The sequence below is a fragment of the Budorcas taxicolor genome, chromosome 3, assembly GCF_023091745.1.
Source record: "Budorcas taxicolor isolate Tak-1 chromosome 3, Takin1.1, whole genome shotgun sequence".
NCBI lineage: Eukaryota > Metazoa > Chordata > Mammalia > Artiodactyla > Bovidae > Budorcas > Budorcas taxicolor.
This window is the reverse complement of record NC_068912.1, coordinates 21,208,646-21,328,370: the sequence shown is the minus strand read 5'-3', so window position 1 is coordinate 21,328,370 and position 119,725 is coordinate 21,208,646. Positions and strand designations below refer to the sequence as shown.

General features: G+C 43.5%; 2 protein-coding genes, 9 non-coding genes and 1 pseudogene across 11 annotated transcripts; 5 read left to right on the top strand and 7 right to left on the bottom strand.

Moving 5' to 3' along the window:
- The first annotated feature begins 14,011 nt into the window (after window positions 1-14,011).
- Window positions 14,012-26,425, top strand: LOC128045726 (neuroblastoma breakpoint family member 6-like protein). The gene is made up of 5 exons (XM_052638180.1): window positions 14,012-14,189; window positions 17,605-17,707; window positions 19,649-19,884; window positions 25,346-25,397; window positions 26,278-26,425. The coding sequence occupies exons 1-5, from the start codon at window positions 14,012-14,014 to the stop codon at window positions 26,423-26,425; spliced, it is 717 nt and encodes a 238-aa protein (XP_052494140.1).
- A 13,016-nt stretch (window positions 26,426-39,441) lies between these two features.
- TRNAN-GUU (transfer RNA asparagine (anticodon GUU)) lies at window positions 39,442-39,515 on the bottom strand. Its single transcript has one exon. It is a non-coding gene; the product is annotated as a tRNA-Asn (tRNA).
- Window positions 39,516-48,711: 9,196 nt separating this feature from the next.
- TRNAH-GUG (transfer RNA histidin (anticodon GUG)) lies at window positions 48,712-48,783 on the bottom strand. The gene has a single exon. It is a non-coding gene; the product is annotated as a tRNA-His (tRNA).
- A 651-nt stretch (window positions 48,784-49,434) lies between these two features.
- On the top strand, window positions 49,435-49,508 carry TRNAN-GUU (transfer RNA asparagine (anticodon GUU)). The gene has a single exon. It is a non-coding gene; the product is annotated as a tRNA-Asn (tRNA).
- A 340-nt stretch (window positions 49,509-49,848) lies between these two features.
- On the top strand, window positions 49,849-49,920 carry TRNAE-UUC (transfer RNA glutamic acid (anticodon UUC)). Its single transcript has one exon. It is a non-coding gene; the product is annotated as a tRNA-Glu (tRNA).
- Window positions 49,921-58,132: 8,212 nt separating this feature from the next.
- On the bottom strand, window positions 58,133-58,204 carry TRNAE-UUC (transfer RNA glutamic acid (anticodon UUC)). Its single transcript has one exon. It is a non-coding gene; the product is annotated as a tRNA-Glu (tRNA).
- Window positions 58,205-68,802: 10,598 nt separating this feature from the next.
- On the bottom strand, window positions 68,803-68,873 carry TRNAG-CCC (transfer RNA glycine (anticodon CCC)). The gene has a single exon. It is a non-coding gene; the product is annotated as a tRNA-Gly (tRNA).
- A 3,914-nt stretch (window positions 68,874-72,787) lies between these two features.
- Window positions 72,788-72,859, bottom strand: TRNAH-GUG (transfer RNA histidin (anticodon GUG)). Its single transcript has one exon. It is a non-coding gene; the product is annotated as a tRNA-His (tRNA).
- A 677-nt stretch (window positions 72,860-73,536) lies between these two features.
- Window positions 73,537-73,610, top strand: TRNAN-GUU (transfer RNA asparagine (anticodon GUU)). The gene has a single exon. It is a non-coding gene; the product is annotated as a tRNA-Asn (tRNA).
- Window positions 73,611-83,810: 10,200 nt separating this feature from the next.
- Window positions 83,811-83,882, top strand: TRNAE-UUC (transfer RNA glutamic acid (anticodon UUC)). The gene has a single exon. It is a non-coding gene; the product is annotated as a tRNA-Glu (tRNA).
- Window positions 83,883-88,296: 4,414 nt separating this feature from the next.
- LOC128045522 (elongation factor 1-alpha 1-like) lies at window positions 88,297-89,892 on the bottom strand (annotated as a pseudogene).
- Window positions 89,893-90,297: 405 nt separating this feature from the next.
- On the bottom strand, window positions 90,298-105,328 carry LOC128044338 (myomegalin-like). Its single transcript, XM_052636495.1, has 7 exons — window positions 105,206-105,328; window positions 101,287-101,519; window positions 99,694-99,745; window positions 98,468-98,655; window positions 94,059-94,292; window positions 92,353-92,484; window positions 90,298-90,389 (listed from the first exon to the last, which is right to left on the bottom strand). The coding sequence occupies exons 1-7, from the start codon at window positions 105,322-105,324 to the stop codon at window positions 90,298-90,300; spliced, it is 1,050 nt and encodes a 349-aa protein (XP_052492455.1). The 5' UTR covers window positions 105,325-105,328.
- Between the last annotated feature and the right edge of the window lie 14,397 nt (window positions 105,329-119,725).

The window sequence follows — 119,725 nt, the reverse complement described above, 5'->3', positions numbered from 1 at the left end:
TTGAATTTAAATTTGTATGTAGTCATATGTATCACTTTTTAAAAATCCTGGGTCTTGTGTCATGTGTAGGGGAATATTTTTCAGTGTAAAACCATGATTTTTTTTTAAGTTTGGCATTCTTGAAGCAAGGATTTGGACCATTATTGCTGTTTTGTTGAGCTGATCAGATTAGCTGATAAACTCAGATCCTTCCAGCCCAGGCAATTACTGCTGATCAAACAGGATTGCTTTACTCTCTCAGAGGCTCCACAGACACTGCAAGCCATCAGTAACTTAAATAAAACCACACCCAGACTTTATGCAGTGTTGTGCCAAAATGTAAGAGCTTACACTCAATGATGACATGCAAAGTGCCATGTGCCCAGGCATGGTCTACATGTTTTACATGGGTGCACTCATTTAATCCTTTCAACAGGCTTGTATCGTATCACCATCCTCATTTCATATATGAGAAAACTGAGACATGGAGAGCTTACCGAACTTGTCCAATTTCTCATTCAGTGTGTAGCATCTGAAAGGAGGAATTTGATCTGAAGCCCACTTGGCTCCACAAGATATGCTGCCAATCAAAGAGAAACACAAGCAGTAAAAATGCTTGACAGAAATTTAAGCCTGAATATTTCTTTTGGTAAAACAACGAGGAGTCATGTAACAGCCATTAAACTGTACTAAATATTCTCATGACCCACTTGCCTCCCAAACATCTTTCTTATCCCAACAGCATGCATGCCTGCTAAGTCGCTTCAGTTGAGTCTGGCTCTTGTGACCTATTGACTGTAGCCCCCCAGGCTCCTCTGTCCATGAGATTCTCCAGGCAAGAATACTGGAGTGGGTTGCCATGTCCTCCTCCAGGGAATTCTCCCAGTTTGGGGATCAAACCCATATGTCTTATGTCTCCTGCATTAACAGGCAGGTTCTTTACCAATAGCTCTACCTGTGAACCCATTCCAACAGCAGTTCCCTCCAATTCTCCAACTTAAACACAATTCCTGCCAGAACTAGGTTTTCTCTCCCCTTTATCTTTTCCTCTCACCTACCCCATACGTCTTTCATAGCTCTTCTGTTCTTTCACTTCCAGGTCATTCATTGTCTAAATTAAAAAATGTTAAATACATATAAAGAAGTAAACAAGTAGTCATCCATAGTCCCAATTCCTGAAACTAGCTACTATTAACATCTTTATGTATTTTTCTTCAAATCTGTTTTTAAGTTATTTATATTTTTTGCAAAAATTTTATGGGCTGATTATATAAAATTCAAATGCTACAGAAAAAACAAATATGTAAAGTTTTGAAACCTCTTAAATTCAAAAATAACTTTTGTTAATGTAGGTAAATATTGATAGAGTTGTTTTCTTATATCAACAGAAAAGCATCTACATATGCTTTTATAAAATTGAGCTCTTACAGATTCTATTTCTATTTTAAAATATACCACTTAATAGTACACATATTTAATGGAAGAAAAACAAAAATGCGAAAATTAAGAAATAGTTGAACTTTCAAGCAAATTGTTTATCATAAAAGAGAGGTTTCTGTGGTGGCTGAAGCTGTGGTAATGGTTGAGGTGGAACCTTCACCACTCCTCAAGGAGTTCATGGTGGACTGAGAGGAGGTCATGGAGGCAAGGAGCTTGCAGATTTTGAATATAGGAAAGACAACAAAGTAGCTGCATAGTCTACAAACAAGCCTTCGGAAATAGATGGATTTCTAGTTCTTCTTGGTCCTAAGAATTGGTTTCAGTCTTTGAGCAGAATGAAAAGAATTTGCTGTATATTTGTCATTAGCACTAGGTTGTTTGTTTGTTTTTCTGGTTAATTTCAAAGATACAATGCAGTTACCTTTGGAGGTTGGGAGAGGCTCATCTTAAAACATGAGCATTAAATATATCTGGTATAACAGAAGGTTAGGTAATTTCTTATGTATAGAACTCCAGTGGAAGTTGAAAGTATTTTTTCATCACTGAAAGGATCTATCTTATCACTAAATTGTATTTGGCAGTTGCTGCAAGTTGCCTGCAAATAGGACTGTGAAATTGGGAAAGGAATATGAAGGCAGTAAGTATATTGTCACCCTGTTTATTTAACTTATATGCAGAGTACACCATGCAAAGTGCCAGGCTGGATGAGTTACAAGTAGGAATCAAGACTGCCAGGAGAAATATCAGCAACCTCAGATATGCAGATGATATCACTCTAATGGCAGAAAGCGAAGAAGAATTAAAAAGCCTCTTGATGAAGGTGAAAGAGAGTGAAAGATCTGGCTTAAAAATCAACATAAAAAAACTAAGATCTGGAGAAGGAAATGGCAACGCACTCCAGTACTCTTGCCTGGAGAATCCCATGGAGGGAGGAGCCTGGTAGGCTACAGTCCATGAGGACACAAAGAGTCGGACACGACTGAGCAACTTCACTTTCTTTCTTAAAAAAAAAAGAAAAAAAAATAAGATCATGGCATCCTGTTTGCCATCTTTATGGCAAATAGATAGGGAAAAGGTGGAAGCAGAGAGAGTTTCTCTTCTTAGGCTTCAAAATGACTGTGGATGGTGACTGCAGCATGAAATTAGAAGATGCTTGCTTCTTAGAAGGAACGCTATGACAAATCTAGACAGTGTATTAAAAAGCAAAGACATCACCTTGTCATCAAAGGTCCATATAGTAAATAGGCTATGGCCTTTCCAGTAGTCATGTACAGATATAAGAGTTGGACCATAAAGAAGGCTGAGCGCTGCAAAATTGATGCTTTGGAACTGTGGTATTGGCGAAGACTCTTGAGAGTCTCTTGGACAGTATGGAGATTATACCAGTCAATCCTAAAGGAAATCAACCCTGAATACTCATTGGAAGGAATGATGCTGAAACTCCAATACTTTGGCTACCTGATGTGAAGAACTGACTCATTGGAAAAGACCATGATGCTGGGAAAGTTTGAAGGCAGGAGGAGAGGAGAAGAGATCAACAGAGGATGAGATGGATAGATAGCATCACTGATTCAATGGACATGAACCTGGGCAAACTCTGGAAGATAGTGAGGGACAGGGAAGCCTGGCATGATGCAGTCCATGGGGTTGCAGAGTCAGACATGACTTAGCAACTGAACAACAACAGCAGGGCTGTGATGATACTGTGTTTTGAGCTACAGAAGGTTGTGTGTGTGTGTGGTGGGAGGGAGGTTAGTCTGTCTATATCTTTCTTTTTTAGAAATCCTGTAATATCCCTTTCGAGGCAGCTTATTTTGTCAATTAATTAGGGTGCTGGATGGTAAAGAATTTTGTCAGTCAACTGTGTACATATAGTAAATATTCTTTCTTAGGTAAAGGTAACATTTTTATATAGTTGTAAAATTCCGTTTGGAAAAGACCCTAATGCTGGGAAGGATTGGGGGCAGGAGGATAAAGGGACGACAGAGGATGAGATGGCTGGATGGTATCACCGACTCGATGGACATGGGTTTGGGTAGACTCTGGGAGTTGGTGATGGACAGGGAGGCCTGGCGTGCTGCGATTCATGGGGTCACAAAGAGTCGGACACGACTGAGCGACTGAACTGAACTGACTGAAAATTCCAATATATTCTATTGCCAAAGAAACATTAAGAACTTTGTACAGCTGTATAAAAAGCAACTGACTTTTTAGAGACTAAACATTTTAGAGTTAGCAAAAAATAAACAAGAACCCTCTAAAGGCTAACAACAACAATAGACATTTAAACATAATTTAAGACATTAAGACTTGGAACGATTCTTATTACTTAAAAAAATTAATTTCTTAAGATAAAATTGGGAAATAATGCATCCATTTCAAGTTTGATGACTTTTGACAAATCAATGTACCCATGGAACCACTACCCTGTTCAAGAAAAAAGAACTTCCCCACTACTCCAGAATGTCCTCCTGTGCCCCTTTGCAGTCAATCTCCCTATCACTCCCTGTCCCAGGTAATCAGTGATCTAGTTCCTGTCACTATGGACCAGTTTTGTCAGTTCTCAAAATTCACAGAGTATATACTTGTTCATCACTCAGCATGATGCTTTTGAGAGCAATCCATATTATTGCCAAGTATCAGGAATTCACTTCATTTTATAGAAGAGTAATATTCCTTTGAATGACTGTATAACAATTATATCCATTCATGATGGATATTTGAATGGTTTTCAACTGGGGGTTTAGGGGGCTTCCCTTGTGGCTCAGATGGTAAAGAATCTGCCTGCAGTGCAGGAGACCCAGGTTGAATCTCTGGGTCAGGAAGATCCCCTGGAGAGGGGAATGGCCTGGAGAATTACATGAACAGAGGAGCCTGGGGAGCTACAGTCCATGGGGTTGCAAAGAGTTGGACACTGACTGACTGACTAACGTGAACAAAGCTGCATAAAAGCAAACCCCTTTTGTGGGTATATATTTTATAAATTTCATTTAAAACTTTTAATTCTTTAATATGAATTTAGTTTGTGAAGGATGTTACATTCACAAATACAAAAATTATTCAAATGTCCAAAAGGCTGAAGTACAAGCTTATCTTTGTTTCCTATCAAGAACATATTTAGTGTCACACAGTATGCCAGGTGTATTATTAGATTATTTCATTTAATCTGCCCAACAACTTTATGAAATACTTATTTTCATGTGAAAGTGAAAGTCCCTCAGTCAAGTCTGACTCTTCGTGACCTCATGGACCATACAGACCATGGAATTCTCCAGGCCAGAATACTGGAGTGGGTAGCCATTCCCTTCTCCACGGGAATCTTCCCAACCACACTTGCAAAACTGGCCTATCAAATTGGAGTTGCCCAAGGTCAAACAGAAGGCAAATAGTAGCAAGTTCTGCCAACACCCCCCACACCACCCCCCACCCCCCTCCCCGGCCCGGCCAGATTGGGCTCCTAACCACAAACCCACCCTAATGTCATTGTAATAACCTCAACCAATATCCAAGCAGGCCCTACTCATGGTGTTATTTCTTGATCGGCTTTTTTTTGGTCAGAAACTCATCTATTGGGGGTGCAGAGGATAATAGCATGGACAGATTTCCTTGAGACTGAGGAAATCTGTTAGAAACTAAAAACCTGTTTTCTAATCAGTAATGCACTGAAAGTTAACTTTGGTCTTGGTTCATATATTTCATATTTGAGCAAGGAAACTTCCCACTGTAGGGGATGAGTAGGATGTACAACTTTTACTTTCAATGACCTAGATACTCCATCTGCATATTGTGCTTTTCAATTAATTTCTTTGGACCTACCCTTAAGCATCATCCCACTCTCCACTCACACTCTCAGCACTCACTAGGATCTCAGAGGCTTCTGGGACTGAGCCAATCTATGAATGCCATCCCCGAGGTAGTCAGGAAGGGGTGACAGTCCTTCCCTCCATGCTCCTGTCTTTCCTGTTTGGCCCCAGTAGTTTCTATTTGCAAATGCTTTGTGGATCAGAACTGAGAGTGAAGGGACTGGCAAAATAGGCCACATCTGCCATACTGGACCTGAGGTTTTCCTCTAAACTGTAGATCAATATTTTCAGATAGGGAAAAAACTAAGATTATATTTGAATGAAAAAAAAAAAAAAAGCCCTGTAAAATTCTTATTGCCATTTAAGGAGAAGGGATGTTTAGGAAACTTCCTAATTTGCCAGTTACTGAAGCATGTCAGGTGCTCACTGGAAGCTTAGGTAAGAGAACTACTGCTTTCTGTCTAGGGAGGTAGTAAGAGAAAGCCTAAGAGAAAAGGCGAGGGGAAGAGAGAACTGGATCTAGAAATACGAAGAAGCTGCTTGGGGTGCAAAGGATAAGTGGGGTGGTACTTAGGGAATTCCCTAGAAATGATTGGAAAAGGAAATGGTGGCCCACTCCAGAATTCTTGCCTGGAAAATCCTATGGAAACAGGACCCTGGTGAGTTACAGTCCATGGGGTTGCAAAGAGTCGGACACGACTGAGCACATACACACTAGCAATAATTCGCTAGCGTTAAAAACAAACAAATACCACTTACCAGTGCAGGAGACTTAAAGAGATGCGAACTTGACCCCTGGGTCAGAAAAATTCTCTGGAGAATGAAATGACAACCCACTCCAGTATTCCTGCCTGAGAAATCTCATGGACAAACCAGCCTCACAGGCTATGGTTCATGGGGTTGCAAAAAATTGGATACCACTAAATCAGTTTAGGCCAGGACGCAGCAACTTGGTAAGATGTGAAAGTAAGTCAGCTGACGACTCAAGAAATAACGTCCTAAGTTAGAAAACAGAAAACCAGTATGAAAAATGGCTTACTTGCAGTCTCTCACAGTCAGATGAGAAAACTGGTCACATAACACCCCCTTGCTCTTCTACAAGTCTGATTACAGTTGCGACCTCAGGAGCTTCCATACACAAAACATCCTCAATAACATAAACCATCTTGTTGCATAAAAATAAGGCACAAAACTAACATTCTTCAATAAAATCTGTTTTTGCATGCATGAAAAGCCAAAAGAAATCGCAAGCACAATCCCACAAACGGCACAATCCCTCATTTAGGAAAATCGCATCGGAATCAACACATCAGGAGTACAATTGACCAGTGTCAATGTGAAAACACCACCTTCATAATCACATTTCCTACCAAATACATGTATATCTTGGCTCCTCGACCTCACACGCCCTACACTCCTCACACATGCTCACTTCACTCCCCACATCCCTGAGCCTTCCTGGACCTTCCACACAGCGGATACACGCACTTCCAAGCAAAAGTCCTCTCCACGCCACCGGAGACCATATCGTATTTAAGTACCAGAAGATGGACCAGTAGCCCCTGCGCTCAGATATCTACATACGACACGCCCCACCCGTGACGTCAACAGGAATCCGCGCTTCCCTCCAGCCCACGCCCCGCCCTAGTCCCCGCCTCCCTCCTCCCACGCCGTCCGGCCTGGCCAACCGGCCGGCGGGAGCCCTCTGGGGGAAGTGACGTCCGCCTCCCGCGCCTGTTCTCCCATCCCCCTACGTGTTGCTGCCCCGGTGCGCTCCACTGCCTGCCTGAACTTTGTGCTGCCCAGCATCAGTCTGGCAGGCGGCTGGAAGAAGCCTGTGCACCTTTTTTCAGATAACGGCGTTCAATGCGGAGAACGGAACATTTAGCAGTCCACGGGAAACCGGTTCCTTTAAAATCCAGTTGTCTTTGTGATGTAGTATTGTGTGTAAGTCTAGTAAGACGCACTAAGTATCACGACCGGCGGTGAAATTTATGGAATTTTCGAAAGTTCAGTTTCACTCATCAAAAATTTCGTTCACTTTATCTTCTTTATTTTGACTCTTCGAACAGATTTTAACACCTATATTCTACCCTCTGTCCTAGGAATCAAATACATTGTTTAACACATGTTCATTTGTTATAACTATGCAAGTTATGATTTTACCTTTTTCTGGAAATTTTTTAACACGTCTCCTTGCATATGATCCGTGCGTTAGGAGTTGCACATTTTTGGAAGTTTTTTTTTCACATTACATTTGGGCTAAATATTCTCTGCCCTTCCAGATTTCCTCTCTACCCTTCTCCCCTGATTTGTGTGCTTGAGGCTGACCCCCACAACCACCATTTCCCAGTTTTTCTTGCCCTCGGGAACCCGGTGGCTGCAGTCACAGGAAGGGTCAGAAGTGAGAGGAGAGAGATGTGAATGAAAAAGGTTGCCTGCCATAGCAGCAAACAAAAGATGCTGCGCCATCTAGCCACCAGCCACTACCGACCTTAATAAGGGCAATGAAAAGAATCCTATCTGTTGCGTCCTGGGAATCCTTCAAAAGCCGAGGGAGAGACAGACGTTCAAGTGCTGTCATTCTGGGGAGGAAGAGGGGCTGCTTACTGCCTGGTCGCCGGGCCCAGGTGGTCTGCTTTGGCTCCAGCTGCTGTTGGGAACTCCACTCACCTTCACCAGCGCAGGGAGGACCGAGTCCTTGCGGACGCCGACTGCATCTTCAGGGTGTCTTTAGATGAAGAAATCACCGAGGATTTCTTATTTTCTCTTAATCTATTTCCACCTCTCCCTCTGTTTCTTCAAGACCGTTTTTCAGTTACTACCCACAGTGTTAGAACCAGGCGGGCAGTGGGCGCCGGAGAACCACGGAGTCGCACCGCGCACTTGCGCCTCGTGGGCTTTGGGCAAGTTGAATCCACGCCGCCGCCGCCGGAAGCTTCTCCATCTGCGCCACCAGAGGTGTGGAGCTCCCTACCCCGACCCCGGCCCTCGAGGACTGGCCCAGGAGTGGTCGATTTTCGCCCATGGAGCTAAGCATGGCCCAAAACCAGGACCGAGCTTAAAGGTCTCAAACTCTAAAGTCTTGACGGAGCGACCGTCGCGAGTTGAATCAATCTCCACGCCTTTATCAGGCGAGTTGAGGGCCTAAATCACACACGAAAAAGATTGTGTGCATCAAAGTGCACAGTTGAAGAATACGCTTTTCTGACAAGTTGGAAGTGTGGTATGAAAGACTGGCGTCAAAGAGAAGTGTGTTTGGCCTGAGCAAACAGAGCACCAGCTAAGGTGGGAAAACACCCTTGCCACAGGTTTCAGGGGAAAGATCTGGAATTTCAGAATTTCGTTTGGAGCCCTGGGGCCTTCCTTGGAAGTGTTTTTCATTAAGGCAGTCCCCTTTCCCGTCCGTAGTGATGTTTGGGAATCCGATCTCACTTCCGGGGCCTCCTCTCCTGCCTCACTTATTTTGAAGACAGAATTCCAAAGGTTTGCACCACTCTGATGTTTCCTTTTCAAGTATCAGGGTCTTGAAAGTATCTGCAACCACACTAATCAGAGGAGTAACTGACCAGCAGCAGTCCTCTGATGTGCCTGAAATTCAGACTTCTGAATTCTTTCAACTGAGTTCTCCAGAAGATGGATGAGGGCTACTAAAGATCCCTCTAGGCAAACTCGCTGGAGGAAATGTTACCCAGTTTAGTCTTGGGAAATTCTTAGTCAGTTCTCAGAGGTGCCATTGGAGCATGCAGACCTTTGCACAGGAACTGTTTTGAACTCCAGAACCCAGCTGGAAATTTGTAGCCTTGAGGAGGAATTGTGTCCTAGTTGCAGTTCTCTTCCACTTGGTTCTTTCCAGACCATGTTCCAAACCTGAAGGGCTCTCAGTTCAGTTGGTAGCTGTGCTGTCCCCCAGGTCAGATGTGGTGGTTGCAGAAGCTGACCTATTGGGAGTGTTCTGAGCATTCCAGCCAACCTTGAATTTAGAACATTGGTGACTCAGTGGCAGTGTCACTCACTGCAGTCACTCATTGTGGTTTCATTTGAACCATGCTTCCCAGGTAGGTTACTCCTGGCAGGTTAAGAATCCTCCTGCCAATGCAGGAGATATGAAAGTCTGGAAGATCCCCAGGAGGAGGAAATGGCAATCTGCTCCAGTATTCTTGCCTGGAAAATTCCATGGATAAAGGAGCTAGAGGGCTACAGTCCATGGGGGTCACAAAGAGTTGGATAGGATTTACCAACTGAGCACACACACCCAGTTTTGACTCCTGACCAAGGTGTATGGTTGCTATTCACTCTGCCACAGTTCATTTTCTGCCTCTGCAGAGCATGTGTGGGAATCTTTATTGTGCATTCAAGATTAGAAGAGTCACCGTTTTTACTGTCTCTGCTATATTGGTTATGGCACAGATAAGTCTGTTCTGTGCAGAGATCTAGCAGCCAGAAGCAAGGCTGCTATCAACTGAAGAAATGGTGGAGAACCCAGCAGTGATTTTGGAATAAAAGATATTCAAGAGTTTGTCTAAACAGTAGCTTGGCAGCCTTGGGGATCAGGTTGTGATCCTGGAGGGATTAGTGTTTGGCCTGAGGTATAACAACCAGTCCTCCAGGTTGTGTCTTCCATGGTGGAACATCAACTCTGCTGTGTTTCTGCAGTGTGGAACCTTTAGAAGTAACCTTGGCATATTCACCTACACCTCTGGTGATCTAGGCAAAGCATCCTCAGGTCATTGTTTCACCCTAATTTGCAAGCTGGCCTTCAGACTGGTCACCTGGTAGTGTCCCCAGTGCTGTAGGGATGGAATAAGTGATTTTCTAAGAAGGGTGGGTCATATACACCAAAAAGTGGTAAAGATGTTAGAGACCATGGCCTTGGGTTGGGGAAGGGCAGTGTACTAATGTACTGATCTCTTGTGATAGGAAGTCTGAGGAGGGTGCTCTGGCTTTCCAGATAAGTGACTTTCACAGTCCAGATGAATCGGAGCTTCCAGTAACACCAGGAGCCTGAGCTCAGCACCCTGCCTGCAACAGAGTCAGAGAGCCACACACGTGTGAGAGAAGAGACTGAGCAAAACCTGTCAATAGTGTCCCCCAGTTCAGACAGCTATAGTAACGTGCAAGGACAAAGCAGAAGGGTGGTCAGAAATAGTGGGAATCCTGAATCTGTACAGCACATGCAATAAATGCAGTTGTAAGTTGTCAGGATATATGGGTAGCAATAATTATGAAGCTGTAGTACTGAGGAGTGTGTTTCTTTGCCTCTGGCTCCATCCACCTTCGAAGCCCATAAAGACTCACTGAATTGCTGACAACTTGAACTCTCTCTGGCTCCCTACCTAGTCTTCTGACCTCTTGACCCAGATTTAAAGGGTTTCTGTGATTAGGTTAGTCCACCTGGATAGTCTCCCCATTTTGAGGTCAAATTTATTATATCTGCAGAGTAGCTTTTGCCAGGTAACATAACATAATTATGCAAATAGCAACCATAAGGAAGCTGGAGTAGCTATACTAACACCAGAAAAAATAGTCAGGAGATTTTACAACAATACAATGTTACCAGAGATAAAGAGTGACATTTTATAATGATAAATGGGTTAATCCATCAGGAAGATAAAATCATTTTAAACACAATGCATCTAACAGAGTCTCAAAATACATGAAGAAAAACTGACAGAACCAAAGGGAGAAATAGACAATTCAACAATAATTATTGGAGATTTCAGTTCTACACTTTCAGTAATGGATAGAACAACTAGGCAGAAGATAAATATGATTTAAACAATAAGACCTTATAGGCATCTGTAGACATTTCACCCAACAAGAGCAGACTAGTTTCTCTCAAGTACACTGAGAACATTCTCAGGGAGAAACTATACACTAAGCCATAAAATAAGTCAAAATGCATTTAAAAGGGTTGAAGTCATATGCAATTTGGGACATCTCACATACCAGTACTAGAGTCCAGAAGGAGGGTGGCAAGGGGCTTGGGTAGGGCACTTATGGAGGAGGCAGTGGGCAAACGTGTAGGCCACTAACCTGGAAAAGCTAGGCAACTAAAGAGATAGTATTTCAGGGAAGCTGCCCTAGTCTCAGGCTTCCAAAGCCAGGGAGGAATTGGTATGTAGGAAGTAAGCCGAGGTCAGGGGATGACTTTCTGTCTTGCTTGTTTGTGCCTCTCTTTAAGCCTCAGCTTCTATGTCACTAAATCCCACTGCACAGGAGTGCTGTAGGTCACCACCAACCACCATAGACCCATGGTCTTGATGTTTACTATGCTCTGTCTGAGAAGACAACCACAGGTCAATAGCTTTGTATCAACACAAACGATTGGCTTTCTATGAAAACTACTCTGAACATAAGTGATGTATTTGTGGGGCTTACCTGGTGGTCCAGTGATTACGAATCTGCCTGCCAGTGGACAATAGGACCTGTGTTCGATCCCTGGTCCTGGAGGATCCCACATTCCATGGAGCAACTAAGCCTGTGAGCCACAACTATTGAGCCCGTCCACTGGAGCCTGTGCTCCACAACAAGAGTAGCCACCACAATGAGAAGCCCACACACTGCAACTAGAGAGGAGCCCCTGCTCAACGCAATTAGAGAAAGCCCCTACAGTAGCAAAGACCTGGCACAGCCAAAAATAAATATTTTAAAAATTTATGACATTTTGATTCCACTTGTTTGACTTCGTATGAACAGAATGCTGAATTTCTAATTTAAAAAAAGGATGCACAACAAGCCACAGAGTTTTTACTGTATAGCACAAGGAACTATGGGCTTCCCAGGTGGCTCAGTGGGTAAAGCACCTGCATGCAATGCAGGAGACATGGGAGATATGGGTTAAATTCCTGTGTCAGGAAGATCCTCTGAAGAGGGCATGGCAACACACTCCAGTATTCTTGCCTGGAGAATCCCACGGACAGAGGAGTCTGGTGGGCTATACAGTCCAAGGTCACAAAGAGTTGGACATGACTGAGTGAGTCAGTGCAGGCACACACACAGGGAACTATAGTCAATATCTTGTAATAACCTTTAATGGAAAATAATTTCAAAAATAATATATGTGTATATGTGTAACTGAAGCACACACACAAAAAAGAATTCTACTTTTTGAAAATTTAATAATGTTTATCTTTTTGCTGGTTTTTCTAAATGTCCTATGGACATCTAATAACAGCATATGAGATACAAAATTTTAAATATATTTGTGTAGGATATGATTAATATAAATTAAATATAAATCTATTATATTTAAATTATTGACACCATTCAAGATGCTCCTATTCTTATTTTTTCTGCACTTGATAAAATATTCTCAGAGAAATGTTAATGTTTCACTATGATTATATATTTTTTCTTTTCTCTTATGTTTCTTCTGATTTTTGCTTTATGTATCTTTGTTTCTTTGTTGTTAAGATGTCTGATGGTTTATGATGTCTGTCTTCTTTGTGAATTGTGTAACTTTTATCATTAAAAATATTCATCTTTGTTTCATTTAAAATAAATTTAAAAATTCAAAATAAATTTTTTTTTTTTTTTTAAAAGAAACAAAACCTGTTTCAGTGACTTTGACAAGTTGGAAAAAAACCTTGCGGTGTTAGGATGATATTCACAAGTGACAAGCACAAAATCTTATATGCAGATTAAAACACAAAGCAACCCACAGGAGAAGAGGAAGATGGGGCTGGAGGCAGGGAGATCAAACCTAATTTCAAGTCTAATGAGAAGCCGACGTGCTTTCCCAGTGAGGGAAAAGAAGCTACCATAATATTGGTCTCCACCAAGAAGGTAACTAAGACATAATCTAGTCAGTAATCCTTATAAGTTAGTTATTCACATACCAAATACAGTATTAAATTCAGGATTTTTTCCCCACAATATTAAAATAGTGTGGAAGAAATGAGAGAAACAAAGAACACCAAGACTATCTAAAAGTTTTAAATTTTTCTGATGGAAAAGTGACTTCATGACAGTCCTTTAGACAATGAAAGAATCTGGGAAAATATTGATTCCTTGATGTTTTCTATGCTTGCAAAAATAGAAGTACAAAATAGCTTTAAAGTTTAGAAAGAGATAGGTCTGTAATATCAGCACTGCTGCAGCTGCTGCTAAGTCGCTTCAGTCGTGTCCGACGGCAGCCCACCAGGCTCCCCCAACCCTGGGATTCTCCAGGCAAGAACACTGGAGTGGGTTGCCATTTCCTTCTCCAATGCGTGAAAGTGAAAAGTGAAAGTGAAGGGTACACAAATACTGGCCATTGAGGGAATGTCCCCATCAGTGGCGACCTTCAGAATAGACCAGGTGGCCTTGAGTATCAGTTTGGCCTAGTCAACTAGAATACAGGAGCTCCCAAGATTCCATGACACCCCCCACCTTCCAGTTCTGTTATTGCAACTCTGCATGGTTACCTGGCATGCTGGGTCCTCTCTCTGGCACTCTCGTCAGAGCCTGACCTCTGAGCTTTGGCTTCTTGTGCCTCATTTTTACAGTTAAGGATTCTTAGAGTTGAGGAATGCTGGCAAAGTAGGCCCCAAAGTAAGTAATAAATTGCATCTTCATTTTAAAAACATGTCTGATACATTTTCTTCCACTGAATGAAATCTTATTAAAGCAAAAGTTACATACTGTAATAGTCACCCACTCATTATAATTGTATACTTTAATGATTTTAGTAATTTACCAGGCTGTACATTCATGACCACAATCCATTCACTTGTCTCTAATTTCTTGTCTCTTTGGGTTTCTTTTCCCCAGGTTCTGGCTCTGCTTCTTCCACCCTAAGCTTCAGCATGGCAGTATCTCACACCATTTTCTCTGGTTTGAGGACAGAAATGGGCATTTTGGAAACCAACCAGTACTTGCACTCCCAGCTGGAAAAAAGCAAACAGAAATTTCGAGACCTCACAGAGAAACTGCTCATGTCCCAAGCTACTGTTTACTCCCTGGCCAACCAGCTGCAGAAATACAGTAAGTCCTTGGGGTCACAGTCACCATAGTGATAAATGATTGTCTTTCCTCTAAGAAACAAAACAACCTCAAACTGTATTCTTTTCCCTCCTTCATCAAAATAAATTGCATCCTTACTACACTCCTAGAAAGATGGAAGCAGGTAGTTAACTCTCACTTCTCAGAGGATGGAGACACTGACGAACAAAGGGGTTAAGTTTGCAGTGACAGTATAGGGAGAAATAGAGGCTAAGATCTCATTCAGGCAGTAGACTTTTTTTCTGTCTCAGGAATATATATTAGATTCTGTAAACATATAATATCCTTGTTGGCTGAAACATCTCAGGATTTAATTCAAACTTTTTGTGAGCACCCATTTGCAAAGCACTGTGCTAGCTGCACTAGGGAAGAAAGAAGTGACAGGATACCCTGCCTACCTTAAAGGTCCTTAAAGCTGTCTATTCCCAACTGAACCACAGAGATCTGGAAATGAGAACATCAATAGCACACAGCAAGAGGAGAGGTGGAGCTGTAGTGACTGAGGAACATGGGAATGAGGACTGAGGGGGACAGGAATAAAAGGGGAGAATGCTTATGGATGCAGAAGTTGAGTTTGCTTTCAAATTTCTACCATTAGTTTTCAATAAACCAATGGGAGGTAAAATTTGCTATCCAACTTATTGACTGCCGAGGTCCGGTCCCGGTGGATCCAGAATAATTCGAAGGGGAGACAGATTAGGTGTCCTAGGAAAAAACTTATTTAATTACAGATATACAGAGAGATTAGAAACGGATAGTGTAGTAGGAAAATTAGTGGAGAAAAGAGGCTGAATAACTTCGTTTACGTGGAATACCAATCACCACCTACGTAGGCCACAGGCATCTTTCCATTCTCCCGAAGGAGAGGGAGGCACTGAGGCCTCCCCGGTCCAATCTTAAAAGCCCAGGCAAAATTAGCAGGCTTGCTGAGTACCCACATTCCAGATGGGAATTCAGCCAGGAGGGGAAAGAAAGAATGACACGGGGGAATCAGTCTTTCCAGAAACTGATCTGATTTCTTTATTTTTTAGGTTTGCTTATATACCTTTTGTTATACATAGGGATGAATACAGAGTCAGGCGGGGTCAGCAGTCCTGACCTTTATCAAAATCAGGTGCTTCACGTAAATGTATAAAAAAGGGTCTTAGGGGTTTTACATCATCTTCTGGCCATGAGACCTGCTGACATTTTATGATCCTTTCTTTCCGATAACCAAAAAACTTATTTTTTCCAAGGGTGTTTTTTCTTAAACCAGGCGCCACCCTCTGAAGGTACCAGATAAAGTTGTATTCCTATAGGGTGAGGGTGTAGTGGGTTACAACTAAGAAAGGAATTTATTCAACCTAAGGTTAACATGATTAATCTTAAAGGTTAATACTTACTTCTCCTATATGCTTAAAGGTTAATACTTATTTCTCCTATGTGCTAGTTATATTCATTATAAGCTCAGGGAATATGGAGATTTAGCAGCAAACATCAGCCCAACAAATGAAAACCCTTCACCAGTATTCCCCTTAAGATTCATTTAGTCTTAAGATAGTGGTAAAGTTACATTTTTACATAGCAAGGACACAGTGATTTATAACAAAGTACAGTGATCTATAACAAAAGAGAAAATGCATTAACTCAAAAAGCCTAGTATTGCTAACATCAAAAACTACTATATTTCCCTTTCTATATTCCAAATATATTGATTAATATATTCCCAGGTGCCTAAGGATATGGAGGCCTGGCGGCAATCATTGACTCAACAATGAGAAAAGCCCTATGCTAATTAAGACTTTCAAAATACTCCAAACTCTCTGTGCTGTTTATGGTTGAGAGGTTGTCACACAAGCTAGTCTGTCAGCAGAGAGGTTTGACCTGAGACACCCTTGTCACACCCAGGGCAGGGAATTAGCAGTAATTATTGGCACAATAAATTAAAAACCTTCACCAATATAATTCCTAATCAACCCACTATACTATACTAATAATTTTATAACTTTTCAAAAGAGTCTGTATATAGAAAGTTTAAAGCATCTCATGCCTCTCACGGTTGGGAGGCTGTAAACAATCACATGTGGCCAGACGAACCCGCTCAGGCAGGCTAGAGAACCTTCAGAGGAGTTTGTAGGTTGAAACACTCTTCTCACGCCCAGGAATTTTATTAACTGGAGCTGCAAGTTAACTCCTTCTCCGAGAGAAATGGTGATGGGGGAGAGCCCCCCGTAAAGTCAGAGGTATAGGTGAGAGCATAAAACAGACTCTGGTTTTGGGGGTAGATGCTCGGGAACAGGGGGTTTCCTGAGGCTCGATCCTGCCTTTGCGTATGCCAAGCCTCCTTCCTCATGACCTTTGCCAAGGGCGGAGTTCCTCATGCTGGCTCCCGGCAATTGACATGGATCAAAAAGTAAAAATTAAAGCCTAGTTATCAAAGAAGTGAAAAGAGCTTTCAGGTATTGGAATGTAAGGGTTTGTTTGTTTACATCATTTATTATAATCATAATACAGCTTTTTTTAAAACTGGAGAAGAAGAAAGATGTCACCCAACATCTTCGTGTATAGGTAACACAGTGTAGTAATTAAGAGTGTGTGCCCTGGAGCCAGACTTGCTGGGTTCAAACCCAAGTTGTTCATCTTCTCCATGCCTCAGTTTCCTCATCTGTAATGGTAACAGGAATAGTCTCTACCTCCTTGGAGAGAGGTGATGATTTCAAGTTGATAATTCTTGAAAATCTATTAGAACAAGACCTTGGCTGCTGCTGCTAAGTCACTTCAGTCATGTCCAATTCTGTGTGACCCCATAGATGGGAGCCCACCAGGCTCCTCTGTCCCTGGGATTCTCCAGACAAGAACACTGGAGTGGGTTGCCATTTCCCTGGCAAATACTGTGTGTTAGTTCTCCTGCCAACCTAACGCAGCACCTGTTAGCATTGAGCATGTCTTTCAGGGTTTTTCCCCTTCGTGTGCATTTTTACACAGTTGTATCTAGATAAACTTTAAAATCTTGGAAATATTGAGGGATTATTGAAACTTTCAACATGGGAGGACTGTCAGCCCTACAAGGAATTCCTACTGTGTGTCCAGGTTCATATTTTCCTTATGAGGCTGCAAGGCTTGGTAAAGTGGCCCAAGATTTGGAGTCACAACTCAGAGTATGTGAATTCTGACTTTGCTTCGTTCTGGTTGAATCATCGAGTTATTTTACCCTCTATGAGGTTCTCTCTCCCCAGCTCTAATCTGGGGGGAATCAAATGCTAGTAGCTGTGAGGCTGAGGAATCAAATGTGGGATTCCCTGCGTGGAGCCTGGTACCCAGGTGATATCTGTCCTGGGGTGGCCCCTGCTCATCCCTTGAAGGCTGGACCACAGCAGCAGGGCCAGCTTCCCCTGACACAGTGTCTCTGTTTCCCCAGAGTGTGAAGAGTACAAGGACCTCATTGAATCTGTGCTGGAGGAGAAAGTGCCCTTTGAGGAAGGGGAGCTGGCAGAGAAGAGAAGACTGGCTCCACGGCTTGGGTGAGGAGGAAGCTGTGTGGGAAGTGTGTCAAGTGGGGAAGCCCCAGGCAGTAGAATAAAGAGAAGACAGAAGGGCAGAAATGTACACGCAGGCACAGAGCTAGACAAAGACAGCCTGTGGGACTATGGGAACAAATGGATGACTAGTTAAGTCTCTGGATTCTCCCTGAAGTAATATATGAATAAAATGAGCCCACATGCTCGTATTGGAATTCTGGCAATGTGGCTTGTGAATTAGCAATGGGCAAATGAACTCAACTTTCCATGAGTCTCAGCGACCTCATCTGTGAAATAAAAATACTGACAGTGTCTGCCTCAGAGGGTTATGGAGATTAAATGCATGATGACCAGCGGTTAGAACCATCTCACGCACATGTGGAGTTTTCAACAATATTAGCTGCAATTATTATACCTGTTCTTGCTTTTTATAGGCCTAGTACTTATCATCTTTTTAAAAATATTAGATTTGGTTTTTATTATAGAGCCTACATGAGAACAAAGTGCTGACACAAAACTGCAAGTCACGTTTGGGAAGTGAGCTAAAAAAAACCTGTAACTGTTTTAGTTATACAGTCCTGACTGGAGGAATCCATGGTGGCAAAAGAGCCCTGGCTCTTGAGAGGGGTTTCTTGATGACGGCTGCCCCAGGTTATGCTGCCTCAGGCCTGGGCCTCTGTAAGACTAGGTCCCTGGCAGGTGGCAGCCTGGGGACCAGGACGACCTCTGCCCTTAAGGCTGGGGCTTAGCCATGGCTGGGAAGGGACACTCCTAATTTCTAATGTTCCCCAGTGCCTTTTATGATAATAATGTTTCTCTTCCCCACCTTTGATTGATTTATTTATTTCTAAAAGTATCAAAAGAAATAAATAAGTAAAAGTATCAGACTATGTGGAGTGTTAGCTGGTAGGGCCTTTGGGTAGACAGGTAATTGAGCAGTCGTTGCCTGGAAAATGAATTATTAATTTGCAAGGCCCAGTATTGCCTGTCGTTAGAGACTTTGATAGATAGGGTAGATTATGGCATTGAAGACATCTTCTCAACCTTGGTTAATGAAATCTGAGAAGCTCAGATGTGTAAGAGCCACTAAAGGAGAGATGCTTGACTGAGGAGGCCTAGGTCTGGAGACCTTGTTTCTCCCTGATCTCTGCCTTCTACTCTTCTGACACTTTATAGGAACTCTAAGGAATAGAGTTTTGAAAGACAATCTGTGGATGATTACCTAGTATTGAGGAGATTTAAGCATTGGATGGGGTAGATGACCATTAATATCTAGTCTAGCATTAGGATTATGTGGTTTTAAGAATTAACTGATTGCCTACTCAGGTGTGTATGCTCCACTATGTACTGTACGCTGGGTCATATGGACTGTCTCTAGCCTCACAGAGCTCACATTCTAGTTGGGAATCTATAAAAAATATTTGTACAAAATTAGAAAACTGTGAAATCCCGGACAGAGTCATGTAATTGTTACTCAGAATTTTAATTACTCTTGAGTGCCTCCTTACCTGTTATAATAGCTTATCTTCATGTCATTCAGAGGAATGCTCTTAATCTTGACCCTCTCACTGATTTCTCTTTCCATCCTTTCAGTTAATACCAGATGCACCTGTCCAACACTTCTGTACCTGGCTTCCCCACCCCCAATTGGCCACGCTTTCTGTATAATGCTTGATGATGCATATGACATTAAAATAGATGTGGACTGAAGTGAGGAACTGAAGGGGCTTTTTTTTTTTTTTAAGTGAGGTTAATGAAAAAGAAAGAAACAAATCCAATACTATTTCCTCATTCCTTCTGTTACAGGCAAGTCACACAACCTGTGCAAGTATTCAACTTGGGAAATTCCTTACAAGTAATCAAAGACACACCTCTGCTGAAATTTCCATAACTTTATCATTCACGACATTCACTTTTACATTTTACTTTTCTTTGCCACTTTAGGAGAGATGATTACCTGATTGAGGCTCAGGCCCGAGAACTGACCTGCTTACGACAGAAGATACAGGAAGGGAAAGGTGTCTGTCATCTATTCACACAGCATGCAAAGAACACAATCAAGACTTTTGAGAGTTTCCTCAAGGGCACTGACATGACCTACTACCAGAGACAGAGATTCTGTGAGCTCCTGGCCCAAGGAAGCCAGCTGGCAGAGAGACTTGCCAGCAAACTCTCCACTGGTAAGTTATCTTATAGGCTCTGAGAACACTTAGCTCCTTCAGAGGTCCTAGCCTCACATGAGACTCCACACCTTCACAACTCCCACAGTGACGTTGCAGCCAGGTGTCCTGCAGTTCTGTGGTGTTCTCAGCTACAGGACAGCTTCCCTGGTGGCTCAGCTGGTAAAGAATCTGCCTGCCAATGCAGGAGATACAGACGTGGGTTCGATCCCTGGGTCAGGAGGAACCCCTGGAGAAGGAAGTGGCAACCCACTCCAGAGTGAAGCTATCAGCTAGAAATACCTGGGAGTCCAACTCTGGGCCCAAGGTGAGCCTCCACAGACATATTCCAAAAAGGAGCCAATGTTGTCACTGGACTGGCCCTTGTGGTTCTTATGATTGCAAGATATACCTCAGCTACAACCATCAGGGAACTTAAACATGAGGTATATCATTCATATTTCCCGGAGGGTACACGGCTCACCCAGGGCTACCCAGTGAGGTTAGGGTCCCCTTACCTGTAAAAAGAGGGAGACAGCATAGGACTGTGGTTCTGCCTAATTTGGGTTGAGGGTGGGGTGCCTAGGATTTCATAGGTTCACTCTTTATCGGTGATTAAAGTGCAGGAAAGAAAAACAAGGGTCAGACATCAATGATCTAAATCAGCCAAGGATCTCTAAAACAAGAGAAACTTCAGACGTGGAGCACCTTGCCTCTTCATCTGGCCCTGTAGCTGCCCACGTGTTCCTTCGAGATAGCTGTCTGTGAAGTGAATGCTTTCAGAATCAATAGCCTAATATCAGCACTTGGGTTACAATTTTAAAAGAAGATGACTGTCAGGTGCTTACAGTATACCTGCTTCTCACCCTGTATTCTGGGGACCATGACAAGTTAAAACTGTTTTCATCATCACAGGCTTTTGGAGCAGGAGGCAGCAGCCATCCAATCATTTTTGGTTTTTAAGATACTTGATATGCAGTAAACTGACCCACTGTAGAATCAGTTCTATGAGTTTTGAAAAATGTATACAGTGTTACAGAAAAGTACCACCACAATCCAGATGCAGAACAGCCCCATCACTTGTAAAAGTTCCCTTGTACCTCTTTGTAGTCAACCGTTTCCTCCAAATCAAGTCCCTGCAACCGCTGGATCTGTTTTGTGTCCCTTTAGATTTTTTTTTTATCTCCAGAATGTATCAGTAGTTTGTTCCTTTTTATTGATGAGCGCTATTTCATGATAGAGGTGTACCACTTTTGTTTATCCAGTCATCCACTGAAGGACATTTGGATTGTTTTCAGTTTGGGGTGATTATGATTCGTAGTTAAGATTCACATGCAGATTTGTGTGTGAAAATACATTTTCACTTCACTTTGCTTGGATAAATATCTTAGAGTAGGATTGCTGAGTCATATGGTGAGTGTACATTTGTGTGTGTGTGTTAGTCATTCAGTCATATCTGGCTCTTTGTGAGTCCATGGACTGTATAGCCTGCCAGGTTCCTCTGTCCATGGAATTCTGCCGGGGTCCAGCCCCGGTGGATCCAGGGTGATTCGAAGGTGGGGACGGAGTCGGCGTCCTGGAAAAAGCTTATTTAATTACAGATATAGAGGGAGATTAGAAACAGATAGTGTAGTAGGAGAATTAGTGGAGAAAAGAGGCTGAACAACTGGTTTACATGGAATACCAATCACCACCTACGTAGGCCACAGGCGTCTTTCCATTCTCCCAAAGGAGAGGAGGCACTGAGGCCTCCCTGGTCCGATCTCAGAAGCCCAGGCAGAATTAGCAGGCTTGGTGAGTACCCACATTTCAGATGGGAATTCAACCAGGAAAACGGGGAGCGAGAAAGAAATGACACGGGGGAATCAGTCTTTCCAGAAACTGATCCAATTTCTTTATTTTTTAGGTTTGTTTATGTACCTTTTTGTTATACATAGGGATGAATACAGAGTCATGTGGGGGTCAGCAGACCTGACCCTTGTCACAATCAGGTGCTTCATATAAAATTATACAAAGGTCTTATGAGTTTCATCATCTTTTGGCCATGAGGTCTGCTGACATTTTATGGCCCTTTCTGATACCGGTCAGTTAACCAGAAAACTTATTTTTCCAGGGGTGATTTTTTCTTAAATCAGGCGCCACCCTCCAAATAAAGTTGCATTCCTATAGAGTGAGGGTGTAATGAGTTACAATCAAGAAAGGAATTTACTTAACCTAAGGTTTAACATGATTAATCTGAAAGGTTAATACTTATTTTTCCTATATGCTAGTTATATTCATTATAAGGGCAGGAATATGGAGATTTAGCAGCAAATATTGGCTCAACAAATGTAAACCCTTCACCAATGTTCCTCTTAAGATCTATTTTGTCTTAAGATAGTGATAAAGTTACATTTTTGCATAGCAAGGACACAGTGATTTATAACAAAGTACAGTGGTCTATAATAAAAGAGAAAATTCATTAACTCAAAAAGTCTAGTATTGCTAACATCAAAAACTACTATATTTCCTTTTCTGTATTCCAAATACATTGATTAATATATTCCCAGGTGCCTAAGGATATGGAGGCCTGATGGCAATCATTGACTCATCAATGAAAAAAGCCCTATGCTAATACTCCAAACTCTCTGTGCTGTTTATGGTTGAGAGGTTGTCGCACAAGCTAGTCTGTCAGCAGAGAGGTTTGACCTGAGACATCCTTGTCACACCCAGGGCAGGGAATTAGCAGTAATTATTGGCAGGACAAGTGAAAAAACCCTTCACCAATATAATTCCTAATCAACCTACTAATACTATACTAATGATTTTCTAACTTCTCAAAAGAGTCTGTATTTAGAAAGTTTTAAAACATCCTGTGCCTCTCACAGTTGGGAGGCTGTAAACAATCACATGCGGCCGGACGAGCCTGATCAGGCAGGCCAGAGAACCTTCAAAGTTCATAAGTTGAAACACTCTTGTCATGCCCAGGAATTTTTATTAACTGGAGCTGCAAGTTAACTCCTTCTCTGAGAGAAATGGTTATGGGGGAGAGCTCCCCGTAAAGTACTCTGGTTTTGGGGGTAGATGCTCAGGAACAGGGGTTTCCTGAGGCTTGATCACGCCTTTGCGTATGCCAAGCTTCCTTCCTCATGACCTTTGCCATGGGCGGAGTTCCTGACGCTGGCTCCCAACAGAATTCTCTAGGCAAGAATACTGGAGTGGGTTGCCATTTCCTTCTGCAGGGGATCTTCCCAACTCAGGGATCGAACCCATGTCCTGTATTGCAGGTGGATTGTTTACTATCTGAGCCCCAAGGGAAGCTTTAAGAGAGTGTACGTATCCTTAAAGTATACATTATAAGATTGTACATTTAACTTATAAGAAACTACCAAACTGTTTTCCAGTGTGACAAAACCATTTCACATTCCCCTGAGCAATGAGTTAAATTGTATTTGTTCCCAATACCAGCTCTTGACATTATCAGCTTGTTGTTTCTGGGCTTTTTGTCTTTTAATAGGTGTGTGGTTGCTTATTATTGTGATTTTTAATTTGCATTTTCCTATTGACTAATGATTTTTAAGATCTTTTCATATGTCTACTGATCATCCATGTATCTTTGGAAAACTGAGTGTCAACTATATTGTTCATTTTAAAGTAGTTTTTCATATTATTGAGTTGAGAGTTCTTTATATTTCTGGATACAAGTCCTTTATTGGATATTTGACTTGCTAGTATTTTCTCCCAGTTTGTGGCTTATCCTTTCATTCCCTTAACTTTCTTTCAGAGTGAAGAATTTCTTGATATTGTTGAAGTCCAACTTATTGGATCATCATTGTCTAGTTTTATCTAAGAACTCTGCCTAAAACAGGGTTCTTGGCCTTTCCATATAGATTTTACAGTCAGTTTGTCATTATCTAGAAAAAAATCCTATTGGGATTTTGAGTGGCATTGCATTAAATCTGTGAAAAGTTTAAGGAGAATTGACATTTTTAATACTGTTGGGTGTTCTAATTAATGATCATAATGTCTTTCATCAGGTTGAGCTAGTCTTTGTTTTATTTATTCATATTTCCATGAACAAGCAAACCTTTTTTTATTGTTTTATGATGGTGACTGCTGACAATAGAGCAGAAATTTTGTCTCCTAACACAAATATGAGCAGGCCGTGGTCCAGCTAAATAAAACTCCCAACTTATTTAAGGAAGTTCCTTATTTGCTAAGAATTCTATTTTGAATTGATGTTGTTTTGTCAAATGCCTTTTTGTTCATCTAAAATATGAACAAATGATTATATACATATTTTTTATGTTATGTCCTTTGGGGTTGTGCTCTGGACATTTTGAATATTATATTGTGAGACAGTGGGTCCTATTAAAGCCCTCTGGATTATTTCTTAGCAGGCAATCAACCACTTCTAGGTTTAGACTACAAGTTCTGTGTTATGTTTTATGGGTAGCAGTTCCAACATCAGTTTAGTGTTCAGGGGCTTTAATGTGTTGTTTGGGTCAGTTCAGCAAGTATGCCACTAGGTTTAGTCTGGACTAGCTGATGGTTTATATGATAATTCAGTTCTCTAATCCTTTGCCATGATTCCTTGTCTCTGTTCCACACAGGCTGAGTTTGGGGATGAACCCTAATATTTTTGACAGTCCGTAGATCGTTTCCCAGCCTCTCCCCTCTCTGGCATTTCTTTTCTACTTTCCAGTTCCCAAGGGGCCTCTCCCACATTCCTCTGTTCAGAAAAATTGGGTTCTCCCAGTCATTTCTCCTGTCACACTGTCCTGCAGAACTGCAGGGGGCTACTCTAAGATAAAAGAGGCAAGAAAATTGAGACAGAAAAAAAAGGAGGGGACACTCTTCACATGTTTCAGACAATTAGTCCCTTTTGGACTAGAGCGGTAGGTTCTCATTTGTGGTTAACATCGCTGCTCAGCTGCCTCAACAACAAAGTTCCGCAAATGGGCTGGTCTCTGGGCAGGGTCAGGAGAGGAAAAAAGAGAAATGGGGAAGAGTCTCTTGACACTCATCAGCAGAGGTCCCCCCGTCCAGTCATCTAGATAGAACAGGGGGTTTCTCCTGTTGTATTTGCTCCTCTGTGGTTGCTGGAGTATCTGTGTGAGAGCAGTACTGGGACTCACAGCCATGGTCCATCAACCAAGTTTGCAGGAGAAATGAAGGTTGGAGCTGAAGGCGTGCAGAAGACAGCCAGCCAAGTATCCTCTGTACTGGAGAACAGGACATTGTGAACTTTTTGCCTTGACTCAATAGCAGACATCCTGGTGACGATTCAGCCAACCAGCAATATATTGTTCACCATTGCTCAGGAAAGCCTGCCAGGCTGCTCCTCTAAAGATGCAACTTTAGCCCTCCTGGAATAATTCTCCCAGAGCATTCTGAACAAACATATAGAGTATTGTATCTCTGGTCAGATAGGCCCTTGTATTTGTAAGCATGAGATGGGACCTGCTCAATTTCCCACTAGCTGTCTATTTTTGGTTCACAGAAAATCGCCATGATAGGAAGGATGAAGAGGGACTGGAGTCACTGGCAGCCAGGTAACTCTGAGTGATGAAAGGGCTGGTAATGGAGTGGTGAAACCTAGAGAGGAGTCCTGAAGCAAGAGACCCAGAGGCCAAAGGTCCCAGATCCAGGAGAAACCAGAAGCTGCTGATTGTTCCTATTTCATTCATTCATCATACAATGATGTGTCTTTAACCCATGTTATCTGTTCTCATTGAAGTTCTTGTATTAGTTGCCATTTCTTAGTAATTCTTCAAGTTCAGTTAACTGGAGTCATTCTGAACTAAAGGTAAACCAGCCAGAGAAACCTGGTCTCTATTTTCTGAAAACCTGTATGATTAAAAACTGAAGTGAAATGCCTGTTTCTGCCCAGTTGCCCTGAGATATGTTGGCCAATGTTTCCTAGCCAGAAATATCTTGAAAAATAAAGCCAATAATGTCATATATATAAATATACATTCATATATATGTGTGTGTGTGTATATATATATACGGAGAGAGAGATCTAAAAGCTGCAAGAGTCCTAGGAAGTTACATTCCCTCAGGAGCCAGTACTCAATGGACTCCTTCACATACTCTTGAATAAAATTTGTCCATAGCATTTTAATGTCTGTATTATAGGAGTGTCCTGTGTGTCAGAGTATGTTTTAGAGAAGTCGTTGAGTCTCCTTCCTCATCCGCATTTAGAGGTCAGTGCACTGAACACAGGCTGCTCTCTCTCCTACCCCTATTCTATGCACACTGAAATCCCAGTTAGAAGCAGATTGTTATGTTTTTTCCTCTCTGAGAGGATAGGCCTTTTGGTTTCTGGTGTCTCTTCCATGAGCTTCAGATGAGCACCAGCTGCCAGGTTGATGCTGGTTGCCTTATTTTCACCTCCTGTCTTGTCTGCCTCCTTCTCCATCCCTTACTCAGGCTCAACATGGGGCTCCAGGAGGAAGAAGTGAATGAAGTCCGGGAGGACTCACTAGATGAAAAGTATCTGACACATTCCAGTCGCCATGACTCCCACCAGCCTCCCAGCAGCATTGCCTCTGTGTGTGATGTGCAGGACCAGCTCTGATGTAGACTGAGCCAGTGAGTATTCCCAATACCGAGAGAATAACCCCTAACAACCAGAAGACTGAATAATGAAGCTCTGGTAGCTTCTACCTGTGCACCATCTCTGTCTAGACTGATTGAGATGATCTCTGAGGTGATTAGGCTGAATTCAGTTCTGGGACCAAGTTTTATGTCACTGGTGTGTCTGTTCATTTGCATTCTCCCTGGTCCACACCTCACCTCCCTTTCTCTGGCCCCCAATGGCATATGCAAACTGAGGAAACCCGGGCAAACCAGAGTGCAGAGAGTGAAGGGATCATGAGAAATTCTTCTGCCACGTTTCAGCACAAATAAACTTCATTATTTAAGATGAAGCATCTTAGCTTTCCTGAAATCTTCTAGCTAATTACAGTTTCTGAATGGTGCCCATTAGGCTTTTCTAGCTTTCCGAGAATATCATCAGTCTTGCCCATATTTGGGGTCCACTTATCATGGTTCCTCAGTAATGCAGGAGACAAGGCAGGTTCCTCATGAACTCATGGCTCCTGAGTTTAAGCACCAGTGTCCATCCCCCCTCAGATGGCTTCTCTCCCCATAAGTTTCCATCTTAGTACAGACTATCAGGGGGTGAAAGTTAAGCTTCTGCCCCATCACACTGAAGTCCCCACCCTTGAGTCCTGGTTTTGTTCTGGGCTGAGGCGGAAGCACAGGATAAGGAACTGCAGAGAGCATCCTTGGAAGCAAATGTGTGTAACTCGACTCAATGGTAATTATTTCCTGGAACAGGATGCACTTCTCACTTCTACGGGCAGATCTTGGAATCCACTGCCCAGTTGTACAATGAAAACACAGATATCAGGGGAGAAAATCAGAGCCTTCCACCTCACCTGAGTCATATTCCAGAGATAAGCAGTCAAAACCCACAGGGAAAGACCACTCTCAGATCACTCTCTTCTCTTGCCACATCTGGCTATCAAAACAAAAGACGTGGAGAACAACACTATTACACAATCCATAATTCTCACAGTTTTCTCTATCTAGAAAGATGCTCCCTCTACAGGTCCCCAGACTCCAGGCTCCAGGAATGGCTCTAGGAAACCCACCATTTAGTTACAAAATTCACCCTATTATTTAAGCCTGAATTCCAGTCTTAGGTTTCTCAACTTACAGGTCATGTAGTTTAGTTGCTACTTAACCTCTTGACCTACTGTTTCCTCAGGGGCAAAGGAAGTATCCTTGAATATATTAAGATTCTAGAACCAGTTCTGACATGGTAAGGGAGATTTCCCATTCCACAGGTTAAGGTTAAATGTTCAGTCATACAAGATTACCCCACACCTCCACACCCTATCCATTTCTGAGGGCAGTTGAAAGCCCAGATTGTTACCTGAACTCCTGCCTGATTGGCTAGAAAGCAGGATAGCACCACCCCCTCCTCAGGTTCAATTAATTTCCTAGAGTTGTTCCTACAGAACTCAGAGAAACATTGTACTTACTACACTATCGGTTTATTATAAAAGGATATAACTCAGGAACAGCAGATGGAAGAGGTGCACAGGGCAGGGCATGGGGGAAAGTGTGGAGCCTCCATGCCTTCTCAGAGAAAGCCTAGTACCTAGTACTCTCCTAGTACCTCCGTGTGGTCACCAACCCAGAGGCTCTCATAATCCTGAAAACCTTTGAACTTTATGGAAACTCATTACACTGGCCTGACTGATGAAACCACTGGCCATAGTGATTGAACTCAATCTCCAGCCGCTTTCCCCGTCCATAGTTCAGGGGCTGGGACCGGAAGTTCCAACCCTCTCATCACGAGATGGACCTTCTTGGCAAGAAGCCCCCCCAGTACTTGCTTCCAAAAGTTGCTTTGTTAATATAAACACAAGTACCTTTATCCCTCCATTGCTTAGGAAATTACAAGGATTTTCAGAGTTCTATGTCAGAAACAGGGATGAAGACCAAGTGTGTATTTCTTATTATAAGTCACAAGGCACTGATAGTGTCTGAGGACCCTCCTGGTTTCACAATAGCACCACCTTTCTATTTAAAAGGGATAGGACATGGATTTAGGAGCCAGATTCCCATTTAAACAGCCTTTCTTTCCTAGAACAGACTGCCTTTTTTGTTTTTTTGACATGTACACACTACTTTATTTATTTATTTGTCTACGGCTGTGCTGTGTCTGCACTGCTACATGCGGGCTTTCTCTGATTGTGGTGCCCGGGCTTTTCGTTGCAGTGGCTTCTCTTGTTGCAGAGCACAGGCATCAACAGCTGCAGCACCCAGGCTCAGTAGTTGTGGCTTGCTGACTCTAGGGCACATGGGCCCCAGGAGTTGCAGCATAGCGGCTCAATAGTTGTGGCTCGAGGGCCCTAGTGTGTGCAGGCTTCAGTAGTTGCAGCTTGAGGGCTCTAGAGTATGGGCTCAGTAGCTGTGGTGCACGGGGCAGTTGCTTCCTGGCATATGGATCCCAGACCGGGGATGGAACCCACGTCCTGTGCACTGGCAGGCGGATTCTTATCTATTGCGCCAGCAGGAAAGTCCTAGAACAGACTGTTTCTGAATGTGCATGCTTGAAGCTAGGCACCTCTCTCCTGAGAGGCGTGAAAGGTCTTCCTTTTTTCTCCACAAGAGTAGAATGGAGAGTAAACTGATGCTGAGCGGGGTGAGGGGGGGTGGGGGGTGGGGAGGTGGAGGTAGTGGGGGTGGGGGGGTTAGGGATCTGGCTAAACCACACGCAGCAGTTTTGAGCAGGGCCATCAATGTTTTGGGGTGGTAGAGTCCTATGTTCCACACCACAGGGCAGATGGTATATTTCAGAGGACTTTCCTCTCATCTACTAGCACAGCTTTCTCTTTCCAGATTGTAGCTGACTGCCACAGTTTATCCTCGTAATACATTCAGGTGGCACATGGCATCTTTCCTCTCTTAGCTCTCACTGCGACCTCAGTTAAGTATCAGCAGAATCTGACAGAAAATCCTCACTTTTTTGTTGTTGTTGTTTTGTTTTCTGTTTCAGGTGACAACGAATGCTGGAACTGTGTGAAAATTTTTATCTTATTTCAATAGAACATAGTCCCCAATTGATGAAAAAAACAACGAAACAAGCAAAATCCAAATCTGAGAGGAAGAGCAAGATTTCACATTACTTTAGATTTTTACTCCAGTTTGCAGAAGTCTCAGCCCTTTAGCCTACCAATATAACTGCCCAAGGGACACCAATGCCTATATTCACAGATAATCTTGAGAAAAATCTAACCCTTTTCCCTCCCATCTCCCACCTGTGGATAACTAGAGTCAGCAGCAGCTAGAAGAAAATGGCAAGGACTTGGATGAAGAACATGTCAGAATAATGTCACTGCAGACCATTCATCAGCTCTTCGGCACATGTCCCTTTTCCTGGGAGGTTGGGGGATTATAAAGATCCTAAAATAAAGCTTATTTTATATGCATTCTGTTGGTTATCATCTTTTTGTACAAATCAAAATTATAAAACTTTTTTTTCTTTAGCCTAAAGCGGAGAACTCAAACGTTAATGTGCCCACTACATTTATACCCCAGAGTAATAGAAACCAAGGCTGAATGCATACTTCATTCCAAAATTACACGTTATTGAGCACCTAATATTACATGTGAGTTGGACTATAAGCAAGGCTGAGTGCCGAAGAATTGATGCTTTTGAACTGTGGTGTTAGAGAAGACTCTTGAGAGTCCCTTGGACTTCAAGGAGATCCAACCAGTCCATCCTAAAGGAGATCAGTTCTGGGTGTTCACTGGAAGGACTGATGAAGCTGAAACTCCAATACTTTGGCCAGTTGATGTGAAGAGCTGACTTATTTGAAAAGACCCTGATGCTGGGAAAGATTGAGGGCAGGAGGAGAAGGGGATGACAGAGGATGAGATGGTTGGATGGCATCACTGACTCAATGGACATGAGTTTGGGTAAGCTCTGGGAGTTGGTGATTGACAGGGAGGCCTGGCGTGCTCCAGTTCGTGGGGTCGCAAAGAGCTGGACACAACTGAGCAACTGAACTGAACTGAATATTACATGGAAATATTCATTGTGTCCAACTGTCTGGGAACCAAAGTACTCAAGCAAAAAGTACCCCCCACCACCACCACCCCAGGTTGGGCATCTGCAAGCAGAGCAGCAGTCTCATACATATTCACCTGACAGGGGACCCAAGGACACTATGATAGAATTTTTTCCAGAGAAGGATCCTGAGAGTCTGCTGTTCACTGCTATACTTCAGCAAAAGTTCCATCCTAGAGGCCTGTGTTTAGGACCCACAGAGAGAGATCTAACATACCTAGATGGAATTGCTGCTGCTCAGTCACTTCAGTTGCATCTGATTCAGCAAGAATAGTAGAGTGGGTTGCCTCGCCCTCCTCCAGGGGACCTTCCCGACCCAGGGATTGAACCCATGTTTCCTGGCATTGCAAGCAGCTTCTTCATCCCTGAACCACCAGGAAAGGCCTCCTAGATGGAACTGGCAGCTTTCAAATTACTCCAGTCTCATTTGGAGTTTTTTTTCCTGAAAATAAATTTCTCATACCCTCTGTTTGTCTTTTACTTTTCAATATGAAATCAGGACATCTCATTCAGAAGCTGTAAAACATGTAAGATAGCCTCCAACTTACCAGATTCCCAGGTTAGAATGCTGATTCTTCTAAGGAGGGCAAATCCTGGGTGGCAGGAAGGGACCTTTACATAGGTTTGTACCCTACACCAGTGACTAACGTTTTCTTGTACCAGTAAGTGGCACTGGTCACTGTCACACCCTCTGCAAGGGAGAGACCCATTGAGAGCCAATACTTAGTCCAGGACTCAGCTCTTCGCAACTTCCTGTGTTTTATAATCATTTCTGACCCCTCTCCCCCACAATTATTTACCTTGAAAATTTTCAAACCAACAGAAAATTGGAAAGACTCATACAACAAACATCTCTATTCTGTTCCTCTAAATACAGCAATTAACAGTCATTTTTTTTTCCTTTTCTCTGTCTGGGCTGACACATACACTCATATCACTTTATTAAATGCAGACAAAAAGCCTGCTTCACTGCTAAACACTTCAGCATGTATTTCCTGATATTAAGGGCATTGTCCTATACAACCATAATCAATGATCAAATTTAAGTACATTACCATTATTTCAATAACATTACCTCATATATGCTCAAGGTATAAATTTTCCCATTGTTTAAAAACTGTCATATCTACATGCTTATATGTGTATGGATATAGCTATTAGACATATTTAACATATGCCTCTATATTATACATATGTGAGCGAGGTTAAGAATTGTGTGTGTTGTGGTACTGATATTTCCCCATGTTCCAATTAAAGTTTCTAAATTTTGTCCTTATTACCTGGAACTGTCTCCTGACTGGTATGTTTTTGTTGTTTCTGATGACTTTGAATTTCTGAAGAAATTTTCTAATTATCTTGTTTAGTGTTCTACATTCTGATCAAACTAAACCTTTTTTGCAAAAGATCAGCACATCCCATTTGTGCTTCCTACTGCATCCTGTCAGGAAGCAAGCTGTCCAAGAACAAAGCTACAAAATATTGAAGGAAACATACCATCTGTCAGCCAGGCTAGTAGTCTACATTCTCTGTAGTCCTTCAATCCAAACTGCACTGTCTGCCATCTAACTTGACAGGAACTGAGTCTAGGTTTGCTTTTAATCCCTGCACCAGCTGTGATTATTACTGGCAGCCATAAAGCAGGATTTACCGCTGACTCACCTGCGCAATGTGACTTGGAGAAGGGAAGGAGAATCCACAGTGAACAAACCTAGAGCCAGGCCATTGGGAGCATTGGATGTGCCCCATGTCTGTGCATGCTCAGAAGCTACTCCCAAATGTGAAATTCCTGCTGTCAAGGCGGCTCTAGCTTTCACTAATGAAATGGTGCTGTAATAGACATATTTTCTGGGTGAGATATTGTAAATATTGGGATTCTAGGGACAGATGAGAATGAACTTAGTACATTTAAAATAAAATCAAACTCTTTGCTATAGTTTACATTGGCTTATCTCAATCACCCATACTCCTGTTTTTTTTTTTTTTTTTTTTTTGCGTGACATAAGAAAAGAAAACCCAACTCTGCACCAGGAAATGGAGCCAAAGATAGGTAGATAAAGAACTTCAGGCTTCATGAATTGAGTTGTTGGTGTGCAAAAAGGAGGCAGTACCTGTGGGCTTATCAGGAGAGGCCCCCGGAGCCAGGTCAGAGGAAGTAGTGAGGCCCTGCCCCAGGCTCCTAGGTGTTGCCCAGGCTGGAGGGGCTGAGATGCCAGGGTTGAGCAGCCATTCACCTTCATTCTCCCTTCATCTCAGAAATTTAATGTCTTGCTTTCATCCAATGAGAAACTGGAACTTGAGTTCCCAAAACTCAATAGAAAACAAAAACATAAAATACTTGAAATATAACAAAAAAATTGAAATACTAACATCATATATTCTGTACTGCAACATGCATAGTCAACATTTTCCCGTGTTTGCTTTCTCACTCTGCACGACTGAGCGACTGAACTGAACTGAACTGATATATGACTTGCTCCCTCATTTGAGAGTAACTTGCAGATGTCTCAACTCAAGATCACTGATTGGGCAGCTATTGCTGCCTTGGCATCTCTTGGCATTCCTTGGTGTCTCCCTCAAAACCAACTTCTGCAAGACTTGTCCTCCAAGGCCAGGGAAAGGCCTTGTGCTGGTGGAAAGGACCCCTTGCCCCTTCAAGAACATGAAATCCATTCTCTTTAGGCTGTAGAGAAGCTTCAGACACTGTTCTATGACCCTCTCCCCTAAGTGCAGGGCAGGTGCGCCCTGGGCTTGCAGGAACATGCTAGGCTGTCAGCCCCCACCCTCTGCAGCACCCTGGGACTCCTCCGGGTCGTCTTGGTGGGCAGTGGGGTCTTGGGTCAGCCTGAGCTCTAGAACCACCTTCCTTGGGAGAGACCCGTAGGAAAGTGCATCTGCCCCATTGGCTCTTGCCTGGCTCTCTGTGCCCTGCAGGCAGCAGAAAGGGTTCTGACAGGACACAAAAGGGAAGCATTTTTTCCTGTGGTGGGAGGATGAAGGGAGCTGGTGGGTCATAAGTCAAAGAGAGGGGAAAGTACTCAAGAGCTTCCCAGAATTGTCTGCATCAGTGCTGTCAGTGGGGTAGCTGCCCTGTGATCATGGCGCTTAGTCTTGTCTTGTCTTGACCCAGTTCCAGGTCCAGTCTGAGTCCAAAGACAGAGGAATTCTGGTTCGCAGTACAAATGCCATAGTGCGTCTTTCCAAAGTGGAGTAGTCACTGAGCTGCTTGTCCCAGGATCCCACTGGGTAGCATCCATGGGGGTTTCTTGAACTTTCCTTCTTGTCTGAGAAATTTCTTATCTCTCCTTCAATTCTAAGTGGCAGTCTTGCTGGGTAGAGTATCCTAGTTTGTACATTTCCCCTCTCAGCACTTTAAATATGTCATGTCATTTCATTTTGGCCTGAAAACTTTCTGCAGAAAAATCAGCTGGTATGGGGGTTTCCTTGTGTATGAGTCATTGTTTTCCTCTTGCTGCCGTTAGAATTCTGTCTTTGTCTTTAACTTTTGCCATTTTAATTACGATATGTCTTGGTATTGGTCTGTTTGGGTTCATCTTATTTGGGACCTCTGTGCTTCCTGTACCTGGATATCTGTTTTCTTCTTCAGGTTTGGGAAAATTTCAGTCGTTATTTCTTCAAATACATTTTTGACTCTTTTCTTTCTCTTCTCCTTCACAGATCCCTGAACTTTCTTTCTTGCTGAAATTTAAATCAGGGGAAAATTAAAAATGAGATAAGTTAGTGGTCTAGATAATTAGTGGTCTCTGTGCCAGGTATAAGAAAAAAAATTAAGTTGACAATAAGGAGAAATCTTGAATACTTTTAAAGACTTTAAAGACTTATAAAAATTGACATATAATGGCATGGAGAATATTTATGTTATATTTCTGGAGATGACTCCTTTTATGCATCACACTGGTTTAATAATTTTGATCTAAAAATTATTTTTGCTATCTTTCAGATTTTTCTAATAATGAAGAAAATATTGGTTGCAGAGTATTCTAGTTTATACATGCCTTGGATTTATGTTCTCTTCAAAATCCTCATGACACTTAATTGTCTAAGCTTCTTTTTCTGGTTCTACTGATCCAATAAAATAACTTTATTTTCAATACATATTTAAGTTTATAACACTTAAAATTATGTGTTTCAGTAAGTTAGATATACCATCTAATAGCTTTTAAATAGAAATTTACTTTTATAATTCTAGAAATCATTGTTATCATTATTCCACTTACAGTTTGGGGGTGAATGTTTTTAGGTATCATTCAATATATTAATCCAGCATGCATTTCTCTATTATGATTCAGCTCAAGTTGCATTTTTAAGATCTATCATTAAGTGCCTAGACTGACACTAAATTCATTAATGTATAATTTTGCCTGGAGAATTTCAAATTAAGGTGGAAATTAAAAAACCTTGTTTTTACATAATGCTCATGCATATTTTTATAGATTATAGATTGGCCATAGATTAACAGGTTAAAAGGAGGTGTGGGTACAGGTTAAAAGGAGGACATTGGTGGACACAGCCATCACGTCATTTGAAGAAATGTAAAACACATGGAATATGTGGGGAGTTTTTAATCTTAGTTACCTCCCTTCTAGATCTGGATTCATCAATTTTTCTATTGTTCCTTATGCTTCTTTTGTCTCAAACACTGCTAGTGCCTCTAGGCCCAGGTGGGCAGAGGAGCCAGGAACCACAGCCCTGACACTTTCTGATGCCTCCAGAAGGGGGCGCCACAGGCAGAGATTGGGTTTGCTGAGGATGCAGCATGTCTCCTGGAGCAGGGCCTGACACTAGAGTGCTCAGTGATTGCAGGAATTCTAAGGCAAGATCCTAGAAAGCTGAAGAGGAAGAAAAGAATGCGGGTGGACGGGGCAGTTTAGTGTGTGAGGGACAGAGGCAGATAAAAATATGCATGAACAGGGTAGAAAGAATGATCAAACACTGGTTATAAAAGCCTAGGAGCTCATGAATGCTTGTGAAATTCAGCAGAAGAAGCAAGAGAGGGAGGGCCAACAGCTCTTGGTATCCAGGTCTGCACAAGAAGCGTTGTCAGGTGCAGGGTTCTGTTGCTTCCAACCTTTGGTCTCGAATCGAACAAGTGTTTCTTTTCTATTTTCAGAAATAACCAAGCCCTGTCAAGAATTATACAGAGAGAGCTATTGGATTACTAACCCAGCTTTGGGTAAGAAGGTGACCAGTCCACAGATGGTGAGCATCCAAGAAGGCAAAAATGCAATTCACAAAAGGAAGGGAAAATGAATAAATGTCTGGCACCAGTGATTATTCCCCTCGAACTGATCCGCTATTTGGTAGAAAGGAATCCAGGGTCATTCTGGTAAGTCTTTTCTGGACCCAATTAAGTAGGTCATCATTAAAACCAGTAACAATTATTGAAAGACTTTCTAAACATTTTGGAAGTTATTAGCTGGACATATGCTATACAGTATCTCTGAGTAATGTCTACATTGTCCTCTGTCTGTCATACCTCCTGCTTAGTTGAGTCAGGAGGCCAACACCCCTTGTAAGAGTGTCAGATAGACATAGAGAAAGCTTGTTGTACTAGAAAAAATGTGAAGAAAAAGGATTTTTCATAGAGTTGGACAAATATATTGTTCTGTAAAAATGGTACATCTCCTTCAGAAATCAAACTGGGAACACATGAAGAGATGCCTTCAGTTTCTGGTAAAGGTGGAGTAACAGAAATAAGATTGGCCTTTCTGCCCCAAAACTCACCCTACCCTTCTCCCCTGCCCCCAAAGAAAAGAAAAAGATAAAAAGCATAACATATCAGTTTTCAAGACACTGGAAATCAGGCAGTGTGAGATGAGAAACAAACAAGGTGAGACCTACCATGGGCCCAGCTTACTGCTTTCAGAGTTTCCAGGCTGAGCACAAGGAGGGGATCTGAGGCCAACTCCTTGGATCGTGGAGATGCTGCTGAGTGTCCATGGAAAGCAAGGCAGCTAGAGTTCACAGGACACATTTAGTGATGAGAGAGATGAACAGAGAGAATCCAGGCAATAGGAAAGCATTTCTTTCAGGTAGTCAGCTGAGTTCTGATATGAGCATGTTTGTGGAGAAATGCCCGAGATTGAAAAAAGAAACCTTGGAAAAGATCATAGGACAGTGCCTGGTCTTCACATGGTACAGGCAATTGTACTCACTCCCCAAGCCAGACAAGACTACTCACAAGGGACATTGAGAAGAATACTCAAAGAAAGTTGTGCCTTACTACTTGGATTAATCAGCCTTAGAGTGACTTACCTTAAAAAAAAATCATAAAACCCAGATTTAAAGAAATCAAACCGTTTACAAGTCACTTAATTCTATGCTAGAACAAAATTCAAGATTTATAGGAATACCAAAATAACCGGTACGTAAGAAGGTAAAGTTTGGCAATATCTGGCATCCAATAAAGAATGTCAGGCATGCAAAGAGGCAGGAAAATGTGATATAAGGGGAAGAATAGTTAGTGAACCAAACTGAACCAGAACTGATGCCATGTTAAAATCAACAGAGTGGACTTAAAACAGTTATCATGACTGCATTCAGTTCAGTTCATTTGAGTCGCTCAGTCATGTCCGACTCTTTGCAACCCCATGAATCGCAGCACGCCAGGCTTCCCTGTCCATCACTAACTCCCGGAGTTCACTCAGACTCACATCCATCGAGTCAGTGATGCTATCCAGCCATCTCATCCTCTGTCATCCTCTTCTCCTCCTGCCCTCAATCCCTCCCAGCATCAGAGTCTTTTCCAATGAGTCAACTCTTTGCATGAGGTGGCCAAAGTACTGGAGTTTCAACTTTAGCATCATTCCTTCTAAAGAAATCCCAGGGCTGATCTCCTTCAGAATGGACTGGTTGGATCTCCTTGCAGTCCAAGGGACTCTCAAGACTCTTCTCCAACACCACAGTTCAAAAGCATCAATTCTTCGGCACTCAGCCTTCTTCACAGTCCAACTCTCACATCCATACCTGACCACAGGAATAACCATAGCCTTGACGCATTGTCCAAAGAATTGTAGAAACGTGGAACATATAAAAATGGCCAAAATAAAACTTTAGAGATGAACAAAAACTATAACTTCTGATGTAATAAAGTCACCAAATGGAATTAAAAAGACATGACTGACTGAAAACATCTGAAATGAAAATCACAGTTTAATGTTTAATGCATAGCATCATTGAATGCTAGGACAATTTTAAGAGGCCTAACATGGGAGTGTTTGAAGCTCCTGAACAGAGCTGAATGATTTTTGAAGAAAAAAGACAGAAAATATTCTAATTTGAATGAGAATTATAAAGCCACTCGTCCAAGGAGACAAGTACAATTGCCTATACCATGTGAATACCAGGCACTGTCCCATGATCTTTCCCAAGGTTTCTTTTTTTCATCTCGGGCATTTCTCCACAAACATGCTCATATCAGAACTCTGCTGACTACCTGAAATAAACCCTTTCCAAATGCCTGGATTCTCTCTGCTCATCTCTCTCATCACTAAAGCACAAGGAATATGAAAAACACACCTAGCACATTACTATTAAAGTGCTTAAATCCATATAAAAAGAAAAAAAATCTCTAAAGCAGCCAAAGCAATAAAGTGTGCTAGATATAGAAAACAAACATAAAGGCAGTAGAGCAACATCTTTAAAAAACTGAGGGAAAAAAGGTCAACATGGAATTCTATTAATCTTCCCTCATGAAATATCTTTCAAAAATAAAAGATACGATGAATAATGTCACTTACAGACATACAAATGCTGAAAGACTTCATCACCAGCAGATCCACAACATAGGAAATGTTAAAGGAGTCCTTCAGGAAAAAGGAAACCCACACCAGATAGAATTCTGGATGTATGTAAAGGAATGAAAGACAAAATATGGTATCTGCATGGAAAATATATAAGATTATTTTTTATCAAGAAAATCTCTTTAAAAATTTGGGACAGTTTAAAGAAGGGGTTTATAATATATATGAAGTAAAATGCATGACAATGATAGCATAAAGGCAGGTAATGGAGAAATGTGAAGAGGTGTGACCACTTGAGGGCAAACTGGGGTAAGTTACAGATGTCTGCTCTAAAGCCTAAAGCAGTCACTGAAATAACAAAAGAGTTATAGCTAATAAGCCAGTGAAGGTTAGAGAATGGAACCATAGATAAAACCATGTAAACTCTCTTATTGAACAATTGTCCTTCTGGCACTCTACGCATATGCCTGTGTACAAGAATTATGACTGCAGTATTGTTTGTAATAATAAAAGCATAGAAGCAAATTCATTTCAAAGACTTGCTCGTGCTAAATTACTTCAGTCGTGTTTGACTCTTCATCCCTATGGACCGTAGTCAGCTAGGCTCCTCAGTCAATGGGATTCTCCAGGCAAAAGTACCGGAATGGGTTGCCATTTCCTCTTCCAGAGGATATCCCCAACCCAGGGATTGAACTCGTGTCTCTTTATTTCTCTGGCGGTAGGCAGGCGGTTTCTTGACCACCAGCACCATCTGGGAAGCCCTCAAAAAACAACACACCTTCCCTGACTGGGAATTGAACCCGGGCCACAGCTGTAAAAGTGACAGATCCTAGCCCCTAGACCACCAGAGGACCATACTGTAAATGGGGGTCAATAAATACTAGTACAAACAATAAATGAACCCTCACTGTTAAAAGGAACTCAGAGGGTGACGATGAGATGTTGACTCTCCTCTCTTTTCGCAAAATCCTGGATTTCAAATGACCTGTTTTCTTCAGGGGCTCTTTTGTGAGGATAAGATCAGCAGTGAACTTGACTTAGGTTCTTCTGTTGTGGACAAGACATGGGCGACAAGAAGGTTAAAGAAGGCGAGGCCTTCCTCCATATTTACGTAGAAAGGATGAATGAATAACCAGAAATGAGAGCAAACACTTAAACTATATCTAAAAGCATCGTAGAGGCAGTCGTCCCTGGGTGGGCTCGAACCACCAACCTTTCGGTTAACAGCCGAACGCGCTAACCGATTGCGCCACAGAGACTCGAGGGACTAAACCTTGCTAAAGAGTAACTGGTCCTTCCATGCCAGGAGCAGCCACTAGCCTTTCGCAGGACAGCGGCTCCGGTTCCTAGCCTCAGACAACCCGAGAGGTGGAGTCGATGCAGCGTGTTCGTTCCCGCGGGGAAGCCGGGCGTCAGGCGAACTCGAAGGTGGAAGGGCCGCCGAGCTACGCCGCCTCCCCTTGCTCCCCACCCGCAGCAGATGCAGCGTCCCGGAGACGCCCTAAGCCTGAGCCGAGGGTGTCCCGAGGGTGTCCCGAGGGAAGCTGACCCCCGCCCCCACCCCCTCGGTGGGCTCTGTGACGGCTCTGCATTTGCTCCGCGTTCAGTCGACCATAGGAGAAGGCAATGGCAACCCACTCCAGCACTCTTGCCTGGAAAATCCCATGGACCGAGGAGCCTGGTGGGCTGCAGTCCATGGGGTCGCTAAGAGTCGGACAAGATGAGCGACTTCATTTTCACTTTTCACTTTCATGCACTGGAGAAGGAAATGGCAACCCACTCCAGTGTTCTTGCCTGGAGAATCCCAGGGACGGGGGAGCCTGGTGGGCTGCCGTCTATGGAGTCGCAGAGTCGGACACGACTGAAGCGACTTAGCAGCAGCAGCAGCACTCGACCATCTTCACCTGTGGGCAGCTCTTTAGTAGATGTGGTCGGTTTGGCTGCAGCAAGAAAGAGATCAGGTCTAAAGAGGACACGTGAAAAGGTGCGAGAGCAGCTGGCAAAAGCATGGATGAGACAACCCAGAAAGCCGGAGGCACAGGCCATATCCTGAGAGATGAAAATTGTTTTTATTAAGTAGCTGAATAGGGAGGCAGAACCAGAGAAGGGCATGAAGCAGAGAAAAGCATGAGCATGTGCATCTAAGAATTAAACAGCAAAAATAGTGTGGATATGTTTACGTCAAAGAAATTACCTGTGGGCTTCTGGTGCATCGTGACTGTATAATGGTTAGTGCTGTGTTGTGGCTTCATTACTGAGAGGGTAACAGGCAGGAAGGCCAGGGGTCTCCAAACGGAGGAAATAGGCTGCAAATGTCAGACATTTTTTCCCTCTCTCTCTTAAGTGGCAGGAGGAAACAAACTAGTGTTACCTCCCCCCCAACCCCTTCTCTAGACAAATTTAAAAAGAGGTTTCTCTTAAAATTCTGTGTTGCCATAATGACACCTGGTTCCACCTGAACTTAACTTTTCTCAAACCTTGAGCTAACCAGTGCATTTTTCTTATGGAAATGTTTGTCTTAAGCTATGTTAATGTACTATGTACTTACCTTAGACTCAGAACCGACTTGACAAATCAATATGTTATACATTGTTCTCCTAATCTGTGTTAATGAAACTATATATTTTATGGAAATCTGCCTTTCTTCAAGATTCATGCCAATCGTTTTATGGCTCAGGATGACTCACCTGGTGCCATTCTCTGAGTTTTGAGACATTTCCTTTCTTTAATTAGCAGACTGCTACAGAGTCGGACATGACTGAAGTGACTTAGCAGCAGCAGTAGCAGCAGTGGCTATATAACATCCAGCTAAAGACTAGCAAGGGGGGTACTTCTGCCCCCTCCTGATGTCTATGTCAGAAGCTTTCTCTATCTCTTTTATACTTTAATAAAACTTTATTACACAAAAGCTCTGAGTGATCAAGCCTCACCTCTGGGCCTGGAATGAGTTCTTCTCCTCCAGAGGCCAAGAATTCCGGCCTCTTTCGTGGTTCAGCAACAACCTTTCAATTACCCTCAGTACAAATCCAAGTTACAGCAACCAGACCCCTTAAGAAGCGGTCAGAGAGCAGAGTTTACTCCTGGCCACACAGCGCAACGCCATGAGAAGAGGAATAAGTCCCAAAGCGCACAAACCTGCCAGTGGCTGGTCAAATGGAAACTAAGGAAGATTGCTTGTCTCACTGTTGAGCAAGAAATGCCCCTAAGGGTGAAATACCGCCTCTTAAGGGGCCTTGTCTGAGCTTAGCCATTTTGCTGTTAAAGATAATTCAAATACCAGTGAGGGTTTTTACACTAAATGAGAACAAGTTTGTATAAAATGCAAAGTAGTTGTCATGGTCTACTTGGTCTACACCTTCTTCGTCATGCAAAGACGGGCTCGATAAAGGACAGAAATAGTATGGAACTAACAGATGCACAAGATATTAAAAAGAGGTGTCAAGAATACACAGAAGAACTGTACGAAAAAAATAAAAAAAGATCTTCACGACCCAAATAATTACGATGGTGTGATCACTCATCTAGAGCCAGACATTTTGGAATGTGGAGTCAAGTGGGCCTTAGAAAGCATCACTATGAACAAAGCTAGTGCAGGTGATGGAATTCCAGTTGAGCTGTTTCAAATCCTGGAAGATGATGCTATGAAAATGCTGCACTCAATATGCCAGCACATTTGGAAAACTCAGCAGTGGCCACAGGACTGGAAAAGGTCAGTTTTCATTCCAATCCCAAAGAAAGTCAATGCCAAAGAATGTTCAAACTACCGCACAATTGCACTCATCTCATATGCTAGTAAAGTAATGCTCGAAATTCCCCAAGCCAGGCTTCAGCAATACGTGAACCATGAACTCCCTGATGTTCAAGCTGGTTTTAGAAAAGACAGAGGAACCAGAGATCAAATTGCCAACATCTGCTGGATCACGGAAAAGCAAGAGTTCCAGAAAAACATCTATTTCTGCTTTATTGACTATGCCAAAGCTTTTGACTGTGGATCACAATAAACTGTGGAAAATTCTGAGAGAGATGGGAATATCAGACCACCAGTCCTGCCTCTTGAGAAATCTGTATGCAGGTCAGGAAACAACAGTTAGAACTGGACATGGAACAACAGATTGGTTTCAAATAGGAAAAGGAGTACTTCAAGGCTGTATATTGTCACCCTGCTTGTTTAACTTCTATGCAGAGCACATCATGAGAAATGCTGGACTGGAAGAAACACAAGCTGGAATCAAGATTTCTGGGAGAAATATCAATAACCTCAGATATGCAGATGACACCACCCTTATGGCAGAAAGAGAAGAGGAACTAAAAAGCCTCTTAATGAAAGTGAAAGTGGAGAGTGAAAAAGTTGGCTTAAAGCTCAACATTCAGAAAATGAAGATCATGGCATCTGGTCCCATCACTTCATGGGAAATAGATGGAGAAACAGTGGAAACAGCATCAGACTTTATTTTGGGGGGCTCCAAAATCACTGCAGATGGTGACTGGAGCCATGAAATTAAAAGACACTTACTTCTTGGAAGAAAAGTTATGACCAACCTAGATAGCATATTCAAAAGCAGAGACATTACTTCCCGACTAAGGTCCGTCTAGTCAAGGCCGTGGTTTTGTATAGCCTTTGGTCATGTATGGATGTGAGAGTTGGACTGTGAAGAAGGCTGAGTGCCGAAGAATTGATGCTTTTGAAGTGTGGTGTTGGAGAAGACTCTTGAGAGTCCCTTGGACTGCAAGGAGATCCAACCAGTCCATTCTGAAGGAGATCAGCCCTGGGATTTCTTTAGAAGGAATGATGCTAAAGCTGAAACTCCAGTACTTTGGCCACCTCATGCAAAGAGTTGACTCACTGAAAAAGACTCTGCTGCTGGGAGGGATTGGGGGCAGGAGGAGAAGGGGATGACAGAGGATGAGATGGCTGGATGGCATCCACTCTATGGATGTGTGTTTGAGTGAACTCTGGGAGTTGGTGATGGACAGGGAGGCCTGGTGTGCTGTGATTCATGGGGTCGCAAAGAGTTGGACATGACTGAGTGACTGAACTGAACTGAACACCAACTTGTCTTCATTCACCAGCCACTAATTTTGAACTATATAGTTCACGTACCGTTAAAAGCACAAATCTGTAAAACACAATTTGTGGAAATTTTAGTAAACATAATCATCACCCAGATCAAGTTATAGAAAATAGCCATCATCCCAGAAATGTCCTCTGAGCCCCTTTCCAGGCACTTGTTACCCAATCTCAGTTAGTTAATTGCTATTGCGAAGTCTATTGCAGAGGTTACTATTGCTACTGAAATTTAAATGAATGAATGTACATTTCTTTGTATCTGGCTTTTAAAATATTATTTTCATTAAGCATATCTGTATTATTGTGTATGTGTGTGCATGTGCTAAGTCAGTTCAGTCATGTCCAATTCTTTGTGACCCTGTAGATTGTAGCCCACCAGGCTGCTCTGTCCATGGATTCTCCAGGCAAGAATACTGGAGTGGGTTGCCATGCCCTTCTCCAAATATTACTATGTATATCACTTCTTAATTTTGGTACTGTTGTATTAATTTTGGTGTTATTGTTATTGATGAATATTGTTGGTGTTTTGGTGAATATTCTGTGCCAGTCTTTTTTGTGTACTTTTGCATTCACAGAAGTACTGCTACTGCTGGGTCATGGAGTAGCTGCAAGTTTAACTTCATTAGAAACTGATAAACAGGGCCCTAGAATGGTTTCAAACCAGCAGCTATGGTTGCAGTTGCTCCACATTCTTGTCAGCATTTGGTGTACTAATTCTTTTAAACATAACCGTGCTGGAGGCTGTGTGATGATACCTTCTTATAGTATTAATGTGAATTTTCCTAATAAATAAAAATATCAAGAATATTGTCTTATAACTTTTGGTTATTAAGATATCTTCCTTTGTTATCCAGTAAGACATCGGCTTAGCCTTCCCAGAAGGAAACTGGGTGAAAAAGTCCATCGACACAGTGCAAGTAGGTCCTCCCCAGACGTCTCTTGAGACAAGAGACCCAGACTCCTGGTGTTTGGAGCAGCAACAGGTACAGATCAATGACTAGCACAGCACCAGCCTACCCACCTGGCCTCCCAGGTCTTCGCCATCTCCATGCACTTGTCAGTTGAGCGAGAGCAGAATATATTTTTTAAATTGCCGGGGTCCAGCCCCAGTGGATCCAGGGTAATTTGAAGGGTGGACGGCATCAGCAATCAGGAAAGAATTGTTTAATTAAGTATTAATTAAAGATATAAAGAGAGATTAGATAAGAACAGTGTAGTAGGAAAATCCAGTGGAGAAAAGGGGCTGAATAACTTGGTTTACGTGGAAAACCAATAAAACTCCAAGACAAGGAGTTTGCACCACCTGCATAGGCCACAGGCATCTTCCTGGTCTCCCGAAGTAGTGGAGACACAAAGTGCCTCCCCGTTCCTATCTTAGAAGGCCCGGCAAAATTAATAGGCTTGGCAAGCCTCCACGCTCCAGATGGGAATTCAGCCAGAAGGTGAGAGAAGGAACGACACAAGGAGACCAGTCTTTCCAGGAACTGATCCGTTTCTTTATTTTTCAGGTCTGCTTATATACTTTTTGTTATACATAGAGATAAACTACAAAGTCACGCAGGGTCAGCAGTCCTGACATTTATCAAAATCAGGTGCTTCATACAAATGTATACAAAGGTCTTAGGGGTTTTACATCATCTTCTGGCCAGGGGCCTGCTAACATTTTATGACCCTTTCTTTCTGATAACGGTCAGTCAACCAGAAAACTTATTTTTCCAGGGGTGATTTTTCTTAAACCAGGCGCCATCCTCCGAAGGCACCAGATAAAAAGTTGCATTCCTACAGGGCAAAGGTGCAGTGGGTTATAATTAAGAAAAGAATTTACTTAGCCTAAGGTTTAACATGATTAATATCAAGGTTAATACTTATTTCTCCTATATGCAGGTTATATTCATTAATGTGTATAAGGGCAGGGGATATGGAGACTTAGCAGTGAATACTGGCTTAACAATGAAAAACCTCCACCAGTATAATTTCTAACCAACCCACTAATACTATACTAATAATTTTATAACTTCTCAAAAGAATCTGTATTTAGAAAGTTTAAAGCATCTCGTGCCTCTCACGGTTGGGAGGCTGTGAACAATCACATGTGGCCGGACAAGCCTGTCAGGCAAGCTAGAGAACCTTCAGAGGAGTTTGTGGATTGAAACACTCTTGTCATACCCAGGGGATTTATTAACTGGAGCTATAAGTTAACCCCTTCTCAGACGGAGGTGGTGGGGAACAGCCCCCCATAATATCAGAAGTGTAAGTGGAAGCATAAAGCAGTAAGGTAGGCAGACTCTGGTTTTGGGGGTAGATGCTCAAGAATCTCCAGGAGGACCCCTGAGGCTCGATCCTGCCTTTGCATATGCCGAGCCTCCTTCCTCATGACCTTTGCCACGGGCGGGATTCCTCACAATGGCTCCTGGCATAAAATATTCTCTTTCATTCAATTTATATTGATTTCCCTGAGTAATTTGACTTTTCAATTCATCTCACTACCACAAATGCAAAAGTATTATCAGCACCATAATCAGAAGTTGGGTATAAAGATCGATGCCAGAATACCAAAAGGATGGTGATCTAGGCAACTTCTCCAACTGCTCTTAATTCAACTTCCCATGGTCTCTGCCCTGCAGAGAGGATGTTTTCATCTCTCCCTTGGATGCTCAAGCTGAAGACCTGTTGGGACAAATGTTGCTTCCACTGTAGGGCAAGAGGAGAGCCAGGGAGAGGGGAAGGGGGGATGAGGTAGACCAAGGATGCAGAGGCAACAGGTGGAGTACGTGAGACAGCGCTGAGGCTGTGGGTCCATCCTTCTGGTGGGTGGGCTATGGGTTCTCCTGTGTGTGGGAGAGGGTGTGGGGCTGGGTGGGAGAGGTTTGGAGGGCATTCTCTTGAATTCGTTTGGGAAAAGCAGTTTAGAAGAATAGCGAAGGGCAGGTGGAGAGGAGGGTTGTGACCCCCAAGTGAACCCTGGAGGGGACAGGGGCTGCACTGTGCCTATAGGTTTTGTGTCCCTAGTTACCTTGCAAGAGAGATGCCATGGTCTTGAAAGTGTTTTCCCAGGGTGTAAGCCTTGTCTGTTGCACTTGTGAAAGCTGATGGCTGTGATTTCCCCACCTGTGGGAGGGACGTGATGCTAGTGAGGGGTTCGAGTTGCCACTGTCTCCCGATATCCCTTGGTTCATGGCAGATGACACCTCTTCCATAATGCTTCTTTGTGCTATGCTGACCCAAGGCAAGAGCCACACCACTCTGTGTACTCAACTGCCTGGGAATTAGGGTAAGCACCTGCATTTTCATGGCCCTCCTGTTTCATGACCAACATGTATAGATGGGTCCTACTTCATTTGCCAAGCCTCCTGACTGTGCTGTCTATGGGCACACGGATTCCCCACCCACTGGACTTGGCACTTGCCTGGGGAGCCCTTGAGGGCTGGCTGGCAGGCACCAGCAAGAGAGAAGCCACACCACAGGGGTTGTGGAAAGACATGGGAAATGTGGCCCAGAGTCCTCATACCTCTGGGGCCAAATGGGGATCAGGTGGGGGCAGTGGAGGCACCCCTTCCAGGAACAAGGAGGCCAGAGGCTCTCCGGACCAAGGGGCACTTTCCCTTCCAGGCCTAGCCAATTCTAAGGCCTCTCATATGGCTTTCCCTTCTCCCTTTCCCTTTTCCACACCAGCTGTGTTCTTGGGGAGTATAAGCCACGTTTCCCAACAAGCAGAAATCTTCCAACAAGCAAAATGTCCCAACACACCTCTAGTGCTTGGGGAAGGAGTTGGATCAACGTTTTCTAACAACAGGAGGACAGAGAACTTGTGGTGGCTGGAAGCAACCTCTTGCTTTGTTGGTTCTCTTGGCTGACACGAGGGCCCAGAATGATGCTCCTCGTTGAGGGCTTGGGTGGCACAGCCCAGGGGCTTGACCAGGCTGGTGTCTCTCCCACTGTTTCTTAGGGAACAGCAAGAAATCTGTAGGTCCACTCTTACAGAAGAGATGCCCAGAGAATGCTCCTATAGAGCCCAGACTGTGCTAAACCAGTTTGGAATGATGATTCCATGGGCCATTCTTCCTTCAGTGAACCTTGGAGAGTGGAGAAATGATTGACGATGCTACGCCCTTCATTGGCAGTAAAAATTCCACTTTCCTCTGACTTGCCTCACTGTTCCCTTCCACTCCCTCACTCCAGCATAGAAGGTCAATGGTGTTGCTTTCCTGAACAATTTTTTGTCCTTGGCTCCGTTATCTCTAATAGACATTTATTCTCAGATAACTTGTGAAGTTACACAAGAAAGTTATAATAGAAAGGTATTCATATTAGCCTTTCCCGATACTGTAGCTTGAAATCACCCCAATGTTCATCATATATGAAGTAGTTTTACGTTAATGTAATGGCTATCATTAGTATCAAATTAAGGTGTGAGAAGCGCAAATACACACAGATATATACATACATGTATATATATATATAACATAATGTTGGCTGATAATAGCTAGATAGAAAACTGTACACACATTCACTTGAACTTGAAGAAAGGACAAACCCTAATTTGCGATAGTTGACATTAGAATTGTTTAAAGTAGTACAGGATGCGGGGGCATTATCTGGTAAGTGTATCAAAGGGGCATGCTTGAATGACAAAAAAAATTTCTCTGTCGTGATTCTGGTAATGATTACACATGGCAATATTCTAATAACCGCCCTTTATTGTTTTGTGTATTTTGTTCTGTGAACACCTTTTAATAATTTCCTTTTAGGATAAAAATTGTGGGTAAGATGTCAGAGAATCCAGTGAAGACAATGACTGGGTTGGAGTATATTATAAATTCTTTATTTAAATTCTATTTCGTTTTGTGTAAAAAAGCCTCACTGCTGTTTGAAATATTTCTGCTGCTGCTAAGTCGCTTCAGTCGTGTTGCGACCCCATAGACGGCAGCCCACCAGGCTCCCCCGTCCCTGGGATTCTCCAGGCAATAACACTGGAGTGGGTTGCCATTTCCTTCTCCAGCGCATGAAAGTGAAAAGTGAAAGTGAAGTCGCTCAGTCGTGTCCGACTCTTAGCGACCCCATGGACTGCGGCCTACCAGGCTCTCCCGTCCATGGGATTTTCCAGGCAAGAGTACTGGAGTGGGTTGCCATTGCCTTCTCCGAGAACTATTTCTATACACACACAAAGATTCTTGTCTGAGTACACAATTTCTTTTGTGGAAGCTACACATAAGACTTATTTAGAGTTTGAAACTGATCTTTAGATATTTTCTAGTAAATGGTGAGACCTGGATCAAGTCCAGAGTGTTTCAGCCTAGAGCACCATTGGGTTGACTTCCGTTCTCCTGACCTTACTTCGTTTGGTGACTAAAGAGGTGTTATAGATACAATGCAAAAGAAAAAAACACTGCCGTGACTCGGATTCGAACCGAGGTTGCTGCGGCCACAACGCAGAGTACTAACCACTATACGATCACGGCGCGCTACCGTGCTGGCAATAAGCTGCGTCTTTGAACTCCTACATTTTAGTATAGTGGTTTCGTTGAACAACCGTCAAGTACTCCTGCGTTTCCGTCACGTCTTCCTTCCGTTATTCTCTTCCCATTCTGATGCAATTTTCATCTCTTTCAGCCCGCGCCTCGAAACAGGTGTCCTGGGAAGTATCTTTGCTTTGACCTTGCCTCTCCTCCTCGTTACATTTCCCGATTTGACCGATCCTTCCCAAAGCCTCCTTCCGACTCACGCCCACCGACCGCAACCTAGCGGAGGGAGGGCAGCGCCAACGGCTCAGGAGGTCAGATAAGGCGGAGAAAAGAACCGAAAGAACCACTGCTGAGCCCAGCCGGCGTCAGCTTCCCTCGGGCCCTCCTCGGCTCAGGCCCGGGGCGTCTCCGGGGCGCTGCATCTGCCTTGGGTGGGGAGCCAGGCGCGACAGGGACGTTTGGCTGGACTTCTGCCTTCGAAATGCCCAACTTCCGGCTTCCCCGCTGGTTCCTCCCGTTTTCATAAGCTTCGGAAGGGGTACTACTGTCCTGCTAAAAGCAGGGAGCTCCCCCTAGAGTGGAAGGCGTGCTTGCTTTCTGCCGGATGAAGTTGTGGGCGAGGTAGGAGACAAACGCGGTTGTCCCAGAGTCTCTGTGGCGCAATCGGTTAACGCGTTCGGCTGTTAACCGAAAGGTCGGTGGTTCGAGCCCACCCAGGGACGCCCCCTCTCCTATTTTAGGACGTAATCTGAGGATTTGCGGTCATTTCTGCTTTGTACATTCTTTCTTGAAAATTTGAAACTAGGACTCCTTTACCCTCCTTGTCACCTATATCTTCTCAACAGGCTAAGCAAAGACATGATTATCGCTGATCTTCACAAAAGAATGTTGGCTCTGGAGGAAAACAGGTAGGTCACTTGGAAACCAGGATCGAAAGAACAGAGTCATTTCATCGTTGCCCTCCGGGTTCCTTTCAACGGTGGGTTCCGTCCATTGTTTGTATTGATATTTATTAACCCCTTTACATACACCTTTAAAATTAATTCCTCTTTATCATGAAGTTCCCTGGTGGTCTAGTGGCTAGGATTCGGCGCTTTCACCGCCGCGGCCCGGGTTCGATTCCCGGTCAGGGAAAGTGTGCTTTTTATTTTATTTTATTTTTTGCTGCTTTGCAGGTGGCACTAGCAGTCAAGAACCCGCCTGCCTACGCAGGAGACATAAGGGACGCGAGTTCCATCGTCGCGAAATTCCTCCGGAGAAGGGCATGGCAACCCACTCTAGAATTCTTGCCTGAAGAATCCCATGGACAGAAGAACCTGGTGGGCCACAGTCCACAGGGGTGCAAAGAGTCGGACATTACTGAAGCAACTTAGCAGGACGAGTTTAAATTAAATATAAAGGCGTTCATTTTTCATAGCTTGGAATGTTGCCATTTTACTCATTTGGAGCTATTATATAAAGACATATTCTTTGTGCCACCTTTACCCACACATTTGATGTTTTTATCAGTTCCTGCAAAGGCGAAGAAAGCAGTGTAGCTCTGCTGTTGTTGTTCACTCACTAAATCATGTCTGACTCTTTGTGACTCCATGGACTGCAGCACGCAAGCCAGGTTCCCTGTCCTTCACTATCTTCAGGAGTTTGCTCAAATTTGTGTCCATTGAATCAGTCATACTATCTAGCCATCTCATCCTCTATTGCCCTCTTCTCCTGTCTTTAATCTTTCCCAGCATCAGGGTCTTTTCCAGTGAGTTGACTCTTCACATTAGGTAACCAAAGGATTGGACCTTCAGCTTTAGCATCTGTTCTTCAAATGAATATTCAGGATTAATTTCCTTTCGGATTGACTGGTTTGGTCCCCTTGAAGTTCAAGGCACTCTCAAGAGTCTTCTCCAACACATAGTTCAAAAGCATCAATTCTTCGGTGCTCAGCCTTCTCTATGGTCCAACTCTCACATCAGTACATGACTACTGGAAAAACCACAGCTTTGACTATGTGGACTTTTATCATCTTTTAGGCTTTTACTTTCGCTTTTCACTTTCATGCACTGGAGAAGGAAATGGCCACCCACTCCAGTGTTCTTGCCTGGAGAATCCCAGGGATGGGGGAGCCTTGTGGGCTGCCGTCTATGGGGTCACACAGAGTCGGACACAACTGAAGTGACTTAGCAGCAGCAGCAGGCTTTTAAATAGTTCAGCTGGAATTTCCATTACCTCCACTAGCTTTGTTCTTGGTGATACTTCCAAGGCCCACTTGACTTCACACTCAAAAATGTCTGGCTCTAGGTGAGTGACCACACCACTGCGGTTATCCTGGTCATTAAGACCTTTTTTGTATAGTGCTTCTGTGTTTTCTTGCCACCTCTTCTTATTGTCTTTTGCTTCTTCTGTTAGATCCTTACTGTTTCTGTCCTTTATCATGCCCATCCTTGCAAGAAATATTCCCTTGATCTCTCCATTTTTCTTGAAGAGATCTCCAGTCTTTTCCATTCTATTTTTTTCTTCTAGTTCTTTGCATTGTTCACTTAAAAAGGCTTTCTTATCTCTCCTTGCTATTATCTGGAACTCTGCATTCAGATGGGTATATCTTTCCCTTTCTCCTTTGCCTTTTACTTCTCTTCTTTCCTCAGCTATCTGTAAAGCCTCCTCAGACAACCATTTTGCCTTTTTGCATTTCTTTTTCTTTGAGATTCTCCTTTCTATAGGAGGCAGTTTTGGTCGCTGCCTCCTATACAATGTGACAAACTCCTATCCATAGTTTTTCAGGCACTCTGTCTATCAGATCTAACCCCTTGAATCTATTTGTCACCTCCACTGTGTAATCATAAGGGATTTGAAGTGGTTTTCCCTATTTTCATCAAGTTAAGCCTGAATTTTGCAGGAAGGAGCTGATGATCTAAGCCACAGTCAGCTCTGTGTCTTTTTTATGCTGATTGTATATTGCTCTTCCATCTTCAGCTGCAAAGAGTATGGTGTGAAGTCGCTCAGTCGTGTCCGACTCTTTGCGACCCCATGGACTGTAGCCTACCAGGCTCCTCCCTCCATGGGATTCTCCAGGCAAGAGTACTGGAGTGGGTTGCCATTTCCTTCTCCAGGGGATCTTCCCAACCCAGGGATCGAACCCAGGTCTTCCGCACTCCAGGCAGATGCTTTAACCTCTGAGCCACCAGGGAAGCAAGTCAATCTAACTTCAGAATTGACCATTTGGCCATGTCCTTGAGTAGGGTCATCTCTTGTGTTCTTGGAAAAGGGTCTTTGCTATGACCAGTGTGTTCTCTTGATATAACTGTTAGCCTTTGCTCTGCTTTTTTAGTTTATTAAGGAACCTCCAATCTGTTCTCCTAAGTAGCTATACCAATTTACATTCCTACCAAGAATGTAGGAGGGGACCCACTCCACTTATTATCACTCACTTCTAACCAAGGGTATCACTACAACAATACTAAACACAGTAGAACAATGGCACCATACAAAGATGACTAGGAACTTCAGCATACTGAAAAGTTATGGATTTCTAGTATCATATCACTTTCTTGTGCCCACATATACAAATTAAAAAACATTTCCTCCTGCCCACATATTAATCAGGCATTTATTTTTTCAGTAAAAACAAAGCAAGACTTAAACTACCTTGGAAGCCTCAGTTTTCTGTCCCACTTGCCTCACCATTCCTCTGCTTCTTCTCATTAGATTTTCATTTATTTGTGCCATCCTGCAGCATTTCCTTCTTCAAACCCCGGGCCCCCTCTCTCAGCAACAGAGGTAAATGGAGAATTGTATTATTGTTGACATTACAGACTTGTTCCCTGGATAGAAATAACTCAAAGAAGAACATTTTTTTGTCCATCCCAGGATTTTTTTTTGTTTGTTTTTAAAAAAGAGCTTAGAAAAGTAACACTTAAATATTTGCTTTTCTGACAAAGAGAAATTTGAAGTAACACTGCTGGCATCTGGTTATTAAGCTAAATGGAAGCTTTTACATTCACCATGGTGCTGAGGAGAAATGACAGTCAAAACTGGTTGGAAGGAGGCTTCTGAGTCCATAAGACATGTCACCTCTCCATTTATAGTTGGAATATGCAGAAACTTTTATTCTGAAGGAGGTAAGGAGCAAGTTATGGGAGGGCAGTTGACTCAGTCTGGCCTTGAAATCATTTAACTAAAGGTGTTCCTGTGAGCCCCCAAATTGTTCTGTGACATGACTTCCTCAGTCATGTCTCCAATGTCTGAAACCTGCTGAGACCTCCAGAGCTAGAGTGGTTTGAAAGAGCAAAGGATGAAAGAAACACTAGCCTAGGTTCTCATAAAGCACATTCCAGAGTGTGGTATGAAGACCTCCAGTCCCTTGGTCTATCAACTAAGTGGGTTTGGAGCATGAACCTAATTGGAATCAAAGCTTCCTATTGAGTCTTTTCAGGTAGATTCCCTACATGGTTGACTTTTGCTGTCATTTCAGCAGTGATCTCATCCTATTTGCCCTTACCATTTAAATCAAATAACAAAAAGCCCTAAATAGTAGAGTGTTGGTGGACATAAAAGAAATATTTTCATCCAAAGCTCTGGGAATTAAAGGTAAAATTTGCCCTCAAAGTAATTTTCTTATGTTGGCAGAATTTAGTTCTTTGTAACTGTGTATCCTTGGAAGGCTGATTGGTGTGCTCCAAACCTGTTTCCAGCTCTTGCTTAGTTCAATGAGCTTAGATCTATCTCCAGGGTTTCTTTGGGATCCAAGATGTCTTTATATTTCTTGTATTTTCAAACAAAACCTTCTGAAAAGAGTACATCAGTGTCTTTCCAAAAAAGAGATGATTCTACCCAGTTTTTGAATGAACATTTTTCACATTGAGGCAACCGGTCCACTGTAGCTCCCCACCCTCTCCTGAATTCAGTGCTCCAATTTCAGACTATGTGATGTCCAAAATTCAATTGCACCATATACCAGGAGCAATATCTCCAGAAAGAATTAAGACAGTGCTTCAGTGGAAGGAGAACATAGGCTTCTGCTTGGGGCCTGTATTGCCTTTCCCTGGAAGCAAGGACCCAGGATTTTCACATCTGGATTAGCAACCCACATCTCAGTCAGGAGTCAGAATCTCAAATCTCCTGATTTGAAAACAAAATACCAGTTGAAAGTTTTCACCCCTTGAATCTGAGAGCTCCTGGATGTTGCCTGCGGGAGTTAGAGCACATGCACAGATCAGAGGCGTGAGAGAGCTCTGTGTAAGTCAAGATCAGTGGGACTCCTCCCATCCACCACCCATTATTCCCCTTCATTTCATTGCTCTGCCAGCTCATTTCTCTTAAGCTTCAGTGTTTCTTTCTTGCTTTCCCTCAGAAATGGGAGATCCCTCTGGCTCTTGTCACTTTCCTTTGTTCTGTTTCATCAGATTTCAAGTCTAATAGTCTAACCAGGTCTTCATGTTTTAAACAGTGCCATAGCCAAGCCTGAAGGTCTCAGGGCATTTGGCTGTTTTAAAATGGTAAATCTCTTATCCAAGTCAGCTCTTGATTACATGCTTGAATTGAACAAAAGACCAGCCATGAGGCCAAGTGTGAACTATTCACATCACTGGGCTACCACCTAGCGGAGGACCAAGGTCCAGGAAACACAGACTGTCATGGTGACTATACTTCTTTTGACTTTAGGTTCTTTATCCCCTTAGTTGGTTCTTGTTGCCCTAATGGCCTGGGAGCAAGTGACGAGAATGAAGACAGAAAACGAAATCTGGTGCAATGGGTCAGGGGACCTGCAGCCTCTATTGGGCTGACGTGCAGAGTCCACTCTGAGTCCAGCTTTTAGTCCTAATTGCAGACTACAAGACTTTCTCAGATCTTATCTTTCTCAAGACACATGCTGTGTTAATCATGTACACCTAAATGTCATGGACTACACCGACATAGTCCAGATCTCCTTGTGTTTACCCCAGGCCGTTCCCTTCTGGACTAGTCTTTGGAACAACTAGCAAGTGCATAGGCAGCGTTCTGGAGAAGGAAATGGCAACCCACTCCAGTGTTCTTGCCTAGAGAATCCTGTGGACGGAGGAGCCTGGTGGGCTGCCGTCTGTGGGGTCACACAGAGTCAGACACAGCTGAAGCAACTTAGCAGCAGCAGCAGCAGCACCAGCAGCACCAGCAGCAGGCAGCGTTCATGCCTGATGCCAACCCAGTGTTCCAAGGTCCATGCTTTCATGATCCCAGACATACTCCCTTCTGGGTCTGGCCTTGGGGGTTGTAACAAGGAGATTATTCTTAAGAAAAACATGAAAGATAATTATTAACATGATTTCTTAATATATGCTGTTTTTCCAGATGATCAACCCTGGAATTTCTTTGGAAGGAATGATGCTAAAGCTGAAGCTCCAGTACTTTGGCCACCTCATGCGAAGAGTTGACTCATTGGAAAAGACTGATGCTGGGAGGGATTGAGGGCAGGAGGAGAAGAGGACGACCGAGGATGAGATGGCTGGATGGCATCACGGACTCGATGGATGTGAGTCTGAGTGAACTCTGGGAGATGGTGATGGACAGGGAGGCCTAGCATGCTGCGATTCATGGGGTCGCAAAGAGTCGGACACGACTGAGCGACTGAACTGAACTGATTTCTGTGGAATTTCTCAAGGCTGTGAAAGTATATTATTAGGAATTACCACTACAGGTTCTTCTTATAGGAAAGTATCTCAGATGGAAAGCAGGTAGAAACTGCTTTTGTGAAAGACTTTCATGTCTCCTTTTTTTTTCAACGTCTATGGAAGGGCAAGAAAAAACCCCATCAAGTGTGTCTCTGGATTCCTCTGGAATCCTGGCTGTAGAAGCTTGGTCACTAACCTATGTTGGAGAGAAGCACAGTTGAATATGAACCACAAATCAAGATACCTCAGACTGGGGCCAGGACCATTCAAGACCAGGACAGGACAGGGCCAAGCACCGTTATTTCTTGGGTTGTTAAAGCGTGGGTTCAGTAAGTAAGTGTTAAGTAATCTAAATATATGAAAATCCTTGAGCAGTTTCAGGGTGGTTTTAGAGTAGAACAATGTTGCATACTGCCAGATTCTTAAAAAAGACATTCCCAAAATATTTTTAAAACATTTAATGAGATTATCTTAAAAAAAAAAAAAAAGAATAAGCACCATTATTACAAGGTAGCCATCTACCTGACAACAGTGATTCAGACAACTCTGGAAACTCTTGAGAATTATCCCCTACTTTTGAGGAGATAATTTGCCACTTGCTCCCTTCATCCTTCCACCACAGGAAAGATTCTTCACTTTTTTGTGGCATCAGAAGCATTTACAACGTTGGTAGGAATTCAAATGGTGCATCCACTATGGAAAAAGTGTAGAGATTCCTTTAAAAATTAATAATAAAACAGCCATATGATCCAGCTATTCCACTTCTGGGCCTTTACCTAGAAAATACAAAATCACTAATTGGAATAAATATATACACCCATATGTACATCACAGCATGATTTACAATAATCAAAATATAGAAACAACCCAAGTGTCTATCAACAGATGAATGGATAAAGAAGATGTGGCATACATACACAATGCAGTACTACTTGGCCTTAAAAACAACAAAATCTGCCATTTGCTATAACGTGGATGGACTTGAGGGTACTATGCTAAGTGAAATAAGCAAATAAATACAAATACTATGTGATTTCACTCACATATGGAATTTTTTAAATGTTTTAATGAATGAACAAACCAAATCATACAAAAACAAGCACATAGGTACAGAGAACAGAGTAATGGTTACCAGAGGGGAAGGAGGAGGAGTGGGAGGGAAGTGAGTAAAGTAATCTGTTATAAACATAAAGTATTCTAGCAGGACGCAGAGAGCCAGGCTAGAAGCGAGGAGGCAGCGGCACTTTCTTGTCTCTCCCAAGGTGAGTGGTTCCAGCACTCAGTTGAACCCAAGACCACACAGCCCACTAGAGTAACTAAGCAGAGTCCACAGGGCAGCAGGGCTGAGGGGATACTAGCCTAGTCCTATTCCTTCTAAAAGCTCTAGGCCTGCCTGGCCTACACTATCAGAAGAGCAGGATAAATTTTCACCTGAAGCTTCTTATAGCCTATGGAGAACAGGGCGAAAGGACAAAATCTTCCCCTGGCCTTGGAGAACAGGTCCTGCAAAAGCTGGTTTTGAGGGATGTGCCAAAGGAAGGGAGCAACAGTGGCCCAAAGAGTGATCTTGAGACGTCTGCAAGTTACTTTCAAATGGTGGAGTAAATCATGTATATGGAGAGGGAGCGAGAAAGCAAATGTAGGAAAATGTTAACTGTACACTTAGGTAAAGAATGAAAGTGAGAGGGTTGCTGCTGCTGCTGCTGCTGCTAAGTCGCTTCAGTCGTGTCCAACTCTGTGCAACCCCATAGATGGCAGCCCACTAGGCTCCCCTGTCCCTGGGATTCTCCAGGCAAGAACACTGGAGTGGGTTGCCATTTCTTTCTCCAATGTATGAAAGTGAAAAGTAAAAGTGAAGTCGCTTAGTTGTGTCCGACTCTTAGCGACCCCATGGACTGCAGCCTACCAGGCTCCTCCATCCATGGGATTTTCCAGGCAAGAGTACTGGAGTGGGGTGCCATTGCCTTCTCCAAAGTGAGAGGGTTAGCAGTGTCCAACTCTTTGCAACCCCATGGACTGTAGCCTGCCAGTCTCCTCTGCCCATAGAATTCTCCAGGCAAGAATACTAGATTGGGTAGTCATTCCCTTCTCCAGGGGAACTTCCCAACCCAGGGATCAAATCTAGGTCTCCCACATTGCAGGCAGATTCTTTACTGTCTGAGGCACTGCGGAAGTGAAGAATATATACTATTAGTATACTTGTAAAATTTTATAGGTTTCAAAATTGTTTTTCTTTTTCTTTTTAAAGGAGTAATTGATGCTCAGTAATTCTTTTTAAAGGAGTAATTGGTGCTCAGGTCCCAAGTTCTCTTAAGATGGACACTCAAAGTGAGATTCTGGGTTCCTGAGATGAAGGGAGGAGTGGAGGTGAAGGGCTGTCCAGACTGCTCCTCACATTTCCCCCCACCACTCTGGGAGATGCCCTGGACCTGTGGCCCGATCTCACTGACCTAAGGATTCAATGCAGAAATTTTACTGCATGGGGACACTGGGGTGCATCACACTTGTGGAAAATGAAAGTGTTAGTGGCGGACTGTAGCAGGCCAGGCCCTTCTGTCCTTGAAATTTTTCAGGTTGCCATTCCCGGCTCGAGGATATCTCCCCGACCTAGGGATAGGAACTCAGGTCTCCCGCATTGCCGGTAGATTCTTTACGGTCTGAGCCACAGGGAGCAAGTGAAAACTCTGTACGGGGAGATGAAAGCAAAAGACTCCACTTTCCCTGACCGGGAATCGAACCCGGGCCGCGGCGGTGAAAGCGCCGAATCCTAGCCACTAGACCACCAGGGAACTACGTGCTAAGGTCCTCGTAAGTGAGAACAGGAAACCGGAAAACAGTGTGTGGCGTCTCTCGCCCTCCTATCTGAGTCCCGCACCCTCCTCCAAGGAACTGTACTCAAAGAACGTTCCTTCCCTGCTTTCTCCAAATGAGGAGCTCCACACCAAAGGCCGAGCGCTCTGCGTGACAGTGGACGCGCCCGGAGGTCCACCTGATCCTCACGTCCCCACGACTTGCGCAGTCCCGGCGCACCTCACAACTGCCCTGGAGACGCGCCCTTTCCCGGCGAGCGCGCGTGGAGAGCAGGTCGCCGGGGCGGGGGCGGGAGAGGCGGGAGGGCAGCCCCGCGGGTGAGACCTCGGGATCCCCAGCGACACAAAAGACTCCAGGCGGGTGCAGGAACCGGGAGGGCCGGATGCAAAACGCTTGCGAACAAGGCTCCGCACCCAGACCTGGATTCCGTCCGGTCTTCCCCCACGATCTGCTGCCCTGCGGTTCTCCCGCCTTGGATGACGCCATCTCCAGCTCCCTGGGCTCAGGCCTCCAGTTGTCCCTGACGCCGCGCTTTCCTCAGACCCACATCCAATTAGTCAGGACTTGGCGTTTGCCTCTCGGTCCCACACAGTCCCAGTCCCTCCTTTTCGCGACTCTGGACTTGGGCAAACGACTCTCCCGAGAAAGGTGGTCCGTCTCCCCGCCCCCCGCCCCCTCTGTCGGGGAAAGAACCACCCGCCTCGTCCCGTCTACATGGAAAGGCAGCGCGCTGGACCGGACCGAAAGACCGCTAATCCGCTCCTCTGGCTGGACGTGAGAGGTAAGAACTAGGACCTGGATGGGAGGAAAGCAGGGGAATTTCATGTAAAGTCCTGATCTAAAGCAATTTTCAAGTCCGCCTCTGTGGGGACTCAGACTCCAGCGCTGGTGAGGGTGCTGCCTTGCAGTCGCACCCTCGACCGCACTCGGAGTCCACGCGGAACCAGGCGGAGCCCCGTAGCTTGCGGGCCGGTGCGCAAGCGGCCGCGCCTCCCTCGGGGTCGGAGCCCGGTGAACCTCACGCTGGAAGGAAATGGCTGTGACCGCCGCACTAAGAAAAGAAGAAAAACCACTGCAGGAGAAAACGCACCTACATCCCCAAGCTTGTTACCTTTTACTTCTAAAGGTAACCAGAGGCAGACAGACACACAGACAACACTGCATTAAGTTTTTCAGCAAAAAGAAACTGCCTGCTGTGAGGTGAACACGGAAATCCCTCCAGACGCCAGCTTTCTGGGAAAATTGCCTTGACCTCTGCCGTCCTAGGTTAAAATTCTTACTTCATGACCTGTTGAACTGGAAAATTATAAAAGGCGTTTCAGGCATTGTAAAAGGTAAAACAAAACTGTTTCTCAAGAAGAATCTCAAGTACAATAAGCGAGGAATGAACGACCTTGAGATCTTTGTGGACCGAGCCTGGCTCCCCCGCGGCTTTATGCGGGGCCTGGTCTGCAAGCGAATTCAATGCAGGCAGGGAAGAAAGTCTCGGCCTGCGTTGGTACTCGCTATTTTCAAACAGACTAAAGACCTGAGCCTTCAGCCTTTGCTGCTCTTCATGCGAAACGTGAAAGCGTGGTGAAAGTCTTGGATTTGAACTATATTGGGCAACTAGAATAAGCCATAGCAGCAGTAACCTGAGGAACCCCGTTTGCCGCGGACCTCGGGGGAGAAGCGCTGCGGCGAAAGGGCTGCAAGGCAAGAGCGCGCGGAGCTTGGGAGCAGAGGGGAGGGCCGGGCCTCGCGTTCCCGGGTGAATTCGAAACACCGCTCATTTCCGAGAGCCAAGAGCGCTGACCGACCACCTGTGCCGTCTGCAGCCGGGGAGGGGCGGCGTCTACACTGAAGGGCGTCCAGGTTGCTTGCGGCTCAGATGCGCCCATCACTCCCAGCTCCTGCGGCTTCTGGAAGATGGGGATTCAATGGAGCGATCCCTGGTCTCTGGCGCTAGGCTGAAGAACTGGAGACTCAGTTGGAGGTGGGGGCCCCAGGGACCTCGCTTCGCGGGAGGCGAGAAACCCTAACCTTAAGGAAGGCCTCTCGGGAACTGCAGTCTACGTGCTTGGGAGATCGAAGGTGCTCCCAGGATCCTTTTTCTTCAAAAATTTTTGGTGGGCCAGTCTTGGCGACAAGTTCATTTCTTGGAGCTGTCATTAGGCGTTGGTACCCACGGGGTTTCCGTAGTGTAGTTGTTATCACGTTCGCCTAACACCCGAAAGGTCCCCCGGGCGAAAACAGGTTCCTTTTTTTTTTTTCTCCCTGAAACTTTCCCCCTGAACTCCTGTTTTTTCAAAAACGGGGGCAAATGGGGTGGGTTATGGCAAAATGTGTAGCTGCGTTTATCTCCCCCCAAACCCAGAAGTTCTACTACCGTAAGCCAACTCAGCACTAGGAACCAGGCCTCCTTTCTTTGCTCTGAGTAAGCTCTTTAGAGGCCAGGCCACAGACATTCCAAGGAGGACACAGGAGAAGGCTTGCCTTCAGGTTATCTTTCCATCTGAAAATCCCCACACCTTTTCTTCAGGGGCCTAAATCTCCTCTACACATTGACAGGGATCATGTCTCAGAAAACCAAGAAATGCATCCCTGTGAAGCAAACTTGGCTTTCCCTCACCCCAGCACACTTGTGAAACAATTTGATTTTCACGACAGAAAAATAGAGAACGAATTCAACTCTGCATGGGGCTCAAACCAAAGACACAAAGATGAAGAATTTCATGCTCCACAAATTGAAATGGTTGGGGGGGAAAGGAGCCGGTACACATGCTTTTAACCAGGAGAGGTGCCCCGCAGTCAGGTCAGGAAACAGGAAATAGATGAATCTGCTCATCACCCACTGAGAACCAAGTCTGCCCCTGATTCAAAAGGCAACTGAGGTTCGAAAGAGACCATCACATTGGCTCCCCCAGCACACAGCGCTAAAGCTAGAGTAGGATGGAATCCATCTTGTGGCCTGGCCTCTGAGCCCAAAGCCTCACTCAGGAGGGAGAGGGTGGTGAAGGGTGATGAGCAGTGAGGCAAAGGCTGGGAGCCTTGCACAGCTGCATTCAGCCCTGGGCTCTGAGAATCACCTTTTTTTCTGCTCTCTGTATCTCTGAAATCTAATCTTTTCTGGGGTAGACCGCCTGCTGTTGTTGTTCAGTTGCCCAGTTGTGTCCATCTCTTTGAGATTCTGTGGGCTGCAGCATGCCAGGCCTCCCAATCCCTCACCATCTTCTGGAGTTTGCCCAAGTTCATGTTTATTGCATTGGTGATGCCATCCTATGATTTCATGCTCTGATGCCCTCTTCTTCTACCCTCAATCTTTCCCAGCACCAGGGACTTTTCCAATGAGTCTGCTGTTCGCATCAGAGGACCAAAATACCGGAGCTTCAGCTTCAGCATCAGTCCTTCCAATGAGTATTCAGGGTTGATTTCCCTGAAGATTGGCTGGTTTGATCTCTTTGTTGTCCCGGGGACTCTCAGGATTCTTCTCCAGCACCACAGTTTGAAGGCATCAATTCTTTGGGATTCTGCCTTCTCTACGGTCCAGCTCTCACAACCATACATGACCATGGGGAAGACCATAGCCTTGACTATACGGATCTTTGTCTGCAGTAATGTCTATGCTTTTCAACACACTGTCTAGGTTTGTCACAGTTTTCCTGCCAAGAAGCAACCATCTTCTGATTCCATGATTTTGGGCTGTTTTTGTGGTGCAATCTGTTAACTTGTTTGGCTGTTAACTGAAAGGTTCGTGGTTCGAGTTCACCCAGCGATGCATCTTTCCTGCTATAGACTGCAGCTCTACTTTTCCCCTTCATGAATCACTCACTGTCTTGTGGGGGTGAAGGGGCTTGCCATAACTCAATGAAGCTATGAGCCATGCTATGCAGGGCCACCCAAGATGGACTGGTTATAGCAGAGAGTTCTGACAAAACATGATTCATTGGAGGAGGGAATGGCAAACCATCCCAGTATACTTGCTGTGAGAACCTCATGAACTAAGTAAAAGACTGCCACTTCACTTAAGTTTGGAGTTTTATCTTGTTCCTTCATTTGGAGCATGACCTCATTTTGCTAATGCACTGTTTTTATTTCTCCATATCTGGTAGGGTAGTTATGTATCCTGGCCTTAGAGAAGTGGCCATTTGTACGGGACTTCCTGTGGATCCCAGCAGCCTGCTACCCTCTCATCACCAGAACGATATGCTCTAGGGGTGCCCTGTATGTGGGCTGCATGGGTCCTTTTGTTGTGGCTGGCTGACCACAGTGCATGGTCTGGCAGGATTAGCTGGCTCCAATCTCTTTGATTGCTAGGCCCTGCCTTGTTTGGAATCTCCAGCCACTGGTTAGCATGGCAGGGTCAAGAGGCAGCTGGCTGTGGAACCCCTGGGTGCTAGGGCTAGTACTGGCACACTGGTGGGCAAAGCCAGGTCCTGAGGTCTGGTCTGGCTGGAGGGCCCAGGAGTCCCCAAGCTGGTGTCTAACTGCTGGTAGATGGGGCTAGTTCCGGACAAAGGTAACTCTGAGGGGTCCAGACACTTCAATTGGCTGGCTAATGGGTTGGGCCAGAGTCTAGTCAGTCCCAGGGCTGGTGAAAAAATAGGACAGTTTAAGAAAAGTAATAACCTTGGATTGTTGTTACTTGGATAGTTATAAACTCTGGGTTTATAACATATGCAAAGTTAAATGCAACAAAACAAATAAAGGCAGGAAGGGGAGAAATGTGAACTGGTGTGACTTCTCTTGAAGGTGGACTGTGGTAAGTTGCAGATGTATGGCATAAAGCCTAAAGCAATTGCTGAAATAACAGGTTATAGCTAACAAGTCAACAAAGGCAAGACAATTATATACATGGACTTATATACAAAACCATGTATAATCTATGATAGAGCATTTGCTCTTCTGGCATTCTGTCCTATGGATATGTGTATAAGAAAGATGACTGCAGCATTATCTGTAATGATACAAACATGCATGCGTGCTAAGTGGCTTTAGTCGAGTCTGACTCTTTGCAAGCCTAGCCTCCTCTGTCCATGGGATTTTCTAGGCAAGAATACTGGAATGGGTTGCCTTGCCCTCTGAGCTGAACTGCCGGTGGGCTCACAGGTGGCTCTGGGTTTGCTCCGCCTTCATTCTACCAAGTTCGCCCCTGGGCAGGAATTTGTAGATGTGGCCCTTCTGGGTGCAGAAGAATCTCTCTGGAAAAAGATCAGATAAAAAGAGGAAACATGAAAAGGAGCTAGAGCAGGCAAACGCAAGAATAAGACAACAATACCTCCCAGGAAGCCTGTGAGGAGGCTTGGGCCAGATCCTGAGAGAGAAAAATTGTTTTTATTAAGTAGCAGAGTGGGGATGGAGAATCAGAGAAGAGCATGAAAACGAGAAAAGCACGAATTTCTGTAAGTGTGCACAAATAAAACAGCCAAGACAGTGTGAATATATTAGCCTTCAAAAACTTACAAAAAGTGCTGTGGCTGCCAGCTGGCCTGTGGCTCATCGTGACTGTACGGTGTTGTTAATACTATTGATGGTTATAGCAATCTCGGCTCAAATTCGAGCTACAGCGAGGGGAGCAAAGCATGGTGGGGATGCTGCCCTTCTTCCCTCGGAATCGCAGGACTCACGGCTTCCCCACGGGTTTTCCCGGTTTTCCGAGGCTTTAGAGACGATATAACTATCCTTCTAAAGGCCGGTGGCTCAGCATAAGCGGAGCTGTAGAAGTATCCAAAAATAACATTTTAAGAGAATCCACTAGTCACTAGAATTCAGTTATAAATATAAGAACAAAATCTCTCGTGTTTGAAATTTTAGAAACACTTCTACCACTCCTGAGTCAAAGCATATTTGAAAATAAAAATTAGGAAATATTCTGAATCAAACAAAATTGAAATACTACGTATATACCAAAGATGAAGCTAAACCCGTCTTTAGATGATGGTGGTCAATACCGAAATCAGATTGATTATATTCTTTGCAGCCAAAGATGGAGAAGCTCTATACAGTCAGCAAAAACAAGACCAGGAGCTGACTGTGGCTCAGATCATGAACTCCTTATTGCCAAATTCAGACTTAAATTGAAGAAAGTGGGGAAAACCACTAGACCATTTAGGTATGACCTAAATCAAATCCCTTATGACTATGCAGTGGCAGTGAGAAATAGATTTAAGGGACTAGATCTGATAGATAGAGTGCCTGATGAACTATGGACGGAAGTTCGTCACATTGTACAGGAGACAGGAACTGAGACCATCCCCAAGGAAAAAAAAATGCAAAAAAGCAAAATGGCTGTCTGAGGAGACCTTACAAATGGCTGTGAAAAGAAGAGAAGTGAAAAGCAAAGGAGAAAAGGAAAGATATACCCATTTGAATGCAGAGTTCCAAAGAATAGCAAGGAGAGATAAGAAAGCCTTCCTCAGTGATCAATGCAAAGAAATAGAGGAAAACAATAGAATGGGAAAGACTAGAGATTTCTTCAAGAAAATTAGAGATACCAAGGGAACATTTCATGCAAAGATGGGCTTGATAAAAGACAGAAATGGTATGGACCTAACAAAAGCAGAAGATATTAAGAAGAGGTGGCAAGAATACACAGAAGAACTGCACAAAAAAGATCTTCACGAGCAAGATAATCATGATGGTGTGATCACTCACACTCACCTAGAGCCAGACATTCTGGAATGTGAAGTCAAGTGGGCCTTAGGAACCATCACTACAAACAAAGCTAGTGGAGGTGATGGAATTCCAGTTGAGCTATTTCGAATCATGAAAGATGATGCTGTGAAAGTGCTGCACTCAATATGCCAGCAAATTTGGAAAATTCAGCAGTGGCCACAGGACTGGAAAAGGTCAATTTTCATTCCAATCCCAAAGAAAGACAATGCCAAAGAATGCTCAAACTACCGCACAATTGCACTCATCTTACACGCTAGTAAAGTAATGCTCAAAATTCTCCAAGCTAAGCTTCAGTAATATGTGAACTGTGAACTTCCAGATGTTCTAGCTGGTTTTAAAAAAGGCAGAAGAACCAGAGATTAAATTGCCAACATCTGCTGGATCATCGAAAAAGCAAGAGAGTTCCAGAAAAAGCATCTATTTCTGCTTTATTGACTATGCCAAAGCCTTTGACTGTGTGGATCACAATAAACTGTGGAAAATTCTGAAAGAGATGGGAATATCAGACCACCTGACCTGCCTCTTGAGAAATCTATATGCAGGTCAGGAAGCAACAGTTAGAACTGGACATGGAACAACAGACTGGTTCCAAATAGGAAAAGGAGTACGTCAAGGCTGTATATTGTCACCCTGCTGATTTAATTATATGCAGAGTACATCATGAGAAATGCTGGGCTGGAAGAAGCACAAGCTGGAATCAAGACTGCCAGGAGAAATATCAATAACCTCAGATATGCAGATGACACCACCCTTATGGCAGAAAGTGAAGAAGAACTAAAGAGCCTCTGATGAAGGTGAAAGAGGAGAGTGAAAAAGTTGGCTTAAAGCTCAACATTCAGAAAACTAAGATCATGGCATCTGGTTCCATCACTTCATGGCAAATAGATGGGAAACAGTGGAAACAGTGACAAACTTAATTTTTGAGGGCTCCAAAATAACTGCAGATGGTGATTGCAGCCATGAAATTAAAAAACACTTGCTCCTTGGAAGGAAAGTTATGACCAACCTAGACAGCATATTAAAAAAGCAGAGACATTACTTTGCCAACAAAGGTCTGTCTAGTCAAGGCTATGGTTTTTCCAGTGGTCATGTAGGATGTGAGAGTTGGACTATAAAGAAAGCTGAGCACCGAAGAATTGATGCTTTTGTGGTGTTGGAAAAGACTCTTGAGGGTCCCTTGGACTGCAAGGAGATCCAATCAGTCCATCCTAAAGGAGATCAGTCCTGGGTGTTCATTGGAGGGACTGATGTTGAAGCTGAAACTCCAATACTTTGGCCACCTGGTGCGAAGAACTGACGCATTTGAAAAGACCCTGATGCTAGGAAAGACTGAGGGCAGGAGGAGAAGAGGATGAGATGGTTGGATGGCATCAATGACTCAATGGACATGGGTTTGGGTGGACTCCGGGAGCTGGTGATGGACAAGGAGGCCTGGTGTGCTGTGGTTCATGGGGTTGCAAAGAGTCAGACACAACTGAGTGACTGAACTGAACTGAACACAAACATAAATGCAAATTATGAAAATTAAGGCTGATTGCTGAAGACATAAATCTTCATCTTACAGTTACTAAAAGAATAACAATAACAGAAGCAGATAGGAGTAGAAATTAACTAGAAAAGCAGAAATTTTAAAGTTATAAATATACAGAAGAGAAAATATAAATGGTTGACGTTGAAAAGACTACTAAAGCTCATAAAACTGTTCAGAGAGAAAAAGGAAGTCATTGCTACTAAACTTGTAGACATAAGGGAACAATAAGTTAATCTCTTAAACACAAAATAAATATTTTAGAGGAACTGAATCATTTGTCCCAATAATGAATTTTTTTTTTTTTTTTTTTTTTTTTGCAGGGGTGGGAAGAACTAGTCTACAAGCACTAAAGTTTTTCAAGTCAGAATTTAAAAATCTTCCTGCAAAGAAATCTCCAGGACTAAAAAATGTTCATTAGAAGAAATGGCTCCTGAGCAAAGAAATTCCAAAAGAATTAAAAGATGGCACATTTTCTCCAATTTATTTTATGAGTTTAGACTAAAGCCAAACTCTCCAAAAAATATAGTGTAACAAACAGAAGTTATAGGACTGTCATTGCTGAATATAGCTGTAATTTAAAAATACTGAGTCAAGTAATGTGTTACAAAAGTATGTGAAAATAAAAATAAGAAAAAAAGTATGTGGAAAGTGTTAAATACTGAATCAAATAATATAGTAATGATGTATGTAAGAAGTAGTCACTTAGTCGTGTCCAACTCTTTGGGATCCAATGGGATATATAGCCTCTGTATTCATCGAACTCCCCAGAAAAGAACATTGGGGCAGGAAGAAGGGAGCAAGGAGTTCCTCCTGACCAAGAGATTAAACCGAGGTCTCTTGTATTGCAGGCAAATTTTTTACCATTTGAATCACCAAGAAAGCTCATTGAATGCTATTACAAAATTGGTCTTATCTTGGAAAATAATTGATGTTGTTTAGAAAATAAATTAATCTAATTAGCCACATTAACTATATAGAGGAAGAAAATAATAATTACTACACAGAATACGGGGTTCCAAAATCACTGTGGACAGTGATTGCAGCCACAAAATTAAGACGCTTGCTCCTTGGAAGGAAAGCTATGACAAACCTAGACAGCATATTAAAAAGCAGACACATCACTTTACTGACAAAGGTATAGTCAAAGCTATGGTTTTTGCAGTAGTCATGCAGGGATGTGAGAGCTGGACCATAATGAAGGCTGAGCGCGAAGAACTGATGCCTTCGAATTGTGGTGTTGGAGAAGACTCTTGAGAGTCCCTTGTACAGCAAGGAGGTCAAACCAATCAATCCTACAGGAAATCAACCCTCAATTGGAAGGATTGATGCTGAAGTTGAAGGTCCAATACTTTGGGCACCTGATGCAAAGAGCCAACTCGTTGGAAAGGACTCATGCTGGGAAAGATTGAAGGCAGGAGGAGAAGGGGACAACATAGGATGAGATGGTTGGATGGCATCACTGAATTCAATGGACAGGAACTTAGGCAAACTCGGAGAGACAGTGAAGGACAGGGAAGCCTGGCATGCTGCAGTCCATGGGGTCGCAAAGAGTCGGACACGACTTAGCGACAGAACAACTATATATATAGTACTGTTGACACGCATTTCCAGGTACATGAGATCCTTCCTGGAACACCGATGGGCTCACAGGACACGCAGAGGCCGAAGTGGCTGACGATGTTAAATTCATCACAACGGCCGGCGCACAGCCTGAGACATCTTGCCACTGCTGCGCAAGACCCCGTCTTTGCATCTCCGCTCCTGTTGGCGCGGATTCCTCCGCTCAGCCTTTCCTCTACCTTGGCCGCTGGCGCCTCCTTGGACACTGGGGGGTCGGCCGGGCCGCAGCTGCTCTCTCTTTTTTTTTTTAATTTTAATTTTTATTTTTATTTTTTTTAGTATTAAGTTTTTTATTTTTTTAATTTTAAAATCTTTAATTCTTACATGTGTTCCCAAACATGAACCCCTGCAGCTGCTCTCTTAATTCTCGCTCCATGGTGGGTTATGGCCCATTCGTCAGCCCAAGCTCCAGAGTGTGAATCAGCGACCTGATGGCTCTTTGGGTTGCTAAGACCTTCTGGGAGAAAAACTGAAAAGTAACAAGTCCAAATATTCTAAATCGAAGGCCCACAGAAATACACATTGAAAGGTAGGAACCCACCAGCGAGGTGGTTGCTGCGCTGCCAGCCACCAAATGCTTCTCCATATACCCAAACACCTCAGAGTTTTGCAAAGCCCCAGTTGACCTCTTCCCCTTACAGTCTTCTGTTCAGAACCACCTCGAGATTTTCAGTTCTCCTTTTCCTGCTCCTGGTGGCCAGAACCGCGTAGTATTCAGACCTGACTGTGCACTAGGCAAAACAAGAAAGTGTGCAAAGCACTTGGGCACTATGCATTGGCCGGGAATCGAACCCGGGTCTCCCGCGTGGGAGGCGAGAATTCTACCACTGAACCACCAATGCCTTGCCACAAGCGGCATTTTGACAGCTCTCCAGAAAGAATCTCCACAATAACCAAGGGCCTGGTGGTGGGGAAACAAAAGACTTCCCAAATAGGTGTTGTCTTTGGAAGATAGAACTCACGGACTGAAAGGCACTCAAAGGAAAGGCTTGCAAAAGAGATTGACAATCAGGCAATAGCATGCGGTGGGGACAACCAAATGAAATATAGAAATACTGGTTTTGTTCGCTCACATTACAGCTCTGATAAAGGCTCCTTCCAATCACAGAACAGACCCTTGCAGAAAAACATCGGAGATTCATTCAGATCCCTTGTTTATAACCCTAGACCTTCAACTGTCAACCTTAAGTTTTACGTAAAAGAGTCTATGCAATGGTCTTAAAGAGTCTGAGAAAATGGTCTAACTTGCTAAAATTGGCAAGTAAAAAAATATTTTTAATTAAAAATTTTACATTTAAGATTTCAAAATATACAAGTTCTAAGGTTACTTTCCATTTACAGTTGTTACTAAATATTGGCTATTTCATCATGTTGTATAATACCTCCTTGAGCCTATCTTACACCTAATAGTCTGAACCTTCCGCACTCCTAACCTTATGTTGCCCCCCAACTCACTGATAACCATTAGTTTGCTCTTTTAATCTTTTTTGTTGTTGTTGTTATATTTACTAGTTTGTTGTGTTTTTTAGATTCCACCTATAAGTGCTATCATACAGTATTTGTCTTTCTCTGTCTGACTAATTTCACTCAGCTTAATGCCCTCCAAGTTTATCCATAAACAGCAAATGGCAGAATTTTGTTCTTTCTTATGACTGAGTGGTATTCATTTGCCTCACTGTATCCTGAGTGCCCTTGCACAGCCCAAATCTGAACATGCCTGTTGCCTAAAGCCACCCAGTGTCCCCATATTCCTTCACTAAAATGTCTTATTACCTCTAGGACATGTACCTGCTTCTCCCCCTCCTTATCATCGAGATACCTCTTGCCAGTTCCCAAGTCCAGCAACAGTGAAGTAACTTGATGTTTCAGGAACTCTCTCCCTTTCAGGGACTTGCTTCTCTTTACAGGGAGGCCTTTCACAACTCCCTCTTCATTCTTCAAACTCATCCTCGTTCTTCAGGTCTCAGTTCAGAAGTTTCCCCTGGAGAGACTTTCCTGACTGCCAGAATTGAATGTGTGATATGTCCCCTTTGCTTTTGACATTGTGTTCTAACAAAATCACATTTTACTTGACTTTGTCTTCCAAAGACATATTTTCATAAGAAAAAGATTTATATTTCCCACAAAAACCAAGACTATGTATGTAAATAAAATATTTTCAAGAGATAGCACAGTGCCTAGCATAGTTTATAGTCTAGAGTTGTTAAACAAGGGAAGAGAGAGAGAGGAGCAAATAAAGGAAAGTTTCTTTCTCACACACACACACTAACAGATAAAGAAAAAATAAATTTAGCGAGATAGGCAGAATGATGAGTCTGCAAAGCATCGGAACTGCAGCATAACAACTGAAAAAGGTGGAGAATAAAATGATCAAAAATAAAGTTTTGCTTGAGTGTAATGTGCTAAAAAGATCTTGAGTGGATCTTCAGAGCTGAAAACAACTCAAGAGCTGAGAAGGAGAGGGGAAAGGTATGGTGTGGTGTGATGAAGGGAATAAACCTTGGTGCGAAAACTTCACTTATACTTTTGTGTAGGTCTCTATGAGACACCAGAGTCTGAAAACTGGCTATTTTGATCCTTGGGCTTTTCTAAGGACTTAAAAGAGATGCTCAGGAGGAGAGAAACTCTGGGGCTCTGCACTGTGCAGTGATTGTGCATGGATTAGTGCTTGGCCTATTCCAGGCTAATTTTTTTTTTGAAAGACTAAAAAAGGGATAATTTGAATATCAGACAAGGCAAAGGGCAAAAGAAATTTATGTTAGACAGAAGAGTAGCAATCCAGCATCTATCCAGAATCAAATGCAATCATTCTTCTCTGCATGCCCTCCTTGAATGACCAAAGAGGGTGGGGCTAAAGGGAAATCTTCGAGTGAAATTTTAATTTATTCACCCTTTCGTAGGTCTCTCTCAAACACAAGAGCTTAAAAGCAAAGCCATTTGATTCTTGGCCTTTTCAACAACTCAAAAGAGTATCTTACCTGGTTAATCATTAATTCTGAAGAGAATAGATTAAATTCACTTAGGTGTCCACTTCAATAAATTTTTGTTATAATTTATGTTACTGTTATTGAATCAGGAGAAGAGGATATCAAATTGCTTTAAAATTAAAAAAAAAAAAAAGAAAGAAAAAGAGCGTTAGGAGAAGAGAGGCTTAATTGTCATTCAGATCTTCTGAAGTAACTCAGGCACATCTCCAAATTTTGAGCCTCCCAAACTGTCTCTGGGTCTGGAATGCCTGTTTAGGGAAGAATTGGTGTTTGTCTCAAGAGTGAGGGGAAAGGGTTTGGAAGGCACCAAGCCACAGGAGGGCGAAGAGAATGCATCCTAAGTGAGGAAATGAGTCCAGTATTTTGATTTGAATTCCACATCTTGATGGTGTTTCCTGACCTAAACCTCCTATACAAACTTCTGTTCTGGGTGTGCTTTTGGGGCTTTGTTCTGCATTTTGAATAAACAGGCCTGTATAAACTGATTTTTTGATCTGCCTTTGCAACATCATTCCTATGACTCTTCCTGGTGAAGCTGAGAGCAAGCACTTATAGGAGAGCACTGGTGGTTTAGTGGCAGAATTCTCACCTCCCATCCAGGAGAGTATGGGTTCAATTCCCAACCAATGCACAGCTTAAGATGCTGTGTTGGAAAAATCAGTTTTTGCAGCCCTCTGAAGCCACAAAGTGCTTCCAAACCGCTAATCCTGCAGACCTCTCCTGTTGGGAGTATCTTTGAAGTACCGAGTTTATCCACTAAAACCTCTGAGGTTTGGAATTTTTGAAACCGAAACCATTGTCACTACATATCCTTTTTCCTATCCCAGTCTCGGACTACATCGCACTATGGAGTTTCATACCCAGGAAACTTAGTGTCAAGCCTAAGATCACATAGATTTTCTCCTATGCTATCTTCTGGAACTTTTATAATTTAGCATGTTCCTTTTAAGTCTATGAACTATTTTGAGTTACATTTTGTGGAAAATGTAAGGTCTATGTAAATGCACTCAGAAATTGCATAAGTGAGAGGAGGCGATTTTCTGCAGCTGTTGCTAGTGGCAAATAAGGTTATGGAACCATGAGTGTTTAGTCATGGTAACTGGCAGCCACAATCTACTTCCTAGTCACCTTTTTAGTGCTCTTCAGTGGCAATAAATATTCCACTTTTCTACGACCTGCCTCACTGCTCCTCTCCACTCTGGCATACAAAAACCTCTAGGATAGAAAGCCATTGGTCTTGCCTTCCTTGACAATTTCCTGTCCATTACTCCCTTTCTTTCAATGGAATTTTACGCTCACATCCACAAATAACTAGTAGAATGGCATTTATATCAGCCTTTCCCAAAAGCTGTAGTTTGAAATTATCCTAATGTCCATCATTTGTGACATAGTTTTATATTGGCATAATGCCAAAATTAAGGTGTGAGAAATTCAATAACATACATATGTATCAAAAACATCATGTTGCTTGTTAATAGCTAGATAGAAAAATTATATATTCATTCACATGAACTTGAAGAAAGAAGCCTGAAGGAGTAGACATCAGAGTTAAGTATCAGAGGATGGATATGCCTTACCTGGAAAGTATCAAGGGCAATGCTTGAATGATAAAAATTTTCTGTCGATCCTGGTGACAACTACACATTACAGTATTAAAACAGCTGCCCATTAATGATACAAACATTTTGTTCTGTAAACACAACTTAATGATTTCCTTTCAGGCCAAGAGTTGTTTTGGCAGATACAGTGCAAAAGATAAAGAAAAACACTGCCGTGACTCGGATTCGAACCGAGGTTGCTGCGGCCACAACGCAGAGTACTAACCACTATACGATCACGGCGCGCCACTATACGGTAGGCGAAACGCGATCTTGCTCTTTTAACTTTGACAAATCCGTTCCAATTACTGTGCTGCTTTCTTGTTGGATAATTGCAGGCACTCCTGATTCTCTCTCGCACCTTCCCTCCGTTACGCCCTCTCAAGTCTGTTGCAGTTTTCATTTCCCCTGCGTCCAGTCCTTGTCTCTGCACCGGCTTCCGGAAGTTATCTTTGCTTTGTCCTTGCCGCCCCTGCTTCATTCCCGCCTGTTTATATTTCTGTTTTGATAAACCGTCCCCAAGCCCTCTTTCTGGCTCCCTTGGCCGGCTGAACGCAGGGAGAAAGGGGGCAACGCCAGGGGCGCAGACGGTCGAATGAAGGCAGAGCAAACTGGGAGGCAGCACAGAGTCCACCCGGGGTTCAGCTTCCCTGGGGCCCGCTCGGATCAGGTCCGGAGCGGCTCCGGGGCTCTGCATCTGCGGGGAGCGTGGCGCCAGGCGCTGCGGGGACGCTCGACTGCACTTCTGCTTTCGGAATCGCCCGACCCCCGGCCTCCCCACAGGTTTCCCTGGTGTTCGGAGGCTTTGGAGCGGGTATAACTGTTCGGAGAAGGATGAGTGGCTGCTCCTAGCGTGGAAGGCTTGCTTGCACTCTAAGGGAATGAGGTGGGGGAGGGGGAATAAAACGACACCTCCAGGTGTCTCTGTGGCGCAATCGGTTAGCGCGTTCGGCTGTTAACCGAAAGGTTGGTGGTTCAAGCCCACCCAGGGACGGTTCCTACTTTTTCAGAATGAAAACAGGGTGCGGTTATTACTACCCTGCACATTCCCCTAAAGGTGCAGAAGTCCTCCATTACCCTTTTGTTCCCTGAATCTTATGCACAACAGGAGGACATAAGCGAGGACATCACTGATCCCCACGGAAGTGCTCTGGAGGAAAACAGGTTACTTAGAATCCAGGATTCTTCATCTCATCGTTATCCTCTGGGTTCCTTTTAGCAATGAAGTTTCTCCCATTGTTTGTACTAGTATTTATTGAATCCTTCCCATCTAACTTTGAAATTCATTTGGCTCTATGCATTTTCTGTTACAATGAATACGCATTCATCAATCTTGTGCACATATCTTATAGGACAGAGTTCCGGAAGAGCAACTGCTCTATCATAGTGTTTACATGGTTTTGTATATGGTTCCATTCTCTCACCTTCGTTGGCCTATTAGCTGTAACCGTGTTTTGTTATTTTAGCGATTGCTTTAGGCTTTACAACATACATCTGTAACTCACCACAGTCTGCCTTCAAGCCATGTCACACCTTTTTACATTTCTCCCCTGCTGGCCTTTATGCTATTGTCATGCATGGTTACTTTGCTTATGTTATAAACTCCACAATCTATCATTGTTACTTTTCTTTAAACTGTCGCATGTTTTTAAAAAGGTTTAAACAGTAATGATAATACCAATAATAATAATAAATGTTGTATATTTCTCCCACAGATGCCATTTTCATTGTCCATCAATTTGTGTACATCCTTATTTCCAGCTAGTGTGAGTTTCCTTTTTCCTGGAGGACTCTAACATTTCTTGTAGTGTGGTTCTGCTGGTGATGAAGACTTTCAACATTTGTATGTCTGTAAAATTTTCATTTTTATCTCTCCAAGACTTTGGGAGGGGGGGTGGGGAGAAGAAGTGTAGAATTCTACATAAACTGTTTCCCACCCCCTCCCCCCAATCCTTTAAAGATGTTATTCCACTATCATCTTCTCTTTTTTTTGTAACTGTATATAGCAGAGTTTATTTTCCTATTTCTTGTTCCTTTCAAAAAGCTTTTATTTTTAAATTGGGGTATAGTTGCTTTACCACTATCTTATATCCACTGCTTCTGATGAGAAATCTGATATAATCTTTTTGTTTTCTGTCGTGCTTCTTTTGAGATTGCTTCTTTTTCAGTGGAATTGAACAGCTTAATTACAGTGTGTTAGGGTCCATTTGGTTCCTTGTTTCAGTGGGCTTATAATTTTAATTATGATTGGAATGTTTTCTGTCATTATTTCTTCAAAAATATTTTCTTTCATGAAATTTACCCCCAGTGTTTTCAGGGACTTCGATTATATTAGACTTTCTAAAATTGCCCTACCCTTCACTTACGCATGCTATTAAATTTTTTTTTTTTTTTTGAGTGGGAATTTCACTCTGGATATTTGAAAATTGATTGTGGCTTTGTGTTCCATTATCCTTTTTTTTTTCCCCTGCAATGTCTCATCTATTGTTAATTCTAGCTGGTGAATGTATCATCCCAGATATTATATTTTTCATCTCTGAAGTTTGGGTCTCATCTTTTGTCTATGTTCCACATCTCTCCTTAACTGGACATATGTAACACAGTCATAATAACTATTTTAAAATCCTCTCTATAATTTAAAATCTGGTTCAGTTTGGATAGATTATTTTCCTCCTTATGGGATATGTTTTCCTGCTTCTTTGCATGCTTGGTATTCGTTGGATGCCAGACATTGTTAAAGTTTTGTTTTGGGGAAACTGGCTATTTTGGCATTCCTATATATCTTGAGATTTATTCTGGGGGACAGGTAAGTGACTTGTAACTACTTTCATGTTTTTGGACCTTGCTTTTATGATTTTTAGGTAAGTCAGTCTAGGACTGAGTGTTCCCATGAGTGAGGCAAAATTGCTGAGGTCTCTAGCCAATGGTCGAGGAATGATGAGTAGCCCAATATGGCTGGTGGGAGTGAGTAAGATTTTCTGCCCTGTGTGAGTACCAGACACAGTTCTATGATCTTTTCAGAATTTCTTTCCTTGGCATCATGCAATTTCTCTGCAAGTAGGCTCTGATCAGAACTCTGTTTACTATTTGAGGGAGATCTTTTTCATATGTTTGGATTCTCTCTTCCATCTCTCTCATCACTGGATTTTTGTCCTATGGACTCCAGCTACTTTGCTCTCCACAGGCTCTTGGCTTTATCTTCACTATCAAGGAACTGGCCTCAGATCTTATTCCCCATGCCCAGTTTGCAGTCTCTCTGAAATTAGTAAGCTGAACCAATGGTAGGGCTCACCTTGCTTGTTTTTCATCTCTCCCTGGTTTGTCTTTTTATTGCCTATTTCCATGGTTTGGAAAGCTAGTGTTTCATGTCTTTCTTCCTCCCCACCCCCCCCCCCCCACCCTGGAAGCAGGGAAGAAGGGGAGGGTATTTCAAGCAAGAAGATAAATAAAATTTCTGTCACTCCACATTTGCGAGGAGCTGAAGGCATCTTTTTATGTTCCTAGTTGAGCTTCAGTAGGAGTTGTGTTTATTGATATTCCAGTGTATTATTCCAATTTGATGAAAGATCTTTTTCTTGTCAGTATGACAAGCTTTCTATGCATCTATCTGTTCATCCAAACTGGGGAGTGGTGCCCTCCTAAGCAAGAAATACAACAGAAGGGCAATGTAGCCATTACCCACAGACACCCTACTGCATATGTTCAGCAACTAAACCTCCAAGATGTTTAGAAAGTCTTCGAACAACGTCCAGTTGTTTTTGTTGTAGCCAAGAGCCCTGGGAAGCAAACTCACTCAGAAGGACATCGAGGATAGTGGAATAGAGTTTATTATACCAGTGGGTCTGAGGCAGAGATTCCGCTTTAGTAAGGGACGCCGACCAATTTTTGTCACAACTTTTTATACCCAAAGCATATGTGCCCAAGCTCACAACCCCCAAATTCTCTAAAGCCCACTCTGGACAATGTTAGTAAGAGATACAATCAGGTTACAGCCACAAATTTACATTCTAAAGTCATCTGGACATGCAGTTTAGCCTACATCAACAATGGGTATTAAGATTACAAATAGTGATTGATTACATAGTGGACATTGCATTCTTTTTGGCTCCGGGAAGTCTAGGTACGGGGTCAGCCTGGTCTGGTTTCCCTGTACCAGAGAGGTCTGCTCTGCATTTTATTTCCATGGCCTCCCAATATACAGTCCAAAGTTCACCGAGAGTGTAAGATGGAGTTCCCGTTCTTTTCAAAATGGAGTCAGTCCAGTCAGGGCAACTTGTTCCTTTCCTTTTGCATTTTCAGTAGCGACCTACATAACTGGGTACTAGAATGACTTGAGATTGCTTCCTGCCACGTAGCTTACCTACTGGAGTTAGAGAAACCACTGGTCTCAGACATTTGCTCCTCTTGCCTTTCCTTTGTGGACTGCCTTTTGCCTTCATTGTATGCACACACTTTAATGACTGGGCTGCCTCCTATACAGGGTGAATTAGCAAACTGAAAACTGTCTCCATGTGATTCCTTGACAGTGTTTGAAAAAGAAATTAGCCTACTTGAGACAAATCATTAGAACCGAGAATCCTGCTGCTGATAATGCATCATGTGCAGACCTGAATACCAAGAATTATTGGCACACCTTCCCTTGGTTCTTCTGTTGAATCTCCGGAGCATAATTGGGCCCTTTGCCTTTATACACTAAATATGGTTCTTGGACAATCTATGTGTGTGTGTATGCGCGCAAGTGTGCGCATGCCTGTGTACGGGTATTTCTCTTTGTCTGTCCACCTCTGTCCCTTGTACTCTAGGCTGCCCCCAATTTTACCCATTTTTCTCTCCTTCTCTTCTGTTTTCTGGGATCTCTCGTTAGAATGCCTTTCATCACTGAACACATATTAGGGGCTTACTAAGTGCCAGGCCCTCCTCTGGGAGAGATGCTGTGTGTTGAGCAAACCCAAGACAAACCCCTGCCCTGCTGAGCCCATATCTGGAACATAGCAGAGCATAACAGCTTGGCACTGTGTCCTTTCCAGGTGTGGTCTCCCATTTCCCTCCCATGGCACTAACAGTGAAAAAGACAAGGAAAACCTAACAAAGAACAGGAAAGAGTGACTCACAATCTAGAAGGCAGGTAACAAGGAACACACCTGCCCCACACATAAATTTTTTTTTTAAATAAATAACATTTTAGGGAAAGAAGTCTCCAGTGACAGCTCCTTAATTCCTGGCACAGACACTGCGTGTGTTTTACACTTCTTAAAGTGACAGTGATGGCCATGCTCACCAACATCCCTTAAAGTACTGACACCTCCTCTTAATCTGTGACCATATAGACACTTCATAATCTATAAAAATAATGAGGTGGTTACCCCAAAAATGGTAGGTAGAATAATCAACATAGTGGCTTCTAGAATTATGACTTAGTCTCCATTTATCATATGGTATATTATTTAGGCTTAGTTGCTCAGCTGACTCTCTGTGGCCCCATGGACAGAGAAGCTATGAACTGGAGGCCACCAGGCCTCTCTGTCCATGGAATTTCCTAGGTAATAATACTGGAGCTGATTGCCATTTCCTGCCCCAGGGGATCTTTCTGACCCAGGGATCGAACCTTTATCTCTTGTGTCTCCTGCATTGGTAGGTGGTTTTCTTTACTGCTAGTACCATAGGAAGCCCATGGTACATTTAATTTATTACAACACATATTTTAAAATTTTATAAAAAATATTTATAAGATTTAAGTTTGCTTATTGGACCAGTAAAACCAGTGTAGGAAAGTCAGACAGTTCAGTGTCATTAGAATTTTGAAGAGAAAATAAATCCAAGACTTCTACAAACACTGAATTAGAGCTCCTTGCCACCAATATTTTTTTCATTATTAGAAAATCTGGAAGACAACATAAAACAGCTCTTAGACTGAAATTACTAAACTAGTGTGATGCATACAGGGCTTCCCAGGTGGTGCTTAGTGGTAAAGAACCCACCTGCCAATGCAGGAGACATAAGAGATGCTGGTTCCATTTCTGGGTTGGGAAGACCCCCAGAAAAGGGCATGGCAACCCACTCCACTATCCTTACCTATAGAATCCCCATAGGATTGCAAACAGTCAATTGCAAACATGCACACACATGATGCATAAAAGGAGTCATTTTTAGAAACATAACATGACAAGAACATTGTCTATGTCATTATATGTCAATTATTAGAATTCTTAAAAGTCTTTAAAAGCATTTTTTCTTTTACCTAACACTGACGATCACAAATTTATCCAGAGCTAAACTTTTTTCCTGAGCTAATTTTTCCCCCCTTGAGTTATGGATCACCAAGAAAGGATGTTCAAGGAAAAAGGAGAAAACCCAACCCATGGATTCCATCCACCGGGATCCTGGAACTAGAAGTTCAGTGACTACCTCATTTTGGAGAGAGGCACCATGGATTATGTACTGCAAACCAGGTTGCCTCTCTTTGCTTGGACTCAGATTGGACCCAGGGCCAGGCCAAGGCCAGGGTGAGACAAGACTACATACCATGATCACAGGGCAGCCAACCCTCCGACAGCACCAATGCAGACAATTGTGGGAAGCTCTTGAGAACTCTCCCTCTCCCTTTAATGCATTTCCCACCTGATCCCTTCATCCTCCCACCACAGGAAAGATCCTTTATCTTTCTGTCCAGCTGAAACACTTTATGCTCCCCGCAGAACAAAAAGAGCCAGGCAAGAGAGAAGAGGGCAGCTGCACTTCCCAGAAGGGTTTTTCAGGAGGTGGGTGGTTCTAGCGCTCAGGCTGACCCAAGACCCCACTGCCCAGCAAGGCGACCAGGAGGAGTTCCAAGAGTAGGCAGTGCTGGGGGGATGACAGCCTAGTAGAGTTCCTACAAGCACAGGGCAAGCCTGGCCTACACTTTGGGGAGAGCAGCATAAAACACTGCCTGAAGCTTCTCTAAAGAGAAGCAGCCTAAAGAGAACAGATTTCAGGTTCCTGAAGGGGCAAGCAGGAACTCTGTGCAAGGACAAAGCCTTCCCCTAACCTTGGAGGACAGGTCCTACAGGAGCTGGTTTTGAGGGAAAGACCAAAGGAAAGGAGCAACAGTGGCCCAACCAGTGGTCTTGAGTTGAGATGCCTGCAAGTTACTCTCAAATGATGGAGCAAATCGTGTAGATGGAGAGAGTGAGAAAGCAAACGCGGGAAAATGTCAACTGTACAGTTGGGACAGAATATACGATATGAGGATTTCAATTTTTTTTTTGTATTTTAAAAGGTTTTATGTTTTTGTTTTCTTAATGAGTTTTTAGAACTCAAGTCCCAGGTTCTCTTTGAATGAAAACTCCATATGTGAGACACTAGGTTTCTGAAATAAAGGAAGGAAAGGCTGGAGGGTAGAAGTCCTGGTGGTTCATCACATTTCTCTTCCCTGACCTGAAGGGCATCTGGCCACAGGAACCCTGCACAGGGTCTTGCCTGTGCCTTGGAGCAAACCACCTCTGGTCAGGAAGAGGAAGATTTAATGCAATTTAGAGCTTTCCTGGGAGAAGGCAATGGCAACCCACTCCAGTGCTCTTGCCTGGAAAATCCCATGGACGGAGGAGCCTGGTAGGCTGCTGTCCATGGGGTCACGAAGAGTCAGACACGACTGAGTGACTTCACTTTCACTTTTCACTTTCATGCATTGGAGAAGGAAATGGCAACCCACTCCAGTGTTCTTGCCTGGAGAATCCCAGGGACAGGGAAGCCTGGTGGGCTGCCGTCTATGGGGTCTCACAGAGTCGGACACAACTGAAGCAACTTAGCAGCAGCAGAGCTTTTTCCTGACCTGGAACTGAATCCAGACCACAGCAGTAACAATGCCAAATTGTAGCTACCAGGCAACCAGACATTACCTTACTACCTCCTCCCTCTAATTTGGCTTTTCCAGTTGAAAACTGACAGTAAAGGTTAAATTTCTGAGAGTGGCAGAGCAGAAAAGGAGGTGAGTCCCAGTGGCCCAGGGCTGCATGCACCTGGGCAAGGCTCTAGCCCTTGTCTGCTCAACTCCCTTCATTCTCTCTCCTGGGTGATGCTCTGGGCTCGGAGGCCAGGCCGAAAGGTTACAGGCTGGGTCCCTCCTGGTTTGGTTTTAGTGCTGTGTACAGCAGAGCCAAGGTCATGCTCTCTTTCTGAATCTCAGTTTCCTTGTTAGGCGTTCTCAGCGGGTGATGAGGGGATAGGCCTGCTTCCTGATCTCTCACCTGACTCTGGGGTCTCTCCTGATAATGGCACATGTAAGGACTCCTTTCCATGCAATTCTAGAGCCTGAAATCCTTCATCTATGTGTCTTTGGGTTGAGCACTGTGTTGTTGACAGTCTCTTAAGTTCTGTTGGGCAAACCAAGTTGTTCCACAGGTGTGCTGAGGTGGGGAAAAGCGAGTGAACTTCACAGGGAAAAGCTTCTTGGTTTTCAGAGATGAAATGCCTCTCAGCGTGTAGAGGAGATTTAGGCACCAGATGAGAAGGTGAGGGCATTTCCAGAGGAAAGCTAACCTGAAGCTGGCTTTGTGCCCTTCTTGGACTTTCTTTGGCCTGGTCTTCAAAGTGACTCAGAACAGACAAAGGAGATCTGGTTCCTAGTGCTGAATAGGCTTTTAGGTAATTAGGGAATTCCTCCTGTATTTGTGGGTGGGCCATAAAAGTGCAGCTGCACACGCTGCTATAATCCATCTCTCTAGCGCAGTTTTTTGTGTTTTTTTTTTTTCTTTTTTGATATGTGTATGTTGGGGGTGGTGGTGGTTTAGTCATCAAGTCGTGTCCGACTCTTGTGACCCCGTGAACTGTAGCCCGCCAGGCTCCTCTGTCCATGTGATTTTCCAGGTAAGAATTCTAGAGTAGGTAGCCATTCCCTTCACCGGGGGATCTTCCCCATCCAGGGATCGAACCCTGGTCTCCTGCATTGCAGGCAGATTCTTTATCGACTGCGGCGGGGAGGGCGGTGGGGGAGCGGTGGGAGGGTTTAAAGGTGAAAGTAAGCTTCAGGGAGAAGAAAAAGCATGTAAACGTAGAGCTCTGTTTTGAACCGGGACCTTTCACGTGTTAGGCGAACGTGATAACCACTACACTACGGAAACCAGATAACTGTTGTTGTCTAATGACACATCTCAAGAACTGTACCTCTTACCACGCCTGGCCACAAACATTCTTGAAAGGAAAAGGACTGTAGGGGCACAGGCGATCCCTCAGGTGAGGAGACTGAACTCTGGCTAAGGTTCCTCGCCTTCCCCGAAACGAGGTCCCTGGGTCCCCAACACTCTAGCCTGGAGGTCCGGCACCCAAGGCAGGGTCTCCAGTTCCACAGCTATGCATCCGAGTGTAAGGGTCGCTACTGCTGACTCGCCAGTTTCCAGAAGCCGCAGGAGCCGGGGGGTTAGATGTCAAAGACTTCCATCACGCTTTCACGTTCAGCAGGAAGCCCAGCAAAGGCTGACGGCTCAGGTCTTTTATCTGTTTGAAAATAGCGAGCATCAAAGCCGGCAGAGCCATTCTTCCCCGCCTGTACTGAGTTCGTTTGCAGACTAGGCCCCGCCTCAAGCCGCGGAGGAGCCAGGCTCGGTCTACGCAAATCTCACGGTGGTTCATTCCTCATCGGTTGAGGTTCTTCTTTAAGGATAGCTTTGCTTTATCGTTTACAATGTCTAAAACTTCAAAAAAAATTAAATCAAAAAGAACTTTTTATTTTATATTGGAGTATAGCTCATTAACAATGTTGTGACAGTTTCAAGCGGACAGAAAAGGGACTCAGCTGTACATAAATATGTATCCATTCTCCCCTAAACTCTCTTCCCATCCCGGTAAGATGTCTAAAACTTATTTGCCTTTTATAATATTCCAGTTCAACGGATCATGGAGTGCGAATCTTAACCTAGAACCACAGAGAGGTAAAGGCAATTTCCCCCAGAAAGCAGGATGGGTTTTCGTGTTCACTTCACAGCATAACGCCAACAGGCAGAAAGCATTTCTTTTTGCTGAAAGAATTTAATGCTTTGTTGTCTGTGTGTCTCCCTGGTTTCCTTTAGAAGTTAAGCTTCAAAAAGAAAAAAAAAAGAAGAAGAAGTTAAGCTTCAGAAGCTTGGGAATGCATATGCGTTTTCTCCTGCAGTGGTTTCTTCTTCTTTTCTTAGTGCGACGGTCACAGCCATTTCCTTCCCGTCTGAGGTTCAGGGGCTCCCACCCGGAGGAGCGCGCGGGCCGCGTGCGCACCGGCCCCCAGGCCGCAGGGTTCCGCCTGGTTCCGCGCGGACTCCGAGTGCAGTCGCGGGTGCAACTGCGCGGCAGCACCCTCACCAGCGCTGGAGCCTGAGTCCCCACAGAGGCGGACATGAAAATAGATCAGGACCTTTCATGAGATTCCCCTGCTTTCCTCCCCTTTAGGACCTCCCACGTCCAGCCAGAGGAGCGGATTCGCGGTCTTTTCGGCTGCGTCCACGCGCTGCCGTCCTACGTGGACAAGAGGAGGGGGTGGCAGTCCTTTCCCCGACGGAGCGGGGGCACAGCGGGTGCCCGAGAGACCACCTTTCTCGGCAGAGTCGTTTGCCCAAGTCCAGAGTCGCGAAAAGGAGGGACTGGGACTGTGTGGGACCGAGAGGCAAACGCCAAGTCCTGACTAATTGGATGTGGGTCTGAGGAAAGCGCGGCGTCAGGGACAACTGGAGGCCTGAGCCCAGGGAGCTGGAGAAGGCGTCATCCAAGGCGGGAGAACCGCAGGGCAGCAGGTCGTCGGGGGAAGACCGGACGGAATCCAGGTCTGGGTGCGGAGCCTTGTTCGCAAGCGTTTTGCATCCGGCCCTCCCGGTTCCTGCACCCGCCTGGAGTCTTTTGTGTCGCTGGGGATCCCGAGGTCTCACCCGCGGGGCTGCCCTCCCGCCTCTCCCGCCCCCGCCCCGGCGACCTGCTCTCCACGCGCGCTCGCCGGGAAAGGGCGCGTCTCCAGGGCAGTTGTGAGGTGCGCCGGGACTGGGCAAGTCGTGGGGACTTGAAAACCAGGCAGACCTCGCAGGCCCGTCTACTGTCTCGCAGAGCGCTCGGCTTTTGGTGTGGGGCTTATTCGGAGAAAGCAGGGCACAATTCTTTGGAGGGGGGCGGGGTGCAGGACTCAGAACTCGAGGGCGAGAGACACCACACAGTCGTTTCAGGTTTCCTATTGTTACTTATGAGGACAAGAGCACGTAGTTCCCTGGTGATCTAGTGGCTAGGATTTGGCGTTTTCACCGCCGTGGCCTGGGTTCGATTCCCGGTCAGGGAAGGCTGGTTACTTTTTTTTTTTTTTTTTAAGTTTTGGCTGCATCTCCAGCAATCTTCACTTCCTGCCCACAAGTGTTATGTGTCCCACCGTCCAGTTGCAGTGGAGTCTGCATCAAATCCTTCAGCCAATGAGGTAGAATCCCAGGGTCCAGGGCATTTCCTAGGGTGATAGAGGGGAGATGTGAGGAGCAGTCGGAACAGCCCCTGGCCTCCACTCCTCCCTTCACCAGAAACCTAAAGCCTCACTTTCAGTGTCCCTCTAAAGAGAACTTGGGGCTTGAGTACCAATTGTTTTGTTATTGTTCGGTCGCTAAGGCCAATCTGACTCTGCCACCCCATGGACTGCAGCACACCAGCCTGTCCTGTACCGTCTCCTGGAATTTGCTCAAATTCATGTCCATTGAGTCAGTGATGCTATCTCACCATCTCACCCTCTGCTGCCCTTTTCTTTTGCCTACAATCAGCATCAGTTTTTTCATCAGTCTTTTCCAATAAGTCAGCTCTTTGCATCAGGTGGCCAGAGAATAGGAGTTTCAGCTTTAGTATCAGTCCTTCCAATGAATATTCAGGATTTATTTATTTTAGGGTTGACTGGTTTGATCTCCTTGCAGTCCAAGGGATTCTCAAGAGTCTTCTCTAGCACCAGAATTTGAAAACATGAGTTCTTTGGTGCTTAGCCTTCTTTACGGTCCAACTCGCACATCCCTACATGACTACTGGAAAAACCTTAGCTTGACTATATAAACCTTTGTTAGCAAAGTGATGTCTTTGCTTTTTAATATGCTGTCTAGGTTGGTCATAGCTTTTCGTCAAAGGAGCATGTGCCTTTTAATTTCATGGCTGCATGAAACTGGCTGAGTACTTATTCCTTTAAAAAGTACACTGAAACTTATGAAAATTTGCAAGAAGAGTAACTGCATATATTCTCCATTTCAATGCATCAATTAACATTTCCCCACATTTGTGTTCTTACTCTCTCTCCGTATACATGACTTGCTCCACCATTTGAGAGGAACTTGCAGACATCCTAAGATCATTGGTTGGGCTGCTATTGCTCTTTTCCTTTGGCATCTCCCTCTCAACCAGCTCCCATGGGACCTTGTCCTCCAAGACTCGGGGAAGGTTTTGTCCTGGCAAGGAGGCCCTTCTTGTCCCATTCTCTTCAGGCTGTAAGAAATTTCAGGCAATGTTTTATTCAGCTCTCTTTGGCAGTGCAGACCAGTGCCTATAGGAACGCCACTAGGCTGTCATCCCTGGCCCTCCACAGCACAGGCTGCCCTCCAGCCTCCTCCAGATTCCCTTGGTGGGCAGTGGGGTCGTGGGCCAGACAGAACACTAGAACCGCCTACCTCAGGAGAGAGCCTTCAGGGAAGTGCAGCTGCCCCCTTGGCTTTTGCCAGGCTCTCTGTACCCTGCTAGGATATCATTTTACTCATTTTTTCATTTATAACTATATTTTTTATGTGTACAGTATATTTTAACTTCTGTATACATTACAGCAAGTTCACCATTAAATAGGTTTGCTTTCCATCTCTTGCCATATAGTTGACTCCTCTTACTCACTTTTCCCTCCCCACTTCAGTCTTCCCCTCTGATAACTGTTACCTGTTTGATAACCATTACCTGTTTATATGTTTGTTTTGAATGGTTCAGATGGTTCATTTTAAAATTTAAAAAAATATTCCACATGCGGTGAAACTGCATGCTGTTTGTCTTCCTTTGAATGATATTTCACTTAGCTTAATACCATCAAGTCTATCCATGTTGTAGCAAATGGTAAGATTTCACCTTTTTTTTTCTTCTAAGGCTGAGAAATCACATGGATTCCAAACCACTAAACATTCCCATAATGTGTGATATGCCAGGATGAAATCCCATCATTTCTGGTTTAAAAGTTTTGTTCTGTTCTCTGAATATCCAATGTTCATGGATATGTGCCAGATAACTATAAACTAATAAAGGGTGATCAACACAGCACCTTCTATGTTTATGGACTTAATAAATAACCTACTAATGATAACAGAGCATGGAGTCCCTTGTGACTGTGTGGCAGGGTGAGATAGGAGGAGTAGTATCAAGACAGTTACGTCTGGAACAAAGCGGAGTACAAAGTGCCCACAGCACATGGCCATAGAAGGGGCTGGCAGGATGACATCCATGTTATTCCAGATGCTCCAAAAAGCAAATGGTGAGAATTAATTAAATGTGCAAGGACTTCATTAGGGAAAATACCCATTTGCAAGGAAATAGGAAGGTACTTAGGAATGATGAGAGATGCCTCAGGTCATGAAGCAAATCTGACTTAGTAAGGAAGAGAAGAGAAGGTGTCCAAGACTGCCTGCCATGAAGTCTAAGTTCATCAAAGTCATTGTGGAGTCACTGAGACAAAGCCAGCCAATGAAGAGTCTTGTCTCTCCCAGGAGTGGGTCTGCCTTTCCATCCCCACTGCACTCAGCTATTGGCAGGGAGCAGCCCATGGGAGATGCAGCCTCAGAGATAGATAGATAGATAGCATAACTGGGACCTTCAGTCAGTTATCTCTGCATTAGGAAGGTCTATAAGGCCATCAGAGCAACCAAACCCAGGACAGATGTAAGACTACATAAAAGTATTAGTGATTGGTTAAATACAGGGAACAGAAATAAGAACAATGGTAGAACTGTCTCCTCTCCTCTCCAGTTTGGTGAAATACTGTCACTCCACCTTCTTTTGTTCTACCTTCGGTTTAAGCTATAAGTGGCAACAAGGAATTAGTGGACCCATGAGCCACAGATGTGATTATCTCTGTGCCCTGGGCTGATCTCATGAGAGAAATCATCTTGTTTACAGAATCTTGATTGAAACTATTATTTTTCCTCATTTTAAATTATGAAAGAATGATAAACACATTTACAGGAGACTTGGAAAATACAGAACAAAGTTACATATATTTCCACTGTATATTACAATTATTTGAAAGTAGGTAACTTAGGATTTTTAGTTAGAGTTTCAATATCAAACTCTCAAAAATAGAATAGACAGAAAAGTAGAAGGATATAGTAGATCTGAAAAGGATTATGAACCAATTCAACAGAATTATGATTTATACAATTTTCACACAACAGCAGGGTAAAAATTCTATTCAAGTTCCCATAGACTATAAACTAGGAGCCATTGGAACATATCCAGGGACATAAAACAGGGTATAAAAATTTCATGGTATAAAGGTATTGAAATCATACAGTCTGTCATATATATGACACATATACACATATATTTTCTGGTTGTTCAGTTGCTCAGTTGTGTCTGACTCTTTGTGACTCCATGGAGGGGTTTCCCTATACTTCACCATCACCCACAGCTTGCTCAAACTCATATGTCCATTGAGTTGGTGATGTCATCCAACCATCTCACCCTCTGTTCTCCCCTTCTCCTCCTGTCTTCAATCTTTCCCAGCATCAGGATCTTTTCCAATGAGTCAGCTCTTTGCATCAGGTGGCCAAAGTATTGGAGTTTCAGTTTCAGCATCGGTCCTTCCAATGAATATTCAAGACCGATCTCCTTTAGGATGGACTGGTTGGATCTCCTTGCAGTCCAAGGGACTCTCAAGAGTCTTCTCCAACACCACAGTTCACAGCATCAGTTCTTCAGTACTCAGCGTTCCTTATGGCCCAGCTCTCACATCCATACATGATTACTGGAGAAACCATAGCTTTGATTAGATGGACCTTTGTTGGCAAAGTAAAGTCTTTGCTTTTTAATATGCTGTCTAGGTTTGTCATAGATTTTTATCAAGGAGCAAGTGTCTTTTAATTTCATGGCTGCAGTCACCATCTGCAGTGATTTTGGTATATATATATATATATATATGTATTAAAAAGGATTTATATAAGGATGTACACACTACTACATTTAAAATGGATAGTCAGCAAAAATCTGTTGTATAGCACATGGAACTCTGCACAGTGTTATATGGCAGCCTAGATGGGGAAGCGTTATGGGGGAGGAATGGATACACGTATATGTAATGGCTGAATCCTGTTGTTGTTAATTGGCTATACCCCAAAACAAAATAAAAAGTACAAAAAATACAGATAACATTCATTCTCATAAAAAATAAAGCTTTAATTAATGTAACAAAAAAGTTACATTTTTCATTAAACTTTTTTTAATGAGTCTCAAATTCTGTGACAGACTTTTAGTCAAGTTGTTTTAATTAAAAAGTACTGATTTTAAAAACTAATAACTTAAAACTGCCACACACAAAATATATGGTCCACAAAACATTCACCTTTCCTTCTGAAGGTTTTATGATGCATTTTTATCATTAGCCAGTCTTTTACTATTAAACTTAAATGGCCAATTGAGACGAACAGTTCTAAGACTGTTCTTCCACCACTGATTAAGACTGGGGTGGCAGATTTGGGGGATAATATTCATTTAGCCTTCTGAGCTTTCTGGGCAGACTTGGTGACCTTACCAGCTCCATCTGCCTTCTTGCCCACTGCTTTGATGACACCCACAGTGACTGTCTCATGTCACACACAGCAAAACGGCCCACAGGAGGACAGTCAAAGAAGCTCTCAACACACATGGGCTTGCCAGGAACCATATGAACAATGACAGCATCACCAGATTTCAAGAATTTAGGGCCATCTTGCAGCTTTTTCCCAGAATGGCAATCAATCTTCTTCTTCAGCTCAGCAAACTTGCAAGCAATGTGAGCTGTGTGACAGTCCAGCACAGGTCCGGCCAGCACTGATCTGGCCTGGATGGTTCAAAACAATCACCTGAGCTGTGAAGCCAGCTGCTTCCATTAGTGGGTCATTTTTGCTGTCACCAGCCACACTGACACAACGAACATATTTGACAGACATGTTCTTGACATTGAAGCCCACACTGTCCCCAGGAAGGGCTTCAGTCAATGCTTCAAGGTGCATTTCTACACACTTCACTTCAGTTGTTACATTGACTACAAAATGCCAGGCTGGATGAAGCACAAGTTGGAATCAAGACTGCTGGGAGAAATATCAGTAACCTCAGATATGCAGATTGACACCACCCTTATGGCAGAAAGTGAAGAACTAAACAGCCTCTTGAAAGTGAAAGAGGAGAGTAAAAAAGCTGGCCTAAAACTCAACATTCAAAAACTTAAAGATTATGGCATCCAGTCCCATCACTTCATGGCAGATAGATGGGGAAACAATGGAATCAGTGACAGATTTTCTTTTCTTGGGCTCCAAAATCACTGGAGATGGTGACTGCAGCCATGAAATTAAAAGACACTTGCTCCTTGAAAGAAAAGCTATGACAAACCTAGACAGCATATTAAAAAGCAGAGACATTACTTTGTCAACAAAGGTCTGTCTAGTCAAAGCAATGGTTTTTCCAGTAGTCACGTATGGATGTGAGAGTTGGACCATAAAGAAGGCTGAGCGCCGAAGAATTGATGCTTTTGAACCATGGTGTTGGAGAAGACTCTTGAGAGTCCCTTGGACTGCAAGGAGATCCAACCAGTCAATCCTAAAGGAAATCAGTCCTGAATATTCATTGGAAGGACTGATGCTGAAGCTGAAGCTCCAATACTTTGGCCACCTGATGCAAAGAGCCAACTCATTGGAAAAGATTCTGATACTGGAAAAGACTGAGGGCAAGAGGAGAAGTGGGTGACAGAGGATGAGATGGTCAGATGGCATCACCGACTTAATGGACATGAGTTTGAGCAAGCTCCGGGAGTTGGTGATGGACAGGGAGGCTGGCATGCTACAGTCCAGAGGGTTGCAGAGTCAGACATGACTGAGCGACTGAACTGAACTGACATGTCCTCTCATTAATATCAATCCATTCTTAGTTTGAAAAAGATCAAAATAAAATTTACTATTCTATATATTAGCATATATTTTTTTACCATTTTGAAAATTCAACAACTACTATCTCCAGGCTTGAGGCAACTCTGATCTTCATGATTCTGAGAAGCAGTTTCTGTCACTCTCTCGAATGGAGTTCACCTGGGTCTTGTCAATGGTTTTCATTATAAACATTTGGATTTTATCCTACTATATTTTCACATGTGATAGTTTTTTTTCTTTCCAAGCATATAATAGGGCTCAAGGATCCCACAGGCCCACTCTCAATAGATCTAACTTTTCCCCTACATTGGCCTTTCTGATCTAGTTCTTTAAATAGAGATAGATAATAGAGAAAATGTATTTTTCCTTTAATATTTTCTTTGAATTTCAGGCCATTATGGCCTGCACAAATTTTACTTTTTATAGTCATTCAATAAATACATGCAAATAATTTTTAAATAATAATTTATTAATTTGATCCATTCATTTAAAGGTAATATCTGATGCCTCCAAGTTTACACCCACAAATGCTGTTGGATAGGGCTGGAGAATCTGGAGAACATTCCTCTAGACCCTCCCGGTGTTGTGTCACAAGATGTCCTTACCAGAGCCGGAAGAGTGACTCTCAGTGTATGAATGAGGAGTGGCTAGGGACACATCTGAAGCTGACTGCGCAGCACCTGGGGAGGGAGAGACAGAGCAATGAGGTCTAGAGGGATTTAGGGAACTCTCTTCAATGACTGCTCCCAACAGAAACTGACACTTTTTTCCCCTCCTTATTCACAAGCAACAGGAAGTGGGAAAGGTAGAGAGAGAAACACTAAGCTGGTATCCAGTTCACAGCCAGTAACTCTCTGGTTATCTGGGGAAGGGACTTATATGTGAAATGTGAATTTCCCACTGTGCTTCACTCCTAGAGCTTGTGAATCTAGGGACTTGCAAGTGGGACCTCATAAGAAGCAACCTTATCTAGACTGGGCTGTGTGAGTCTGGGCAATTTTTATACTCTCCACTCTCTGTGATTCTGCAGCTGGCTATTGCTGCAGAACGGAGGGACATGGAAGTAACCAAGTTTGGGTTTTGCCCTGTGTAAGTCTGAAAACTCCAGCTTGCTTCCCTCAAGGCCCTTTTCTTGTTATAGAGCTGAGGTATGGACTCTGGGTTCTATGCATGGAAGCCAAAGGAAGATACTATTTCTGGAAATAATAACAAACCAGACAAGTCACACATTTGGGTAACAGATGCTTTCAAAGATATACTTCCCTTCACCCACCAAAATTCTGGCAAAACCTGGGAGCCTCATGCACTGGGACAACAGTCTGATGTGGCTGAGTCACACCACTAAGGGCCACACCCTCATGTCAATGGCTCCGGTTGTGGAACATAGTCTTTCCCCCTAACTGGCTGCTGCTGTGATGTTGTCAGGGCCCTGGTCACCATATTCCTGATCATGACAAGGGAGAACATTTGGGTAGAAAGTGTAGAAATACAGTCCATCTGCATGAGGGGGAGGAGGGTGGCAGGTGGCATCCAGAGCATGTGGTAGTGACATGAAGGTGGGATGTGGTTCTCCCTCTGCTGAGGGCACCATGGAAGCCTTGGCTCTACCATCTGACAGTCAGGCCATAAGCCCTCGCGGCAGCACCAAGTAGTCCCGGGAGATACAAGAATGGGCATCACATTAGATAGCTCTGAGGATGAGAACAGCTTCCCAGGTGGTGCAGTGGTAAAGAATCTGCCTGCCAATGTAGGAGGCACAGGTGATGCAGGTTGAGGCCCTGATCAGGAAGATCCCCTGGAGCAGGAAATTGCAACCCACTATACAACATATTAGAAAGCAGAGACATTACTTTGCAACAAAGGTCCATCTAGTCAAAGCTATGGTTTTTCCAGTAGTCACTAATGTGTGGATGTGCGAGTTGGACCATAAAGAGGGCTGAGTACTGAAGAATGACGCTTTTGAACTGTGGTGTTAGAGAAGACTCTTGAGAATCCCTTGGACTACAAGGAGATCCAACCAGTCCATCCTAAAGGAAATCAGTCCTGAATATTCATTGGAAGGACTGATGCTGAAGCTGAACTCCAATACTTTGGCCACCTGATGCAAAGAGCTGATTCACTAGAAAAGATTCTGATGCTGGGAAAGACTGAAGGCAAGAAGAGAAGGGGGCGACAGAGGATGAGATGGTTGGATGGCATCACTGACTCAGTGGACATGAGTTTGAGTAGGCTCTGAGAGTTGGTGATGGACAGGGAAGCCAGGGGTGCTGCAGTTCATGGGGTTGCAGAGAGTCAGATATGACTGAACTGAAATGAACTGAACTGAACCAGTATCCTTGCTTGGAGAATCCCATGGACAGAGGAGCCTGCTGGGCTACAGTCCATAGGGTCTCCAAGGAGTCGGACAGGACTGAGTGACTGAGCATGCATGCAAGAAGATGAGAACTAGCCCTACCCAGGGCAAGCCATTGAGTGTCTTCATTTACAAAGTAGGGGCAAAAATGCCTGTCCTGCTTTCCTCTCTGGGCTGACTGTGAGGAAGAGCAGGGTAGTGCACACCAATGTCTTTATAGCTGCAAACCTACATGCCCGGTGAGGTCCCCAGATGTGGACAGAGCCGGGAGGTTTCAGTGTCCTTCCTACCTTTTCCTTGGCCGGCATCGCTGAGCACATACTCCAGCCTCTCCCGCAGGCGGTCATTGATGAATACAGATTCCTCCAGGCGCTGGCGCAGGTTTTGGATCTCAATAAGATTCTTTTCCAGCAGGTCAGCCCCTGTTGCATACCACCAAGACATGGGAGAGGTAGGAAATGAGGAAGGCGGATCCCTCACGGGAGCCTCTGCAAGATCCCTGCCCATATCCATACTGCTGTCAACTTCCTCTGATCATCTCGGCACCCGGGAAGCATCAGGCAACTTTGTTTAAAGCGGTCTTAGGCTTTCAATCCCGGAGAAGGCAATGGCAACCCACTCCAGTACTCTTGCCTGGAAAATCCCATGGATGGAGGAGCTTGGTGGGCTGCAGTCCATGGGGTCGCTAAGAGTTGGATACGACTGAGCATCTTCACTTTTACTTTTCACTTTCATGCACTGAAGAAGGAAATGGCAACCCATTCCAGTGTTCTTGCCTGGAGAATCCCAGGGACAGGGGAGCCTCATGGGCTGCCATCTATGAGATCGCACAGAGTCAGACAAGACTGAAGCGACTTAGCAGCAGCAGCAGCAGGCTTTCAATCCCAAGACAGCCCTCTGCTAGGAACTCCATGAGGCCTCCTCCCAGGGAGAAGTTGAGTATATCTGAGGGAGATGGACACTGGGCTGGTGAACAAGGGTGAGAAGCCACTAAAGTGCTCTTGGGAGGACTGGCCTAACAATGAGAAAGTGTGTCCACCTCCTTTGGTAGAAATCCAGAGGGCATCCCTCTCTACTTCAGACCTCTCTTATCCTACGATTCATGACTGAACAACTTTTAACATTCACCCAGTGAAAGAAACTAAGGCAAATGCTTTTGAAATTAGATCAGGCTGTGAATAATGAGTGACATTGAATGTCTTCCTTGGGTGAAGAGTGACGGGAAGAGCCTGGGGAGGTGTCACGACCTGAAGGAGAAATGAGAGAAGGGAACACTTTCAAGGATGGAAAAAGATGCAGAAAGAGGAGGGTAAAAAGATCAAAAATAGGCTTCACCAGGACATCTTGCTTACGGCTAGGTTTTTCCTCTGAGATTTTCAAATGTTGTTTTGTTATACTGTCTGCATACTGAAACCAAGCTGCTTCCAAGCAGTTCCTCCAGGGGTGCACCCCTAGCCACTGAGTGCCAGGAGGCCTGGCTCCAAACCCAATGGCAAAGAATGAGAAGCAGGACTGGCTTATAACTGTATACAAAGTGTGTGTGTCTCTCTCTGTATGTGTGCATAGAAATAGTCTTCCATTCTGCAATAACTCTTGAGTTAAGAAGACTTACCTTCCCCTTGGAAGTCTGAACTTCGAATTCTAAAATAGTCCAAAAAATCTAGACCGAAAAGGTTATAGCACAGAAAAGAGGGAGCACACAAATGTGAGGGAACTCCTCCTCCTTGTAGAGTGCCTCAGAATGCCCTTGCCTTCCTTTATTCTCCTGCCCAGAGTGAGCCCCTAGCTAGTGGAAAGGAGAGAGGCACGTAGTAAGGATCAGCACTGAGCTGGGGCTTCATTCTCTGGCTGGCCCATGGGATACTGCCCCTTCATCTTGTCACCCACTTCTGGGAGCCAGGGTCTAACTGAGGAACAAAATACCCTCTGGCCAGGAAAGGAATGTGTCTTTTCTGTCAATGGCTGTATTTCACCAACTGCTCCTTTGTTATTTTACCAGAGGGCTTGGAGTTGGGCCGGTCCAAAGAGGAGGAGGAGGATAGGTTCCCGGAGGCATTCATCTTCTGAGGCTTCATCTCTTCCCATGGGTGATTGCTGCCATGATGCCCAGGGTCTGGTGTCCCATTCTGCTCTGTGGTGCCACCCAAAGGATAGGAGGGCTGAGCAGATACAGCTTCTGAGTGGTTGCTGGGCAATGAAGCTGAATCAGCAGGAGTGGCTGGGCTGACATCTGTCCAGAAAGGAATATGAGCGAGAAACAAATGGGGAAGTCAGAAATGAAGTGTTTTAACAATAATTATGCTGGGTTTAATAGTACCCTCCAAAAATTCATGTCTACCTGGAACCTAAGACTGTGACCTTATTTGAAAATAGAGTCTCTATACATTTAATTAGTTAAAAGGAGATGATATTGGATTAGGGTGGACCTTAAATCCAACATGACTGATGTCTATATAAGAAGAGGAGAGGAGACAGAGACAGGAGATTCACAGGGGAGAAGACCAGGTGACAATGGGGGCAGGGATTGGAGTGATGCATCTTTAAGGCAAAGGATGCTGCCCAAAACCATCAAGTCAGGAAGAGGCAAGAAAGAAGGGAGCATGGCTCTGCCTACTTGATTTCAGACTCCTGGTTTTCAGAACTGTGAGAGAACCAATTCTGTTGTTTTAAAACATCCAGTTTGTGATACTTTGTTACAAGAGCCTGAGAAAACTGACACAGCAATCCATGGAATGAAGACTAAAGTGAATGACAGTGATCAGTCAATTGCTCAGTATCAGCTAAGAACTCATTTCCCAAGGACTATCAATTTAACCCCAAGGTTCCTGGCACTCCTGGCCTATGATATCAAGAAGCAGTTGCTAGATACAATGTCTGAGGGTCACAGTGCATACAGAGGAAAAGTACAGGGGCCTCTCTCCTCGTTCTCTCTAAGATCCTCAAATGCTGGAATGATCCCAGGGAGGTACTTCAGAAATGTCTCCTCCAATTGTAGGAATCACTGCCAATCTTAGAAGTCATGAGAGTAAGGACTCTCAAACTGGTCTGTGAACATGTGATCTTCTCACCCAACAGTCTATGCCCTTGCCACCAAACAGCTGATAATCCTTCCTGAGCTTGTTCTGTATTGGGATTGTTGGTAGAAGACGAGGAAGAGAAAATGGCCTTTGCTTTTGGCTGATGAGCAGCAAACCTAGACAGAGTGGCCTACTCCTGGTGGCTCCCACTGCTCCTGCCTGAGCTGACTCTGGACGCCTTCTGAGGCTGAGGGGGTGTCTGAGAAAGGCAAGTGGTGATTTGCAGTCCACCAGAATGGCTCATGAGAATGTAAAAAGAATTCTTAAGTATAGCTCAGAGTGTCTGGCTCCTGTCCAAAGAATGACTGGGGTACAATATTTTTGCATAGGGGATTATAGAACAACAACAACAAAAAAGTATCATATAGCTCAATGATGCTATGAGAACATTTATATCATGTTTTTGCTGGTTCCCTTCAGACAAAAAAACCCGGCTGGGTGACAGGGCCATAATTCAGAGAAAAGTTTAAGAGCCTTCTCCTTTCAAGGATTATTATCAAGGGCCACAGAACAGCCAGGTTTCTTCTCTGAGCAGGGTCAGACTGAGGTCTTATTTTCCTCAACCAAGCCAAATTCCTTTAGGGAACTGCTTACTTAAATCAGTATCCTTCCCTGACTTACACAATATAACACTGCTGTGAAATAAAGAGTAAGGTAGACTATGTTAAGCCTTTAGTTCAAGGCATAACTTCAAGTAGAAACTCAATCAAAATGTGATTCTTCATCTTTTTCCTTCATATCCCCTCCCCAGAAAATCAGCTTACTCTCAGCCAAGGGCATACGAGGTTTCTAGTCGGTCAGCAACAGTGATCAGCATGTTCTTGTCCCATTCTTCCCTTGCCACACAACACAGGACACACGTCCTACACTGTACATGGAAAGCAGCAGAGACAAGCCTCCTGGGAGGGGAATTAAGTCTCACAGTGACAGTGCCACACACCATTTGTGGCAATAGAAGTTTTGGACCCCAAAGAAGGAGTATTGATAAACCATTGCCCCTCTGAGAAAAATGATGACTTCAGGTGGGAAAAAGAAGGGCTTAGTTTCCTTCGGAAAAGACAGAGATAATAGAAAACAAGGCTGATATTTTCTGAGAGTGCCACCCCCGTGGGTCACATCTCAAATGTGGCCATTCTAACAAGTAGTGGCAGGAATTGCAGCTAAGGAGAAGGTATGTTTACCCTTTATCTGCTGTATCTCAGGGAAGCGTTGAGGTAGAACCAAGTGCCTCTGGGCAACTGAGTTCAAGGATGCACCACAAACTCCCATCAGCCATCTTGGACAATGTCATGTACCTAACAAGAGCAGCCTATTCATTTATAGTGGGCTTCCCTGCTGGTTCAGTGGTAAAGAAACCACCTGCAATGCAGGAGATATAAGAGAGCCAGGTTTGATCCCCAGGTGGAGAAGATCCCCTGGAGAAGGAAACAGCAACCCACTCCAGTATTCTTGCCTAGGAAATCCCATGGATAGAGGAGCCTGGAGGCCTAGAATCCATGGGGTCACAAGAGTCGGACAAGACTTAATGACTAAACCACAACCAAAACCATTCATTTATAAATTCATGGGTGAAAGTATATGTGCATAGAGTCTTGTCTTCTTTGTAGAGGCTAGGCCTTTGTGCTGGGCATAGGGGAAGAAAGAGTGGAATGGGGAAAACACTGGCTCCAGAAGCCTAGAGAAAGAGGTGTGCACAGGGGTGACTCCCTCCCGGCTTGGTCTGTGACTGCTCAGGCCGCAGTGCAGAGGGCACTCCAAACTTTAGAGTCAGCCAGGATCACAGTCAATGTTACTCCAAGCTGGACTACTTCAGTAAGTTTCCTGACCTCACTGAGCCTCAGTGTCCTTAGCTGTGCTGTAAAATCAAGACAACACCACTAATTTAAAAGGATTTCTGTCCTGATTAAATGAGGCAGCATATATATAGTGATCAATAATATGAGCATAATAGATGCTCAATAAATGTGAATTTTCTGTCTTTCCTTGACTGCTATACTCAGGAGGAGACATGCTGCTTTGCTTCTCATGTAAAATGAGAAACAGGAGTAGTTCCAGGTCAAAATCCATTATGGCTTATTCATGCCTTATTAGAAAAGACCCTGATGCTGGGAAAGATTGAAGGCGGGAGGAGAAGGGGAAGACAGAGGATGAGATGGTTGGATCGCATCACCAACTCAATGGACATGAGTTTGAGCAAGTTTCAGGAGATGTTGAAGGAGAGGGAAGCCTGGTGTGCTACAGATCATGGGGTTGCAAAGAGTTGGACACGACTGAGCGAATAAACAACAAAAACAACATGCCTAAAATATTCAGAAAAAATAAAAACAAACACATATAGCCAGGGACTAAGGATGGTTTCCTGGCCCCTGGTTGTTTACATCTGACTCTGTATGAGTCAGATGCTTTCCTCAGGAGGGAAAATAAAGGGAATGCTGAGCAGGAGAAAAATGAAGGCTTGATTTTAAACTTATTCTTAAACCAAAGCTACCCAAGGGGCCTCTTTGGGGAATTCTGGGGAGTGTCATGATGGTGATGGATTTAGTCAGTCCCAGTAACTGATGGTTTAGAGGATATTACAGCTGAATTATTAGAATGATGGGTGGGATCTGTAAATTCACAGATGATAGAGAATATTTAGTGGTGAATAAAATAGGAAAAAGTAAAAAATATAAATGTAAAAATAAACAAACAATAGGAAAAAATGGGCTTCCCTGGAAACTCAGATGGTGAAGAATCTGCCTGCAATGCAGGAGACCTGAGTTCGATCCCTGGGTTGGCAAGATCCCCTGGAGAAGGGAGTGCCTACATACTCCAGTATTCTTGCCTGGAGAATTCCATGGACAAAGGAGCCTGTTGGGCTACAGTCCATGAGGTTCCAGAGTTGGACCCTACTGAACGACTCACACACACACACAAAAGAGAAACTGTGGCTGTTTACCCAAAGGAGTTCAGGATCAAAGGTCCAATGTTAATGACATTCGTGTCTGTGGTCTGAAAGGTGACATGACTGTTTTGCAGGTATGAGGGAGCATTTGTCCCCTCCCCTTCCCAACTCATGACCCCTCCCCTTCCCAACTTATGACCCCTCCCCTCAAATCCAGCACCATGTATGTGCCTGAGTCAGGGTCTGGTGGCTGATAAAGTGAGGCACTAGGAATGAAGAAAAGCTATCTGACACCCCTGAAGCCTGTGCTTGGCACTGAATCCCTGACCTGAGCTCAATCAGGCATGTCACAGTAGGTCTGCAGGGTGTGGCTGCCACGATGCCTCCTCTTGGTCTAGACAAATAAGCAAGCGCCCAGAAACTGGAGGATGTCTGGGTACTTACTGGCCATGTCCACTGCAGGGTGCACTTTCTGCTGATTGAGCAGCAGGTAGGCGCTGCTAGGGGAGTGATGGGCGGTGGACTGGGCATGGCTGCTGGAGCAGGTCTGGGGCCAAGTCTGCGGCTGGGCATCCTGCTGCGTCTGCAGGACTTCTGTCTTCTTACCCCTCTTCTGCCTCTCCCTTAAGATACTAGGAAGTAAGAATGACAGAGGAAAAGTGAAAGTCACCCAAACATCACAGTCATACTGATCTGGGGGCTTAGAGGAGAGTCCCCAGGAGTCAAGGAGACTGTTCCTTCAGAGAAGCAGCCAAACAATCCATTTTCATTTGGGGGTAGAGAGTTGGGAGGCAGGAAGAACAGTGTCCAGTGCCTTGGCCACAAACATCCTGAGAAAGAGAGAAGACCCATCAGGCTCTTTAACACTTTGACAAGACACCCAGAGGCCCATAAAGAGTTCAACATACCATGTGACATAATCCACTAAATAGTATTTGTGGTGACCCATTTAAAACTGCTTCCTGAGGCAATGCTCCCTTCTAGGTGTCTTGTACTTTTCAGACCTCCTTGGGCTTCCCTGGTGGCTCAGTTGGGAAAAAACCTGCCTGCGATACGGGAGACCTGGATTTGATTCCTGGGTTGGGGAGAGCCCCTGGATGAAGGGAATGGCTACCCACTCCGTTATTCTGGCCTGGAGAATTCCATGGACAGAGGAGCCTGGCGGGCTATAGTCCATGGGATCACAAAGGGCTGGACACAGAGTCAGACACAACTGAGTGAATTCTCCTTTCCCTAGTCATATATCATATAAATCTATGTCATATTTATAATATAAAACTTTTTTGTTTGAAAGAAATTTGTAGCCATTCAACATCTGCCAGCACTTGTTGGGTCACTCTTAAAGATTTCAGATATGATCTCACTCCAGGTTTTAAAGATCTAGGGGAGACCAGAGGTGATCCCTGGGAGGATGGGAGACTCCTAAGACTGGAGAATTAGGCTAAATTACTACATTACTAAATGAGTGAATTAATATGAGCCTTGGAACTAGAAGAATAATAAACTAAAAAAAGGGAAATGAGACCACCTTGTCACTAAGGTACTAATGGTATAATCAGCTATTCGGTTTTCATGGGGTGAGAGAGCTGCTGCTCCACTGATCTTCTGGCCCTTGCTCTGGATTCTTGACTAGATTTTATCTTTCATAGCCCCTGAAAATTTGGAGTTACCTGAGTCTCTGCAGCACCTGTTCTCTTTGCTTCTTCTTACTTATACAGTCATCTGAAAACCAAATTGAGAAAAGGAGCAGTCTTACTTTAAACAGCTCTCATTTACCAAATACAAGCACACACTGGGTTCTCTCTCTGGGGTCAGAGACACATAGCTCCTTGATGCTCAAGTACAGGCTTCTCTGAATTTTTTCAGGAGACACTGGGTTGAGTGTTTAGAGAGCATGTCTGGCAAACTTTCCTGCTGCTACTGCTGCTAAGTCACTTCAGTCGTGTCCAATTCTGTGTGACCCCATAGACAGCAGCCCACCAGGCTCCGCCATCCCTGGGATTCTCCAGGCAAGAACACTGGAGTGGGCTGCCATTTCCTTCTCCAATGAATGAAAGTGAAAAGTGAAAGTGAAGTCGCTCAGTCATGTCTGACTCTTAGCAACCCCATGGGCCGCAGCCGACCAGGTTCCTCCGTCCATGGGATTTTCCAGGCAAGAGTACTGGAGTGGGTTGCCATTGCCTTCTCCTGAACCCACCTCAAAGATCATCAGTAACCTCTACTTGCTCTGCCCTGAGTCAGAGTAAAAAGTTGAAAATGTCTCTTTTCCCTCAGATCATGGGGTATTTGTCCAGCTGGCCTCTTGCTCACCCCAGCCAGAGCCTCCCAGTCCTGCCATGGGGCAGGTTCCCAGTCCCGTGTCTGTGTGTCCCATCAGTTTTCATGCAGAACCTGTCTCCACAAAGGTAACAGCCACCCTGTCCCACCTCTGCATCTGCCTTCAGGAGCCTGCACAATGGCCTCAAACCAGCTCTTACTATGTGCCCTCAGGTCACTAGACAATATTCTATGTAACTGCCTTCTGAAATAATAAACATTCCCACAAAAGGTACTTATACATAGAGTGCCTAAAGCATTCCCAGGGACTTCCCTGGCAGTCCAGTGGTTAAGATTTCACCTTCCAATGCAGGGGGTGCATATTTGATCCGTGGTCAGGGAACTAAGATCCCTCAGGATTCATGGTCAAAAAACAAAAACATACAAAAAAAAAAACAGTATTCTAAACAATTCCCAGCACGATTCTCTTATCATTCTTTTCAAGTGCACTGATTAATATTGTTTATTTGATCCTAAGAACAATCATGCAAGAGTTAGGGGCTTATATTATTTGATCTAAATTTTTTTAGGTGAGGAAACAGATATCAAAAGAAATATGAACATGTCCAGAACTAGCAATGAACACATACAGGCTAGAGCAGAAGTCTTTAGATTCCTAGTCTAGGACTCTTCACAGCAGCCAGCTGCCCCATTTCACCTCTCTTTCTACCAGTTAGTTTCAGATACATGCTGTCACCCCCAGTGATGCCTCCTGCCGTGGCGGCCATATTCCATGAGACACAGAGTAGCTGGCAATCATCACGGCATCCCCAACCCTGTGTGCCTCTCTGTTGCTTCTCACCAGCCAGCCCTGACTCTGCCATAGCCCCAAGATGGTGATACAGGACAGGACACCAGATTGAAATGTCCCTTGTGAATGAGTGCAGGTCTGGGAGTGTGAATGGGGGAGGGACTAAGGGCCCTCCTGAGCCCTGGGGCTGGCTTACCTGTGTTGAACTTGCTGGCGAGACTCTCTGCCAGCTGGCTACTCTTGGCCAGCTGCTCACGGAAGTGCTGTTCCATGTTATAGTCAATCTTCCTACTGCTGAGGAGCTCTTCAAAGGCCTTCACTGCGTTCTGAACATGTTGGATGAGAAGGGAAGAGACAGCCCTTCCAATCCTTATCTTTTCCCGCAGGTGGGTCAAATCTCGAGCCTGATCCTGGATCAAGGAATATTTCCTAAAGTGGGAAGTGGTAAGGGTAGAAAGGGGTGACTGATAGATTATGGTGCTTCAGCAGAAGGTGCTTTGAGAATTTCACCAGTAGAGTCCCCACGCGGAACTCTAGCTGGTGTTTAGTGACGGGAATGGGTAAAGGGAATGAAGGAAGGAAAATAAGAGAGTGTCTCTGGGTAAAAGATTCCTTCTAAGATCATCTTTTCCCCTGTTTCCATACTTCTAAAAATGGTTTTCTTTTCAAGTTCTACTTTATCAATTAATTAATTAATTGGAGTAGAATCACTTTACAATGCTGTGTTAGTTTCTGCTGCACAACAGGGTGAATCAGCTATGTGTATCATTTATCCCCTCCTTCTTAAGCCTCCCTTCTTAAGCCTCCCTTCTGGGTCATCACAGAGCACTGAGCTGAGCGGCCTGTGCTGTGCAGCAGCTTCCCACTAGCATCCATTTCACATGGTAATGTATGTCAGTGCTACTCACTCAATTTGCCCCACCCTCTTCTTCCCACTCTGGGTCTACATGTCTGTTTTCAACATCTGCATCTTTATTCCTGCCCTGAATATAGGTTCATCTGTACCATTTTTCTAGATTCCATATATGTGTGTTAATATACAATATTTGTTCTTCTGACTTACTTTACTCTGTATGACAGACTCTAGATACGTCCATATCACTAAAAATGACCAAATGTCATTCCTTTATATGGCTGAGCAATATTCTGTTGAACATATGTACCACATCTCTATCTATTCATCTGTCAGTGGACATTTAGGCTGCTTCCATGTCTTGGCTATTGTAAACAGTGCTGCAATGAACATTGGGGTACATGTGTCTTTTTGAGTTATGGTTTTCTCAGAGTATATGCCCCGTAGTGGGACTGCGGGGTCATATGGTAGTTTCATTTTCAGTTTCCTAAGACACGTCCATACTGTTTCTCCATAGTTGTTGTATCAGTTTACATTCCTACCAATACCGCGAGAAGGTTTTCTTTCCCGCACACGCTCTCCAGCATTTATCGTTTCTAGATTTTTTCATGATGGCCACTCTGACCAGTGTGAGGTAATACCTTATTATAGCCTTGATTTACATTTCTCTAACAATGAGCAACGTTTAGCATCTTCTCATGTGTTTGTTGGCCATTTGTATGTCTTCTTTGGAGAAACGTCTATTTAGGTCTTCTGCCCATTTTTCAATGACATCCTTGTCATCATGGAACTGCCAATTAAAACAAGAGTAAGCTACTACTAAATGCAAATCCAAACTATAATAAGGTATCACCTCACACTGGTCAGAGTGGTCATCATGAAAAAAAATCTACAAACAGTAAGCTATTACTAGGGGCTTCCCTGGTGGCTCAGACAGTAAAGATTCTGCCTGCAATGTGGGAGACCTGGGTTTGATCCCTGGGTTGGGAAGATCCCCTGGAGAAGAGAATGGCTACCCACTCCAGTATTCTGGCCTGGAGAATTCCGTGGACTATAAAGTCCATGGGGTCACAAAGGGTCGGACATGATTGAGTAGCTTTCACTTTCACTAAGCTACTACTATACATCTGTTAGAATGGTGACCATACAGAACACTGACAATACTAAATGCTGGTGAAGATGTGAAGCAACAGATACTCTCATTTATAGCTGGTAGGAATGCAAAATGTTATTTATAGCTATCTTTGAAGACAGCTTGACAGTTTCTTACAAAATTAAACATATTCCTACATATGACCCAGTAACTGCATCCCTCACTATTTACCCAAATTAGATGAAAATTTATGTCCACATCAAAATCTGCACACAATGTTTACAGCAGCTTTATTAATAATTGTGAAAACTTGGAAGCAACCAAGATGTTCCTCAGTAGGTGAACAGATAAATAGACTGTGGTAAATCCATAAAATGAAATATTTTTTGGTTCTTAAAAGAAATGTGCAGTCAAACTATTAAAAGACATGGAGGAATCTTAAATGCATATTACTAAGTGAAAGAAACCCGTCTGAAAAAGCTACATAGCATATGATTGCAACCATATGACATTCTAGAAAAGCCAAAACTGTAGTGACAGTAAAAAGGCCACTGGTTGCCAGGGATTAGAAGGCAGAGAAGGATGAGTAGGTGGAGCACAGAGTACTTTTAGGGCAGTGAACACTCATTCTATATGATACTGTAACGATGGATGCATGTCATTATACTTATGTCAAAACCCATAGAATGTACAAGACCAAGAATGAACCCGGACGTAAACTGTTGACTTTGAGTGATAATGATTTTCATCGACTGCAACAAATATCAACAAATACACCACTATGGTGCAAGATGTTGACACTAGGGGAAGAGGCTATGCATGTGCAGGGACAAGGTTAGGTAGATGGGGACTCTCTGTACTTTCCGCTCAATTTTGCTCTAAACTTCCTGTTCTAAAAACAAAGTCTATTTTTAAAAAAGAACAATTGTGAGAATATAAAAATTTTAAATGCATTTGACAAAGTGGGTGGAGGCTTTGTGAACTGAGAGCCCAGCATTTTGATATTATTTCTGCCAAAGTCCACTGTACAACTGTGAGCAAGCAACTATATCTTTGGGCCTTGGTGTTCTCAGTTCTAAAATATTTCTCGTTATTTTAGCTCTAACATTTTCTGGGTCAGTGAAATTTAAGTGTTACATATTAACAGAGATTCAATGGCGTATGAAGCAAAACCTGAACCACCTTCGAAGCTGATCCTCAACCACTAAGCAAGTTAGTGATGATTTAGTATTTCAGTAACTGATGCTCACAGGTAATTATATAATAGATTAATTCTATACTAATTGAATGTCTTTGAAAAGTTTCAGGAAAATGGCCATTAAAGACAGACTGACAAATCTAGTGATCAGGCCATTACTGGGCAATTTTGTAAGCTTATTTTTGAAATTGAGCTAATCACACCGTAGTGCATACAGAAATGGAAATTTAAGATTGTACTCAAGGAAGTTATATAATGTCATAAACTGATGGTACCTCAATAAAAAATAAGTTTAAAAAAATTAAGCTGATACAAATTGCTAGAAACCAGGGATGTGAGCTTCTGAAGAGAATGGAGTAGAGATAGAGAAGCCTCTGTATAATTCCACCTCTTCAGCACTAATATGGGTCAACTTTTCACCATCAACACAGATGAGGTAATAGGAGATTCTTATGTGCTCCCATCAATGCAGAAAAGAGACACTACTCACATGACCAGAAGGGCTCCATGAAATCTCAAGTATCCATGAGATCATATATTTGGTGTATATATGTATTGTCAGGCTTCCCTGGTGGCTCAGTGGTAAAGAAACTGCCTACCAATGCAGGAGATGCAAAAGACTCAGGTTTGAATCCTGGTCGGGAAGATCCCCTGGAGAAGGAAATGGCAACCCACCCCAGTATTCTTGCCTGGGAAATCCCATGGACAGAAGATCCTGGCGGGCTACAGTCCATGGGGTTGCAGAAGAGTCAGACACCACTTGGTGACTATTCAACAACACATGCATTGTTAATTAGAATAAAACCAAATTTCTCTGAATAATATAAAGTAATTATAATAAAAATACTATAGACTTTTCTCTAAAGAATTTCCAGGCTGGTCTTAAGAGCAAGCCCTACAGTTAAGGCACATAGTTTGCATACAGACCCTGAAAGCTGCTATAATAGTCTCTGAAACACAGAGTCCCTTACTCGCTGTAGGACATAGAGAATCCGGCTTTCTCAGGCTGAGTCTTCGGCTCATTCACCCTCCTCTCAGAAGGCCCCTTCTTCTCCAAGGGCTGATGCATCCCAGGCTTCAGTTGGAGCATTTTCTCACAAAGAAACCTCTTGCTGCCTCCTTCAAAAGGAAAGAGAGAAGAAACGCATCTGGGTATCCACAATGACTAGCCTCTCCTCCACATCCACCTAGAGGAATCAAAACAAAATAATGGTTTAAAGAGGTTGGACTATAAGAAGCATCCCCCAGGAGCATAAAAATCACAAGAGCAGAAGCTACAAGGAAGTAAACAATGAAACCTACAATGTGCTCCATTGAAGAGTTCTTTATCAGCCATGAGAACCATGGTGATCCACTGGGATTGAGAAAAGATGCAGCAAGTAGGGGCAGATGCTGCCATAAGGAGGCAGGGGAGGGTTCAGAGAAATTTTAGCATTAAAAACAAGCAAACAATGTAGTAGACACATGAAAACAAGTGGGCTTTAAACTGGGCTAGAGGAAGAGTATTTTTGAGTCTTACAGTTGAGACAAAGTTCCTTGTGAGTGTCCCCTCAGAAACCAGCAAGCCTTTCTATCATCCCTAACTTCTGACAACTATGTGGGCAGAAACAAAGTTTGAGATGTCAGAGTTCAAATCTCAGTAACTGGGACTCAGCGAGAGCACCATGATAAGAGTATCTGGTCGCAAAGTGTAATCATACATAGAATGTGGAGGCAGCTACAAAACCCCGGGAAGCCTTGCCTCCTGATGCCCTGCCACACCCAACACAAGGCTGTTTCTCTCTGGTCGTCTCCATCAATAAAGACCACTTCTCTCACCAGCCAGTTTTAATATCTGTGTATTCTTTTGCTGATAGTACCAACCAATCACTCTTGCCTCATAGCTCAGTTGGTAAAGAATCTGCCCGCAATGCAGGAGACCCTCATTCGATTCCAGGGTTGGGAAATTCCACAAGCCATGTGGTGTGGCCTAAATATTTTTTTAAGAGAAAACACCAAACAATAATATTTTCTCAACACCTTTTATTTTCTTGAAGATAGTTTCAAGGAAAACAACTCTTGCAGCTTTTCTTAAATGAGTTTTTTAAGACTTCTAGGGATTCTTACCATTTCTCTTTGGGAACTCTCCAGATTTTGCTTTTTAATATTCTTCTAAGGGCACAGTAATCAAAAGCTGGAGTTTATGTTCTGACTAATAAATTTAGCATAACAATTTTCCATTAATCATAATCTTTTAATTCCATAATTATCAATATATCCCAAAGCAAAGCAATGTTGGGTTTCTTTCCCTTGAAGTAGGGATATATCCAGGGGGTTTCACTTAACAAGAAGTCAGTTTTAACTTTCCAAACTACCACTCTCACCCAACTTTGCTATTTACAGATGATTGTTTTTGCTTAAAAAAAAAAAAAACTGTACAAACATTATACTACTAATGTCTGTTTTCAATTGAATTCTGGATCTACAATTACTTTCCACCTTATCATGGCCCTTAAAATATTTTATCTCCTTTAATATAATTAATGGATGCTTCATGTTGGTGCTGATTTAAAAAATCTAACATATTTATTTATTCTTTCACTTTATTTAATAGAGTTGCCTGGGCTGCCAAAAAGCCTATTGAAAATGGCCCTTGACAGAACCCAGTAAGAGCTAGGCCATAGCAATTGGACTTGAGATGGTACAAACCAGGCTGGTACAGGTGTATGGTAATGTACAATGTGCTGCTTTTCATTAGGAATCACTAATATTCTAGCATCAACATTAGAGGGTATTCAATGTGCAAAGTAGATCAAAAGATAAGAAATTCTCATGGTCCTCACTTCAACAGTTTAATTTACCCATCAGAAAGGAGAGTCATAGCTATGAAACAGAAAGCGGTGTTAAAATTTTTTAATACCACAGGCTAACACCACCTAGCATCTGTGTGACAGTGGTTCATTATAAGCAACCTTGTTACTATTTTCTTTTTGGGGTGGGCAGTACTTATCTGTTTTTAAATTGATGTATAGTTGGCCACTTGATGCAAAGAGCAGACTCATTGGAAAAGACCTTGATGCTGGGAAAGACTGATGACAAAAGGAGATGTGTGTTAGTCACTCAGGTCATGTCTCACTCTGCAACCCTGTCAGGCTCCTCTGTCCATGGGATTCTCCAGGCAAGAATACTGGAGTGGGTTGCCATTTCCTTCTTCGAGGATCTTCCCAATCCAGAGATTAAACCCGTGTCTCCTGCATTGTAGGCAGACACTTTACCATCTGAGCTAGGAGGTGGCAAAGGATGAGATGGTCAGATAGCATCACCAACTCAAAGGACATGAATTTGAGCAAACTCCAATAGATAGCGGAGGGCAGAGGAGCCCAGTATGCTGCAGTCCATGGGGTCGCAGTGTCAGATACCACTTAGAGACTGAAAAACAACATTATTATAGTTTTGAACAGTAATATTTGATTTACTTACATATTAAACCTATTCAATGTTTTTCAATCCATGTCCTTCATTTCCATGTTTCTCTTAGGATCACTTAGTGAAAGTAAAAGTGTCCCACTCTTTGGGATCCCATGGATTGAAGCCCTCTCCAGGCTCCTCTGTCCATGCAAATCTCCGGGCAAGAATACTGGAGTGGGGCACCATTCCCCTTCTCCAGGGCATCTGCCTGGCCCAGGGATTGAACCTGAGTCTCTTGCATTGCAGGCAGATTATTTACTGTCTGAGCCACCAGGGAAACCTCTGGGATCACCTAACTTCTGCCCAAAAATCTACCTTCTGTATTTCCTCTAGTGAAGGTATGCTGCTTATCTGGCAAGGCCTTTATTTCACCTTCCTTTTGAAGGATATTTTGTCAGGGACTAAATTGTTGATTGGAAATTATAGTATTTTAGTTCTTTAATAATGAATACAACGTGAAATTTTTTTCTTTTGGACATTTCTATGATGTTTCTGTTTGCCTTTGATTTTCGGCAGTTTCACAGCCATGTACCTAGATGTGGCTCTCATTTTTATCCTGTTTGGAGTTGGTAGAATTTCTTATATATTTGGCTTCCTAGCTCATCAGTTATTTTTTTCATTGACTGTTACATTTTATAAAATTGTTTTCAATTCACATTCTATCTCCTACCATGTGGGACTTTGCCCTTTATAACATGATCTATGTTCTTTTTATTAAATTTATTTTTAGTTGAAGGATAATTGCTTTACAATATTGGTTTGATTTTTGCCAGACATCAACATGAATCAGCCATAGGTGTATATATGTCCCCTCCCTCTTGAACCTCCTTTCCACCTTCCACCCCTCTGGGTTGTTACAGAGTTCCACTTTGAGTTCTGAGTCACACAGCAAATTTCCATTGCCTATTTATTTTATGTTTTTCCAGTAGTCAAGTATGGATGTGAGAGTTGCTCTATAAAGAAAGCTGAGTGCCGAAGAACTGATTTGGGAAAGATTGAAGGCAGGAGGAGAAGGGGATGACAGAAAATGAAATGGTTGGATGGCATCACAGACTCAATGGACATGAGTTTGAGTAAACCCGGGCAGTTAGTGATAGACAGGGAGGCCTGGCATGCTGCAGTCCATGGGGTCGCAAAGAGCCTGACATGACTAAGTGACTGGACTGAGTTGAATTGAATTCCACATCCCTGACCCCAAGAGATTACCCAAAGTGCTGCTACTTTTTTCCCCCCTCTTTAGCATCTGCCCTCTACCTAGCTTCTCAGCCTCTTGTTCCTTGCCAAGACTTGGCAAATGCCCTGAGGGGCAAAGGCAGAGAATTAGTTTCCTTCCAATGAGCCTCTCTCTAGAACTGGCTCTGTGTGTCCTGACTGCACTGGTAGTTTTCCAAAGACTTCAAATATAATTCCTTTAAATCAGATTTTATCTACTTGTTTTCAGAGTATGCGCTGGTTTGCTACAGATACTCCATTCACAACTGAAAGAGGAAATCTACAAATTCCAGGTAAATTAAATTTTCCTACTTTGATTCCTTAAGAACAACAAAAAATATGGGGTCACTGATACATACTTGGATTTTTCTTATATTTGGGTAAGTCTGATTTGGCTCCTGCATTGCAGGTGGGTCGGGGCTTCCCTAGTGGCTCAGTGGTAAAGAATCCCCCTGCAGTGCAGGAGATTCAGGTTCCATCCCTGGGTTGGGAAGATCCCCTGCAGAAGGGAAATGGCAACCCACTCCAGTATTCTTGCCTGGGAAATCCCATCGACAGAGAAGTTAGCAGGCTACAGTCCCTGGGGTTGTAAAAGAGTCAGACATTACTTAACGACTAAACAACAAGTCTGGTTGTATACTAAAAGCACTTCCTAGAATCATGTGCAAAGATTTTCTACCATGAGCTGAAAAATCATTATGCCTGCATAGAAGTCCAAGAATATGATGAAGTTTGCTCCAGTTCCTTGCTGAGCCGTCTGCACTTCAGTTAGATCACTATCAAACCTTGCCAGTAACCAGTTTTCCAGTACTGGTCACTAATATGTGGGAGAAGAGGCCAACCAAACCATTCAGTTCAGTTCAGTTCAGTTCAGTCGCTCAGTCGTGTCCGACTCTTTTCGACCCCATGAATCGCAGCACGCCAGGCCTCCCTGTCCATCACCAACTCCTGCAGTTCACTCAAACTCATGTCCATCGAGTCGGTGATGCCATCCAGCCATCTCATCCTCTGTCGTCCTCTTCTCCTCCTGCCCCCAATCCCTCCCAGCATCAGAATCTTTTCCAATGAGTCAACTCTTCGCATGAGATGGCCAAAGTACTGGAGTTTCAGCTTTAGCATCATTCCTTCCAATAAACACCCAGGACTGATCTCCTTTAGAATAGACTGGTTGGATCTCCTTGCAGTCCAAGGGACTCTCAAGAGTCTTCTCTAACACCACAGTTCAAAAGCATCAATTCTTCTGTGCTCAGCTTTCTTCACAGTCCAACTCTCACATCCATACATGACTACTGGAAAAACCATATCCTTGACTAGACAGACCTTTGTTGGTAAAGTAATGTCTCTGCTTTTGAATATGCTATCTAGGTTGGTCATAACTTTTCTTCCAAGGAGTAAGTGTCTTTTAATTTCATGGCTGCAGTCACCATCTGCAGTGATTTTGGAGCTGAAAAAAATAAAGTCTGACACTGTTTCCACTGTTTCCCCATCTATTTCCCATGAAGTGATGGGACCAGATGCCATGATCTTCATTTTCTGAGTGTTAAGCTTTAAGCCAACTTTTTCACTCTCCTCTTTCACTTTCATCAAGAGGCTCTTTAGTTCCTCTTCACTTTCTGCCATAAGGGTGGTGTCATCTGTATATCTGAGGTTATTGATATTTCTCCCGGCAATCTTAATTCCAGCTTGTGCTTCTTCCAGCCCAGCGTTTCTCATGATGTACTCTGCATATAAGTTAAATAAGCAGGGTGACAATATACAGCTTTGACGTACTCCTTTTCCTGTTTGGATCCAGTCTGTTGTTCCATGTCCAGTTCTAACTGTTGCTTCCTGACCTGCGTATAGGTTTCTCAAGAGGCAGGTCAGGTGGTCTGATGTTCCCATCTCTTTCAGAATTTTCCACAGTTTATTGGGATCCACACAGTCAAAGGCTTTGGAATAGTCAATAAAGCAGAAGTAGATGTTTTTCTGGAACTCTCTTGCTTTTTCCATGATCCAGCAGATGTTGGCAATTTGATCTCTGGTTCCTCTGCCTTTTCTAAAACCAGCTTGAACATCTGGAAGTTCACAGTTCACATACTGCTGAAGCCTGGCTTGGAGAATTTTGAGCATTACTTTACTAACCTGTGAGATGAGTGCAATTGTGCGGTAGTTTGAGCATTCTTTGGCATTGCCTTTGTTTGGGATTGGAATGAAAACTGACCTTTTCCAGTAGACATCCTTAATTTATTTCTGGGAATGTTGAAAGTCAGCAGTGGTATAGTTAGAAGTGGAAATAAAAGGCTTAATAATAATAACAAAAATAACATCTTTCTTGGAGCTTTACTGTGTGACCAGCACCATTCCTCAGTGCTTTACTATGTAATAATTTACTAAGTCCACATAACAACTCTGAAACATAGTGTAGGATTTTATCACCCTCTTGTTGCAGAGGAAAACACTGAGGCAGTAAAAGGCTGAGCTAACCTTTTAAGGGTCCCACCACTACGATGATGAGACCCAGCACTCAGACCCAGGCAGAGCCCTTCTCCTTGGCCATCATGCTCAGTGAGAAGGCTTCACTAAGATTTGCCTCTCTTCTTTCTTGTTCTACCTCCAAGATTTCAAAGAAAAAAAGAAGACTGAAAGGAAGGTTTATGAAACATTTAGTCCCAATTAACAAAATAACGAAGAGAAGAAAGTAAATAAAAACCATTTAATCTACCCCAAAACAGAATACATGGGTCCAGAGATGATGTGATCATATCTCCCAACAAGAAGTGTTTATGGGTCTTCATTCTCCTGGTCTGAACAAGGGAGTTCCCTAGAGAGGCTCCTAGGAAAAAAGGTTAACAGGGTCTTTTATATTCAAAGGGTGGAGGGGACAGCTGAGCACCTCTTCTTGACTTAGAGAAGAGAGAGTGCTCCTGAAGGGACAAGGAGGAGGGAGAATATCCCATAAAAAATGAGACAAATTCATGCTTTTCTAAGTTCATTAATGACATAACCCTTTCATATTTAGCCATATCCATGTACCGTTACTGGGGCTTCCCTAGTGGCTCAGTGGTAAAGAACCCACCTGCCAATGGAGAGAGACAGGAGAGGGAGATTCCATTCCTGGGTCACAATGATCCCCTGGAGAAGGAAATGGCAACCCACTCCAGTATTCTTGCCTTGAAAATTCTATGGACAGAGGAGCCTGGCAGGCTGCAGTCCATGGGGGTCGCAGAGTCAGACACAACTGAGTGACTAAGCATGCACGTGTACCTTTATCATTGAAAACTTAATGCTTTCTTTACAGTGATTCACATTTTTTTCTTCCTCTACTTTTTTGCTTGTTAGGTCATTTAACACGTCTTTGTTTATTTTCAAGTCCTTGTGTAACAGTCCAGCATCAAGGCCACCTGAGAGTTGTCTTTTTTGTTGTTGTTCAGACGCTGTCATGTCCAACTCTTTGCAACCCCACGGACTGCAGCATGCCAGGCTCCCCTGTCCTTTACTATCTCCCAGAGTTTGCGCAAATTCATGTCCATTAAATTGGTCATCCCTTTTCTTTTGATTATATCTCACTTTTTGCTTCACTGTGCCTCCAATAACTTATTAATATGTGTCAGACAGTGTGTTTGACAGTGTAGAGACAGAAGTAAATATTTACTCTGCAGTATGAATATGAAAGAAGCAACAGTTAGAACCCTGTATGGAACAACTGATTGGTTCAAGATTGAGAAAGGTGTATGACAGGCTGTCTGCCGTCACCCTGTTAGTTTAACCTATATGCTGAGCACATCATAAGAAATGCCAGGCTGGATGAGTTACAAGCTGGAATCAAGATAGGTGGGAGAAACATCAACAAACTCAGATATGTGGATGATACCGCTCTAATGGCAGAAAGTGAAGAGGAACTGATGCGAAGAGCTGACTCATTTGAAAAGACCCTGATGCTGGAAAAGATTGAGAGCAGGAGGAGAAGGGGACGACAGAGGATGAGATGGTTGGATAGTATCACCGACTCAACGGACATGGGTTTGGGCAAACTCCGGGAGTTGGTGATAGACAGGGAGGCCTGGCGTGCTGCGGTTCATGGGGTTGCAGAGAGTCAGACACCACTGGGTGACTGAACAATAACAATAATGAACATGCAAAGAAATAGAGGAAAACAACAGAAAGGGTAAGACTAGAGATCTATTCAAGAAAACTGGAAATATCAAAGGAATATTTCATCCAAGGATGGGCATAATAAAGGACAGAAATGGTAAAGACCTAATAGAAGCAGAAGAGATCAAGACGAGATGGAAAGAATACACAGAAGAACTGTATAAAAAAGATCTTAATGACTCAGATAACCATGATGGTGCAGTCTCTCACTCAGAGCCAGACATTCCAGAGTGTGAAGTCAAGTGGGCCTTAGGAAGCACTGCTGCCAATAAAGCTAGTGGAGATGATGGAATTCCAGCAGAGCTATTTAAAATCCTAAAAGATGATGCTATTAAAGTGCTACAGTCAATATGTCAGTAAATTTGGAAAGCCCAGCAGTGGCTGCAGGACTGGAAAAGATCAATCTTCATCCCAATTCCCAAGAAGGGCAGTACTAAAGAATGTTCAAACCACCAGACAATTGCACTCATCTCCCTATGCTAGTTAAGTTATGCTCAAAATCCTCCAAGCTGGGCTTCAGCACTGTGTGAACCGAAAACTTTCAGATGTTCCAGCTGAGTTTAGAAAAGGCAGAGGAACCAGAGATCAAATTGCCAACATTTGCTGGATAACAGAGAAAGCAAGATGCAACAGTTAGAACTCTGTATGGAACAACCGATTGGTTCAGGATTGAGAAAGAAGTATGACAAGCCTGTTTATTATCGCCCTGTTTATTTAACTTATACACAGAGCATATCATGCAAAATGCTGGGCTAGATGAGTCACAGGCTGGAATCAAGATCACTGGGAGAAATATCAACAACCTCAGATATGCAGATGATACCTCTCTAATGGCAGAAAGTGAAAAGGAATTAAAGAGCCTCTTGATGAGTGTGAAGGAGAGTGAAAAAGCTGGCTTAAAACTCAGTATTAAAAAAATAAAGATCATGGCATCTGGTTCCATCACTTCATGGCAAATACAAGGGGAAAAGGTGGAAGCAGTGACAGATTTCCTATTCTTGGACTCTAAGATCACTGCAGATGGTGACTGCAGCCATGAAATTAGAAGAGGATTGTTTCTTGGCAGGTAAGCTATGACAAATCTAAACAGTGTATTAAAAAGCAAAGACATCTCTTTGCTGACAAAGGTCTGCATAGTCAAGGCTATGGTCTTTCCAGTAATCATGTACAGATATGCTGCTGTTGCTGCTGCTGCTAAGTCGCTTCAGTCGTGTCTGACTCTGTGCGACCCCATAGACAGCAGCCCACCAGGCTCCCCCATCCCTGGGATTCTCCAGGCAAGAACACTGGAGTGGGTTGCCATTTCTTTCTCCAATGCATGAAAGTGAAAAGTGAAAGTGAAGTTGCTCAGTCATGTCTGACTCCTAGCGACCCCATGGACTGCAGCCCACCAGGCTCCTCCATCCATGGGATTTTCCAGGCAAGAGTACTGGAGTGGGGTGCCATTTACAGAAGACCAAAAGGCACATGAACAGATGCTCAACATTGCTAATTATTAGAGACATACAAATCAAAACTACAATAAGATATCACTTCACACTAGTCCGAATGGCCATCATAAAAAAATCTACAAATAAAGTGCTGGAAAGAGTGTGGAGAAAAGGGAACCCTCCTCTACTGTTGGCAGGAATGTAAATTGGTACAACCACTATGGAGAACAGTATGGAGGTTCCTTAAAAAGCTAAAAATAGAGCTACCATAAGACCCTACAATCCCACTCCTAGGCATATCAGTTCAGTTCAGTCACTCAGTCATGTCCGACTCTCTGCGACCCCATGAACTGCAGCACGCCAGGCCTCCCTGTCCATCACCAACTCCCGGAGTCCACTCAAACAGATGTCCATTGAGTTGGTGATGCCATCCAACCATCTCATCCTCTGTCGTCTCCTTCTCCTCCTACCCTCAATCTTTCCCAGCATCAGGGTCTTTTCAAATGAGCCAGCTCTTTCCATCAGGTGGCCAAAGTATTGGAGTTTCAGCTTCAACATCAGTCCTTCCAATGAACACCCAGGACTGATCTCCTTTAGGATGGACTGGTTGGATCTCCTTGCAGTCCAGGGGACTCTCAAGAGTCTTCTCCAACACCACAGTTCAAAAGCATCAATTCTTTGGCGCTCAGCTTTCTTTATAATCCAACTCTTACATCCATACATGATTACTGGAAAAACTACAGCCTTGACTAGACAGATCTTTGTTGACAAAGTAATGTCTCTTGCTTTTTAATATGCTATCTAGGTTGGTCATAACTTTCCTTCCAAGGAGTAAGCATCTTTTAATTTCATGGCTGCAATCACCATCTGCAGGGATTTTGGAGCCCCCCAAAATAAAGTCAGTCACTGTTTCCACTGTTTCCCCATTTGCCATGACGTGATGGGACCAGATGCCATGATCTTAATTTTCTGAATGTTGAGTTTTAAGCCAACTTTTCACTCTTCTCTTTCATCAAGAGGCTCTTTAGTTCTTCTTTACTTTCTACCATAAGGGTGGTGTCATCTGGGTATCTGAGGTTATTGATATTTCTCCCGGAAATCTTGATTCCAGCTTGTGCTTCCTCCAGCCCGCACTTCTCATGATGTACTCTGCACAGAAGTTAAATAAGCAGGGTGACAATATACAGCCTTGACGTACTCCTTTTCCTATTTGGAACCAGTCTGTTGTTCCATGTCCAGTTTAACTGTTGCTTTCTGACCTGCATACAGGTTTCTCAAGAGGCAGGTCCGGTGGTCTGGTATTCCCATCTCCTTCAGAATTTTCCAGTTTATTTATATCTGGAGAAAAACATGGTCCAAAAGGATCCATGCACCCCAATGTTCACTGCAACATTGTTTACAATAGCCAAGACATGGAAGCAACCTAAATGTCCATTGACAGAGGAATGGATGAAGATGTGGTACATATATACAATGGAATATCACTCAGACATTAAAAAAGAATGAAATAATGTCATTTGCAGCAATATGTATGGACCTAGAGATTGTCATACTGAATGAAGTCAGTCAGAAAGAGAAGGAGAACTATCATGACATCACTTATATGTAGAATCTAAAAAAGAAATGATACAAATGATCTCATTTACAAAACAGACTCACAAACTTAGGGAATGAACTTATGGTTGTCAGAGGGGAAGAATTTGGATAAGGGATAGTTAGGGAGTTTTGGATCGACATATACATATTGCTGTATTTATGGATAACCAACAGAGAGAGAAGGCAATGGCAACCCACTCCAGTACTCTTGCCTGGAGAATCCCATGGATGGAGGAGCCTGGTAGGCTGCAGTCCATGGGGTCGCTAAGAGTCGGACACAACTGAGCGACTTCACTTTCACTTTTCACTTTCATGCATTGGAGAAGGAAATGGCAACCCACTCCAGTGTTCTTGCCTGGAGAATCCCAGGGATGGGGGAGCCTGGTGGGCTGCCGTCTATGGGGTCGCACAGTCAGATACGACTGAAGCGACTTAGCAGCAGCAACAAAGTCCTACTGTATAGCAAAGGGAACTCTGCTCAGTGTTATGCGGCAGCCTGGATGGGAAGGGAGTTTGGGGGAGAATGGATACATGTATATATATGGCTGGAGCCCCTTTGCTGTCTACCGGAAACTATCACAACATTTTTAATCAGCTATATTTCAATATAAAATAGTTTTTAAAATGCTATGAACATTCTTGCTACAACTTCTTTTTGTATGAACATGTGTATTTCTCTTGGAAGAATATCTAAATGAAGTGTTTCTGGGATGTTAGAGAAATTAAAATAGAGGAAGTTTTGTTCAGGCTTCAAAGCAGGAGAGCAGGCCTCTGACTTTGCTTCTAACCTGCCTGGATTCTGAGCCTGTCTGCAAGCATAGCAAATCAAGTGGTACTTCAGAAAAGAAAGGGAGTGAGTCTTGGAATTCTTGAACCCCTGGAGGTCTGGCCAATTGCTTGGGGTTTAATGAAATCCTATGACTCACAAGGTGACACAAACAGCATTGTGCAAATGTTATAGTAAAACCAGAGCTGCATTTTTCCGTGTAAACTGATAACATCAGTTTGTGGCCTGGGATTATAAGTGGGAGCCCTGGAAAGGGCAATTGAAGTCTCATTTGTGGAGTGGATGCACTGCCCTTCTCCTAATTGGGACTCCAGATTGCTGCTACTCGGGACTTCCCAGCACACTGTTTAAGTCTGGATGTTGGTCGGCTCAATTTGCTGACGTATATGCTATTACTCTTCTCTGTTGTTTCTATTTCTCTTTTCTTTTAATGATTGCATATTGAAATTAAGTTAAATAATCCTCTTTTAAATATTGAAATTGTTTATTTGTACGTAACAAGTGTTTTTTTTTAAATTAAGGAATCCTTTGAATCTGAAATGAAAGTAAAACTTCCAGAAAAACATGAGAACAGAAGGATATTTATGTAAATTTATGTTTAAATGTGTAAGTAATCGTCAAATCAAGGTGATTATAACATTTACATCCCCGGATGAGAATTCTGGTTTTGTCCACATCTTCACCAAGATTTGATATTTTCAGACTTTGTAATTTTAGCCATGCTACTGAGTAGAGAGGTATCTCAACGTAGTTTTAATATCTATAATGATATTGAACACTTTTTTATATGTTACTGGCCATTATTGTATCTTCCTCTCTCTGAAGTGTATTTAAGCTTTTGCCTGTTTTAAAAATGGGTGGTTCAGTTTTTAGTACTGAGTTATAGGAGTTCATTATATATTCTGGAGACAGTCTTTTTCAGATATCTTTTGTAACTATTTTTTTCCATTGTAACTTGCCTTTCTACTTACTTAGGGTATATTTCACGAAAACACTTTCTAATGTTGTTAAAAAGTTTTTTTTAACAAGTTGTAAAGTTGTTTAAAAAGTTATATTTTATAGTTATCCATAAATACAGCAAAGTTATCATTGTATTTTTTACTTATTTCTTTCTGTGTCATATTTAGAAAACCTTTGCTTACTATCATGTCACTGGATATTCTCATGTATTCTCATATTCTCATGTATTTTCTTATAAAATGTTATAGTTTTAGTTTGTATGGTTTGATCTATGGTCCAACTCAAATTAGTTTTCGTGTACATTGCAAAGTAAGGATTGCAGGCTTTTTGGCTACCTAGATATCCAATTGTTTCAGCACTATTTATTAAAATGATATTCCTTTTCCCATTGAATTGCTCTAGTGTTCTTAAAAAAAAATAATTTGCCCATATAAGGTGGGTTTGTTTTAGGTATCTCAATTTAGTTACATTTATCTATACATGTATGCAGCTTATTGTTTTGCCTCGTCATACTATCTTGTTTGCAGTAAAAAACAGTTTGATAGTAAATCTTAAAGTCTTCCAGGTTTGACTTTTTCACACAGCTCAAGATATTTTGAAATGTGTATACTGAACTAGCCACCATGCAAATCAAGATATACTGTCACTTAACTCCTCTCATTTAATTGCAGGATACATGCCTTCACATATTATAGCTGACCTATTAGCCAACAATCCTCTAGTGCAGCCTCCAAAGAAAAATCTCTAGTTACCTCCAGAGCTGATTGAGAGACAAAATATCTGTAACATTCAACAATGAATCTGGGTTTTTCTTGGGGGGAAAAAAAAGTTTGTTTTCCTTATGAACATGAATACAACGTTTGCTATGCAATTTTCTTTATTTTTGGCTGTGCTGGGTCTTTGTTGCTGTGAGGATTTTTCTCTAGTTGTGGTGAATGGGGGCTACTCTCTAGTTGAGGTGCACTGGCTTCTCCCTGTGGCTTCTCTTGTTGCAGAGCATGAGCTATAGATCCAGCCGGCTTCTGTAGTTGTGGCTCATAGGCTCTAGAACACAGGCTCGACAGTTGTGGTGCACAGGCTTACTTGCTCCCCAGCATGCGGGATCTTCCGAATCAGGGATCGAACCAGTGTCTCCTGCATTGGCAGGTGGATTCTTTACCACTGAGCCACCAGGGAAGCCCCTGTAATTTTCTATTCGTTGTAGGGAGAGTCCCTTGGAGGACTTCTACCCTAACTTACTAGGCTGATTGTTGGGTTTGGGGTTGCAAATTAAAGACTGAAGTAGAATTTACTTTTATGGTATAGAAAAGATGATGGGAAGATGCTGAGGAAAGTCTTAGGGAAGAGTAAGCTGGAACTAGAAAGCTGGTATTAGGTTCTTGCAGTGGTTGACAGATTTCATTGAATGAGGAGTTAGATGCTACCTATCCAAAGGGGGAAAAATATTGATGGAAAAAATAATATTTAAATTCATTAGGTCTTGTCATTTATATATCATCTTTCCTTTTCGTTTTTGTAAAACAGGCATAAACGGGGGCCTCAAGTGTTTGTTACATAACTTCTGGAATGTATATGTCCATTTAAAACTACTAAAATTAAAATATTCATTGTGAACGTCCTAGATTTTTCTGAAGTTCCACTAACAGTGCATTTAAAGTAGGCCCAACCTAACGGACCAGAAAAGGCACTGGGGACCTACTCCAGTACTCTTGCCTGGAGAATCCCATGGACAGAGGAGCCTGGTAGGCTGCAGTCCATGGGGTCGCTAAGAGTCGGACACGACTGAGCAACTTCACTTTCACTTTTCACTTTCATGCACTGGAGAAGGAAATGGCAACCCACTCCAGTGTTCTTGCCTGGAGAATCCCAGGGACGGGAGAGCCTGGTGGGCTGCCGTCTATGGGGTCGCACAGAGTCGGACACGACTG

Excerpts from the sequence above, each read along its gene's own strand:
- LOC128045726 (XM_052638180.1), top strand. The coding sequence starts at position 14,012 with ATGGCAGTATCTCACACCATTTTCTCTGGTTTGAGGACAGAAATGGGC. Across the intron at positions 17,708-19,648 it reads AGACTGGCTCCACGGCTTGG|GAGAGATGATTACCTGATTG; the intron begins GTGAGGAGGAAG and ends TTGCCACTTTAG. Across the intron at positions 25,398-26,277 it reads CTGGAGTCACTGGCAGCCAG|GCTCAACATGGGGCTCCAGG; the intron begins GTAACTCTGAGT and ends TCCCTTACTCAG.
- LOC128044338 (XM_052636495.1), bottom strand. The coding sequence starts at position 105,324 with ATGCTCCAACTGAAGCCTGGGATGCATCAGCCCTTGGAGAAGAAGGGG. Across the intron at positions 94,293-98,467 it reads CCCTGCAGTGGACATGGCCA|ATGTCAGCCCAGCCACTCCT; the intron begins GTAAGTACCCAG and ends CTTTCTGGACAG. Across the intron at positions 92,485-94,058 it reads GCCCAACTCCAAGCCCTCTG|GGGCTGACCTGCTGGAAAAG; the intron begins GTAAAATAACAA and ends GGTATGCAACAG.